The sequence below is a fragment of the Callospermophilus lateralis genome, chromosome 12 (assembly GCF_048772815.1).
Source record: "Callospermophilus lateralis isolate mCalLat2 chromosome 12, mCalLat2.hap1, whole genome shotgun sequence".
Lineage (NCBI taxonomy): Eukaryota > Metazoa > Chordata > Mammalia > Rodentia > Sciuridae > Callospermophilus > Callospermophilus lateralis.
The window spans coordinates 61362663-61506841 of NC_135316.1; the positions used below are offsets into that span (position 1 = coordinate 61362663).

Consider the following 144179-nt stretch of genomic DNA (forward strand, 5'->3'; position numbering starts at 1 on the left):
TTTGTTTTTTGTAGATTATGATTTCAAAGAATGATTCTGACATTTAGGTTGATGTGTTTGTTAGAATTCTTTAGAGAAATAGAACCAACAGCAGGACACATATTATCTATATGTATATGTATATGTACATACATTAAAGCATATATAAATATATGAACCTGGGATTCCTAGATTTATTAGAGAAATTGCACTATATATTAGATGGTGATGCAGAGCATGTATAGTGCATGTATATATGGAGAAGGTGGAGTAGGAGAGATTTATTGAGAAATTGCCTCACCCAATTGTGGAGGTCAGCAAACTCCTATCTGCAAACTGAAGAACAAGGAAAACTGGTAGTGTAATATAGCTCAAACCCAAAGCCCTCAGAAACAGGAAAACAGATGTAATAAGTTTTGGTCCCAGTCCAAAGACGTTAAGACCCAGGAGTACCAATTTTGGAAAGCAAGAGAAGATGGATGTCTTGGTTTAGAGAGAAAGAATGTGCCCTTCCTCCCTCTTTGTTCTACTCAGATCTTTCACACATTAGACAATGCCTACCCACATTGGTCAGGGAAATCTTCATCACTCAGTCTACTTATTAAAATACTAATATCTTCTGGAAACACCCTCACAGAGAAACCCAGAAATAATGCTTTATTAGCTTGTTGAGCATCTTTTAGCCCAATTTTTTACATAAAACTAAATATAATAAGTCCACCCCAGATCAGTTTGATACCTATTTGTATTTTTGTATTTCTTTAAACCATGCCTACTCTCCAAATAAAGATGGTAAAAAAAAAAAAAAAAAAAAGTAATTCCTTTTACCCAGAAGAGTATGTAAGGTCCGTCGGCAATGTTGCAATGTTGACTCTTCTCCAGATATGACATAATTTAATCACCACAATGTGAAATCAAAAATACTTAACTACTAATACAAATTTGACTTATTTTACATTACAGGACAAGGGAATAAGAGACAAAATAAAACTAAGGTTTCGGGTTAATGTATGCCTATGTACATACATTGTATTCATAACAAAATAAGGAAGAAATGCAACAACTGTAATCCCCCCTTTGATAATTGCTCATAAGGTCATAGTAAGTATTCATAACTATCTTCTACTACTATTCATCTGTATTCCTTTGCCTTCAGCAAATGACCTATCTAGTTGTGCATTGGTTCTTTTTCTTAGCATGGAAACCTTCACTTCCAAGAGTCCAGGCTATCTGTAGTTCTACAATGCTTGGATTCCTGTAGTTTTACCTTGACTAACCAGTCAAATTGGCACATAAAATTAACCATCAAAGTTCACAGTTGAAGACAGTAGACACTTAAAAGGAAAAGGCTGGAACAAGATGTATTAGAAGATTGTAATTTGGACCTGTTGTTCTTGTGCCTATAATCCCAGCAACTCAAGAGGCTGAGACAGGAGGATCACCAGTCTGAAGCCAGCCTCAGCAACTCAGTGAGACCCGGAGTAACTTAGCCAGACCATACCTCAAAACAAAGGAGGGGGGCTGTTTGTGAATGTAACTCAGTGGTTAAAGTCCCTAGGTTCAATCTCCAGTCTCCCCTATCCATAAAATAGAAGATTGTAAAGTAGCTCAGACTCAAAATAATGATGGGGTAGGTTAGTGGAAGACAGGAATAATGGAGGTCTATGGACACTTAGAAAGAAGTACCAACAGGTTGCCTGACAGATTGGATATGAATTGGAAAGTGAAGTAGAATAGAAGAAATAAAAAGATAGAAAGACGACAAAGTGAAGGTGAAGGAAATATAACTTCAATCTGAAAGCTTTATGCTGAAGTTCTGCCATACTTCACTTCCTAAGCCAGTTTTCTCTCTCAGGCCTGTAACTCACAAATTTTGGAGAAATCTACAAATCTTCACTCACAATTTTTTTTAAGAGAGAGAGAGAGAGAGAATTTTTTAATATTTATTTTATAGTTTTCGGTGGACACAACATCTTTATTTTTTATTTTTATGTGGTGCTGAGAATTGAACCCAGCGCTCTACGCATGCCAGGCGAGCGGGTTACTGCTTGAGCCACACCCCCAGCCCACAATTTTTAAGTTACTGAAAATTCACCAACTTGTGAAAATTGCCCTGTGCATCCTTAATTAGTCTATGAATACATGTATTTTAAAAATAGAGCAAAGGGAGAGATGAAATCTATAATCTAGGTAATTTACTAACTTTAACTATTGATCAGATAATGGAGACCATGACTAGGGATCCTGAGAATTGCCAAATCACCATAAGCCATCCTAGGATCATCAGAATGCTGTCATCCCCACATGCCTTCCCATGCCCACCCTCACCAACTCTCCTTTAAAAGAAGAGCCCAACCACTTACAAAGTGGCTCTCACTCCCAAGATAGTCTGCATTCTCCCTTGAATTTATATTCCTTATTTTCCTAAAGCAATCTCTGTGCCTCGATATCTGACAGGTGCTGAAATACCTTTACCTTCAAATAACCCAATGAAGTAGGTATAATTATACATATGAAAACAATAATGCATATAACACAAAGGAATTGTCCAAATTTACCAGGTTTGTAAGAGTTTGAGGGATATTTTCATGTATTTGCTTCTGATTTCAAAGTTTGTGTTATTAGTAAATGATTTGTAATTATATCTCTTATATTTGAAATAGAGAAAGTTATGTGATAGAATAAAAGAAAGAAGTGAATGTTTTAGGAATTGTTATTCAGTGAATCTTAAACATATTGATCCTGTTCATTTGCCTTTATTCCACATGATAGGCCTGGTGAAATAAATGTCTGTGGATACCCATGTTATTCAACATACATAAATAATGCTAGATCAATATTTGTAAACCAATTCTATGAAAGAGGAATGAAATTTAAAATGTGTAGGGCTAAAGGAGCTCAAGGCAACATCTAAAATTCTGTTTCACAAATGAGATCCAAAGGCACCAAGCCAAAAAGCAAAGGTTATAATTTTTATAGCATACAAATATATGATAGGAACCCTTACTTAATTTAACACAATGCACTAGTTTAGTGTAAATATTTTTTTTCCTGAAATGTTCCCTTAGGGACGACCAGATCTGTTGTTCAAACACTGCCACCCACATCCATATGTATCATCTTCCCTGCCAATGTTTTTCAGTTAGTTTTTTGCTTTGTTTTGTTGTTTTGCTTTTGGCCACCATGTAGACCTTAAACAGCCAATATATATTCATACACATATATCACAAGGTACATATGGCACGTGACATGACTTCAGAAAAAGTGTTTTCTATTAAGGTGTAATTGAAGGATGTGTGCCATATTCATATGAATTCTTTGCTAGTTACTTAGTAATATGAAGTAGGACCTTCTAGAATCTAGATAATTAGTACAGATAACACATTTGAAAAGTATGCCATATATCACTTCCTTTTGAGGGAAATAATTTATTTCCTTGGGAAAATTAAAAAAAAAAAGTCTGTCTTCTTAGAATAACTTTCACTCTAGTTTTAGCACATTATTTTGGCAGTTTATTAAAACTTCAAGTAGGAGTCACAGAGATTAGTCTAAATATCTTATTTTGCTTTAACACTAGATTTCTTTTAAAACACAGCAGATCATTAAATTCATTCATCATCATCTGACTGTGAGGCTGCTGTAATCCAAAAATAGTTAACACTTGTGGAATATATAATAATTTAGAGAATTGAGAGCAACAGCAAAATCCATGTTAAGGAATCATCAAGGTGAGAATGAGACATTTCAGTGCCACTTCTTACATCTTGTTAGGGAACTTTGCCAAGTTACAACAATTTAATGATTTGTGGAGGAATGCCTTATTTCATTGACCTTTCTTTGTGTTGACTTAAACCCGTGAGCATATGATGGAGTTTCTCTAATGACACTGGTTTGCCTTTACCAACTGAATTGTGGATAAAGGCATAAATTTCAATAATATCCATAAAATCAAATATGACTGCTAAAGGCATAAGACTATTGCATTATGTTTCTATGGCAAATTCTGTTGCGTCTTGCAAATTCATTCTTATATTCTGTGGAAAAACTTATGAGGAAAATGGTAATTTAAACAAAAAGAATTCAGAGTAAAAAATTTCAGGATAACAAAATGACCAGTAAAAAATCCTTCTGTAGTAGTTTCTCTCAACTGGTGCCCATATGTTCTCTGGGATATGCAGCTTTATCCCTGTGTATTGGAATTTCCACCAGAATTTTTAAAGTGTAGAATTTTTATATTATTTTTTTAAATGGTTAAGTTTTAACCTAAGTAACACTACATTTATTGTAGTGACTAAGGAGTAAAAAATTTGGAGAATTAATATGTAAATGATGTGTTCATTCAAAATACACCAGGGTATGTGTACTAATGAGTGTTTTACAATAGGTCAAAAAAGAGAGAAGTGGTAGGAGATTTGCATCATTGTAAGATTCACAGTAGTTTAGCAAAGCCAAACTTGAAACCACCTGCAGTCAGTCCCTAAGCAGAGCAATGTGCCCTACTCTTTTCTATTTACATATCCAGTGGCAATTTAGTTTAGATAGAACACAATCATTCATCATGCTAAGTTAATTGTGATTAATTTTAGTTTTATTGGATTTGTGTTCCAGTTTTTGTATAATTTGTAAATTTATTTTTGTTTTTTAGATAAGCACTATCAGTGTGTGGAAGTCATATTAGTTTCATATTTTTCTTGAGCAAAATTGGCTACACTATAATACAAATAATTTGATAGCGAGAAAACAAAATATATTTTCCTTTAAGGAAGCTGGGTGCTCTGAAGAGATATTGAGAAATCATTCTCTATTAACAGAGCTGCCAGGAAATAATTTAAAGGGCTGCCACTTTTTGACAGTAATTAATTGTTCTAGAAGGAAACTTCATATTAATATAATTTTCTAGACAAGTCATGATCTTTCAGACATCCAGGTTTGGAAAGCATTGCTTCCATCTCCCAGAGTTCCATTCGTTCTAGCAATTTCTCTATCCTTCTTTTCACTGTACAAACTTCCACCTATCCTTTAAAATAACTAGGTAGCTACTTCCTGTACAAACACTTGATGTTTGGAAAAATTAACTTACATGTGCCTTGAATACAAAATTCATTTTCTTTACATTTCTCAGTATGATCCTCCATCATCTTGAAACTATAACCATCAAACAAATTGGACCTAAACACCATCCATATTATGGTGCATCCATTTTCATAGTGTACTAGAGTTTTCTAGAGAAACAGAATCAACTGGAGAGAGATCTATCAAGAGAGAGAAAAAAAAGATTGTGAAGAACTGACGTTAATTTAACCAACACACTCCTTTACAAATAATTCAAAATAAAGATATTTAAAAAGAACATATATGTGAGGAGTTATAATAATTATTTTATCCACTCCATAGTCAATTTCATTTCTTAAAAATATCAAATATGAAAATTATGTTATAAGTTTTGTTTTCTATTTTATTTTTTTTTATACTACTGCTCTGCTTATATCCTAAACGTGGCCATAGTCTACCTACTGGGAAATGCACCATTGTACTTATCAACTATATCCCCAAATGACCTCTCAGCTAAACATTCACTGAGTTCTTAGGTATTCAATATTAAATTGTGAACTGCATGTCAAATTCACTTCTTAAGTCTGGAGATCTCTGAAATGGAAGAGTAATGAAAATTGAATAGCCATAGTTACCTGAGAAAATCCTAAACCAAGATATTGAAATGGGATAAATAAAAAAAAGCAACAGAATCTACCTTTTCATGAGATATAGTATAAATACTGCACCAAGTGACATTTATTTTGTCAAATCTCTCAGTAGAGTCTACTGGCAGATATTTAAATGTGCAATAACCTACAAGCATACAAGTCTATTTTTGCCAGTTAAAGTATTGGACTATGATTTTACTTTTTGACACAACTCTCTCCCCCTCCCAACAATACTCACTAATCCCTAAATGTTGTTTTCAGTTGTTGAAGTGAGAACATGTATGAATTAAAGAAGAATATTTGAAAGAATATTAGTTTTTCCAGTGGGTTTTTTTTTGGGGGGGGGTGGGGGAGGCGGGTAATAAAATCTGGAACTAGCTTTCAGAAACAAAGACTTTTTTTTAAAGTATATTAATTTTATTTTTTAAATTATAATTTGTTTTAAATTAAAGCAATTACTTTTTCTGAGTAAAATTATTCCTGAAAATATGTGTATCTCTTAAATCTAAATTATATATATGATATTTTCAGAAAGTGTTTTTTTATGTCCAATAAACTTTGCAATATACCATTAAAAATGCATGGTTAATGAGGTAATGCATATGTTAATTAGTATGATTTAGCCATTGCATATTGTGTACATATTACAAACATCATGTTGTATACCTATTTACCTACTTCATATTTTTGTCAATTAAAAATAATTAATAGTAATAAGCAAGAGTGGGTTATGTTCCATTGCATATTTGGGTTAACTAACCTTTCATTTAAGTTTTGTTTTTATTTAAAATCACATATAAATTGCTCTAACATGAACTATTTCCTTCTTCTTGAGGAATTTTACAAGTTCAGTTGTGCTAAAAATATAGTTAAGTTTCTCACGAGAATTTTGTTCTTTCCGGATAAAAGCAATGACTATTTTACTTTCCTTTGAAAAACATAAGTGAACAGTTGTTAAATTTTAGGAATCAAAGGAAATCAGAAATCAAGTTGTTTTTTTCCAGATTAGGTACTGACGGTTTTCCTTCTAATAGTGCTGAATTTGCCTATGAAAATTTAACTTAATCCTATGCACTATTTTATATAGGCATTTAAAACTGTTTTAATGAACTTCAGAAGAAAGGGAAACTAAACACTTGCATTTTTTTTCCTTGAATTTTTCCTCACTTAGCATCTTTCCCACTTATTTTTAAATAATTTTATTGACCTTTGAGAAAACTTACTAAGCTTATCTATAGTTGATTTTCTAAAAGAATTTCAAACAAAGAACTTTTTCTTCTGTCATACGGTCTCTTCCCCAAACCTTTCTCCTCCTCTTCCTTTTCAATTCTTGGCAAGTCTTTTCAAATTATTCTCACATTTTATCATTTTGTTCATTTAGGATCCTTTTGTAATCTCCAGGTGCTTGATTTGAAGGATTGCATATGCTACACAAAGCTGAGATCCTGTACAATCAAATGTTTAGTGCAGTACTTTTAGTGGAACACAATTATGAATGATTTTGAGCATAATTTGAGGAAAGGTCAATTCATTATTTTAAGTCAAAAATATTTGCAGTAGTGACACATATTTTTCTAAACTATCATTAAAACAATATTCTTTTCTGCCTGTTGATATGACTTTGAAAACAAAAATCTATAGTTTTAACAACTGCCCTACATAACAAGACTCAATTATACCAGGTCCTATTGACTGATGCATTTAATAATGTAATAAAGATGCCAACTGTGACAGAATTGGTTAGTTTAAAAATAGGGCAAAAAGCCATTTCTTCCACAAAGTTGGCTAATAAAAAATATTGCTTACACTGTGATGAGACCTGTCAAGTAAATTTATAGTATGCAAAATTCATAAACTCTCAAGTATTTCTCTGGAGTCTGGCAGCACGGGCAGTTTACAGTGTGCTCTGTGTAAGGAATAAACTAATTAAAAAGATGAGATGACTAGTAAGCAGTCCACCTTACAGTTGATTAATTGGAAATATTTCATATTGTGTATACATCTTTCATCTAAAATCTTTCTTTTTGAAAAATTCTGTATTTCACATTTAATTCTTATGTTCACTTGCAAGTTTCTCGGGTCTCACAATTCAAAGACATTCTGTGGAAGGGGAAAGCAGAGACTGTGATTCAGAATGCAGTGAGTCTAGTCCCTGCAGAAACTTGGCAGAGGATAGAATCAGTTCTCAGGATGCCAAATTTAGTGGCCCCAGGCCAAATGCTAATTTTGAATGCATGGCACACATCACTTTGTGTCTCGATTAAGCCATGTCTGTGAGTCCCATGCAAGCCCAGCAACAGATTTTATGCAACACATGTATTAGTGTTCAGGGCATCATTGATTTAATTCTGACTTTAAATGTGTGACACAAATTGCTTCTTTTACATTATAACTCCCAACTCTTTGAAAAGAACTGAATACGGCATGTTAATTGACTTTTTGTTTCCCATAATTATTCCTAATGTATTTGACTTTTTGTTTTCTGTGACTTTTCTTAATTTTCGTATCAATTTTGATGACTTATAATGAAGGCTTATTCAGAAAGAACAAGCCTTACCTCGAAAAAGTAAGGTAAGTATAGTTTAAGATTACTGTTCCTCCCTACTTACTTGCTTCTTTCGTATATATTAGCTAGAATTGTGTTCATAAATTGGTTTGTTCATTAAGCTAATTCAGAAGTCTTAGAAAAGCCTAATAAAAATTACGGAGCAAAGAAAATTAGATGTCAGTGTATGAAACTGGATTAAAAGTTTGATTTGATTATTCATATTTTTGTCTTATTTTAATCATTCTACTGTTTTCTGAGCTGAGAACCTCGCCAGAATGTTTCCTTCTCTTTTTGGCTTGGGAAATTAAAGCTTTCAGCAGAAACTGCAGAAACATAGCCCTTTCCATTCAAGCACTTTGGGCATTGTTCTTGTTTAGAAGTCGTTTGTAAATATGTATGTATGTATTTTTAAACTGAAAAAAAAACATTGAGTGGCTAATATAGAATTGTTAAAACAGGACTTGAAGCCACTCAATGATAAAGCATTGTGTGCTATTTTAATGTACTTACCTTGAACTGTGCCAGCTTGCTCAATTTTCAGTCCAGATTTTTTTAAAAAAGAGAAGAAAAAGGGGGGACATGATGAATCAGATACAGCTGGCTCTGTGAGTTACAATAAAGCATAGGATCCTTGTAAATCTATTGTCTGAGAGCTTTACACAGAGTACTCTATCTACACTAACAATTTTTTTAAAAAATGTAAAAGAAACTTCTCCTTTTGTTCAGAGAAAAGTAAATCCATTAGGTAAATGATTGATTTTGTGCATAATTTCTTCTTTATATAATGTCGCCCCCCTCCCTCCATTGTCTGTGGTGTTTGTGTTTTATGCATATCTGGGTAGTCATCACTGGATATGTAAAAGAGAAAGGAGAATACAATATATGAACAAAATTAGAAGCTCTTTTTTATGGGTTGACTTTTATTCTAACACATCTTCTGAGTCAAAAATAATGTTGCTTTTTTTTTTTTTTTAAATTAAGGGCAGAGAAAAGAATTCAGTGTAAATTATATCATTATTTTATGACATGTTTGCATTGGCCTAAGGGAAATAGAAATCAAAACAGAAGAAAATTTGAAGCATAGTATGAATAAAATCATGTTTTCATCCAACACTGGTTTGACCCTGTGTGGGTCTGGCCTAAATTGTGGGGACTGTGGTCATATATAATGCAGATGAGATTGGGGAGGCCTGACACCTCTTAATTTATTTATTCTACCCATGTAATGCTAGCCACCTCCTGTTTTTATTATACCAATTTAATGCCAGCCATTTCCTGTTTTCATTAGACCATTGTAATCCTAGACTCCTACTGTTCTCATTAGTGCAGGACTGTGTAATGGCAGCCACCTCATGTTTTCATTATAACAGAGCTGTATGGTGCCAGCTGCCACTTGTTTAACTTTACTGAGAAGCATTTGACCATGGACTGCATACTTCTACAAGCTAGTGGCAAACAAGGTAAAGGCCTCCAGGGTTCTGTTGAAATAGTGGTGATTTTATGTGACTTATTGAGTATCAATGTGCAAGGAATATGGTTGCTCAGAATGGCTGCGAAACTGTAATAAACTGGGTAAATTCTCAAACTGGTTTGTTATTATTGTTATGTTTCATTTTAGAATAATTTGAGAAAGACCTTCGACAAGATGTTGCAGTTAGTATTGAGGTTGTGTGTGGATAGATGTATATAACTGACAAGAGTCCATTTGCAATGATGGATAGCATTCATTGAGAGCTTACTGTGTATCCAAATGGTTTTAAGCTTTTCATGTAGTACTTCGATTATTCCTTACCTTTACCATGGAAGTGGCTCTTGTCATTCACATTTTATAAGAGAGGAAACTGAAATACACGCTAGTTTCATTATGCAAGGACCAGCATATGCCCTTTTCAGAGAGACAAATCATATTTCTGACTTTATGGGACATATAGTTGTCTTCTAACACATCAACCTTTTAGCAGGAAAATAGCTCAAAACAATACCCAAACAAACAAACAAACAAAAAAATGGCACATCCAGCTTCTAAACTTCCAATAAATCTAAATCTTCATTTACAAAAATAAGCTGGGGTCTGGATTTGACCTGTGGCTAAATTTTGTCTATTCCTGATAAAAGACCACATGGTTAGAGAGCATAGATGTAGTTAAGATTCCAGTTGAGGTAATTCGGCTGCAGAGCTCATGACATTAACTACCATCCTCTACTTCTTCTCTGTAGCTTTGTAACTGGAAAAACTTCAGATTCCATTCATTTGGAAAGCTTTATCATATAATCTTCAAAGTTTTTAAAACACTAGGTGCAGTGGTGTATGCCTTTAATCTCAGTGATTTGGGAGGCTGAGGCAGGAGGATCATGAGTTTAAACCCAGCCTCAGCAACTTAGCAAGGCCCTAAGGAATTTAGGACACCTTGTCTCTAAATAAAATTTGAAAAAAGGGCTGAGGATGTGGCTTGGTGGTTAAGTGTTCCTGGATTCGATCCCTGGTACAAAAAAAAAAAAAAAAAAATCGAAGACAAAAAGTGACTGTTTAAATATATGAGTTAAATTTTTTTGTTTAATTTTTTTTAGTTTTTTATAGTTTTTTCCAAATACTTTAATTTATAAAACATCTAAGTATTCTTTTCAGGAATAACATGACATTTATTATTGAAAATTCAAGAGGTTTTGCCAATGGATTAAAAAAACAAACTTTCAAATATGTTTTGACCTATATTTTCTTTTTCTACATAAAAATTATATGGAATAATTCCTTAAAAATTCATTGCTTTTTCTCTCTCAGATAGTTTTGTCATTAACTTTACTGAATAGGGTAATTGACAGATGTTTGTAAGTTGTTGAAAGGATTAAAAGCTGTTGAGAATTATAACCTGTCAATTTTCCCTGGGAAAAACAGTCCTATCCATCTGTTTGGGACTCTCTAAATGACGATAATGAGTCACCTTTGAAATGGCAGGTATCACCTTAGGATTTGAACCTTGAAGTAGAAAAAAATGTATATATATGCGCATGTATATATGTGTGTATATATATATATATATATATATATGCTTTGTTATATAGGCCATGATCTGTACTTTGGACCTCTGTCTGAGGCCAATAAAAATCAACTAGCAGGAGTAATATGAAAGATTGGTAAGTTTTTCTGTCTGCATGTAACTTTGCACTTGTCTTTTACATTTCTCAAACTTAATACACCCTCGCAATGAACTTAATATGGCTTAGCATCACCTGTGAAAATTACCTTTATTGAACTGCCACAGTAGGGGTGGGGGAGAGGGAGAGGGAGAGGGAGAGAGGATTGAAACAGCCAGTGCTCCTGTGTGTGAGGGTAGAAATCATCACGCTTTATCATGTTCTTTCCTGACTGTTAAATTTAGGGTCACCAAGTAGGAATGGGTGGGTGAGATGTTTCAAATATTCATTCTCTTTTTCAACATTTGTGTTTTCTTTCTTAGTTCTGGAGTTCTGCCTAAAATAGGGCAGGTGGCGTCATAAGATTTGCTGTGAAATAAAATGCAAATTCTGCTATGCAAATAGACCATTAAGAAGTAAATTAACTTGAACCATAATAGTATATCACAATTACATTACTTTTTAATATAGGAAGATTTAACATAGGAAATATACACAAGTTTGTGTGTATGCTGGAAGATAAATGAGTCTCCACTGGAAAGACCACATTCAAAGGTGAGGCTCTGGTATTTTCTTCTGCCTCTCAGGAAAGCCTTTGCTTTTCAAAGTGGTCCTGGTCTGTAGGTAACACTGAAATTCACCACATTATAGAATAACTCTTACCTTTTAATGCACTCAGTGCATATTTAGCCAAATAAAAGCCAATCTCAAATGTGGATTGGTTATGGTAATTACTATTTATATTAATTGGCTGTCAATGCACAGACTTTCAACTTTGCCACTGGAGTTCTTGTCACCCTTTTAACACATTACCATTATTATTTTAAAAGTAGAGTCAATTCAAGTTCAAATTCATAAAATGTGCATTGGAACCGCCTACCCTGCATTACAGATGGGTAAAACAGAATATGTGTCAAGAGAAATAAAACTTTTAAGAAACCGTTTGCACTCACCTTCCCCTCACCTCATTTAGAAAGTCAATCTGACATTTTTTGTCATTTCATGTATTACTTTGAAAGGATTAAAGTCAGTATTTGTGGTTGGAAGGTGACTAGGAGATCAATAGGGACATTCATCCTATGGCATCCAGGCTTAGAGATGGTCACCCAGCTTCTGCTTGAACATTGTCATTTCTGAATCTGCTTCCTAATACCATCAACGCTTTTCTAGTAACTAGCCTCCACAATCACCCAGTGTCATGGAAGAGATAGATCCTACAAACACACAAATGACAAGTGACTTCAGGCTGGGAAATGAATTGGTCATATGAATTGGCCTATAAGTTTATATCTTTGAGATAGTCCCAGCAGCAGATTCTTTTTCCTCCTATTGGGCGCTGCTTGGGAATTCTGTTTTACCCTACTTCCTCAGGAAATCAGGATTAGACCCCTTTAGCAGAAGTAGAGAGAACAGTCCTAAGCAATAGCCTCCCCTCTCATTCAGTGGAAAATCATTCAATATGTGTGGTATTAGTACTGACAAGAGTCAGAGATAATTGTCTGAGGTGCAGGAAGACACTGGCTCTGACAATTTCTGGAGAAGACTATATCCATAAAAATTGGAGAAAAGTCCTAGTCCTTAATAACTAAGGCATTTAGAAGAATTTTCAGGACTCCTCTCTCAATTCTGGCCGGAAACATGTCAATCCCTTTAACTCAACACCAAATATCCCAAACTCAATGTTGTTCACTCCTCTTAACTACATCCTTTCTCTCTAAGGTAGGATTTCTCAACCTGGAGTTACTGGCACTTTTTTGTGGGTGACTGTCCTGTGCATTTTAGGATGTTCACTAACACCCTTAACTGCAGGAGATACCCATTAAATGCCAATAATTACAACCTACTTATCTCCATGTCTTAACAACAAAAACTATTTGTATAAACTAGCAAAATATCTAGAAGGCAAAACTTCCCCAGTTTTGAACTACTGAACTTCTGTAATTATTTCCTATTTTAGTGCCTAAATTATCAATAATTATAAGCTCCTTGCTTGGAATATTGTAGAAACAATAAGACTGGACACCTCTCAGTTTGAAGAGCCTGGGACATAATAAACAATTCTTAGGATTGCAATTACTCTACCTAACAGTTTATACAGCAGATTCCAAGAGATGCTTGAGAATCTAGGAATATTAAAAAGTCACTATTCCAGGCATGAAAATCATTCATACCCTTGATTTTTTACCTTTGTCTTGCCTCTTTGACTCCCAAAGCTTCAAACATGATTACAGATTTCAAAGGAAGAATTATTTCTGGGAAGTTGGAAACATACACATAAATACTCTGCTGATGGCTTAAAGCTGAGAATTTCAAGATTCAGCAAAGTTGGCATTGCCTCTAGGTAGTTGGACCTGACCCAAGAACAAGGTGCTATTAGGCAGCATCTTATAAAGAATGAATCGCCAGGCAGCAGCAAGCTGTCCCAGTGTTATTTTCCTGAATTCACATTCAGCTTGGCAAACCTTCCTCAGAGCTTTCCAAACTAGTGAGGCTAATTCAGGTGTCCTTAAGCCTCTTCTCCTTTAGGATAGACATTCAAGACATCTCCTAATCTACGCATTCTGCACATCACCCCACTTGATCTAACCCACCCTGGTAACTTTCTAATCAGAAAACATCCTGACTTTCTTTAAATATCTTTGCACACACTGCCTCTCTCTTTCTCCAGAATGCATTTATTATACAGCTCTGCTGCCAAAATCCTGCCCCACCTTAAGTGTTCCCTTGGAATGCTGCTGTCTCCCAGAAGCTGATTCAGTTCCCACCTCAAAGTTCCTCAGCAGGAAGTAGTTGCCTATCATTTTTTTTTTTTTTTTTTGGTCTATTCACAGCAACTTGTACTTCTTTCATACTACCAATACAGCCTGCATTTTAAAAATATCTTCACTTCCTACTATACTGTAAATTACATAGAGGCAGAAGCTTCATTTAGTTCATATCTTTATGTCCCATTGTGTCAAAATATAGAATACATGCTCCATAGATTAGTCTTGAATTGAATAGGGATGCCACAGCTTCAAAACAGAAAGTCACTAGAGAAGCCATTTATTTATTTCCTTTTCTCCTGTGGATTATGGACTGAGAGAAAATTTTTTACTTGTACAAAATGAAAGAAATGGCAAACTACATATAATATTCAGATGCTGGAGATGTGTAAGGAAGAAGTATAGTTTGAGAAATCATAAGCACATAATGATCTCAGAGGATCTTCAATCAATGTCAAACATTTAACACGATGAGATCTTAATGTGAGGATTTCTTAATACACAGGATTGGGGATAACACAGTAAGATAATTAGCTTTCTAATCACTGGGTGAACCTTTCAGTGAAGGACTTAAATGCTCCTGTGTAAAGATTTTTTTTCTAAAATTCCTCATGCTAACTATTTTGACTTTGTATACTGCCTGCTAGAAATCATTATGCATTTTGTCAGTTTTACACTTCATAAAAGTTACATCTAAATACTGCTATTGGTTTTACTATAGCTTTACAAAAATGGCTTGGAAAATTTTTACCTACTGTAATAATCAGGTAACTTCTCACTTGCTCAATAATTAATCTATAACATGCAGTTTATTTTAATAAATAGATTGAAAGCTAACAATATTTAGCTAATATTGAAGAAGATATGGAATGAAAATGAAACTAGGAGATAATTGTATCATAGATAATAAAGAAACAGAATGCTTAATTAATACTATAAACACAGAGTTATAGGTGGAAATCAGATTTTTAAAGGGAAAGGGCAATAAAAGTTCAAAACTTTTATCGGGAAGTAAATTATTTAGGATAGTCTTTAAGCTGCAGTAGTAAGAGAGAATAATATCAAAATATGATTTAAAATTTTAAAAAGTAGTACTGAGATATTTAGCTAGTCAATGCAATGAGTGAATATCACATCTATTTTAATTTAGATTTCCAAAATATAAAAGAACTCATTAGTAATACAGGGACATTAACACTTATTATTGTACTACTTCAGAATAAAATTGTGTTTCTGAGAGTTGTGGGAGAGATCGCAAACCAATTTTTAGCGAGTTAAATTCAAATAGAATCAGATCAGCTTCACTAGTGATTAATCATCCTAAACAGTGACTTAGATAGCAATATGCAAAGTCTTCATCTGATCACTGAAAAAGACAATAATATAATATTTATCCAAATATGAGACAAGTCAGAAATCTAAAAATGTGTTATTCATCCTTCGCCATGATACTATTGCTTAAATAACCTCTCTCTTTTGTTTTGTGATGCTGGCTTTTGAAGTTATTAGACTCTCATGCCTTTATGTATATATGTTATTTCATAGAAATGGCTATATCATTCAAATATACTTTTAATATTGCTAGCATATGTGTAACCATTTCTAGGAAGCCAGTTAGTAACCCTATTGTTAAGCATTCTTTATCATATGCAAAATTTCATGATCTAAAGGAATTCAGTGAAGTCCATGTGATCAATTCCAAGTGAAAATATACCCAGTTCACTGGGAAATTCTGCTATTATATAATAATTTTTAAAGATTGTACCACCAGTGTTGTAAAATAATTTCATAGATGGCAATGAGAAAAATGAAGGCAATCTTAAGACATACCCAATTATTATAATGTCTATTCACTTTCTTGGAGACTATAAATTCTCTTCTCTGCTGTTCAAATTATTTAATACTGAATAATGAGTCATTAACATAGGCATGATATAAAGGATAATGTGACTATCAAAAAGAAAATCATATTAGGGGCATAATATGAAAAAGTGTTTTTGAATGATAAATGGAAGATGCTAGGGAAGAAACATTAAGTATGGCAAGATTACAGAATTCAGAAAATAGAGAAATGGCATCAGAATTAGACACTTAGTTCAAGTCTAGGTGTATGTAAGTCTTCCCAGATAGTTACCCGTGGATAAGCCCAATTACATTTTTGAGCTTTGGAATCCTTAATTCTGTATGCCCTATAAATCTGTGAAAGGACTCTGTAAATTGGAAAATTTCCTACAACCCGAATTTATCAGTATTAATTTAGGTTTGTGGAATTATTCTGCTAGTTGGCCAGAGTGACATTGTAAACCCTTAGGGAAGTTAGCACAACTTTCATATAAGCTTCCCTGAATGCCAATTTCTTTAAACAAAATATAGCAATCTATGTAAGGTGAACAAAAAGGCGTTTAAAATTTGGTTCTTTAGTTTTATTTTTCAACAATTTTAAAGTATATGATATGAAATAATATGACTGCTATGTAATTTCATGAAGTAAGACTTAAATATATCATATTCAAAATTTAGTCATTTTAAAATGTCATAATTTAATTTGTACATAAAAAATGGAGTGAAAAATAAATTGTTCTTCTTGAAGTGGAATATCCCATTCATAAAACAAAGAAAAATATCTATTTTGAACCAAGGAGCAGTAAGTCAGCCTGTGTTGTACACAATTTTGTGCAACCATCTCCAATAACAGGTAATGAAAGATTTGAAGATGATCCATTAACACGTTGTTCTATTTCTATGTGCCACGTTGACACTACAGTGGCCTTTAATAATTCTTTTTCTTTATATTCAACAAAAAATTGTGAAACAATTGTATCTTGTGTCTAATCTACTGAAAAAAAAAAAAACTGGGGGGAGACATAATCATTTCACTGACAAGGAGTAATACTGCAATACATGTTCCACACGTGACTTCCTCCAGGTGGTGGCATGGTCAGATAGGGCTCTTCACTTGAAATGATTTTGTGCTCTCGACTCTGGTTAGTTTCAGGTGTTTCAATTAACAGCTTGGTCTCCTCTCACACTTTAAAGCAGTTAATGGCATGGTAGGCATATGGATTTTTATACTCTTAATGGTGAAATTATTTTCATTATGGAAAGGAAATGGCATAAAAGGTGAGAAAAGGTCAACTGCTATGTCAGTATATATTACCAAGATACAAATTCTAAAAACTCAGAGAACAAAATGTAATTGGCTTAGTTCTCTGTAACTTAAGATCCTTCCATAATAAGTGGCACCTGGATAATAGTGCTCAAAGAAAAGAAAAAAGAACAACAAAGAAGGAATCAAAAAACAAAATTATTGAGTTTATACCAGTAAATCTAACCAATAATGGCCTTATTAAGTATGGAAAATCTGCTCACTCTTATTGATAGGTCATACTGTCATAAAAAGTAAAACACAAAATATTAACAGGCAAAATATTATTTTGGTTTGTAATTTAGAAGATGCATCCACTGTAAGATAGCAGAAATACTGGGTGTATGGATTAATGCAGGAAAAATGAAGTCAAATCTAATTTTTGTATAGTAACGTATATTGGAACTTACCTAATTGTTTCTTCCATCTGATTATAAACCATCACTGGTTCCTTGTTAACCATTTATTCCTGAGGCATATTAGGCCCAGGCAAACACACAGCAGAAATTCAATAAATACTTGTTGAATTGGTAGGAGAGGCTAGTCATTTTTAAATACCATGACAAACATACATTTACTTCAAATTCCCTTTTATAAATATGTGCTTTCATAAGTCATGTAATATATTAAGAGAATGTTTATAAACTGAATTTTTGAAACCATTTGGCACTCTGTACCAAATTATTGTTACACCAATGGTGAATATTAAAAGCCACAGAATTGTTAGGTCCCAACTCCATGATCATTTGACTAGACAACTTATCTAAGATATCTGAAAGATTTTTTAAGCCACTCCCGTAGAGAAACTGGTGACATTGTTGTGAAGTAAATTTTTTAAAGGAATCTCATTTTACTGGCAAAGAGATAATTAGCAAAAACAGTTGTGATGCCACATTGGCTTTTCCAAAATAATTATAATCCGGGTCTTTGAGGTATGCAGTGTGTGACACATCGCTTCTGTGTTAATGAATTCAAGGGAAGGCAACGCCACTATTAGTAATAGCTTTTTATTCGGAGTCCTCATTTTCCAGATAGGTCACATTAAACACAGCCATTAAACAATAGTGTTGAGATAAATCCATACAATGTATGCTGCTTTTGTTGTTGTTGTCCTTGTTCACCAATCACTTGGTGCAGCTAAGAACCTTATGGAGTAATGGGGCTGATAAATGGGAGTAGCTAACCTGCAAAACACTGGGGCCAGGAAAGTCAGACTTTAATCAGGTCTCATTCAATTATGTTTCGAATCAACATATCTTGATAGCCAAAACTCTCATTTGAATTAATGCTCTGATAAATGCTGTCTGTTGTCAAAAGAATATAATTAGACCATAATGAGTGGGCATATATTATGCCAGACCTCAGTCTATTTGTTGACCTCAGCAACTTCTCCTCCATTAGACAACAAACAGCTTTAACCTGGTTCTAATAAAGCATACTGCTCTATTACTACATGACTATTTTTTTAATGGTGCCATTTTATTTTAAATTGAACTGTGTCTAGATCCTTTAAAGGAAGTCATGTTTTACAAGATTTCAGTTAATTTGGAAAAATAAAACAAGTCAATCTCCCAACCAGGAATACAATTAGCTTATGGAATCAGGGGCCAATTCTTGCATGTTGCCTGCAAAAAGGATAAGTCTATCAGGTTGAGAAACAATATGAAGCATTCTTTGAAATTGCATGGTATGTCTCTTTAATGTTTACTTTGGTATAGATATAACTAACACTGATTCTTACTATTTTTAACTATGATGAAGATATTTTCATATTAACATCTGATGAAAAGATCATTTTGTTATTTTTATTTTTTAGTTCATCAGTAAGCAAGTTTTAGAAATTGGGATTCTTACTAAATTCCCATGAACGGATTCTTTTTTTCTGTGCTTGACTTCAGTTATTTAAGAACCTAAATGACAGAGTAGTATCCAATAGTTCATTTTAAAGTGTGGGTTCTTTTTTTTTTTCTTTTTTTTTTTTTTGAGGGGTTAGTATTTGAAAGATGTAAAGAAGACTTTTTTTTTTTTTACACATTTTAAATTCCACTGAAACCCCTTCAATTCTCAGTGATTATGCATCACCATTAGAGCAATTGCTCCCCATAGGTGTGATTTGGCATCTCAGAGGCTTCCTTGGAAGCCAAGCACCAGAGGTCTGTGTTAAAGGCAGTTGCCAGGGAAATGAATAAAAGCAAGAATCATCAACTACAAAAGCTCAGAGTCCTGACTGCTGAATTACCACCAACTTGTAAATAAATAATCACTACTAAATACAGATAATGTGTTAAAGAGCTAACACTAGTAAATCACTGGTGACAGAGAGCCTAAAGGTAAATCCCTCACACATTGGCACAACCAATTCTTATGATCATATGGTGTCCTAATGTCTTCAGACACACAGAATAAAATGAACAACTTGCTACTTAGCGTTAAGAATGTTTTAAAAATAAATCCTACTCTCTTTGTTGATTTCATTTACATACTGCTTTAGATTTTACTAAGTGGTTATCTGTCTAGTAAGAGAGAGGCAACACTTGGTAAGACTAAATGGAAATCAGTTTTCCATCAAATTTTAGCTATCAAGCTAAATCAACCTGTAGTCTCCTGGCAAAATTAACATCATATAACAGAGACAACACATTTCAGATACATAAATTGTCCAAAATATAGAGAGTTGATTAGGTTTCACAGGTACAAGATCCCTTCTTTTCTTTTTTAAACATTTACGAATAATAAAAACCAAGAGTAGAGCTTTGGAAAGGCTGTTACTAGGAACCAAATATAGTTCTCAAGAGAATAAGGCTGATGGGAGTTGTCCACTCTTCTCTCCCAAAGCAATTTTGCAAATGAGGTACAGTCTGAAATCTTGACGTCATTTGATGGAAATATTTTCAGTAGAACTTTTTAAGGTTTAAGATTACAAAAACTTAATTTAGTTCAATGTTTGTTTTTGCTTTTGCTTTTTTTTTTTTTTTTAAATATAGGGTTTTATGACATTTATGCTGTTTCTACACTGGCTTGGTGGCCAGAAAAGAAGGCACAGAATTCTCCACCAGTTTGCAAATAATGTATTTTTCTGCTCCAGTGCACAAACAGCCTTTATTTAACTCAGCACCACATTTTCTAAGGTATGGGCTCTAAACTGTTTGCCATGAAGTTGTAAAATGCCAAAAAATTTAAATACTGAAGGAAAATGTCAATCAAGGCATTTTCCCATCTGCTACTACTTCTGCAAGTGCTAATTTTATTTTTCCCAATTCCTGAAATTAGAGGTTTCTTAGCCTCACATGGAAGTAAGTTTGAAACTTGCTAAATGTCACAAGAAAAGGTGCAACCCAAGGATGGAATAGAAGGTGTATTGTTCTCGAAGGACACCAATAAAAAGAAGCAGAGGAGCACTGAGACAAAGGAAAAAAGATTTTGTTACAACCCAGACCTCTTGAAAAACACTACACAATGCAAGTAACCAGTGCTGGTACCACACATGCATTAAAGCATTTTTCATGTTTTGGAAATATAATGGAAACATACATCTGAACCACTTAAGATACTTTTGAGAACCAACCAATGTTATGGTATCTACATAGGCAGAAGCTTTAAGATATGAAAACAACATGAAGAAGTTTCAGGTATTGGTACAAATGTAATTCTTGTGATTTAGCATGACTTTAATAAAAGCTTCTACAAGGACTTGCACAGAACCATGACTGACGGATGTAATTTCTGACCTTTCAGTTAGCTCCATCAGCTCACTCAAACACATTTTGAACAGATTATGTACTGTAGTACTTGGTAGACTATACATTAAACAAGAGACTCTGCTCTGAGGCACTGCTTCCCACACTCCATGGGGAAAAGGAAGCAGGAAAAAACAAAACTCATAGAGTTCGACAGCTACCGAGGCAACACTTGCCATTTACAATATAAGCCCAAATATTTTGCAACACAACTATATATTAATTTAATAAAATACACAATATAGCTCTTATACACTCAACAATTTGGCTCATATGCACGGAATCTGCAATAAATCAATAAAAATATGTCATTTGATGTAAACACATTGAATCTTCTTACATTTGCACATTTAAATGGTCATGTGATTTGTGTATGTCTAAGACATTTTCACTTTTCTGAGCTATTTTAGTGTCCACAAATGAATAAGTCATATTATTCATGTTAATATGCTCTGAATATTACCACTCGAAGTTGACTAACTTTCAGAACTTTTCTCTGTGCCAAATTTCAAACGAACTCATCATTTTTATATTCTTGTTGGACACTAAAATGCTAAATAGGCATTTTAAATCTTTAAATTTTCTTCTCCTTTAATGAAGTGAATTAGTCTACGTGTGTGCAGGACAAAATGGACTATATCTTTTTACATTTAACTTTTTATACGACATGAGGTGTCTTACAAATGACCCAAGTTTTTTTTTTTTTTTTCTTGTTTTTTTGTTTTTGTTTTTGACTAATGAAGTGGAATGTTCTTTGTGTTTATATGTGTGGCAGGTAACTTTATACAGAAATGTTTACCACAAATATGTATTATGTTTGGTGTAGCTTGGACTACTGCAAGGTCTTTTCGGGACTTTCAGTAGAAGCCTGTGATGACTGCTAGAAATCCACCACAGATCACAAATGATGACCCTGCTTTGTATGGGGTTTATAGGTAAACAGTTAAGTCAGCATAAATCACGGAGGACAGTCTTTAGAGTGATCAGAAATACTTCACTTCCCACACTGCATACCTTCCTAACAGATTGTCAAAAGGTAACGCCTCCTCCTCCTCCTTTTTTCTTCTCTCCATTTTCGTCTCTCTCTCTCTCTCCTCTCTCTCTTTTTCTTTTCTCTTTAAGCATCATTAATTCTGTCCTAATAGAAGTTTGGTCAAAACAAAACCATTGTTATCTCTGAAAAAGAAACAGCAGTGAAAAGAACATACTTGTGGGCACTTCAGATGTTCACTAAAAGCCTTAGAGCAGCATTGGTCTTTCTTCATCCCTGTAAGATGGGTTGTCCCCAGGAGCGATCATTCTTCAATCAACAGAAGAGACAAGAAAATGCCAATGCGTTTCTCTCTCGCTCTCTTTCTCTCTCACTTTCTCACAGCCACAGGGTCATTCCCCCGGCAGTCCTGCAAAAGCTTATCAATTTCTCTCACAACTTCCTCTGCATCCACGGACTCTCGGCCCAGATCCCTGTTGGGGTGATCAAGCTGCTCAAGAACAGCACCCATCTCGCTGGAATCCCGGCTGGCTCTGGAATGCACATCTGCGAAGACCCTTGCCATCTGATCGGAAGCCATGAAGGGAGGGTCTCTTGGTTGCTTACTGGGCGACAGATACTGACTGTCAGTGGGCAAGTACTGACTGCTTGCTTCGGCCAGGGCTCCTGGTTTTGCTTCACAACCATCGAGGGAGCCTTTTGTTGAGGTGCAAGGCTCGATGCATGCCTTGGTAGGGCTGCTAGATGCTGAGGGGACCTCCTGGAGGAGAGGGCTCAGGGCACGTTTGGCTTTTAAATAAGGTTTAACATTGGCAATGAGAATTGTGTGCTCTCGCTTGTCTTTTCCAAATGTACAAAAAGTCTTTTTCCCAGTGGGATTCACAGTTTCGTAAGTCTCAGTCTCAACATTAGCTTCAACTGTGGGTACAAAGAGATTTGTGCGGTAATCTGCGTTTTCAGCCTGATTGGCTGCAGGGAACTGTGGCATCCAACACCTGTCAGAATGACCAAGCACTCGGCATTCATCTGTGCAATTAACACACTCTTCTGGTTCTGCAAAACAAAAGAGAAGACAGCAAATCCAATCATTAGGGTTTCCTTTAAATTTCTACAGAGGCTGTGATCAGCTCTCAGTGGGCTTGCTTGACCTCTGGTCTCTTAATTAAAAAGGAAAAGAAAACAATAATTAAAACATTTCAGGATGGTTGCATAAACCTGCTGGTTGAGACAATGGGTTTATTTAAGTCTATTCTCTAGATATTAACGAATTCCCTTAGCCTGCAAAGAAGTAAAAAGTGGCCATTGGAGAATCAATCTCAGTAGAATAGAGCATCATCATAATCTAATGTCCTGGGGATATCAGTTAGTCTTTGTTCTGTATAACCTATCCTGGAAACAGAGAACTTCAAAAAGGATTATCAGGATTAATTTTTCAAATCAAATAGCAGGGAAAAAACTGGATTGCAGACTTCCATGCCAAGTACTAAGCTGCTTTTTTTTTTTTTTTTTAAAAAATGTCTTATCCCTATTTTACTTGTAATTGTTATTTTGGTGACAGTCATGAAATAAAAGGTTTTCTTTCAAAGCCTACTTTTCCTACTGAGAGTGGCAAATAGAATTTTCTATCAGAATGCATTATGAATAAGCTTGTCAAAAAGTGCACATTCCTGTTTTATTAGATATGCGTATGGATCATGTAATCGGTTTTTTGCACTTCTGTTTTTGGTGTAAGTAGGTGAAAACGGATTTATTCAACAAGTAGAGCTCAGAATAAATAACGAATCACCATTTCCTGTTTTAAATAATAATGCCTTCTGTGAGAATTTTTATTTCTCTCCTTTGCCAATAAACACATGGAGAATCTATGTAAAGCATTCTTTAATGATCCCTATTTTGAAGATGTAAAACAAAGCCATATGAAAGAAAAATCCTTCATAATGGCAACAGTTGCTTATTTTCATCGATCCCAATATTTTAAACCATAACTTTGAAGTTACATCTTTCCAGTTCTTCCTTTTCTCTGCGAATGGTTGTTTTCATTCTGTTTAATGATCCTTTTTAAATCATGGACTTTTACTTTCAGGAGAGGATATTTACAATTTACCTCCACGTGGTGGGAATAGAATTCCCTACACATTTAGGAGCACTGGGGATTGCCTTTTAATTGATGCTGAATGATCCCTACAAATTTATAGTGTCCTGTTTAAGGGGAAAAAAAGTCTATATAAAAAATATTTGAATTAGAAAACAGCAAATTTAATAGCATTATTTCCAAAGTATCAAATGAGATATGAGTTTATAGTTAAAGTTCATATATAATCCCTCATCAAACAAATAAACAAAAAAAATCACAAACTCACAACTTGTTTTATCTCAGTTTTAACAATAAAATAATTTTCCTATGAGAGTACATTTTTTTAGAATCCAAATGGTGTTTTGACAGAACAAAAATATGGAAGTATTTTATAACATGTACAGTCTTGGTGAAATGCTAAAGAATCTTATTGAGGTAGCTATGTCTATTTTATTTTTGTCACTTAAAAATGATTTCCTAGAGGAGAATAGAATATTTGCTATTATGTAATGCAGACAAGAAGTCTGAAAGTAGTCTCACACCAAGGTCCACACCTATCCACTCACACATGCTACCCATGGCTGGGAAGGCTCTTTGACAGGCTTGAACAGCTTGAGCATAAACTAGACACACAGTATATTCTGGGAAGTTTTCTTATGTATTTAAATTAGAGCTAAGATTAAAAAAAAAACAAATAAATGTCAGAAAAGTTCAATATCAGCTGTTTTCTTTACCTATACTGAATGGGAATCATATATCACTCTATATCGGTCAGTAAATGTTAGAAACTAGAATATCATTTCATTTAACCAATTCTATCCTTCAAAAACATAATAGAAAACTTTATAATCTATTTTTGTCCATACTTTTGTATCTTTTAGAGCCATGCTTTCTTTTTCCTTAAATTCATTTAAAACCAAAACATTGTCTTTGAAATATGCCAACACATTTTTTATATTCCAATATTGACTGGTCTTCCATTTCAGCTCTTTGGATAGCCAGTGCTGAATGAATTCAATAAGATTTTAAGAAGAGGGAGAAAGACATAGACTAATGCAGCCATAAGAAACTGTAAATCGACCTTGAATTTGAAACCACCAACATAAAATGATTGTTTGCACTTCACTGCTGAAAATCCGCAGCTTTTTACTTGACTCTTTTATGTCACATCCAGGGGAGCAAATTTTGAGTATTGATTATGATACATTACAAGCTGTTCACCTTGTGATTAGACTGTAATTTTGATGCCAGCAGTTCACAGACAGTGAAGAAAATCGAATGGATACTTTGTACAAATGGCAGAGACTATGAGCACAAAGTGAACCATAACTGCCAAGGGTCAAGTTAGAGTTTATGAGAGAGTGAAATCATTTCTGAGAAAACATAAATAAATAGATAAATAAATAGGTACCCAAAGGAATACAGGTAATCTATAATGAATAACAAGCTAGACACAAAAATATTAGATACAATGAAAAAAGAAAGTGAGAAAATAGGGAAGAAATAACACAAAGAGAAAGTAAGGGGGAAGAAGAAAGAGTAAAGGAGAAAAGAAAGGAGCGATGGAGGATGGAAGAGAGAGAAGAAAGAAAGGGAGGAGAAAGGGTGGAGAAGAGATGAAGGGGACACAGAAGAGGGAGGGCTTCCAAATAAGCAGGCATTTAAGACAAGGTGAGTTATACCAGTAAGATTTCTGTCATGTGTACCTTCTGTTATCTATTTTTAAATCCCTTTAAAGAAGCCAAATGTGTATAATACAGAATAATAATGTGGAGTACTTTTTAAGCCCTGTGGCTCTAAAGGTAGATAATCAAATTATTCTCCGTACTTTGGAAGGAATGAATCCCAGAACAGATACATGGAATTATCAACTACCCAAATGAAAAAGGAAGCAAATCATCTAGTTAGCTACTATTTACATGGGTTTGATATTTGTATCAGAAAACAAATTCACTGAATAAAAGAAAAATAAATAAATAAAACAAAAATAATTCACCCAATAGTCACATTTTTCTTCTGGTCCAATCTAGACTATTAAGAAATCATTTACCTTTACCTTCATCCATTCCTAAATACAACATGGACACCTTTTCGGAGAATGTGCCCCTTGCCAAGAAAGAGAGCATAATACCAGTGTCATGCAGATGAGAAAACTGAGAGCTCCACATGGCAAAACAACTTTTAAGTCCAGCAGCTGGAACTCTGGGCAGTTCTGCCTGGGGAAACTTCAAAGTGTTTAATCTGGTAAAGGTAAGATTCCCTGAAGGACCATGTGACAATCAAATCACTTTAAACACTTGTTCAGTATTAAGAATCATTTTCTATACTCCTGTCACCACATCTATTACACTTGCTCTGAGAGGGAATTATTGAAATGCAGTAACTTTAGTTGGTTCAATTTTGCACCTTAATTTATACGATATTGTTGCAAAAGATATCAAGTGACTCAACTAACTATTGAATGACTGTAGTTGTTGCTTTTCAGCTGAATCATAAATCCCACACACAATATGAACAAACATGTTTACATCTTCATTTCTATGTATTTGATAAACTTCAACTTTCTCCAGGACATAATCCAAAAATATTTTTTTTTAAATTTAAATTGTAAAATTCATAATCATTGTATTTTTGAATATTAAGATTTGGGAATTGCCACAAGCAAATCACAAGAACATTCTAATGTGATGGACATCATTATCCAAAGTTCATATTTTAACACCATGAATTGGTGTTAAAATACTTTATATACAAACAGAGATATGAAGAATTTTGTTCTATATGTGTAATAAGAATTGTGATGCATCCCACTGTCATGTATTTTAAAAATAAAAGCAATTTAAAAAATAAAATATACTCAATATAAATAACATTAATAAAAAATATGAAATATTTTTTAAAATCACAATAACATTCTAAATTCATAATGTAAGGGAACACAAATGAGATATTCCATTTTTAATCAAATAATATTTTATATATTTAGTTATATATTAATGAAATTATTATATGTAAATGCACACATGTAAATTAATCTTTTGAATTAAAACATTCAAAAATGTCATTTTAATTTTCCCTTTACCTCTTCTATCATGAGGGTGAAGTCTATGATCAGGTAAACAACTTACCTACCTCTAAAATCAGAATTTTATACAATGAAAACACCAAATAATTAACCCTTTCATTATTAGAGTTCAGCAGTCCTCTACAAAGGTTACTAACTTTCACATTGTGATTTTAATTTTGCAATGTCACTGTCTCACTAGAAGCACATAGCCATTTCAATGATGGCTCAAAAGTAGCAACAATTAACATACATAATTAAAATTAGAAGTTAGAACTCTTATTTAAATGAGCAAGAATTAACAGAGATCCAATTGGCCCCTGTATGGCCTAAGTATTTTGGAAAACTCAGGGGGAAAACTGCATGTGCTATGATTCTATGGTGTACATTACAAAGGAAACATGTCCAGAAACCAGCCAAAACATTTCTCACTTCAGAGCAAACCAACCTCTTTATTCTTTTTCTGTCTTGCTTTCAGGCAGGAATACATCTCAAATCAGAAGTCTAAACTTATTTGCCCAGTCTTCAAAGTACTATACAACACCCCCAAGGAGAACTAGCTGGCAACTAATTTGTTACCACTTAGGGAAATGTTAGAAAACGTAAAAGTATTGCCTTCCCTTAGTTGTAAATTTACCGGCTGCCTCAGACATCACACATATGTACATCTGAAAATACACATATAATTTTCAGCATGAGAGTCTCTCTCACTCATGCATCTAGTATCTGCCTGTGATTTACTTAAATAGATGTCTATGCCACAGAAGTTTGGAAATTGGAATTCATAAATCAAGGCATCAGTGAGGAAGTTCTAAAGTGCTGTGGCCATGGGAGATGGATATTTAAGAGGGAGTTTTCTGTGCTTTATAAGACTGTCAACAAAATGGTTTTATTTCTGTTTTGTAAACAGCTTTAAATAGGAATAGTGCTCTTCTGTTACTGTGGTACTTGGTACTGTTTCTAACAGCTTCTTAAAATTAGAGTTGTTTCCAGACAACTCTATAAATGGAAATCCATTTTTTATTTGTTCTCATTTTTCTTTTTTCTAATTTACCTTCTTTCACTAATGTAAGCTTTCTTAACACCTAATTAGCTGTTTGGAAAAGCAAAACAGGCACCCATCTCTATTTATGGCTGACAAAAGAATTCTGTATATTAATTCTACAGAATTTAAGCCAAGTGCCAATCACAAATTCCCCATCTTTCTGGAAACCATGACAAGCCAAGATCTTAGACTGGCAGTACATGAGTAGTTTTCTACTGAAAGGTTTTAATGTTGTAACAAAAGTTTGTTTTAATTCTCTTTATCTTTATTTGACACACACACACACACACACACACACAATATCTCTCATATATCTGTGCACATACTTCTCTATAAGCATCACAGATTACAATTTATCCAAATATATTCTAACATGTCAGAGAACTATCAATGCTAAAATAAAAATCTTGTCAGAATACAGTCCAACAAACCTTATAAAGTAGGTTTCCTTTTCACTAAGTTGGCATAATTTGCAACATCCTGTGAACTGACATTTCTCTAACATAAACAGTTCTTTCTTTTTTTGACTACATTGATTATTATTTGCTTGCTTCTCTTGACCAGCCAATAAAATCATTTTGTTTCGATGATGATGATAAAGTAAAGTTATTCGATATAAGTGATACTGAACAATTTACAGTCATAAAATTATTTCCTCTTATGACTTCTATGTCCCATTTACTTGTATATTAGTTTAAAATAAACTGTCTGGTTTCACTTATGCCTACAAGAAGAGTAAAAATTTCACTTTCAATATTATTTCTAAAGACAAAGCAGCAAACTTATTTCAAAACTATTTTTCCTATGTAAATAAAAACATATTCTATTATTGCAATTTTATTATCTGCAGGTTTTTATATCCTTGCAAGTATTAATGTGACTAACTGGCTTTATTTTAGCATTACTTTGAATAAGCTTGGTTGATATCCTATGCAGGGAAGAACAAGGATGGGTTAAAAAAAAAAGGGACATGGGAGAATTAATCATTACTTAAATAAATGATCCTCTTTTGCATTGTATTTCTCATGCTTCTCTCTTATGCACAAAGATCTATGCTGTTTTACTAATCAAGTGTCATTACTGATACACAGATACACAGGTGTGAGGCATCTTTTTGCTTCTTTTATTATTTAATGCAATGGGGAAAATGCATCTAGTTACAATATGCTCATTGCACAAGGATGCCTGTTCACACAGGAGCAGCATCTTAAAAAACATCATGTATAAAACACCAGGAATTTAATTATTTCAAAGTAATCACCCACAAGGAATAAGAATTTAGATGTATAGTTCACATAATAAAAATACTACAAAAGAAACAAACGTATTTTTAGGTAGGTTCACTGCCAAGCTTGGCTCACAGATTTTACTTCAGTTGTGAAATGCCATTCTATCTACTTTTGATAGGCAGAGAGCACATTTTGAAGGGGAAGTTATTATAATGCCATCAAATAGTCAAACCGTGGCAGCTCTGAAGTACCAATCCTCTAGCATGCACCTGCGTCGCACAATGCTTCCGAATGTATTGCCATGGCTGTATTCAGACACCAGAAACCACTGGCCTATATCATATTCAAGAGAATCCAATTGCAGCTGGGTATCTGAAGCTGCTTGGAGCATTTGCACTTCCTATTGCTTGCACCTGCACACCTTCAGGGATGCTTATAAGTGTTTGTGACTTTTCGGACATAGCAAAATATCTACCAGAGTGACCTTTGGGGGCACATATTGATAACATCTACATAGTGCTCAGAGATGAAGAAAACTTAACACAAGTTACAATGAAATTTATGTTATGGAACAAATGCAAAAACAGTCTAAGGAAATTTGATGTGGAAGCACTAGATATATAAGACAATGAGAATCTCAGCCATGCATTGGAAATTTATGACACAAATATAATTGTGTCCCATGGCACACTACTCTGAGATTAACATTTAAAATTTAGTTACCCCAATCCTATCCTGTAAGCACAGTTATTACCCCGGGCAGCAGCAGATGCTTGGAAGGAAAGGCACAGCTAAATGGGGCCATCTCTTTCCTAACAGGTACCCTGAGGAGAACTAGCTCTGAAGTTCAGTGCTATACAAATGGAAGAAGGTTTGTATTTTCTCTGAGAAGTTTCTGATACCTCTCAAAGAAAACAATAAAATGCAAATGTCCCAATAGATTAAGACTCTTTGGGTGCATTAGATATGTATAGCTCAGCAGTTACTTTGAAGTAGTGTACTCAATAATTCATAAGGTAAAAATGCATTAAACATCTATTTTGTGCCTAGGTGCTAGAAGTTTCAACAGGGACATTCTTGAATAGGTTGTTCAGAAAAAGTGTTGCATCAGGTAGAAGTTTATGGTAAGTGAACCTAAATCTATCCACTTTCACATTCTCAAGTATGTATAACTATAGCTCTTCACCAAGGAGTTTAAACTTTGAGTGTAAACTAGAAACTGGATTTGAAACCAACATAGGGAAAATACTTCATAAACAACTACCTTTTTAACTATCTTGTAAGAATGCCATACAACAAATATCCAGAGACAAATGTAGATTGCAATATTGTGAAAGGCTTTGTACAGGAGATGATGCTTGATCTGTGATTCAAGGATTATCAGTTTCAACAGGGAGTGAAGAGTAGGTAGAGGGTGTTTCAGATAAGGGCACTGATAAGAGAAGCAATCCTTACACATTTCACAAGGCAGTAAGATATCAAAGAATTTATGCTGCGATAATTAAAAAATTAAATAACAATACAGGTGAAATTAGCTAGGATCTGAAAGAAGAAATGCTCTAAATGAAAGACCAAATTTAATGAGGCAAGGCAATGAACACTATTATAGATATTGGCTTAGCTGATCACGTGTTTCAGAATTTTCTTGAATTATTGAATGTTTAACTGAGAAAATACTAGACAACATTTATGAACCTGCAGAACTTGGATGAACTAAAGAGTAAGTAATATTCAAATCAGCATTATTCCTAGAAACAGATATCTAGAGTTTTGATATCTGTAACGGATAAAATAGAAATTGGCATGATTCACTGACCTCAAAACAATTCCTTAAATAATCATTACAGTCCCAAATCTTGCCTTTTCAGCTTGGACTTTATTGTACTTCTCCAAAACTAAGGAAAATATTCATGCTTTTTGATTCAGCTGATATTTTATATTACCAATATGAATCCTGCACTTTATAACTTTACCTTAGAAAAGTATTTTATTCCTACATCTACATTATTTCTCTTTGCTCCCTAATTTGCTGTTTATTATTATCAACTACAATGATCACATGCGATCACATACCTAAAAAATTAAAGGATTATTTTAGAAAACTAGAAGGGTTAAGAAGAAAAGAGATATTTTAGATATTTAGGAGAGAAATAACAAATACTCAACTAAGCAAAGGGATGACAACAAATAAATTAGAATTTTTAATCTTAGCAATATTTCAAATTAGGTAGTCTATATCAATAAGAATAACTAATGAAATGAAATTACTGATATTTTCTTTAAAGTAAATATTTCTATTTTGGATGAAGAAAATGTTATAATTTTCCAGGTAAATTATGTATTCTAACTCTCTTGAGTTTTAAATCAGTTTTTTCCTCATTGAGCCCCTTATGCCCTGAGGGTATACTCTTTGGGGCACCATTCCCTGAATGCATAGAACATGCTTGATAAACATTTCTGAATCTAAACACAATGCTGTAACTGATATAAAGGATAATTCAATTTAAAAGATATCAAATATTATGAGTAATCAAAAATAGGAACAAAGAGGAGGCTGGGGATATAGGTCAGTTGGTAGAGTGCTTGCCTCGCATGCATAAGGCCCTGGACTCAATTCCCAGCACCACCAAAAAAAAAAAAAGTAGGAACAACCATTTCTTATTGATTACTCATTGTCAAATTGCTCATTTGTGAATCTATAAACTCAGTTTTTATAATGATGACAGGACCTAAAAGAAGTTATGCATACCTCTCTACTGCTCTGACATATACATTGTTTAAAGTAACATTATATTTGTCTCTTAAATACCATGGTTATATAAAAATTCAAAACTCTTCATGTATTATTGATGTGCCATTTTATAACATGGTATAAATAAATACTGCCTGATATACAGTCCTCTCAAACTTGGAGGTCAGCTTATTTTCCCTTCACAAATTTTTTTAAAACCAGGGACACTGTTATTGAAATCAAAACCTCTATGTAAATATTCACCTCTTTATAACTTTAAATTATGGAAAGCACTGAGTATCCTGACGATCTACACACTTCAGCACAAATAGGTTTCTTTATTCTCTCTTAGGTTTCTCCTTTTGTCCTTTTTTTCCTTCTACAGCCTGTTGTAAAAGGAGCCAGCTTCTCTGTTTAGTTTTACATTAGTCGCCTTTGTATCTTTTATTCGAAAGCTATCATCAACATATAAATTAATTCATAAGTCTTTGTAATTTTAGAGTCTTGAAAGAGTTAATGCAGCTTCCAAAAGAACCTGATTTATATGCAGTGTGAAACCTATGCTCTGTCATGAAATAGTTAGTAAAAGCTGTTTAGTTTACAAGGACAAATATAAAATTCTAGCAACTTAAATAATTCTGTGAATTTCAAACCTTAGACTATGCAAATATGCTACCACTCTTTATCTTTAGAGAGGATGTTTTCCTTATGCTTTTATTGCCTCTGTAAGCTAACCCCATCTCTGATAATGACACCATTTTTGATGACATGGATGAATACATCTAAGACTCAAATCATCCTCCTAGCAGAGTGGTAATCCTGTAAGGAAGGTCAATAAAAACTTGCCTATTAAGCCAAACCCTTGTAAGAAACAAGCAAGATAGCCTTATTAATGTTTTTTTTTTTTTTTTCCATGCCTGCTAACTGATTGCTTTGGGGAGGTATATCTGTTTACCAATTTAAATCCTATTGTTCATCTTGTTTCTAGCACTTCTTTGCTTTCAGGTTCTAGAAACAAGCAAACAGAATTGATGCCATTTTTAGCATTCTCTGAAAACAGTTAATTCAGAGACAGATAATCCTCTTCTGCTTATTATTTTGTAATCAACTTCTGTCAGTAGAATGTGGAAGTTCCAAAAGATGGATTTTTAAGAAAAAAAATTAGTATTTTAATATTCTCAGTGACATCTTAGGTCCCCAAAGCTACTAAACTCAATGAAAGCAACTCTAGAGGTATAGCTGAAGTTTAAATTATTACCTTAAATTAGATAGACATGACACCAAATGAACAAATAGGTGCCCTGTTCAGATTAGCAATCAAAATATACTATTTTTTAAAGAAGAGAGTAATACAAATAATTCTTAAGATCAAAGCAAAGGGAAATATACATAAATTATACTTCTCAATAAATGATTGTTGTAAAAATATTCTTACATTGCACAAGTTTAAAAATAAACTAAAGCTAAATGTTTTTCATGTACATGTACATAAAAGTATGTCTGTATGCACACAATAACACATGATAATAAGCATGTATTTTTACTATTTTAATTCCTATGAAATAAAATACTTCTGAGAGAACCAAGGAGATTTACATAGTCCAAAGGCTACTAAAGAATTAAATAGAGAAAGTCTGAACCTTAACAATTCAGCCTTCATCTAACCAAGACAAAAAACCCTACTATCAAATTGCTGATACCAGCTGAAGATAATTGACATTTTACATAAAGGCTGTTCTTGGAATTACTTCACTAAAATTATTCTGTTCTTGATACCTGTAAGTGTGCAGTAAGCTTATTGGAAGCTGATGTTTTTATCCTGTATGATTGGGTCATCCCAAGAATGAAAATTTAAGTAAAATCAATGCATTCAATATCCATGTTCTAGAGTAAATACAGAAATGTTTCTTGTAATGGATTTTACTGGCAGTGACAAGCCATTTTTCTAGTAATGGATTTAATATTTTGTAATCATTAAAACATACTGAAGCAATAAGAAATTGGAAAAGCAGTCAGGAAACTCACATACTAAAAGAAATGAGACATGTTCCTCTGGATTATCATTCTGTATATTCAAACCAAGGGTCAAAAAAGTGATTGGAGAAGGCTCACAGGTATGTCAGAGATAATAAAAATGTGTTGTTAAGGCACATGAAAGTGATTCCATATGTAATGCATTGTTAAATGTATATATATGTGTATATATATGTATGTATACATATACGCATATATATCAGAAAGTGGTATATTATTTTATTTTTATTTATTTTTAAACAGGAATGAACTTGCTAAAAGGAACAGAAAAAGAGGACACACTCAAGGGAGAGAGTGGGTCCTCTCAGAGATGATAGGGACCTATAGATGTATTTTAAATAGTCCCTTATAATGAAAATTATGTTCTATGATTTTTTGATGATGGACCATATCCATACAAAGAATAGATGACAAAACTGAAATACATTCCCTGGGAATAATAGTAATAGGGAAACAAATATAAATATATGAGCACTTATTTATTATCAGTCTTGTAATCCAAATTTTATCAAAAAAATAATTTTCTATTGATATAGCAGGGACAGTTAAGATTTTTGTTAATTCAAGAATGCTAATATTTGAGGTTTTCCCTTTTAAAAAAATATATATGCTCAATCTTAAAAATAAGTGATATATTGTTATTGACAAAGTTATTTATTTTATAATTTCCACAGTCATTATGGAAAAAACGATGGGATATGAACTGCTAAATTTGGTATTCAAAGCCCTCTGCAATCTGGCACAAATAAATTCTTTAGGAACAGAAAACAAATAAAACCATTTCTATCAAGTAATTTCTTTGAAAATGTTTAGGAAAATGGCAACAATCTTGTAATTAAATCTTGAAATTCCTTTAGAAATATAATTACCTACATCAATTGGAGAATGTGGAAACCTACTGGACACATAGTTGGAATCACCAATTTTCTGCGCAAAGGAGAGAACAACTTGAATCTAAGGGTCACTCTAATCTTAAACTTGTAGGTGACTCAATTTATAGCTTCAGATGAGTTTATTCCTTGATTTAAAATTACCCAATATCAAGATCCAGGTCCAACTAGAAATAGAATACAATATGACTATTTGATTTGTCTAGTTTCTAGTAATATATTTAATGTTCATTCCCTGAATTAATAAAATAGTTATGATCACAAAAGAAAAATATCTAATTATCTATAGTAGAGTAATATTGCAAATAGAAAAGTTATTAGTTCAGCAGTATTTGAGTTTCTGTCTTGGTCTTTTTCTTATTAAGTATATTTGCTTATTAAAAACACATATATCTGTATATACTTTTACATAAAATTCCAAAAAGAAATGAATTGGTAGCTTAAGCATTTATTTTAAAGTATACATTTTAACATATATAGTCCAGTGATCAACTTATTATGCATAAAATTCAAGGGTTGTACAGTTGTCCCTTGGCATCCTGGGGAATTGGGTCCAGGATCCCTGCAGACACCAAAACTTGTGAATGTTTACTTCATTATATTAAATGAGGTAGTATTTGCATAAAATCTCTGTATATCTTCCTTTATACTTTAAGTTATCTCTATATTACTTATAATAACTAATATAATAAAGGGGTATGTAAAAAGCTGTACTGTTTTGGTAATAATAACAAGAAAAGTTTGCAAATGTTCAGTACAGACACAATGTTTTTCAGAATATTTTTGATCTGAGGTTGGTTGAATCCATGGATAAAGAACCCAAGGATAGAGAGGGCCAACTGTATCTATATTAAGCATTTGTTTGCGAGATAATTGTGACTAAAACAAAAAAAATGCTATTCTGACTATTTTATAACATAAACAGATATATTTTACATAATAATTCTATTATAAAAATAAAGAATATATATGCAAGATAGTTACATTCAATAAACCTCAGTAATTCTGATTTAATTGAAGGGTTTTATTATAGTGCATTTGTTAGTAGAAAATACTTTCAGGTTTCACTATCTTGCTTATATGATACTTTAACTGAGAAAATAAATGTTTCAATATGACAAGATCATTTAAAATGGCATATAATTATCACCAAAGAAATGCAACTAAAATAAAGCATGCATGTATTTATGCACTCCCCTTTTAAGCACATGATGAATTAAAAAATCCTATTCCAGATGGAAATGAACAGAAGGGGTCTTGCCTAAAGGCCAAAATTTCCTATAATTTTTTAGTGGATATAAAAATCCACTTACTCCACTTAAGTATAACTCTTCTTTTCCTGGTGCTCAATTAGCTCATTCATGTTTTAACGTGGTAAGTGGCCATGGTTAAGCACAGGTGTGCCCATGCATGTATGTACATGAACCTGTGAGCATGCATGTACACATGAGCAGAAAGTAGGTATCAGAACAAGACAGAGACACATTTAGGAGCACATGGAATTATGTACAGAAATTTGCATTCCAGAAGCTAAAATTATTTATTGGTATACATATTACTCTTGAATTTAATTTTCACAGAATTGAAAAACTCTTCGTCCCAACTGATTAAAATTTAATTAACATGAAATCATTGCGATTTAAGTATAAGAAGAAAGGTTTTATGTAGATCATGGGGGAGGGTGTGCACACAAGTTTTCACAGTTTTACATCACTACCCAAAATTCAGAGACACGTATAACTTTCCACACTGTAATGTTTTCTATTTAAGGCCTTTGCTTGTACTTTCTCTCCAATTTCCATTCATTTCCATACAGGAAATAAGGCAACCTCTTTGCTTTTTATGGCATAAAGTAAAGCAACACAAATAAAACTAACAGGGATTCTTAGACTGCTGTAATACACATGTCTATTTTTCAAGTACAGCAACATCCTGATATAAGCATTTTCTCTCATGGCTTGACTTTCCCTCATGCAGGGATTAAACTGGAACGTAATCAGATCTCTGGAATGCATTCAAATGATTCAGAGACTTAGACTATATAAATCCCTACAAAGAAAAATATAATATGGTGAGCTGAAATTTCACCTGAGATACAGAAATTCCTTCCTGCTCTTCACTTAATTCATTCAGTTATGCCCAATGTTAATGTGCTTTCTGAAATTATCTAAATCACATCCAGAGCATACCTAGAGATTAGAATATATTGGCAAAATTTATGGAGTTCAGAGGGTTTTATTATTGAGTTTCACCAGCTATTGTAATTTATATGAATTTGGTTCTATCCTGCCTTTAGCAATGTATATTAAGGTAAGTTGTAAAGATTTTTAAAAGTAATGTATAAAGTAGTTTTTAGTATATTTCCATAAAATAAAAGTTATCTAACATAACATATAATTGTCCATCCAAAAGGAGAGGAGAATTTTGGCACCCAGTTTCTCAGGTAAAATGCAATTCTTCAGGCTGTGACAGCAAAGCAGTTTGTTCTGTACCCATAATTTACAACAAAGGAAAGTATTCAGCCCCTCATTCCTGAATCAGCCCACTCTCTATTCCATCCATTTCTTTCCTTAGCATTTCCTATACTACTTTCAGTGTGAAATTAATATCATTGGTAGACTTTTTTACATGAAATTATTAAGAATAGGACTGTTTAAATTTGCTTAAGAAAATAAATATGAAACACCCTAATTTAAATCAGTATTTAGATTCTTTTTCAACCCTTAACATTTCATAGTTTGTCCTGAAGTACTGATAGCACCAATACAGATGTAACAGAGTCAATGGGTTAATATTTTTTCCTTTAAGAAATAAAGTCTACAAGTTCTGCATGGCAAATGCATAGTCTTATGAATGCCACAATCTAACAAGTCAAATTCGGATCACAGAGAAGAAAGCTAGCAGATGAAGAAATTGCTCACCTGGAGGAAGCAGATCAACAGACTGAAGTCTAGTTGTGATGGTGTGTAGGGTGAGGATAGCAAAGGAAAGCAAAGTCGGGAATGCTTGAAAAATAAAATATTTTTTAGTTAACAAATAGAAAAATCAAGTGGGAAAAAAAGGGCCAAATGAATCATGAATCCTTCTCTATTGACTTTAATTTTATATTAAATTTCCTTAGATTGCTCCAACCCTAAAAGTTATGGTTATTGACATTTCCCCAGATATACAAGACTTGTTCTTAAAGGAAGAAAAGTACTTTTAGAGAGTATTTCAATTTAAATGAGATGTAAACAGTGCCAAATAACTATATGAATTCCTAGGTCAATGGTAAAAAATACTCTTGTGATGATGAGGCACCCAATTATTAAGCTAAAATAAATAATTTTCTATGCTAATGGGTAGAAGATGTAAACAAGAAGCACACCAAAACTATTGTCAGAAACTGTCAATTCTATAATATCCCTAGAAACCAAGGCTTTCATGAAAATGTTTACTACATCTTAATGTTTTACACAATTTATGATGTCTGCAACTTAAAACAATAGACTGTGTGTAATTTAGCTCTCTACTCAGTCACCTAATAATGACTTCAGTAATAATAACACACACACACACACACACACACACACACACAAACACACAAGCCCAAATACATTTATACACATAGGTAGATGGATACAGATATAGATACATTTTTGTAGCAACCTCTATTTTTTTTTTACCTGAAACATTTATTTAATACAAAATTAAGGAAATGCAACACTTGGTTTGTTTTCCTTTACTTTCTATAAGCCTCTAGCATATATATTATGGATACATAAAATTGGTCTACTTCTTAGAGAAAAGATAAAAAGAGAACATCTTGTTTTGCATTAATGCTATTGAAATATACAGAAACTTAAGAAATCAATTATTACCTATAAAAAAAAAAACAAAAGCCTGTTGGTGAGCAAAAATGAGTTCACTGTTAAAATGAGTCTCCTTTTCTTAGTTTCAACTTTTTTTCCACATCTGTTGTTTGTTCCTCCCCTGAAATGGTATTATGCAGGATTGCAATGAAAAACAGGTTGAGTAGTTAATAACAGGCACCTCAAACACTTCTGTCACTGTTGCTCTACAGATGTTTCTTTTATTTTTTTTCTTTTTTTCCCCTGGCTTCATGTTTAATTTGTGTATGTTTCTCTACATTTTTAAAGTATACTCCAGGACAGATGGGAACACCTGAAAATAAGTCTGCTACATGCACATGTGTAGATTATGTCTCTTGTGCTATTTAACACAGTAAAAAGAACACAGAATATAAAGAAGAGCTGTTTAGGAGAAGGACAAATAATCTGTGAATCACCTTATTATTATTCTCAATTTATAGTTCTGAAAGTAATAACGTATAGTCTCTGATCTTCATTTATTCTTATTTTATTACCAGACTCATTTGTCTTCTCTGCACATGACACAGATCTTAATTTTCAATCCTACCACCAGATGGACTTTATTGTACCCCGTGACCATTTTCCTATATAAAAAGCATTTTACATCTGCTTGATGATAATCCAAACTCACTACTTAGTATCTAATGTATTTTAAGTGTATTCATAATGTTATATGTTTTCTTTAAAATATAGTATAAATCAAGTCACATATAGAACTACTTTAATCTATAAAATACTTTGTACATATTAGAGAAAAAAGAGCTATAGGTATGTGAACTGGGTTGGATACTGTGCTCCCAAAATTTATGTCCATCCAGGTCATCAGAATATTACCTTATTTGGAAATAGGATTTTTGCAGATGTAATAATTTAAAGTGAGTTCATCTTGGATTAGAATTGGATCCAATCCAAAACAGAAGTATTTGTAAGAAGAGAAAACAGAGACATAGATATAGTCATGCATGAAAACATGGTAAGGCTATGGGGGCAGAGGTTGGAGGGGTGTTTGGGATCACAGACCAGGGGCAGAAGGAAAGGAAGGGTCCTTCTTTGGAGTTATTAGAGAAGCATGACCCTGCCGGTAACTTGATTTTGTACTTGTAGTTTCCAGAACTGTGAGAGAATAAACTTCTGTAGTTTTAAGCCACCCAGGTAGCAATGCTTTATTACAACAGCCCTAGGGAAATAATATAAAGTATCATAAAATATAAAGTTTGAAATATAAAATACAGAAAAAGAGAATCTGTTGAGAATGGCAGAACAGCAATGGGATAAATTAAAAAGCTGGTTCTAGAAGGTAAAAAGGGGTGAAATGGAAAAATTAAAATAAAGTCTCCCTTACAATGAAACTATTTGGCAAAAGAGACAAGAATATCTGCCACTAAAATTGATGCCACTAAATATAAGACTTTATGAAAATCACTTAGGAAACAAACACAATTGTTACAAATCATACTAAATACTTTGAAGTTCAGGTGGTCACTGATTTACTATAGTTCAACTTAATTTATTTTTATTTTTTTACTTTATGATGCAAAAAATATACATTCAGTAGAACCTGTACTTTAAATTTTAAATTCTGATCTTTCCTAGGCTGATTTTTTTTAAATTTGTTTTATATTTATGTGGTGCTTGAGATGAACCCAGGGTCTCCTGTAGGCTAGGGAAGAGGTCTACCATTGAGCTATACCCCAAACCTTTTCATCTGTATTTTAATACAGTATCTGGCCAAATTACCTTGGCTGGCCTTGAACTTGCAATCCTCCTGCCTTGGCCTCCTTCTGCCTCAGCCTCCCAAATAGCTGTAATTACAGGTGATAACCACTGGACCCAGCTGCCAGTCACATATGGTATGATATTTTCTCACTGGGCAACAGCTTCCAGGCAACCACCTGATCATGGTGGTAAACAATCAATAGTCTACAGTGAACTCTGTTGCTGAGCTACAGTGTTCAGTAGGTTAGATGAATTAAATGGATATTTTACTTGAGATATTATTAATTTTATGATCAATTTATTGGTATGTAAAGCCAATGTAAGTTGGAAAGGATGTGCAGGATATTTTCTTTAAAACACCTGCAAATTAAGAGACCCTTCTGCTTATTTTCTAAGATTGCTGAGGATTCTCTCTTTAATCTATACAGTTTAATTTTTAGATATAGTATATTACATTTGTAGTAGTCTGTGAATGGGCAGCTTGCTTAGAAGTTCCATATACACTAGGGGGATACTAAACAAAATTTGTGACAAAAGGTATGTACACATATATGCATAGACATTTGAGTTAACAACCAAAAAGTATTGTCTTTTATAGTAAGAAGTAATGTTCTATATTATAAATATGGCTTCATACACATGCACTTTAGAAACAATACAGATAGGATTATCATCAGCACTGATCATACTCAGCATTATCTCAAAGCATACATTAATGACTTTTGCTTTTATTGAAAAATAAATAAACATTCAACATGTTTACTATTAATGCATTGCCTTTAGTCAATATGGTAAAAAAGTTGAAATACATTTTACTTAAAAAATTTGATGCTAAATTCTAAAAAAAATATACTGTACATTAGCAATAGTTATATACATTATATGCAAAAGCACTTCTTTTTTTGAAGTTAATTTATTACACACATTATATTTCTTTCAGAATTTATCTCTAACTATATCATCATTTTCTTCTCTGAGATGTTGTATTTAAGAAAAGAAAATAAATGTTGAGGGAAGAAAGACTAAATGTCCAATAGTTTTAAAAAGAAATTGAGCCAAATCTCACAACATATATGTTTTTAAATTTAAAAAAATATATTTTATAACCAATATAGATACAGTATTCACATGCCCTTAGCAAGTACAGAGCCTGATAATTGATCTATTCAAGTTGTGTGATATCCCTCAAAGTGACTGAACCTAGTGGTGTTTAAAAGGTGACAATATATATCTAATATACAATATATACAAATGCAAGAAACATACAAATGCAAGAAAATATCCCATATACAAATGCAAGAAAATATCACCTATTGTTTTGTGATATTGTTCATAGTAGAATGTTTCTGCCATGTCAATTCAGTTTCGTTAAATGAAAAATCAATGCATGCATTATTGTAGCATAGTAAATTACCCCCTGTCACTTTGTTTCAAATAATGCTTTCCAAGTACTGTGCTCACATCTTAGGTTTCAGTGGTTTGGGGCATAGGAATTTGAGTCACCGAGACAGGCTTTACAATAGGAAATAGCTACTAAGTTAAAATTATTCTTAATATTTTTCTATCAATCATTATGATGACCCAGAAATAGAGTAGAAAACTAGATTAAAAATGGTTTCTATTACCAGAACTATAATAAACGTAGAAAATGCTTGAGAAATTTTTGGTTTTCTACAAAATTTCTGCTGCCTACCGAACAGCTTTAGTGAGCAGATCTTATTATCTGTAGTGCCTACCAAAATGTCATGAAGATATAATAAGCCATGTAATCATCATTATCCTTGACAATGGCTAAAAAGAAGAGAGCGATCACTTGAACCCTTTCAATTTGATGTCAAAACAAAATGGTACATTGACAGGTACAGATCTGGTTGTGATTCAGATTTCAGACTACAAACCTATAGAATTAAATTTTCATTCACTGATTCTTTAAATCGGAGTTCTGGTATCTAAAAATATAAAACTATCCAACAAAGTCAGAAATAAATCTTATCTGAAAATTCCTCTAACTGAACAACAATAGCAATGACTGTAAAATGAAAAAGAGAAGACAACATCAATCTTATGTCAGAAAGCAAACATCACTGTGGGATTATGTAACCTAAAACACCAAGCTTATTTGTATTCCACAATTGCAGATGAGTTATTTCTAAAAATTTATTCATTTTCCAGCTTTTGCAATTCAAAATGTATTTTACTACAGAAAATGGAAACATAATAGAAAGATATGTTACCGCTTAAAATGTTTAAAGTTAAGTAGACTTTTAGTTTAGTTTAGAAAAACATGCTAAACTCAGGGTGGCTAAACTATAATACTAAATACAGAACTAATACTAACTCAAGCTAAATAATTTGAAGTCCTAGGAGCAGAAAACAATAAAGCACCATAGAAAGTTCAGGGGGGAAAAGAGCTACTTCCCTCCACAGTCATGGAAGTGATCCTCTGAAGAGGTATGAAATGAATTTGTTTCCCTCCTTTTCTCTCTCTTCCTTGTCTTTCCTCCAATTGACACTCTCTCCTATATCCCTACATTTACTACATTTTCTTTATTATACACCTGGGAAATATCACCTAGGCTTGTTTAAAAACTCCTAGAAGTTCTCTGTGCTCCCAAAATTATCTATAGGTTTTTCTTAAAAGCAAGCTCATTAAATTATATCCAATGTGGCTTTTTTAAAAACTTGGTAGCCTTTTCAAATTTAGAGGAAAAGAAGGTACTTTTTATGAAGTTGAAAATTAACTTCTTTGCTAAAGAGTGTGACATTAAAAAAGGGTGTCCATTCTCAAAAGCAAGTTAGTTCACTCTTTTGAGAAAATCTTGATAGAAGCAAACTGGTAATATGAAAATGAGGGGGAAAAACAGAACACACAGAAGCACAAATGCAGATAACACCACACACACACACACACACACACACACACACAGACTTTGGCAGAGAAGCAGAAAACCCAACTTTATGTGGGAGTCTGCAGAAATTCCTTGATTACTTGCTTTGCCATTTATAGTAGTATTTCATTCTTCCCTTTATTTGAACTCATCATAAGCATCAAGAATTTGGAATATGGAAAATACAATAAGGCCATGAGAGTTTTCTCCTGGAGGTCCAGGTGGGTCATTTGTAAGTTCGTCCTTGTGAGTTATTTATAAGTAGAAACTGCTATCTGTCACATGCAACTGCATCTGACACTGCTGACTTTCTCAAGTACTTAGAAAAGACAAAGGAGACAATAAGAAAATAGTCACACCATCCCTGGACCCTAGCTACCAGCTACCTTTGAGTTGAAACTTTCAAAACCTTGAGAGTAAGAATTTTACAGACATGGAATAAATAATGCTCAGCAGTTACAGTATTGGGGAAGGGCAAGCTTGAATTTGACAAGGGCCCATAGCTGGATCTAAAAGTTCACTACTTGTAATCTAGATGAAATCTCAAAAGTTATCTATTCTGTCTCCTTCTCATATTTAAAATGGTGATACTCTTATAGTGTGGTTGTAGGGATTAACAGATGTGTGCAAATACATGTGTGCAAAGCATTCAGATCGGATCATAAAAAGCATTCACTCCTTCTAATGCTATGCCAAGATTGGCAAGTCAAGGAAGATACAGTACAATTCAGACAAAAATTCCATTTGGATGTGGACCTTCTGCAAGCGAAAGTCGTTCATTTGGGGACTCAAGTTTTAATAGCACAGAGCAAATCATGCTATTGTTATTTTTGTTTGCAATGTGCTTAATACTTTCCATTTAAAATTTAAGTATATAATAAGCAATATATAGTCTTTTAGTTGTGGTATTAATTTACAATTGAAGTTGAAAGGTCATAAATATGCTATTCTTTACCTGTAGGTCATTTTTGTAATGAATGATCTCAGAATTTGAGAGCCATTGATCTGCTGTGTCTGTACTTCTCTAATAGGAACTGTTTTCAGGATATACCAACCCGAACACATTGAACATTTTCCTGAAGGATAACATTACTAGATGAAAAATAATTAAAACATTTTATCTCTCCTAAATGAATATCAAAATTTTTAAATGGAGAGCAAAATTGTGGTATTTGAAATTTAAAGCATGAGAATCAAATATCTCTAATAGTTATTGAAAGGCCCTTAAGTACTCATTTACTCTTCTCTGGCTTTAGGCACTCTTTAGAGGAAAATTTGAGATAAGCCAGAAAGGTAAAGGAATTTACCAGGCTCATACACAAATTACAAGCAGATATGTATTTAGAATGTATGTTTATACCTACTCTAAGAGTCATCTTCCTACCTGCCCTTCTACAATTTATATAACAAAAAACAAGGAAGAGGATGACATAAAGTGACACTGTGACAAAATAATTCAATTAACTATGAAAGGTTATGCTAGTTGTTGTCTTTCTTTGATTTTCTACTTTTAAAGTTCTTTTATAGCAAGTCTTAATACAGAAAGAGAATAATGAGAGAGGTTTATTTTTAGTTGGACCTTCTGTTCATTATCTATGTATTATTTATTGACACTCAACAAAATAGTGACACAAAAACATATCTTATGTACCTTTTAATGGAACACTGTAGAAATAATTCTATTTTCCCAACAGGATCAACGTTCTGAACTTTCCTAGTCTATCCAGTCAGGCTTTCATGTACATAACTGCTTACATAGAAAATGACAGGAATAGGAGTAGATTTACTTTATATTTTTTTCAAAGGCATTTGGACAACACAAGTCCAAATAAAAGAAAGAAAATACTAATTCCCTCAATCCACCTTCTTTAATATCTTAAAACAAACATATCCATCTAAAATCCTTTCCTTGAAGCTATTATGTAATTTGAATCTCAAAGGAGAAATAATAACGTATGATAGTTAATATTTTAAGGATGAGAGGAATTTTAAATAACACGAAATACAATGTCTGCTTTCCAAATAAGAAAACTGAAGTTCAAAAGTGTGGCAAAATAACAGTTATTCTCCTGATGCCAAGTCTGGCATTTCCCCCATACTTCACAAACCTATATATTTTTGCTTTTAAGTTTCTTCGCTGTAGTCACCTATAACAGGTTAGCCACAATATATTGTCCCAACTAGACTATTCTGAAAGTGTTAGGGCATGCTATTAAAAACCATGACTGGACAACATATTTTTCCCCCAAGAAAACATATTTTTCCCCCAAGTAGACCACAATGTATGATAGCCCTATCTGTAAGGCAAAAAAAAAAGACCAAACTTATCATCCTTTGTTTTCTTATGAAAAGGTCATTTTTAAAAATAAACAAATAAAAATTTCATTTGAGTGCAATAATCTAAACAGTTTTTTTCTGGAAAATAGTATAAATTTTTAATCTGCTAAAACTGAAAAACAATAGCGAATTTATTGATTGACTGTAAAGAAGCTTTCACCTATGCACAAAGAAAAATGTGGTAAAAAATTCATTATTGTTTTTCTGGGAAACAAAAGGTACCACTGTAAACAAAATTAAGGGAATAGTAGAGATAGTCATATAAAACATTAAGCTAATCAAAAAAAAACTTTAAACCATATTAAGAATTATAAAATACAGCAATAAAAATGCCTGGAAAAAAAATCTAACAACACATTAAAAAAAGAATAAAAAGGCATTAGATCCCAAAGAGACTGTGCAAATTTATCATAGAAAACAGAAAGAAAAATATATTGTAAAAATTTGATGAACGGATTCTTTTGGCACTCACTGAATAATCAAAGAATGATAGATCAGTAATTAAAATTATAAACATAGTCAAGAAAAAAAAATCTTAAAAATTCAGGAAATTAGTAGAAATCTCCACCTTATTTTCTAATTTGAGGAATAAAAAGATATACAAATTATTTCATACACACATGCAAACTTTAAAAACACAAAATCAGTGAACCATAACTAAGCATAAACTTTCTAATATCTCTTTTGATGAAACATCAAAGCCTAAAAGGGAATTCACACGCATTGCAATAATACAATCCGAAACCGTTCAGATGTACCACAGCTAGTAATTATCTAGGACACTAAAAGATCCTGGCAATAGTTAATCTAATAAATCTGCCATTATCTCTAATACTTCAAATCTGTGCCTTGAGCTAAACAGTTGTCAGAATGGAGCTTTGTTTACATATAACTGAATCAGAGTCAGGGGAAAAAAGATGTCAAGGCCATTCTAATTACTTTATTTTTTTTCCCATTAAATTCTTAACATGGAATAGTCAGCTGGTATTTTAGTGTAATTTTCTACATGACACTAAAGTTCACTTTTTTTTAATCCTCTCCTAAAGATATGCTACTATTGTGAAGGTAACTGCTCACTTGAGTTCCTTAGCTCTGAAAGCCAGTTTTGGCAGTGTGCAAGACCTAACAAGACATCATCTGTGATTTTAATGTATTTTTATGACCTGAATGAATCAGCTACTGAGTGAAAGACAGTATGTTGGAATATGTTTTAAATGGGTCCCAGGATTCATTGATTTCTGTGTAATAGGTAAATTCATTTCATTGTATAGTTCTCAAAACTAGTAATTAAAATTTTGAAAAATGTAGTGTGTTATTTGGTATTTTTCAGAAACATGAACAGTAATTAATATCCAAATACTATAACCAATCTTTGCTTTCCAGGAAGGTCAAAAGATAGCAACATGATTTTTATAAACAACTGAAGACCAATATCTGAACTCTGAATTTTAAAACTATGAACTCATGCATGATAGATTCCTTAGCCCCAATTTTCCTATCCAGTAAACAAGAAAGATTGTCTCTCCAAACATCTTCCAGAAATGATACTTAAAATAAACATATGAAAGAAGGATCTTGAGTTACTAAAAACACCCAATATGTATACTCTATATACTTTATATATCTCTCTGTATACTATTAATTAGAAATGCAGTCAATTCAATCAACTCAGAACATTTTATAAGTTGCTAACACCAAAAATACATCAAGTCATGTCAAGTTAAAAATCTTACTTGATAAAATGTCTTTGTACAATGTTACACCAAAATGCCTATCCCACTTCTTTATCACAGCAGATGTTCACTGTCCTTGTATTCAGGTGCTTCACTGTGTGAGGTGTTTATCTACAAAAACAGCTAAAAAATATCTGGGATGCTAAAATATGCTTCATTGTATTTGAAGGAATAATAGAACCTTGAAGTACAATTATGATCTATTTGATTTTGCATAATGAAGATAATATAAATTTTTGTAATATGTATTGTCCCCAGTTTAGGAGCTCTCCATTGGTCTGTTTTTAATCCCCTTCCAATATTCTTTGTAACCAAATAACACTATCATTTTTTGTTTTGAGTTGTAGGACTTCAGACATACTGTGCTATATTTTATTTTTGGATCATATAAACATTTTTATTTTTGAAACAATATTCATGAATCTCTGACTTTTGACTTTACATAGAGAGTCTATTCTTGTCCAGGCAGTCATGATTTGATGGTAGTGGTTCATACGTAGCCCATAACATAGTTGAAGAGCTATTCATGATGGATATAAAAAAAGAGTTAAAGTCTTGATATTATTTAGCTAACTTTGCTTATTTGGTAAGATCACTGCATTGTTTAGCATTAGATGTTAGACATATTACCATAAATCTAATAGTTCAAATTTTAAAAAATCCTCTAATATCTCTTCAGGAAAAAAGAAAAGAAGGTTATCTTAAATTTTTAGCATGGAACACATGCAAACTAAAGTTTGCTGACTCACTGTTGTGCAACATGTATAACTGAATAAAAAACATTTATTTCAGGAATACATAAAAACTACTCTATACAGACATGCAGGACGAATGGAAAGGCAGCCTGAAATTATGGACTTTTTACTTAATGAAAATAAGTCCACATAGTTCAATAAAGGGAGGGGAATCTGAGGTGTCACAATGGATAAAACATCATCTCCATAGAAGATGAGCCCTCTGCATTAATAAAAGCAAATGACTCCACTTGAAGCAGAAATTTCCTAATGATTTCTTCAAGTCTACTTAAAAAAAATTAAGAATTGTTTAAAATATACCAAGTGGGCAATTATCAGTTTGTTGAGAGTGTCAATCAATTGTAGATGTGGGAGGAATTTAAGTAGATGTAAGAACTGCTAACCTTCATATTTGACTCCTTTCTTCTACCAACAGACAAAAACTTCAGCAGCTTCCCTGCCACTTAAAAGGAAAAATAAAGGCTTTTTTTTGCTCATTGTGAGTTTCAATTTATAATTCCTTTCTAATCTCTATTGTTAATAATCAAAATGTGTAAAATTTTGTTTCTTATTTGAAAAAAGAATCACTACCATCTTTTATCCAATGTAAATGATAAAAATAAATTTATTCTCACTATTATTTCTTTGAAATATGTTATATGTTTTATTGTATATAGTTTAAAATAGGCTGCAAAGGATTCAAAGGCATTTCTTCACATTGTTCTGCTTGCAAAAAGTGTGTATCTGCATTTTCATTTGAAGTAACATTGTCATTTTCTGTCAATATTCTATTTTATTATGCTTCTCTTAAAATTTAGGATTAAAATACAATTATTCATATGAAATAGTAAGTAAATCTGGGTTTTTGAACATTTACAAAATCTAAAGAGTTTGGATACCTAAAAATAAATATTTAAATAATGTTATGCCATCTGTAGGTTTTGCTCTCTAAAATCAAGATGGCTGGCTATCTATTGAAAGTTGAAAGCAATGTTCTGGAAATACTGTCTATTGAAAGTCAAATACTGTCTATTAAAAGTTAAAAGTTACTGGTTTGGAAAACCAGGGTAGTAGTTTGAAATAAAATATAAAGATCAACCATTTATTCCTATTTTCTGTTAAGAACAGCTGTTATTATAATAATAACATCTGTATAGCGTTTGCACGTTGTATTCACTTAAACATCTTTAAAGAGGAAGAAAATGTTCTTTCAAAGAATCAAAGAAGAATAAAAGGGACTTACATTGCATTAGCACTGACAAAATCACCTAGAACAAGTTTTTTTTCCTTCATTTTCTACTTCTGTATGAAGCACTACGTTACCCTAGGTAAACCACAGACCTAGGATTATGAAGAATATTCTCTGGGGGCTGGGGATGTGGCTCAAGCGGTAGAGCGTTACCTGGCATGCGTGCAGCCCGATTCGATCCTCAGCACCACATGCAAACAAAAGATGTTGTATCCGCCAATAACTAAAAAATAAATATTAAAGTTCTCTCTCTCTCTCTCCCTCTCTCTCTCTCTCTCTCTCTCTCTCTCTCTCTCTCTCTCTCCTCTCTCACTCTCTCTTTAAAAAAAATATATTCTCTGATCCATAATATCCTTTTACTAGTAAGGGAATAATATCTAAGTCACAGAAGTTTTTAATCTGTGAAGAGAGAAACAATATATGTAAAGAGCTGGATAAAGAAGTAGAGGCATAGTAAATAGCAGGTATATTTTACATTGTGTTGGTCCATAAAGTTTAAATTTGCTCCAATTTTCCAATCCAAAATTAAATGTTTAATTAGAAAAACTTAGGATTTTGAGGGGAAAATTATATTACTTATACAAGTTAAAAATTGATTGTTTTCCTTTGAAGTTGATGGAGAAAATACATTTTTTTCCCACAAAGGACATCATTGACCTTTGCAACTAATCTTTTCTCTCCATTCCTTCGTTCTTGCCACCCTCTCCCCTCCTTTCCTATCTTCCTCCTTTCTTCCCTTCTTTCTTTCTTCTCTCCTTTCACCTTATTTGTAATCTCAGCTTTACCTTGAGTGTCTTTATATGAAAGCCCAATTTTGGCAGCATTTAAAAACCAAACAGTTAAGCTAGAGTGGATAAATGAGAGGCAATAATTCAAAAATAAACTAAACAAAACAGTGTCCCTCCTTTATGATGATTAATTACTTAATTTTTAAAAAATATAAATTATCAACATACTTGAAGCCATTGTTGGGAGGAAATTCGATCTTCCCTTCTCTGTGTGGTAGTTTTTAATTTATTTATAAAGAAAAACATAATTAGTTGTTTCAGATAGTGGGAAAGTTTTCTAAAAGTCTGGTCAGTTGTATAATCAGGATTTTCACTTACTATAACAAAAATATGTACCACTTAACAGTATGCCAAGCAGCAATAAAGTGGTTAATAGACTACAAAACACTGAAGTCTATATAGAGCAAAAGGCCAATATATTTCTACTCCTCATGAGGAATTATATAAACATCCTGACCCAGCTCTTTGGACACACAGGAGTTGCCACCCCAATTCAGAACCTTGATTAATACACTCTAGAATGATATATCTGGCAATGACCTATATAGGAACTCTCTGAGGAGTGGGGTAAAGGGGTAGACTATTAAAATGAAACAATTATGCTATCATACACTGTAAATGTTTTTGCAGTTTACAACACAATAACAGAAAAAAAAGGTAAATTTTTTAAATAATCAAAGTTCAGGAGAAGAGACTTCACTTTTGGAAAATGTAAAATAATAATGATTTATAAAAAAGATAAAATTTACCATTATAAAATTTACTTTAAGGACCAAAACTAGTTTTAGGTATATTTATAGAACAATAAATAAATTCACATAAACTGTATTTTTAAGGCTAAAATTTCCTTAAAACTTCTGAATTACCTGAAATGTCTTAAGACTTTTCTTGACATGCACTTTTCATAGGAGATAAACTACTATATACAAGAACACAGACACACACACACACCCACAAAAAAAAAAAAAATTCTCTCACTCTCATCAAAATATTTTCATGTTCCTTACTCTCTAGATTCTAACATTTTCATGTTCCTTACTCTCTAGATTCTAACAATTGCTGTATATGGTATAGAAGATATTGCTGACATGATTTTTACACATAAGAAGTAGATATTATAAAATAGTAATTATACTGTGCTCTAAAAACTCTTTAAGAGATAACTTTCCTCTACTGAGCATTTTTTTTGGGGGGCGGGGGGCGCAGTTATTGAGCCCAGGGGCATCTAATCAATGAGCCAAATCCCCAGCAATTTTTCTTTTTATTTAGAGACAGGTCTCATTAAGTTGGTTAAGACCTCAGTAAATTGCTTAGGCTGGTTTTCAACTCGCAATCCTCCTGCCACAGCCTCCTAAACTGCAGAATTACAGGCATGCACCACCACATCTGGCATACTGAACATTTTTAATAAAAAGACCTTTGGCTGAGAAACAAGTTAAAACTAATGTACTGACTTGCTCACTTGCTGCTTCATATCTTGACAACTGAGTCAATGCACAAATTTTGCTAGGTCAAAGAAGGGCAGATTCCATTTTTCAGAAATATGTGTGGTGTCACATGCTTTTAGTCCCAGCTACTTGGAAAATGAAAGCAGGAGGATTCCTTGAGTCCATAAATTCTGGGGCAGCCTAAACAACATGGGAAGATCCCATTTAAAAGGAAAATAGTAGGTTGGTAAATAGATAAATAGATAAATAAAACACACACACACACTCTTTTTCTCTCTTATATATAAGTATTATGTCTCTCTCTCTCTCTCTCTCTCTCTCTCTCTCTCTCTCTTAAATGTCCAAGATGTGTATCACTTAGATTTCTCTTATATGTCATTCTTTAATGTGGTTTGCCTGAAAACTATTTCCATAAATGAAGCAGTAAGGTCTCTGAGATTTATGTATCTACAATTTATAAATTGGAAGTATTTTTACAAACTATTTTTACTTTAATTGGTCTCTAAAGACATAACTTGAATTGTTATAAATGGGGAAAATGATACTTAAAAAGTTATTAGTTTGGAAAATTTAAGAAGAAAATCAGCAATTTACATAAGTTATTTTCTAGCAATATACTCACTTCAAAAAGATAATATATGAGAAAATACCATTAAACAAGCACTATCTAATTAAGAAAATGATTGGAAAGCAATGTTTTGCAATAACTAAACTCCTCTTATGAGAGATATTTTGTGTAGCTGAAAATTTAAAAATATAAAACAATCATTAGCATTGAATAATTGTATCCCCCCATAACATTTGAAATAATAAGATCAAAGTGATTTTAAGCATTGTGTGATTCTTCCTCTATTGACAGATATTGTATATAGACTCCATATCCTCTTTGAGCTACCTGTGATTCCCATAGTAATATGTAAAAACTTTAAAAAATAAAATACAAAAGAGCAATGTACAATTTTTAATAGTTCTGAATCTCAAAATTTGAGAATTTTTAAAGAAAATACTAACTTCTTGAAATACCTTTGAATTTAAATGAACACATCAAACTTGCTTTTAATTTTTTTTTTTACTTCAAATGCTATTTCATTTCACAATGGGCTACCATATCTATATAGAAAAAAATGTTGATCACATGTACATGTTTATTATTTGCTGAACAATAACTCCCTTGGTATTTGAAAACTGGAAACATGTAAAAGTGGAAGTACTATAACAGGTACATCCCTTGAACTGTAACTGCCACTTTTGGCTATGTCATGAAACTGGTTTTTGGCTATGGGTAAGCTGAGAATTTCCAGTGCCTCTTCAGTTAAAGCAATTCTTAACCTTTCTACAAGTGTATCTCTGTATTTATAAGACCAAATGACATAAAATAATGTGATTACAAAATAAGTTCTAATAAACATAAATTCAAAGATGTTACAATATAGGTCACCTTTGTATTAAATGTACATGAGTGTCCATGTATAATTTGTTTTTAATTGAAATAGTTTGGGAAATGAGATTTACTTTTAAAACCTGAGTTTAGAAAACTAAACAAGCACTTTCTCATTCCCTTTAAAAGAAAAGTAGTGAAAAGGAGACTAAAAAGAAAACAGTAAGAAAGAGAGAAAAATAATATTTCAAATGAATGAATACTAAGTGAAAGTTAATTTACGTGTTTTTTCCTGCTCTGTTTTCTATTAGTTTATATGAAATTGTGTCTTTTTATATTGCACTTTTAGAGATGTGTTCCACTAAAAAGTTAAGAAATAAAGGTAACATTTTAAAGTTTCCAGATATAGCTCTTATGCATTAAAACATCTAAATTACTACAGAAGTAACTGAACTAGCTTATGGTGTATTTTAACTCTTTTTAATACAAAATTTCTAAAATTTTACTTCAATGTGAATAAGATCACCAAATGTGTGTCTAGTTAACCACAAAACGTATTATAACATAAAAAGTAAAAAATTAAAGCAAATTAAATTAACATAAATATAATTAACTATTTGATAAACTGAAAGATCAGCTAAAGTAATCAACTGGTGTATAGAAATAAAAATTGGCAGTATGCTTCCTGAGCATGTCTAAGAAATTGTGAATTTTTCATTTATTTCTCCATAAAATTGCAGATAATTTAGTAATAAGCATGGAACTGTTATTCAAAGCATGGAAAATGCTAAATATCGATGTCTAGATACCAGAAAAATAGGGAATCAAAAGAAATAATGAAGAGAAAATGTTATCAGCCGGCACCATGAAATATTATCAAGTTAAAATTATCTTCCTGAATTTTATAAGCCTTTTAACTTCCTGTTCTCTCTGGCATTTATTAAACTATAAGTCACCTTAAATTGGTTTACTTGTATTAAAATTTAATAAGCTCAACTATACTTTCAAAATAAAAAGACTCAGTGTTATATGAACTCAAACACAGGTTTTCTTTTAATTTAAAAATGAAGTATCTTATCAGTTGTTATAATATTAATGTATTTATTAATTAGGTAAAGTTAAACTATGTAAAGACAATCTAGTTTCCTAATGATAGCAACTAAAATCATTCTAGATAGGCAATTTTATCTATGTATTAAAATTTAAATGATTTTCTTTCTCATGGATTCCCTGTTAACATATTCATTTCTACTTTTAAATACACAAGGGAAATACACAAAGTTATTTGTAAAGCTATTAACTTTTAATTGATAGGTACACATATTAAATCTATGAGTAACAAAAATAGTTCACATTCTGTTTAAATATTAAAATGTAAATGTTAAAAGTTTAACATTAAAAAATAACTACAACAGAGTCAAATAGTGAAATATTTGGTTTTACTTCTCACTCTTTATTTCTCCATTATACTTATCTTTTGATTTCCCCACACAATTGATATATATGTGTGTGTGTGTGTGTGTGTGTGTGTGTGTGTATGTATATATATAATAGTACATGAGTGTACATTAAAAATTAACTTAAATTTAAAAAATACATTTTTTAATTTAAGTTCACCTTTACTTATTTTATTATTTTACATATATTTTTTGTATTATGCTAATTTTAAGTTCTAATTTGCCCTGAAAAGTCTGGCCCAGTAAATATACTAAAGATTCCCCCTCTCCTTAATAAAAAAACAACAACAAGAAAAAACAGTTATTTTGGGCAATAAGTGATGATCCCTACTGAATATCTCATTATGTCCTACAAAATGGCTGTGAATTAATGAGTGAATGAAGTTCATTGAAAATGAACAAATAGTTGGCTTGTCTTTCACTGTTCATTTCAGTAAATAATATAACTTTGGTTAAAATAATTAAACATTTGGCCTTAATTTCTTCATATTTGATTTTGAGAAACACTTTTGATAAGCTGGTAAGTAAGTTACTAAAGAATTATTAGTTTATTGTACTTCCAATGAGCAAGAAGAGATGGGAGAAAAAAGTATAATGCAGACATTTTTCTAAGGGTGTAATTTTTAACTCTCACATGTGTAACTTAAATGTCTGCAAAATGCTTCTGCCAAAATGTTGATACTGCATTTAAAAACCACAAGGGATACCATTTTCAAAGGTTACACAGTTATGCTGTCAAATGAAGGGCATACAACACAGCTAGTTAGAGTAATGCAATTAGTGAACATGCTGTGGTTAGATTATTATGAAACTTGTACCTGGCACAAGGTAAAAACTATGTGATTTATATAAAAAATATACACAACACACTACAGGATCTATATTATGGATCAGGATTATCCTTTTCTATCCATGAGTATATTGAGTTTCATTCAGTAGTCATGTTCTATGATCATAGATGAATACTAAATATGTATTATTCCATCTACTAGAAAGTCATGACTTAGCTCAATTTTACCCTTTCCATTGAGTTTCAGTTTGCATATTTTGGAAGATAAGGTATTATCATTTGTGAATGTTATAGTAATAATTTTAAGTTTTCTAAACTGTTATATCTAAAAATTGAACTCTCTTACAAATCATTAAGTTACCTCTTTACATTCTGATTAGATTATATCCTTGAATGTAATCGCTTACATTTTTATTACATTAAAATAGTATAGTAATTTTTAAAAGTAATTTGTGAAGACTTTGGGCCAATAAATGGAAATAGTATAATGAAAATCTTGCATGAATATTTTAGGATGCTAGTCAAAGAAATATTTTTATATAAGATTTCTGAAATCCAATAAATTAAACTTTTTAACTATAAAATCTAAATATATTTAGATTTTATATTTCTAGTATATTTCTAGTAATTTTTTCGGACACTGGACTGGTTTTGCACGTGAAAATTTTTAGAATCTATACCTTGTTAAAGTTATTCTAATTTCCTATGAAGCTTTTATCGAGAACTTTTAAAATATTCTTATTCTTTGACAGTAATTTCGTTTCTAGTGTCAAATTTAAAGAAAATAATTAGAGATATTATTTTAAGAGATAACATTAGCAATATATTATTTGCAAGTGTAGTTAGAATAGCCCATTATTTATAAAAGTAATCATAAAATGTGTACATGTATATTCTTCCTCAAATACAGGACAGCATCAACAAAAATTTGCTCAACTGCAGTTTTAAATAGTGAGTTGAATAAGACTAATGATCTTGAATAAAATTAGGGATCAGGATTTACTCAAGATTTGATATTAAGGGAAATGCACAAATTATATATTTCAAGTGACTCCAAATATGCATATACAAGAAATACATTGTGTCAGAAGGGAATATTTAGGGGAAAGCAAAAATTACATATTTCAGATGATTCCAAATATGGATATATAAAGAATACATTGTTAGAGTCAGGCACAGTGGTATGTGCCTATAGTCCAAGCTGCTAGGGAAAATGAGGCAGAAGGATCATTTGAGCCCAGGAATTCAGTGCTAGCCTAGGTAACATACAGATCTCTCCTCTCAAAAATAACAAACAAACCCAAACAACAGCAAATACATTGCATTATGTGTGTATGAATATATACATATAATATACACATTATTATATGATAACATATAACAATAACATTATATTGTATGTATAATACTGTTATGTGTTTGTTAATATATATGCATTCAAAAGTACATATTGAAGAAATGTGCAAATTTACAAAGGCCTAATTAAATTCAGTTGTAATCTATAACTCCCATAAAAATTTGGCATTTTACTATAAGAGGACCTCACCTGGATGGTTTTTCAAAAAGTAAAATAAAAAATAAAAGTTGCAAACATCATCAGTAGGGTAATTAACCAGGAATTTTGTCCTTCCCATTTTCTATAAGGTACTATACATTCACTTGCACTGTTTCCTTCCCCCATCTGACATGTCCTCCTACCTCAAACTCACTCTTTCTGTGCCAGCTGTTCGGAACTTTGTGCTTTTTATTCAACTTGCCCAACAAGTGGGAATAGCACTGGTCATTCTCTCTGCTTGAAACTCCCTTCCCCACAGTTACTGTATGTACTTCCTCATTACTTTCATGGTTGTCCTCCCTCACTAACTTCCTGTGTTGAAAGAATGACATAATCTCCATGAGGACTCTTGCCTACCCATTTTACAATGTGTCTGGCATATATTATAGTTACTCATGAAAAAATCATTAAATGACTGAATCTTATTTTTCAGAAATATTTTTCATTATTATCACAGTATCAATCATCTATATCACCAGCAACAGGATTGCTGAAAATTTAGAAAAACACAAATAAATTTTCTAAGAATTGGCAGTTATTAATATTACCCATGTGGAAGTAATCATACTAAGAAAATAATTGATGAATTTGAGTAGAGGTTGTCTTATCAGCATTACAGTGGTGAGACTTTTCAGTTTTCATATATGCAACATTATGAAGTGGTCAGACAAATTAAAGTTAATCCAGTTTGGTCCTCTCAGTTACAGGCCAGGCATTTAAGACATACTCAAGCTGGGAAAGGCCCAAGCTAAAGACAGATAAGCACTGTATTATAACTGGGTCAATACTAGAACTCAGTCTATTAATTCCTGATCTAGTGTTCACTACAATGATATTGAATGTTCTAAATCTGCTTCTAGGTATTTAATGATATATTAAATTGCTTCAACATAATACATAGCATTTATACAAACACCCATCCAACTCTGACACTTCAATGATCAGTAGGCATTTGAAAAACAAAAACAAACTTCAATGAAGGAGAAGGATCTGCCTTAATGAATACAGTAACTAACCTTCTTTTTTTCTGTCACATAAATTCTTAAAATGCATGTTGATTAGTACCAAGAGAGAGACTTTATTTTACAATCACAATCTACTGCTGCCAACTTAATGCCTTAACTACATAACAATCCAAAGAGAAAAGCGTGACACCTCTAAAGGTTTCAGAGTAAATGGGGTGGGGTGGAGATGGAAGAATGTTGGGTTAAGCTTTTTCATTGGAGGAAAACTTTTCCAAGATGTTTCCACCTCACTGTACTATGAATGACCTAAATTAACAATCTCTGTCCATACAGTTCATCTGCACTTAAATACTCTCACCTGAATTTCAACCACCCTGAAAAGGTCTGTACTTGATGAAGGGGAAGATAATTTGTCACCTTTGAGGAGGGCTTTGCCCCACACAGGGAGCTCCCCCCACACAACTTCAGCCTTGGACAACAGTGCATTGAACAAGAGATTCTATCATAGGAGTGTCCATGCTACCTATTCTCTTTTGTGGACAAAAGTCCCATTATTTCTTTCAGGTACCCGTAGTTAAATTTGTTCAATATATACTCTTTGATCTATTTTAATCAAATATTATAATTTATTCTACAGAATCATAATATTATAATAACATAAGTATGATCATATTATTATACTTTGATGCTTAAAAATGAAAGGCATGGTACAGGCCAATAAATAATGTAAGTATTTTTTACCCTTTGGTTTCTAGAATGTTACTTCATAGCTATCTCTTGATAATGCAACTTTAGATTTGTTTACCATGAAGACTTGGCTTCTTTAAAAGTTTAGAATGGTATTTACCAGAGTCTGAGGAGGGGAGTGAGAGAAGGATGAGGAAAGATTAGTCTATGAAATTATGTGAAATCCATAAGTATAAAATTGTAGTTAGGTAGGAGACATTAGTTCTGGTGTGGTACTCACACAGTACAGTGACTATAAATGATGATAATGTACTGTACATTTCAAAAGTCTAGAAGGAAGGATTTTTGAATGTTTTCACCACAAAGAATGATGAATGTTGAAGAAAGAGATATGCTTACTCTGATTTGAACATATACAATGTATACATGTATTAAAACACCACGTGATAGTCCATAATTACGTTCAATTTTTATGTTAATTAAAGAAAAAAATTAAAAACAATAATCCAAAAGACCCCACAAAGTCTATAAAATGCAAATTTAAATCTATTTGAGATAGTGCTTCACCTAATAATAACTTCTAATTTGCACATGTCAAATCACCTGCACAAACTTTCCAGGAACCTCCACTGACATCAAGGGGACTATTACACACACCTCGGAATAAGTTTCAGCTCTAACTTATACTGGTATTTTGTAGGTGATCTTCAAATTCCAAATGTCCAACTGTTTATCTTTCTTTTAAAATTTCAGAAATTAATTTATTTAGCAAATGTAACATAGAGAACATAAAATTATTTTTAAAAATGAAAAGTAGAAATGTAAATGAGAATAAAGTAAGAGTTAACTACTTAAAATTTCATTTTACCACATGAATTTGGAATTACAATAATGTTCCATTTTTAGACAATTATAATCAAGAATTAATATTCTGGATACATATTAGAGATTACTGATTGAGTGATAGTCTGGCAGCTAGAAAATTTCCTATTTTACTCTGAACTCTTAGTTTATGTGTTAAAAGGATATGGCTCACTGTGTGTTCATGAGAAAATGCTAATATTTCAAATAAGAACAAAATCATCATGGCAAAGAGATTAGTGATACAGACCATGATGACATTCTAGACTCGAAAATCCAAGTATTCTTTGTTCACTGCTAAAAAGGCTTCAAATTATTTAATCATAGAACCTTCCTGTAGGAAATGATAAAACTTTCATTCACCCTTGGGAATGCAAATGCATCTTTTGCCCTACCAAGTTTAACACCATCAGAAAACGTAGATTTTAGTTTAAATCATACATTGCTATCTTTTTTTTTTTTTTTTTTTTGTGGTGCTGGGAATGGAACCTAGGGTCTTGTGCATGAGAGACAAGCACTCTACCAATTGAGCTATATTCCCAGCCCAATACATTCTTATCTTATTCCAAATCTAGTTATTGTGTCAAAAACATCTCTAAATCATCCAGATTTTGTTTGTCCTACAGACTTATTCAGATAACTTATTCAAATACCCTTAGTTATTTGCAGACAATATCAAGTCTTGATCTGTCCATTCATTTTAACCACCACATAATTTCTGGTGTTTATCACTTTCTAAGGGGATTATTGACTTACATTGGCTTCCTTAATATCACCTTTCCCTTTCGCCTCCTACAATTTATATGTGTAGTCATAAAAAAAGATTTTCCTAAATGGCTGCCCTAATGATGCTCCTTTTTGTACAGTTTCAGTAGTTTCTTAGGGATCATTAAAAAATGCTAAATTCTTAGGTTAACATCTAAGGTTATACAAAATTTGATTTCAATGTTTTTTCTGCTAATGTTAATGATTTTTAAAATAAACTTTTACCTTATAATATTTGCAATTTTGCATAAAAATTGAAAAGATACTACAGAAAGTTCCAAGTACCTCACACCTGGTTAGCCCTATTATTAACATCTTTACATTTTTGTGGTACATCCCTCACAATTAATGAGCCAGTACTGATACCCCATTATTAACTACAGTTCATAATTTATTCAGATTTCTATATTTATTAACATATTCTTTTTCTGTTTGAAGATCCCATCCAGTGTCTTATTCCTCAATTTTTTCACTCCATATGAAAGGGATAAAATTTAATCCTACAACCCCCAACATCTACAGATATATTTTCTGCCTGCTTGATTTTTATAGTCATATATTATCATTGAAATTCACAGGATAAATCTAAGTATTTTTTTTAGACATATGTTTATCACTGGCAAAACATCAAACTAGATATTGTTCCAAAAACTTGGAATAGCACAAACATATTTTGGAGTGACATAAGCAGCAAAAAGTCAGGAATGAAGTTGATTTGGGACACAATTTCATCTTTCAGTGCTTTACATTGTGCTTAGCAAAAATAACTGTTCAACTAGTTAATGCAAACTATATTTAAGAAGGCAGAAAAGAATGTGTATCACACTAAAGAATCAGCAATGCTTCATAAATAACCAAAATTATTTCTGGATAGATTTTTTTACCTTGTCCGATATTTTAAATAGATAATGCATTAAGCACACAATAATTATAAGGGGATATTTACAGTACTAAGGAAACAAATTACTTCTAATCTCCCTTAAATAAATTAGAAAGAAATTTTAGATAACATTAATTACTATCTATTATATCTATTCATCTTTGCAGGTTGCAATAAGGATTTTTATGGTAACATACTATTGACTCAATTTGAATTTCAGCATGACGTTGAATCAAAGCAAGTAAAAAAATCTGACTTCTTTTTAAAGTTATTCATGATGCAGCTAAATCCCCCCTAAGTTAGAATTAAAGACTATGTTGTATTATTAAAGTGAATTTTAGTAGTTTGACATTATCGAACTGACATCAGAGAAGAACTGGTTACATCTGAAGAAAATAATAACAATCCAGGGAACACTGATGACACTAGCAAATATATCAAGTTTTTAAGTGAAATGGTAATATGTAAGTAACAAACATACTCACATGAATGTACATATTTATATTTACAACTCCATAGTTCTAAAACTAATGAGGTGTAAATACCTCACCTCTATTTTAAAAAGCATAATGCATACTGACAACATCAAGCAAATAATATGGCTTTTTAAAACTGTTTTATTTTCCTCACTCTTTTCAGCATTCAACATTTTAAAAATAGGGGTTAATAAAATATAGTCATGTGAACACAAAAATAAGCAAGTTAATAAAAAATGGTTTTTGAATACACTCATGTTCATAAGTTTATGTGCAAATCCATTATTTCATATTGTTTATAAATTTTGTGATTTCAAGAATAAGTCTCTAGCAACATGGTATAATTTTCAGGCAATAAATGTAAGCTAAGTGTAATTTAAAAGTTTTTTAAAAGCTTTGCCATTCAGATTTTAAAGATATGTGTGTATACAAAACATCATATATATTATATGTGTGTATGTGAATATAATGTAGAAAATATGGTTTAGTAATCAAATATATAGAAAGCTAAAATTACATCTCATTAAAATAAATCTAAGAGGACATTTATTTCCTAATTTTGGGGAATTTATGTATCCAAGTTTACAGAAGTAAAATTTGTACAAAAATATAGTGTTGGTGTCTTCTGCAAAATATAAGGAAGAAAAATGGAAAACCCTGGCCCCTGGAGAGTTTTTCCTTTACACTTTTATTTTAAATAGAAGTTCTCTAAGGGAACTCACAGTGTGTCCAGAAAGGTACACTTACCCTTCTCTCTTCAGGAACATTTTTTTTTTTAATGAGTATCTTTCTCTATTTCTTTCCTTAGTGATGTTTTATTATCCCTTTGACACATCTTTCATTTCTACCATTTTTTTTTTCACCAGATGGATTTACATAAACTGGTGTTTTGTAAAATCAGTGTTCATGTGGTTACCTATAGCAGTGTAAGGGTGGTCCACTTTATGCTTTGAATATAACCATTGCAGCTCTTCCACTGGGACTTTTTTTTTTTTTTTTTCAAAGCAGACCTTTCTTTCTTTCTCTTCCTTTCTTCCACTTCCTCCCTAATGTGTCCTTCTTTCTAATCTCAGGGAAGATTAACTTTCCTTGCATCCTACCTATGCAAAGCTCCTTGAGCACACACCCACCCTGGAACTAAATAATATTCAGACTTGGGGATGGAACCAGAAGATCTAAGAAATGATTATCTCCCAAATTAACAAGTGAATTAAAACACCAGACAGAGAACCCTAGGAATGTAGCCTTTGATTCACCTTTGCAAAAACCCTCTGCTCTCAGAGAATCACAGCCCAAAACAGGAGCAACCTGTGTTTCTCCTTTGCTAGAAAAGCAACAAAACTTCTATATCCTTTTTCTCAAAACCATGTGCTTGTTATTAGATTGGGATCTGGGACAAGGACCAAGCTTCCTGTAACATCAGTATTTCACAAATAAATGAACACCACTATCTGGCTATTCAAATTTAATTATTTCATTGCAAATATGTCTTCTGGGCCCAGTAATAGAAAGTGCCACTTCTGAGTCTTGTGGCATCTTTACCAGCTTCACCTCAGGGTCTTCACTGCATTTACTCACAGGATAAGTTTTTATTTTGCTTATTTGTCTCCCGTGTTTCATCACATTGTCAACTTGATTCACTATTTTCCTGAATGTGTCAGTTTACTACTTGAGTTTTTTTGTGTATATGCTTTATAATCCAATATTAGTTATAGACACTCAAAATGTAACTCAACTTTATTCATCTCTCCCTTGGTATCACACTATATTCTGAGGATCTACAGTCTCACATTTCAAATGGAACAGCCACATGTTTCAAAATGGATTATACACACTTTTTACATTATCTCATTTCTCTTTTCACCTATTCCTGTGCAATCATTTGCTTTCTCTGCATGCTATTTTTGCCTGCCAACACTATTCAATAGCCCAGCAGTGTTGTTAAAAATCTCTTGGAAATTCTGAATACAGAAAAATTATGACAACCCTTTCATACTGTCTGTCAGGAAGGTAAGGCCTTTCTTCTCCAAATGTGATCAATCCTATGGCTCTCTTGTATCTATCACTTAGAATGGTTAAAACTTCGTTTTTCTTACACGGGCTATTGTCATTGAGAAATAATAAGACTTACAAAAATAGAATTACATATCTTCAGCTAAAATTTTGACATAGCCACAAAATATATTGGTGGCCTTAACTCATTAGTTCCTCCATTCAAAATGGAAATGGTTAACACCAACCTTATTAAAATCATGTATGTCAAGTGATAAAATTTAGGTAAATATGTATAATTCAGTTCCTTGAAAAATCATTGCATGTTGGATGTATAAGAACTGGCTTCCCTAAAGGGTAAAGGTTAATTCAATACCATGTCCTTTACCTGATCAAGATCCTTTATCATTTTCTCAATGACTTCAGATTCTCCAAAATCTTCTCCTCATTCCATGGTGTTAATCTCTGATAAACTTTTTCCTCTCTTTTTCAAAAGGGACATTGGAAAAACATTGGAGAGTACAGCAAGTATCCCCTTCCCACCACATTTTGGGGAAGGCCAGTTAGTGCAAAACAGATCTCAGAACTGGAAGTCTCTGTCTTTAAGAAAGAAAGAAAGAAAGAGAGAGAGAGAGAGAGAGAGAGAGAGAGAGAAGGAGGAAAAATAAAAAAAGAATAAAGAATGGAAGGGAGGGGACAGAAAATGAAGATAAAATGAAAATAAAAGGAAGGGAGGAAGCAGGGAGGAAGAGAGCCTCCACTGCTGTAGTGAAGTGAGCAAGCAGGAGGCAGTAGTGACTCAGAAGACCAAGGCTGAAAGTTCAGATTAGTGTTTTTAAATGTCTGAGGAAGGCACTTTAGGATTTAATTGAAGGAGAACAATGATTTATTTACATTTGTATGAGCTGACTCTCTTTCTAATGGTTAGTGATTTGGATAATAGTAAAACAAGGATGCTGTGGCCAGAAAGAGCCCCAGCCTGGGCGGAGGAGGTTGGCTGAGGGAAGGGAAGACTTTTGCAGTGGAATTGGGAAGAAGCAACCACTGGAGTTAAGAATAGATTTTGGAATTAAGAAAAAAAAAAAAAAAGAGGAATTCTTTTGTTTCTGACTGAAGACTAGGTGGATTGCAGGATTATCTGAAGGAAGCTGGCTGGGGAGGCTTTGGGAAACAATTGGAGATGAAGTGCTAGCAAGTTTGGATGGAGAAAAAAAATGAACTGAATGGAATTTAATCAAGTGTCTTTTTAATCCATTTTAATTGTGTGAAAACTTAGATCAAGTACCTAAGGGTGAAATGCCATAAGATTAGAGGTGAACCACGGTCTGTTTTTTTTATTATTGTCAATGTAGTAGAATAAACTTTTTCTGTGTTTATATAACACAGATATTTCCGAATAGTCTAAAATAGTTCTAATCATACCACTAGGGCTAGGACTTAGATCCAGTGCTTAAAAACAAAAGAGATTGTATGTATTGTTCCAAATTAACAGAAGTACCACTTTGACAAATTTAAGAGGCACTGAATGAAAAGACAGAACATAAATTTAAAATTGTCTTGTAATAGCCTAATTTTACCAGGGATAACACATTAATAAGTTAGGCCTCTTTGATGAATGTGAGGCTTAAGAATATATAGAGATGAAATTATTTTAATGTGTTAACATGGGAGTTATTTTGTGCATTCTGCTCATTTTTTATAAAACTGTATGGAGTTAACAGAAGAACAGTGGTCATGCTGAGTGAAAGCCAGTAGACCATATAAATACCAAACAAATAAAACCAATTAAACAAATAAAATCAACCAACCAACCAATGAAAAGTTCAAGATATGAATCTCATTTTTAAATACTAAGCAAAGTAAGAAAAAATAATAATAAAAATGATGATCAGAATTAGATAACTATATGTGATCTTGAAACACCCTTCATAAGACTATATCCTTAGAAATAAAGTATCAAATTTAATTCTTTCAAAAATAACATACCTTATTTTCAACTTATAAATGCTAATATAACTGCCCTGCAAACTCTCCTTTGTACATTATTATTGAAGACTATAAATAAGCAAAAGGGACAAGAGTGGAAAGAGTAGACATGATATCAGACACATAACTAATGCATTGTTAAGGACATCAACATGAGCAAGTTACGTCAGTATTTAAATGCTGAAATATTTCACTTACCAAAAACAGTCATTACATGTTCATCTGAGAACAAGTTATGTTTAAAACTAATTGTGCAGTGCAGGAAACACGGTAGATGTTCAATAAACATTTTCATTTTATTTCTACTGCTGGTGATTGGAACCAGGGACACTCTACCACCATGCAAATCCTAGCCCTGTTAGTTCTTTGTTTTGACATGGGAACTTCCTAAATTTTGGAGGTTGGCCTCTAATTTGTGATTCTCCTGCCTTGACCTCCTGGAGTTGCTGGGATCACAGGCTTATAACCCAATCCCTAGTTTGTTGTTTCTTCCTTTCAATTCTCTCTTACTACTGGCCAATCTTTTGTTCTCTGACTGAAAAGGCTCACACCATTTTCCATGTATTTATAATCATTTAAGTGTTTCATCAATACTGTTTTTAATGTAAGAGGGCTATCTCTGTTGGAAATGAAAATTAAATGGGAAAAATTAAATTTAATCATTATCAACAAAAAGAAATAAATGGTGTTTGGTATTCTTCAATTTTTCTTTTGAGTTATGTTTATAGCTGAGAATAATTTCAATAAAAATTCTATAGCAGAGCTGTTATGACATAGAAAATTAAAAAGCATTAAACATATCACTGCCCTTTTGAATCATTCGATGTGAATGATCATGTTGGACATTGTGATATTTTTTTTTCCATGCTTCTGCTGGTTTAACATTAATTGATCAATATAAAACAAAAATCTGTCCAAGTGACCCTACTCAAAATAGTTTTTACCTACCTATAGAATAAGATTTGAACTTTATTACTGCATGCCAGGATTTTCATAATTTGACCTTACCCATTGCCTCATTCCAAAGTATTTGCCTTATAACTCTACATCCCAGATTCCAATAAAAATAGCCCTACTTGTTTGCCATTCCTGGGTTATGCTATGACTTTCCACATCCCTAATTCTCTGATGATGTGATTATCCCACCTTTTAATATTCAATTCACCTTCATCTAGAAATCCTACTTTATACTTTCGAGACCCTATTAAAAATCTCATCTAATTTGTGAAGTTATTTTCTATTGATTTCTCTCATAGAATTTATTTTATTTATACATGTAAGATAGTAATTACACCTAAACAGAAGGTTGACATCTCAGATGAAATATCTTGCACGTAAAGTGTCATTTACGTGAATGCTAAAGTAATATATACTGAATGATTTTATTCATGTATTAATTAATGGTAATAAAATCTGTCCATGAGCAATAGTCACAATATTTTCTCATGAATAAACAAAAATTCTAGATTCATATTTACTTAAGATTCAATCTATAGTCTACTGTTTTCCAATAGTGCAGAGTAATGTTTGCAGAAATCATTGAGGGAATTTTGTGTACATTAAAATTTTTAGGGACTTCTGGCTATCTCATAGAAGCTTTTAGAATTTTAATTGAAGGAGAAAAATGATTTATTTACATCTATATGAGACGACTCTCTTAAATTTTATTAGCTTGTAGGGGTAAAAGGTCAGATGTCTATACAAAGGTAATTAAATAATAGATGAGGTAATTAGAATTAAGAAGAAAATGACTGAGGACAAAGAAAATACGAAACAATTTCATCCTCCAATATGAATTTCAAAACCTCAAGGAAAATAAAATCCAGAAGACACAAATCAATTTCCATAAAATATATATTTTGTTTCAAAAATAAACTCAATCTCAGGATAGGGGTGTATTTCTGATTGGTCTACAAATCCTAAAACTGCTACTCAAAATGATCATATGCTGTGAATAACATTAAACATGTCAAAAAATGTTTTAGCTTCCCAAAGTAAATATTTATTATATTAAAACTACTACAGGGTTATAAATTGCTTTTTCTATATTCAGTCTGATACAAAATTTTATAAGCTACTGTATTAAATAATTTCACTTGGTGGTAGAGGGTATTTTCATTCTACTGTCACTTAACTCATCAATATAACTTACTGTCAGGTATTTAAGGAACAAAATGGCATAATGTACAAATAAGAACAAGTCAACATATTCCTTGTCCATAAATTCCAAATTTTTTTAAAAAAAGCAGTTGCATAGTGGTCAAAGGGACTCGAACTGACATAGACGATCTATTAATTTGAAGCATGTGAATAGTAAGACTTTTCACTATATAAACGTTGATGTGTTTGAATTGGGGTACTGCCACTGATTCCAGAATGGTTTTACATAATACATGTAGATGCACCACATAAACTAAGACAGGAAAAAAAATTTAATTCTGGATGATATTCTATTCTCAGAATTATAGGCTTATATATCATAACATCAGCTTTCAAAAATTCATGAGGCCTATGAGATTGAAAAGGAAAAACTGATTTTAATATGTTAATATATTTGATTTGATATATTACAGTTTTCTATTTCTTTTTTTTTTCCAGCTATAAATATTAGATAATGGCTACATCTGTTTTTGACAGATGTGTTTGCCTTATGGTAAACTATCTTGGTAATTTCCTGAGTTTCTCCAGTATTCATATATCTGAGTGTCATTTATATAAAAAGTGTTCATATGAAATAAAAGAATGATGAACTTTGCCTTAAACTTTTTAAAGAAGAGTTGGAGACACCTTTTAGGAGCTCCTGATAATTATTTTCCCCTAATCCCCACATCACTATTTATCTTTTTAAATTAATTTCTCCTATCTCTCCCTTATAGAGAAAGTTTACTTTAAAACTATCATCCTCATAATGCTCAAGTAAGCATCCTTTGTCTAGTTAAGTCCTTCAATATTTCCTTCCAATTGGATCATTTGCCTTAGTATATTCAGGTGCTTACAAAGCATTTTCAATCCATAACACCATTTTCTTAGGTGTTTTTCCCAAACCCCTTTCTATTTTCCATTATTTGACAGTCTTTTTGAATGGGCAGGGAATCTGTCGAATTTCTAAACAAAATTCCAGGATATATCCTTTGCATAATTATTTTCTTTTTAAATTTTTTTTATTCCTCCCTCTTAACTCCTCTCAGTGAAATCAATTGATGTGTCAATCATCTGACTGCATAACATCCCTTGAGTCTCTTTTCCCTGGTGTTCTCTAAAGAGGCAACGTTGCTTCCTTTGGGCTGACATTGACACTGTGACAACACAGCTTTTTGAGCACTCTCCCCCCTTCCTTATGGACCATTCCTTTCCTGGTTTTGATAATTCTTCTTCCTTCTTTCTTCTTCTTCTAGGCCATTCTCTTCTGGATATCTCAAACTATTCATTATCCCTCAACTTCATGTGTACTTTCTGTATCTATGATTGTATTTAGGTAGTGTTTTTAGTTTGATAAATGTAAAAACCTTGTTCATCTATTTATGTCATACCTAACTTTCAACTCTTAAGAAATCTTCATTGAATAGCTATCAGTATTCTATCCCTCCTTTGAAAGCCTCATATTTCTTTACCTACACTTAAATAATGACATACCATTTCCCCTTTTTATAATATGCTTAATGCTTTATTTGCCTTACTATACTATAAATTCCTTGAAAATAGCTTTCATGATTCCAAGGAGGGTTTTCCATGCGTTGAATCCTCTTTGGAATGTAGGTTCCCTGTGAGCAGGAATATTTATTTCACTAAATATTCCACCCTTAACACTTGGGATAGTGCCGGGTAAATACCAAAAACCCAGTAAATTTCGGATGAGCAAACATTCATTGTATCCACTAAGATGGTCCTATGTTTGTAATAAATATTAAACAAGGAACTAGTTAAAAATTCAAAACATATTGTTCCAAGTGAATGCTTCTTTACTTAAAAATAGTGAGTCACACACCTATGACAGCGATGCCTGACTGCACATTTGGAAGTGTCCTCAGAAATTGTCAGCCATTTAATAGAACCAGTTCAGTATCATTTTGTTTTAGACAAAATTATGCAGCTAATATATCGATTAAATTTGACTATCAATTGCATTTGGCTGACAATGAAAAAGAAAAAAAAAGGTCCATTTTAGTCAGATAACTCATTTACAAGTTTTCAGATTTTGGATTCATACAGAACATACTGAGAATTCTTTTTTGGCAAGTTGAAATATTTAACTTTTCTTCCCAATTTCTAATTGTTATATGCTCTAGGACTTCATCCTGGCTCCTATTTATTTTTTCTTTGTATTCTTTCTCATCAATTTACTTGAATTAAAGTGAAATTTTATGTCAATGATTTCTAAATGTAGACAGCCCAACCTTTCTGGTAGCCAAAGTGTAAATGACAGGTGCCTCTTCTGATACTTCTACATGGGTACCTCAGACAGGTCTAATTAACAAGTTCAATTTTAAATTCTTCCTTTTAATGACCCAAGTATTTTCTAATTGAGTTTTCTCTGGAGTGACCTCACCATGTCTTCATCACATTAATAAATTGAATCACTGTCTACTGTTACAGAATTCACACTCCAAAGATTTAAAAATACCTGATTTTATACTGTTTCCAAATGTTCTCTCAAAGATCTGAAATTGTTTTCTATTTGCTGTTGTTTTCCTAGTACTTCTGAATTGTAAAGGTTCAAGTGATCTATATTATTGAGTCATTTCCAGTATAAAATATGGTATTGATCATTTAATTTAAATTAACACATAAATGAAAATTTTAGCTTTCATTTTATATACAGCATCTAAAACTTAAAACATTAAATAATTCAAGTGTTATTTCATTTATTTGAAAATCAAATCATTTTTCCCTTTTAGAATTCCTTCATCCCTAAATCAGTTTCAAGTAAAATACTAACCAATCCATTATAACTACAACATTTTAGCATATATACCAAAATGCATTTCAAATTTTTTACTTAGTTCATTCCTGCTACTTTATCATGACTCTGTGTCTCATTTTTCCCTGCCTGGGACTACTTTCCCCTGCTTTCTAAAGGTATTACTGTCTGCCTAGGTATTGTCAGAAAAATCATTGCTTTAAGATCAGAGCTTGAACTGTTACCTCCCAAACGTCTGCAGTAATTCCCTAACACACTTCACATCACCGGGCTTCCAGCCACATCCCTAGTCCCACATCTGCCATTCCTAGTCTCACGTAGTGGTACTCATCTGCTCCCAACAGCAACTTGCCACACATTGCTACATTTCATCTACTTTTCTGAGAGCGTCCTGTCATCCTCCTTTCTCCAACTTCATTCTGCCAAGGAAGCAGAAGGATCTGCTCAGATGTCTCCTATGCCAAAAATATTCTTCAACACCCTAACTCTGGGCTGGATTTTCTTTTTTATGACTATTATTTGTGTGGACTTGTTCTGCTGCACTGATCTCATGGTTTATATGTCAAATTCTCTTAACAACACTGTGAGTTCCCTCAGTGCCTTAGTTCATGTCTGTATTCATAAACACAGTCATTTGTTAAAGAATGTTTGAATAAATAAATACATAAATAAAGATTGAAAATCTCTTCTGCATCCCCCATTTCTCAATGCAGTAAAATATCAAGGGCCAACAAGTAGAAGGGTAGATAATGTGCTCAGACTGAAAAAATAATACTATCCTAGTGTTTGGTGATAAATATCACAGTAGCATCAATGACTAAATCTGGAATTATATATTTTATTGTCCTCTTAGAGGTTTTATTCAATATTTGTGAGAGAATCAAGAATTAAGCTCTCCAACATTACTGCTTACATAGTCAGATTCATAAAGAGATAAAAGGTACTGTACAGATCCAATGTGCCTGTTTAGAGACCTAGAGGTCTAATTATGCTCTATAGGAATGGCATGGTAGGATAGAAAAAGCTTTAGACTAGACATTTATAAACCCTGAATCAGCCTTACCACTAACTTAAGGCTTTGGAATCTGTTTTCTTACTTGTAAAATTAAAGAGTTCAAAGTTTCTTCTTAACTGAATATTTTGTAATTTGGCTTTCAAAAGAACAGAGAACCATTACTATTGAAGCATGCTATCAAAGTAAAATAACACACAATTTCTGGGGGAAGTTTTAGACTTGTTAAATTGACAAAATTATTTTCTTAAAGTTCTTAATAAATGGTTGAGTATTATACCAAATATTTGTAATTTATAAACACACTTAAAATCCTCTGGGTTGTGTTGAGATATTTGAGAGGTACAATAATTTTAAGGAAGGAGAGGGTGTTCTTTAGGACTCTGAGAAATAATGTCCCAACATTCCTTATTAGAATGTTTAGCAAAATTTACTGATATGCATATTAAAGAAATTTCCCATATTACATCTACTCTGTAGTAAATAATTCAACACTTATTCAGTGGCTTTACAATGAGCATAAAGTTTGATGATGATAATATCTCTATTTTTAATGATACCAGCAGCTGGAATCTAGAAGCAGATTTTTACCCATGAAAAAAAGAGATGTCACTGAAACTCTTAAAGTCAAGTGAACTGGAGGATAGTTGTGAAGTTTAATAAGAAAATAAACTGATCCTGCTTTCAGTTTGGGAATGCATTTTTCCAGTAAATTGTATGGCCAAGTGAATTCTGAAAGTCCTGAAAGACAGCACAGGAATGTGAAAATATTGATACTGAAGTATTGTTAGGTAAATCTAGTCTAATAAAAATGTACTGTGTTTGAAATAATAGGAATTCATGGCAAATTACACAATTTCTCAAATGTCACTTACATGAATTATAAAGTATCAATGTCTTCAAACATTTGTAACTTATTTTTCTTACAATAAATATTTAATAATTTACTCTAATTCTCTATATATGACAATAATTTTTCATTTCTTTCATAAGACCAATTTATTATTCATAAATTTATGGGAGCATTTCTTTAAATTTTTTTTTCTGAGATTGGCCAATGATTGCTAAGAGGATGGATGTAGTCATCACTTCATTTTTCTTGCTCATATGGAGTTGCTTTTGCAGCTGCCTATTCTGGGGAGGTCTGGGAAAAAGGAAGACTTGATAGGAAGGGTCCAAACTGCATGAATCATAATGAGGAAATGCAATGCAGAGCAGAAAACTTGAGAACATAGAAGTATTATCCCGACTATAATTCTAGGTTAGTTCTAGAGAAAATTGCAAAGAATGTCAAGAGTGTGCTCAGCCCGAGTCTGGCTCAGTTTCTTCTCCCCTAATCTGCATGTGCGATTCTGGACTCACCCAGTGCACAAGAGCCTAACTCCTATTCTCTAACTTCCCTACTGCAGTTTTCTTCAGCAGCTCTTTTAGGTGAAGCTCTTTTAGGCTGTGGAAATCTTCTTAATCTGTTTTCTTTCCATACACAAGTAGAAATACATTGAAATCATAGTCATTGCACACTGAATTATGGAGAGAGATTTGAAGAAATGAAGCTTAGAACCTCTAAAGATCTCTGGAATCACGTTAACAAATATTTTTTTGTCACTTATGGAGAACACAAGCAAAATTTAAATACTGACTTAGAGGAAAAACAAACATACTACCACAAAAAGATCAACTGGCTTCAATTCTGTAGCTTTCTGTAAGGCACTATAAGAAAACAGGAAATTAAAAACACAATTTAGCTTTAAAATTGGAATTAATTATAGCAAACGAGGGTTATTTGGTATTTTGTTCTCAACTTTTCATGCAATTTTCAAAAGTTGGGTTTTAATCAAGGATTGTACTGCGAAATATTTTTGACCCAAAGTGCAATTTAAGCAGTTAGAAGTTCTAACAGTGGAAAAAAATATGGAAGCCACAGAATGGGATATAAAAAATGAAAATTGTAAGGCACTTAAATAAATGGAAAATGATAAATAATTTGAATGGAATAATACCTAAAAAGCACAAAATATTTTGGAATTCAATCACAGGGGAAGGAACTGACAGGAAACTACTAGAGGCCTTAAACTTGGTAATGTTCCCTTGGCCAACTCTTGCACAGGTTGTCAATAAAATTACAATATATGGTTCTATTTCACTAGCTTCTGTCATTAATGATTTGGTTTCGGTCATTTATAAAGATAACAGAAGGACTGATCATCCCTGGAAACATGAGAACTTTTACTTGGTCACCAATAAGATCAGAAAATTACTGGTAAGCAATTATTAAGATGCACATTTATTATTTAGGAATCAATGGAGATTACTGGATTTTAGGTAATGTTTATTAAATCTTTTGGAATGAAAAAGTTACTGCTAACATTTAAATCATTCATCAGGCATCTAGTGGTAGAATTCAAAGGTACAGTACTGAGTGTAGAAGTCAAAGTGTGAATAATATTCTGAGACATAAAAGGCAAGTTGAGTTCTATTCTTTATAAATAAATATATTATATATTATAAAATAATTATTTGGATATGGCTGTCATGGTTTCTCATCTGTAAAGGAAGCTGTTCTTTTTATGTGTGCGCTGAATTCAGTGTGGCATTGCCTGTCATGATGTTTTTCATGATATTATTTATATTATATTATATAAATAAATATAAATAATAAAACTCTTGAGTTCTATTCTTTATAAATCTGTATATGGCTCTTCTTTACAAAAATAGCATTATGTGTATTTTTATGAATTCTTGGTGTCAGATTTTCTTATTCTATAATACAAAATCATTAAAATATCAGCAAGTGGCCTTGCGCTGTGGTACATGCCTGTAATCCCAGCAGCTTAGGAGGCTGAGGCAGGAGGATCTTGAGTTCAAAGCCAGCCTCAACAAAAGTGAGGTGCTGAGCAACTCAGTGAGACCCTGTTTCTAAATAAAATACAAAATAGGGCTGGGGATGTAATCCAGTGGTAGACTATCCCTGATTTCAATCCTTGCCTGGTACTCCTCCCCACAAAAAGAGCAAGTGCTGCTTTGATCAATTTTGTATGACATTCTTGATAGAACAATGGAATATTTGGCATAAATATATATTTGCCTTTCTTTTCAAATAATGTGATATTCAAGTTCCAAAATCTTTGAATTGTGTATCTATCTTCTATCTATCATCTATCTATCCACCTACTTACCCCCCATTCACCTACCTACCTATAATATTTGATAAAGGATGCACAGAATGTGGAAAAAACAGGACACCTGAATGCAAATAGAAAAAAACTAAGTACATCACTTTTTTTTTATTCTACTTAAAAACCCTAAATAACCTTTTTCTATTAGAGGGTTTATTAACATAGAATCCTTAAAGCTACCGTCTGCTATAGCATAGCATATAACACCTTCAGTGAGCTGCTGAATCCTTTCCAATATTTTTGCTAAAATAATAGGTAAGACATACCAGGGCTGTGTATCTGGAATTATTAAGCTGATGATAGCAAAAATACACAATTATGAGAAACAAAACAAATACAAAAATATAACTCAAAGAGAAGAAAAAAAGTAACATTTGAGCTAATAAAACAAAAATCTCAAGAGATCTAAGTCATTTCCAGAGGAAAACTATAATTAGCAAAAATAGTCCCATTGATAATATAAAAATTATTTTTGAAACTTATTTGAATTGTGATAGAGTGATAAACAGGTTTCTTTTTAATTAACTCTTTGTTTCTATTTTATAGGAGACAATTTCCTTTTGTTTTCTAGGACATTTTTTAAAGTACTAAAAATTAGGATCTAGCATTTGAAATGTACATGAAATAATTATTTGGATATGGCTGTCATGGTCTCTCATCTGTAAAGGAAGCTGTTCTTTTTATGTGTGCACTGAATTCAGTGTGGCATTGCCTGTCACTATGTTTTTCAAATAAACTAACAGAATGTATGAACCAAGAAAATAGCTGCATGATTCTTCAACATTTTACATTTATTTCTGAGTAAACAGCTTATTATGCAAATAGCATAAATCACTGGCTAAAAGAGTAGGTTCAAAAGGCATGTGTTTTATTGCTGCTTTTCTTTTTCTTTTTTTTCTAAATTTCTTTACTACTTATAACTGCAGAACATTTTTAAAAGTGCTTAAATCTATTAAGTGTGAGAGTAATAATACTTACCTATCTGTAAATGCTGTGAATGTTAAATGGATCAGGTTTAAATACTGAACAAAATACAGTAAGTAGCCAGTTTTTCAGTCAATGCGTTTGAGCTATTTTGATTTTGTCCCCCTTGGTTAACATATATGAACTCAGCTTTTAACTTAACTCTTTTATGTTTTCTTGATATATTGTCATAGCAATGAATTAAAATGGCATTAGAGAAAATTCTCCCATTTGGAGACAAAATTATAGAAAAAGACATAAGTTTTGTCTATATTTAGGCCTAGGATTAAACTTCAACCTGCTATTCAAATTAGTAAATTTGAAACAAGCTTTACTTTCTTTAGGTAAGAAAAAAACAAAACTTTTTCGATATTCCAGGTTAAATAAGCGAATGTTGCAATGAAATTTGCATGTTTATGACAAGTACTAAGAACTCAGTAAATTCTAGTCTCCTCTGAATCTACATAGGTAGACAGAAAAACAGATACATATATAGATAAAACACAGATGAAGATGATGGAATGAGATAAAGTAATGGACAAATGAAAAGGAAATAGGGAGATGTATGACAGAGACAGATGAAAGATTAGAGACAAAAGCAGAGAGAGAGATCTCTCCTTTCTATCAGTTACATACGGTTACTTGAAAGCAAGATTTAAGTAAAATTTATTTTTGACATTCTTTAAAAGTTCCAATCCTTCCTAACATGTTCAGGCACTTGATAAATATCTAGTAAATGATGAATAAATTAAATCTATGAATCAGTCAAGGAAATATTATTATAGGTAGCTTTAAAAGTAATATTTTGAAATGGAGGTCAGTTTTTCTTTCCTATGTAATTGATATATCACCTAAACCCAATTTCTATGTGCATAATAATTTACCTATATTTATTAATATTTATTTTAGTAATAAAATTAATAAATTATCAATATTTAATATTAATAATTACTATTAATAAATATTCATATTTATTAATAGGGACATGTGGAAATTATTTGCTTTACAGAATTTCTATTGGCATTCTCATTCTTATACTACCAATTATTTCAATGTGTAATATTAATTAGAATATATTTTGGACTTTTACAAGAATGATAGCTAGTTTTCCAAGAATTAATTTTTACATAAAAATTGATAAAGTACATTTGTAGTATGACTTATATTTTCAGAAATAATTAGACTTTCTCTTTTTTATAGGGGAAAATATCTCAAATACACTCCCATTAAATATGTTAGTTAGTAAAAGCAAATCAGAGTTAATATGAACAGCAAATTTTTTGTTCTGTTTCTTTTATTTATATAATTCCTTATAAAGATATAACAGTACATGCAAACTCTTCACTTACTTTGTGCAGCTTTGTGACTAGTAACTATAAATCACTTTACATATCATACACATAGTTGGGTCTATCTCATGCTGTGCATTCAGACATCAAGATCCAACAATCCAGCATTTAAAATGTATTTAAAAAATCTTTATATATTATAATATTACAGAGCTACAACCCATTATGACAATATAAGTCACTTTAAATAGACATCCAAATTTATAGAAACTGTGAAAATCAGATATTTATTCATATTGCTTCTGTTAAACATAATTTTTAAAATAGTATTACATTGTTATGTAGAAAGCTTTTGTAATAAAAATCAGGAAAACATCATTAATCTAACACTATTTAGCAAACAAGGCTTTTGTGAAGTAAACCTTCAAGTAAATACAGCAAAATTTTATTCAATGAAGATAAAAATATAAGCATTTATTTCTGTTTTGAATATATAAAAGTATTACATATAAACTTTTTAATATATTATATTATGTATGTTTGTATTGAAATTTATGCATAAAGTTAAAAATTAATAAGACTGTATCTACTCATGTTTGAATATAGAATACACTCTAGACAAAAGTTTGCTTTTTATGAATCATCAAACAATAAATAATTTAGAAGCTATGCATGCATGGTTTAAATGTAGCTTCTTTCTCCAAAAAGCATCAAATAATAAATACTACGAGTACTTAATAGTATACCTACTTATCTAACAAATGTATTTGAAATAATAGAATCTGATTGATACAGCTCTTTTCTTTCCTTCTTCTTTGTGTATGTGTGTGTGTGTGTGTGTGTGTGTGTGTGTGTTGCTGCAGATTGAACTCAGGGCCTTGTGCATGCAAGGCAAGCACTCTATCACCTGAGTTATATCCCCAGCCCCAGCTCTTTTCATTTTTTACTCTAGAATATAAAACAACCTATGTATAAGCTGTAAGTCTTACACAGAAATGTCTTAATTCTCTTTGAATGAATCATTGACAAGTATTTTATTGTGTTTAAAACAATAAAAATATAAACAATAAATAACACTAAGTGAACAAATTAAAGATGGACTTTTAGAAAATATGTATTTAACAAGTCATGTTTCTTTATTATCTCAATGTAGGCCAGCTCATGTATATTTGACATCAGTGAAGACTTATAAATGTAAAATGAAAGAATCCAAACTCTGGGTTAGCTACTATTTGACTCTTGAAACACTAAAAGGAAGCGAAACTCTGAACTAAAAATAAATCAACAGTGGTAAGAGATTCAAAATTTTGATTTGAGTTTTCATTTCAACTAAAATTAGCAAATTTACTGATTTTAATATTGTAAATTTGTTTACTAGAATGTACATATCTAATTAATATACCCCATATTTTCCTTGTTAACAAAACCCCAAATAGGAAAGATTAGGAAGTATCTATGAAATAAGAATGATATACTTAACTTTGGTCAAGTTCTCATATTAAGAAGATTACCCAGGGCCCTCCTTTTTCAGGTGTGACTGTGATATTGAATATTTTCTTTTTATCTGGATTTTATTAAAAATCATTTAATCATAAGAGTTGCTGCTTTTTTGATCTATTATCAATGGTCTATTCCATCCTGATAATTTGAAACTCTAGGTCTAACAATAGGTTTATAATGATTGCTTAAGCTTTACACTTTGTAAGCATTGGAAGACTTCACTCACCTTGTTCAAGTGGTTGGCTTTTAGTTGAAGTAGTTTTCATCTTGAGTGCCTCCCTAACAGACATGTCACAGCAGGAGCCTTTGTTAGTGTCTTGGTCACTGTCAGCCTGATCACTGTCCCCGTGCCCACTGTCTCTCAGGCTGGCTCTTTCTGGGTCCTTAAACGTGGAGCTACTGAAATACATATAAAGAAAAAGAAGAGAAAGTGTTGTCTCTACTAGTTTAAATCTGAAGTGTAGTCTCTAGCAAAGCAATTTTGACACGAATGCAAATGGGGAAGCCGAGAAAGTTATTTAATAGGCCTTACCTTTGAACAAACTGCTGCCTGCTGCCCATGTAATTGGGCTCTGCGGGAAAATTGTCTGTCTGTGAAAAAGAAGGAAAAAAATACGTATAGTTGTACACTGGACAAATCTCCTGCAGAGCAACAAGATTTCCTAGTGGAAAAATGATTAATAATTTAAAAATTCCCTTAATCTTCAGATTTGTACATTTTAATTAAATTGGAAATTGCTGACATGTAATTATGTACTCAGAACAATTAAATGATTCCGGTCCACAAATTACCTGTTAAAGTAAACAAAGAGCCTGTCATAACTGGCATTCTCTGTTAGTACCAGGATGGATGACACTGTCTATGTTGGTTCTTTGCTTAGATATTAAGATTGAATATTTGTGGGAGGAGTGGGAAAATGACCTAATTTCTCCATATTAAAAGTGTGAATTATTTAATCAACTCATTTTTAAACATAATTACATCATCTGCTGGGATTCTCTGACCTTCTTGATGTAATATCATTTAAAGTCATCCACTCCTCTATTAAAAAATACAGGACCTTTCCTTCAAATTTTGCCGGAAACAGACACAAGCACTTCACATATGGTTGATCTCATCTCTAATTCATTCTCGGCTACATCCCAACTATGGAAATTATATTAAGCAATCCAGTGAAAATGAGTGTCACTTTCTGCTTCTTAAAAACAAAGTAAAAAAAAAAAAAAAAACCCACGTTATTTGAAACATCGAGAGTGAAGACACTGAGAAACCAGGCTTGTTTTTGTGGTTGTTTCTACTGCTTCCAAACTGATGTGGAGGTCTGCCAAAAAGAACTGAATTCTCCTTGTATCATGGAACAGAGTCTTTTGGGAGAAAGAGACTGGATCTTTCATAGATCTCCCTATACTGTACATTCATACACGTTACTTCTTCTTGCAGCTGACACAGTGACAAAGCTTCTCCTGTTTTCTGCATCACTTCATATCACACCATTATGCCCTGAAGCAGCTATGGTTCATAGAAGACCATCTAGCATGCAAGGATCAATGACACGGACCACACAATTCATGAAGCAGAGGGTCCAAGGTAAGGATTAATGCAATGCAACATGTGTTTTCCTTATAAATAAGTCTAACTTAAAATATAACTATGTTTTTTTTTTTCTTTCAATATAAAATTTAACTCATTTGGCTCTGTGAACTATTACCAGGGGGAAAAAATTAAGAAAAATTACTTGAACTATTATGTAAAATTCACTATAGTCTAGAAGTTTGCTGGTAGGACTATGCCCACAATTTTTTTTTATTTACACTTTTTTTTTTCTTCTTCTTCTACTTTCTTTTAAGGCCAAATGACCTTTATCAAGCTACTTCAATGATGAAGGAAAAAGTTGGATTTATTTCTCATTCCTAACCATCTTTAATTAGTGTTTGTAGCAGACATTTTTCATTAACATGTGAACTAGTTTCTGGATTCACTAAAGCATCTTAATTTTTTGTTTCTATATTGACAAGCTCTTAACTTTTAATGATAACTTGGTTGTCTAGTAAAATTAATAGTGCTAATCTATGCAGGCGGCAAAAAATGTTTGCTAAAGAATTTTGCCAATTTTCTGAATTGTAATTTATTTAGAAATTCTACATATTTAATCTAGTTTAGCTTTTTGTGTGTGGCAGGGGTCGGTTCCAAGGGTTGAACTCAGGGGCACTCATCCACTGAGCCACATTCCAGCCCTTTTTTGTACTTATTTATAGACGGGGTCTGAGTTTCTTAGCACCTCGATTTTGCTGGGACTGGCTTTAAACTCGAGATCTTCCTGTCTCACCCTCCTGAGCTGCTAGGATGAGCCATTGCACCAGGCTTAGTTTATCTTTTGAATTGGTCAAAAACATGTATACAATCCACCATTGCTGACCTTACTGTTAAGAAGACAAATTCCTGGATAGTAAGGAGAAAGTAGAATTTTAGGTGGGTGTGTAGTGTGTGCCTGAAATTCCAGCCGCTCACAAGACTGAAACAGGAGGACTGCAAATTCATACCAGCCTCAGTGACTTGGAGAATTCCTAAACAACTTAGCAAGACCCTGTCTCAAATTTAAAAAATAAAATCAGGGCTGAGGATGTGGCTCAATGGTTAAGGACCCCTGGGTTCAACCCCTGCACTAGTGCCTCTGAGTTCAATCCCTGGACCCCCCACCCCTCTAAAAGCTAAATTAGCATTAAGTATGTAGAATTTCTAAAAAACTACAGTTCCAAAAATTGGCAAAATTCTTTAGCAAACATTTTTGCTGCCTGTATACAAAAAAAAAAAAAAAAAAAAAAAAAAAAAAAAAAACAATGTGAATTGGAAACTCTAGTTAGGAAATAATACAAGCATTCTTACAGATAGTCTTGAGATTTTAATGGTGTCAATTAGGTGAAGTCCAGTAGGATGAGAATCCATATTCAGTTGGACCCTGGGGAAACTTTCCTCTCATTCTAACAGAGATATTTCTAAAAATGTTCTCAAAAAAGATATATGAAAGAGGAGGAAGCAATGTGGAGGGAGGAAAAAAGAAATCTAGAAAAATCTAAGCTGGTTTATGATCATGGAAGTACAGTTTTAAAAATTTACAAACTGATCAGTACTAGAGTATCTGAAGTTTAATAATAATGGCTGCACTTATCCATTAAAGTACACAGGAATGTGAGAGAATGTGCAAGTGTGTGTATAATTAGCATAATGAAATAGCCATTTGGCCCTTAACAAACATACAACCAATTCACTACAAAAACCACACTGGTTTAATATAGAGAGTAACATTTTCATTACCTAGGCTCCAAGGGTGTCTGAAAACTCATTTAAAATAATCTGAATATAAAATAACAGCATTTGCATAGAAAAATGAAAGAGGGAAAAAGCTATATGTATCACAGCATCATTTAATTTAGAAATAGAAGCACTTTCAGATATTTTACAACAGTGTACTCTAAAAATTCAGTGCTAACTTGTATATTTATAATTCTTAAATTTTAAATCTTAGAAGAAAATAAAATATGAAATGAGACACTTGTAACTCTTTAGGTCTCAACTGAGTATTTTAATATGCATATTTATAAATCTTGAAAACTTTATGCTAGTTTATAATAATTAATCACTACAATGTTTTCTCCTCAAACTCAGCTTGGACACAGTGATGTTTAAATCTTATTTCAAGAACATAATATTTCTCAAAAAACTGGTGGGTAGATACAAAAATGTTCTCAAGTATAAATTTTTTTAAAACTTAGATTTGATAACCTATTCAATCAATGAGACAAAAGTTATTATTATTATTTTTTAAATCATTGTTTGCTTGTAACCATGTTATAAAGTAACATAAAATTGAATATGCCCTCTGGCTTTATTGTTGTTGCTTTGTTTCTTAAAGACAATAAAAATTTAGAGATTCTTTCCTTTGTGTACAAAACAAATTTAAGCAAGCAATCAAAAACTTAACTGAATAAGTTCTGCAGGAATTGATGTGACTATTTTCCTTTACCCATTTCTCTACTACTACTTGGCCAATTGTACATTTATAAGTGATATTTAAATTTTTATCAGCAGTAATCAATAATAAACTATTCCTAAACTATGACATTCTCTAAATTTGTTCATTCCAGTAACATTCTTAAACACAAATCATAATTTCAAAAACAAACTCTCTGAGAAAGGTTAAAAAAAATGCATTGTAGCAAGGCCTTAAGAAACTTAGCAAGACCCTGTCTCAAAATAAAAAATAAAAAAGGGATGGGGATGAGGCTCAGTGGTCAAGTGACCAAGGGGTCATTCCTGGTGCAAAAACAAAACAAAACAACATAACAACAACAACAACAACAATGACAACAACAACAAAAAAGGTGTATTTTAAAAACTGTACCATGTTCACTGAAATTGAGAAAACTAATTATGAAAGTATATTAATTTCATATGGACACTTTGATATGCCTTAAGAAATTGATCTGAGAAAAGATGGTAGAAGGATTGAAAAGATTTTTACTATTAAATTATTAAACATAGTAATTTTAAAAAATATATCAAGCCTTTGACAAAATTCACCATCTATTAATAAGACAATTTTCACCAAATAAGAAATAAAAGAAAATTTTCCAATTATACAAAGGGCATCTACAAAAAATGTACAACTAATATCATACTTAATGGCAAAAGATTAAACACTTTCACCCAGGCCAGGAGGTCCAGTCTCACCACTCCTATTTATCCCCTACCAAATAAAATAAGGCAAGAAAATAAATGAAGTTCTTACAAATTAGAAAGGAAGAACAAAATCTTCATAGGTAGTGTAGCTATTTACAAATAATGTTATCATTTAGGTGAAAAGTAGTAGGAGTCAAAACAAAACTTGCTAGATCTAATAAATGAATTAAGCAAGAATGATAACATTTAAGACCATCACATAATGGAGAGGGGCATCGGATGAGTGGAGGAACTTTGGATGAGGCAAAGGGGAGGGTAGAGGGGACATGGGGGTAGGAAAGATGGTGGAATGAGACGGACATCATTACCCTAGGAATATGTACGATTGCACAAATGTTGTGAACCTACTTTGGATACAACCAGAAAAGTCAAAATTGTGCTCCATTTGTGTATAATGAATCAAAGAACATTCTGCTGTTATGTATAACTGATTTAAAAAATTAAATAAATTTTAAAAATGCAAAAGAAAATCAATTATATTTCTAAATTCTAGAATGGACTGTGGGAAACCAAAATTTCAAGCAATACATTTATAATAGCTCTCCCAAATCAAATACTTAGTAAAGAAACTTATATTAAAAAAAAACTTGAATGCAAATGAATTATAATAGTCCAAACAATATTGAGAAAGAAGTATCCAGATGAAGAAATCACATCACTCTATTTTGAGACTTACAATTGAAGCAAAACAATTAAGTCAGTCTGGTATTGCCTAAAGAATGGAAACACGGATCAATAGAACAGAGGAAACTATACAGAAGTCGACCCACACAAATGTGGCCAATTGATTTTTAACAAAGGTGCAAAAGCAATTCAATAGATAATCCAGTGAAAATGAATCATGACCTATGCTTTACACTTTACACTTTACACACACACACACACACACACACACACACAAACATGAACCAGAGATCTAAATATAAAGCATATAAAGAATTCTCAAAACTAAATGGTAAGAAACAAAAGTCTTGAACTGACACTTTACCACCTGGAATATATCCATGGCCCCTGAAAAAATGTTTATAATAATTAGCTATTAGAGAAATGTAAATTATAATTTAAATGTACTATTACTAAATATCTATGAGATTTGATAAAAATTTTAAAATTAATAATATTGAGGACTGACAAGAATGTGGAACAATTGGAATTCTCAAGAAGTTAGGTGGGAATTCAAAATGATGCAGGTATTGTGGAAAAAATTGGGGCACTTTCTTAAGAAACCAAAGATAAATATATCATATGACTCAGCAATTCTGCTTCTAGAAATTTATCTTATAAAATTAAAATTATTCCCCCCACAAAAAACTTGTACATAAAATTATTCCCCCCACAAAAAACTTGTACCATGTACAACCATGTACAACATGTACAGGAATTTTCTTTGCTAAAAACTGGAGTCATCCCAGATATCATTCAACAGGTGAATAAACAGACATAAATATGTAAAATAAAATACTATTTAGCAATGAAAAAATAAACTATTCATGCAACAACAGAATGAAACTCAAAGTTATATTGTGTGAACAAAGTCAGCCCCTCCCCCCCAAAAATGCATACTATATGGTTACATATATATGACTTCACAAAAAACAAAAAAGGTGAGGAAAATTGTGAGAGCATAAGGAAACTTTTTAGAGTGATACAACTCTTTAGTATCCTGCTTGTTTCATGGAATGACACACATATAAAAATCCATAGAACTAGGGGCTGGGGTTGTAGCTCAGTGGTAGAGCACTTGCCTAGAATGTGTGAGGCACTGGGTTTGATTATCAGCACTACATATATATAAATAAAAATAAAGGTCCATCAACAACTAAAAAAAATCTATAAAACTATATATCCTCAAAAAGATTCATTCTACTGTATGCTAATTTAAAAATTAAATGATACCTAAAATACATGTAATATGATAATTTGCATCTTATATATACTGAGAATTTTCTACTTTATATAAAAAATAGATTTTCTTATTTTTATTTCTGTAATTTTCATTATTAATACTTGCTAAAACATTTTTAACATTTATTATGTGCCTAGAACCATGTTTAGCATTGTAGTATATTCTGAAAAATTCATTTCCAATCTGGTCTTATACATAGGATAAATATGAGATATTATCACATGTTCACCAAATATAAGAAGAATTCCCCAATGTGCACCACATATTGTATGGAATACACATTATATATTTTATGAAATGGGGAGAGGTAAAAAATGTACCCTAAACATTATTAAGAATAATGCTAACTCTTGAGCTCAAATGTCAAGCTATATATGTATAATGCATTATTTAGGGTTTCTTTTAAGGGGAGATGTAGCAGGGATTGAATTCAGGGGCATTAGACTACTGAGACACATCTTATCCTTATTTTGTCTTTTATTTAGGAACAGAGTCTTACTGAATTGCTTAGTGCCTCACATTTCGAGATCTTCCTGTCTTGGCCTCCTGAGCCTCTGGGATTATAGGCATGCACCACTGTGCTCAGCTTGTTTAGGTATTTGACAAGAAGGCTCATCTAGAATCAATTCCAAAGTGAAATGAAGGGAAGGGAGAGAGAAAGGGAATAGGAAAGATATTAGAATGAATCAGACATTACTTTCCTATATGCATATATGAATACATGACCAGTGTTAAGTGCACACCATGTACAACCAGAAGAATGGGAAGTTATACTTCATATATGAGTGATATATCAAAATACAATGCACTGTCATGTAAAACTAATAAGAACAACAACAACAAAATCAATGGAAGGTGAGGGAGGTCAGGAGGGGAAAAAGGGAGGTAAAAGTAGAACTCGTGAGCTCAAATAAATTTCCAGGCATGTATGAATTTTTCAGAATGAGCCCAACTATTACATATAAACATGAAGCTCTAAAAAAATAAGCAAGCAAACAAAAAATAATATAAAAATAAAATAACATAGTTTCTTAAACATTTTCAATAAAGAGTGTTTCTGAACTTGTTCTTTGTCCCTTGAAATGACATCAGGTAAACTTCTAAAACCTATGTGGGAAGTTCATCTTCATTTGAAAATAATACAAATTGATTTGGAAGATATAGATCTATTTAATACCACCAGCAAAAACAAGCAAATACTTTATAAAATAGTCACCTTAAATATAAATAATTTAACCCAAGTTTTATTTCTTTTAAAGATTATTTTTTCTTATATGCAGCTCCCCATTTAGTCAGCCATAAAATAACCATTTTAAGTAAAGATTTTGAATTGCATTTATTGCAAAGCAGTAGCTAGCTTCCCTTTTAAAACAAACAGCTGGATCATGGAGGACTGGGATCAATCTTCAGAAAGCATAAGCTTTTAAATGTAGAAAATACCCTGTAAGACTGACCCAGCATTTGGGAGTAATATCATGGCATACCTTTGTAAAATATCAAAGGACCTGGAATGTAAAATGACCAGCATCTATGAGGTACTATGTATGCAAATTACTATCAAAATAATTTACATAATTGCTGGTAAAATTGGGATAATATTATCCAACATGTGGGGTTGTATATTTTATATGAGATAATGTATAAAAATTTCTCAGTTAAATAATGCAATTTCCATTAGAACTTTTTAATTTTTTAAATCCTATGTGCAGCACAATAATGATCATGAAATAATAATAACCAGATGAAACTGTGGGAAATTTAAAAATGATTCTTGGATTTCTATAAAATGAAATACCTGTGGGATGAAAAGCATAAAATAAAGACCTCATCATTTTGAATCTCATTTTTAATGAAGTCTAAGAAAAATTATCTAGTCTTCAAGCATGTCCCTGCAAAAGGAAGAGAGAAGAAGAATATGAGCGTTTGGAAGCTGCATTGTGTGGTTAGTTTTTCACTCCCATACACATATTTAAGTAAATGTTGCTAGAATTCAAAGTATGATTAGTGTAATCACACCATGAAAATTAAATGTATAAAAAATAACCTTGAAGGCTGGGGTTGTGGCTCAGTGGCAGAGTTTGCCTGGCATGTGTGAGGCACTGGATCAAGAAATTAAAAAAAAAAAAAAAGGTCCATTGACAACTAAAAAAATAAAATAAAATAAAACACCTTGATTCTTAATTATTCAGGATTATTTTACTTAATTCTTTACAGAGTCCTGCGACAATCAGAAAACTTTCTATGAAGGAAACAATTCTGACACACAAAGTGTTCTGGCATTTCCAGAATGATGGTCACAGGGACATAGGAGGGAATGGACTGGAAACTCCTATTCCAGATGTCATGTGCCTTTCTCTGCTTCTCTACCAGGGAGGAGGCCTGAAGGACTGAGATCACTCTTCAGCTCAGCAGGTAAAGTCACTTCACAGACAAATGTTTAGCTCAGAACATAGGTTATACAAAAACACAGTATTCAACAATATAAATTTTTTAATATCTGAATCCCATTAGAGATGATATGGACCAGGAAAATTTAACCCATACTTGGGAAGAAAAAAAAATTTGCTAAGATAGAGATGATAGAATTTAATAAAGAACTTAAAAACATTTGAAATGTTAAAAATATGCTTAGGAATGTAAAAGCAAGACACAGAGAGTAAATGCCTCCTTAAATACTTCCCTTGCCTCATCTAAATTTCAAACCTGAAGAAGAGAAATAAAGATATTAAAAAGATTCAATGGGAATTTATGAAAATGAAAACTGCTGTAAGTTAAAAAATATACTGTTAGATTGGACTCTGAAGAAGTAAATATACAACCAGGTTCTAGAAACATTTGCCTTAATAATTATATATAAGATTGCATTTGTGTTTATCTGTATACGATTTTATATTTTTGTGTCAACATTGTTCTTAAAAATTTGTGATAAACTAGGGAGTGAATGCATGTCTATTCAATAAAAAGTGACTCTCCCACTGGTTGCAATATAAAAATGAAGGTGGTTTTAATTGTAGATATATTGATCTGGAGGAAAACTTCTTAAGGAAAAAATGAAAGTAAACCTTTTACTCTTTGAAGTCATCATTAAGAAATCACCTTACCTCACAAACTAATTTCAGGTTGATGTGTAATAAAACAGATTTGTCTAAAAGTAAATGACTCTAGATACAGGATTAAATCAAACTTGAATGTTCAGGGTTAAGGAATGGGGAGTGTAATTTTGAAAAATCCCTTTGAACTGGAGACATAAGGTTGATTACATACATCGATGCCATTGGGTTGAAAACAACACAAGTTGAACTTTTCCCTTAATTCAAAAGCACTGCTTTTCACACTGATAACAAGCATTCCTTTTGCAGCAGACTAAACTCAAGGGAGTGTTAAGAGGCAAATAACTCATTTTAAGCCTTTTCATACAGACATTGCTTCTGATAGCTTTGCCTTCAACAGAATATATGGTGTGGTTCTTTCTACATCGCTGAAGTAGGCAAGAGCATTTTAAGCCACTACTTATAAAGTTATCTGACAGCACCTATGGCTTTGGAATTTTTAAAGTGCATGAAGTATGGCAATAACTGTATTTATCAGTGGTTTTCAAAATAATACATTTTATACAAGTATAGTGTAGTCGACATTTGTGTTGTGTTACTAAAGTCATAATAAAAACATGGAATGGTCTCACCACATTGAGCAAAAAAAATGGTATTCTTTTAAATTAAAAATGGGAACATCCTGCAAACAAAAAATTACTTACTGCTCAATGAATATGACTTAGATTGGTAAGGTGATCTTAAAATTTCTAGTAACTGTTGTTAACTCTTGTAAATGTCATTGATAACTTTAAAAACTGTGTGCTGAAATGTAATTACGTAATTTACAAATACTGAGGAATCATCTTTGGCAAGAGCAAATAAAATTGAGATAATCAAAATTTAAGTGTCATTTGTTGACAGAACACAATGCTGAATACTACTCATCCCTACTGTGTATTGAATTCTAGGAGGCCCCAATTTGCCACTGAACGCCAGAGGTGCTTTCTGTTGGCATCTGTAAAGTGTCATATGCCTTTAGGAAAGAAATCAAAGCACACTAAAATACTGTTCTTTCTAACATCCTCAGTTCCCCCATCAGTGCAGTCTGCCTATCCATGTCAGCCCCATACAACACCCTGTCTTCCCTTTTTATTCCAGTTGCAATAGAGAAGAAGATCAGAATTCTTTTCTGCTTTTTTTTTTTTTTTTTTTTTTTGCCATTTCTTAGCCAGACTTTTCGTCTCTGGAGACTGTGCTCTGCTTTCTTCCTCCCATGCTCTTTCCATCTCTATTAAGAATGCTGAAGGATTTTCCTACTGGAAGGAATATCTAAAACTGGATTCTCTACAATTGGGACTCCAAGACTGGAAACTCAAAAATTACACGTGGCCTATAAAAATTCATTACAATTCTGAAATTGCTTCCTCTAGTGGTCTCAACATAGAGAGAAGGGAAGGAAATAAATTAGTGGCATTATTTTACTTATCATCACAATGAATGATGAGTCTTCTGGTAGAAACATTTCCTTAAAATGTTATTGTATTAGTTTTAAGGAACTTGCTAATAAGTAAAAGGAAAATTTTAAAATTTTTGAGTTATTTACTCAGACCAATTTTTAGACTGATTCATTTAGCAATCAATTATGGATAGGATTTGAAACTATACTAGACTGAATCAAAATGTGCTTCTGATGCTACCATTGTAAACCTTCAGCCCTGGGAGTTTTGGAGTACTGACTTTCATTAGGATTGCAAAACAATATTACTAATGTTTATTATTCACTCTTTCAACTGCCAAAGGGGTGACACAGTGGTTATTGTTCACATTCTGTTTGAAACAGAGAAACTACAGCTAAGTGATCTTCATAGAGTTACCTGCCATAATCTCAGTTCATTATAAAATAATGATAATTTCCAGAGACTTTCAGCACCAGTCAGTTGTGGTACTGCCTAAGAAAATGAAGAAAAATTATGAGCCATCCCTGCATTTTTGAAAATGAGTTAATGAGAAATTAATGTAACTCGCCTTAAAAGTACTTTTTAAAATTACTGTTACATACTAAGCAAAATTGGTACTATTATCATCCCTAATAAAGTCTTTAAAGGATTTATACTTTCGTCTTTCTATATATTCATATTAGATTATCTTAATATGTTGAACAGCATATACAATTCTAGTATTATATGTTTTCTTTGAATAATAACATAAAAGATAATAATGGCAGTTTATTTTCAAATATTCTAAAGCATGCAGTATGATTAACCATATGATTACTTACCATCATTATACTTATATAAGTTGTCAAAATAGGCACTTTTAAACACTTACCTTATAAATGCAAAAGAAATTTAAGATATTATCTTTAGTCAATCATTATGTAAAATTCCAAAGCAAAATTTAAAAAAATTAAGTAAACCAAATGTGTAAGAGAGCATATTTCTGTTATATATTTCATTAGTTTATTTTTTCACAAAGAAATTGACAACTTCAGAAATACAATGATTTTGGTAAACATAATTCACCAGTCTTGTGCCTCAAAATATTAAGTCATCAATCGAAAGATACAGTCAATTATTATTTTTCCTTCTAACTCTTGATTGGAATAGAGAATTTTTAATTCTTTATAAATCAACAAACCAATCAATCAGCTAATCAACTAAAATGCGTTTTAATAACTAATAAATGCTATGGGACATTTTGAAGCCTTTAAACTTTTATATAGGCTTCAAAGATAACATACTTACTTAAAAAAATTTCTAGGTTTACCTGATTAATGGCTTTGAATTTCTAGTTTCCAAACAAAAAAACAAGATGAGAAAACAATTATGGAAATTTAAATTTAGGGCATAATAAATAAGTAATAATGGTACATACCCTCAGAAATTACAAAGGAAAAGATATTTCCAATTCTGAGGAAAATGTTAATTATTAATCAAATTAGTATTAGGTTACTAGAATATTTATCATTTCCTCTCTGAAATATAAGAGTAAGTATCATATTTAAAATGTATGATTCATTGGAAATGGTCTTTTTTTAGGTAGGCATTTATACCTGAAATTAAAATAAAGCAAAGTGTCTCCACTAAGGTTAATATTTTTAATTAAACATTAGCACAAAATGAAATAAAATATCTCTAATCTTTATCGGAGTGTCACATAATATCTAATTCATGGATCTACAGCTTTTACTTTGTTTTAAGGCTTTAATTCCAAGAAGCCTTCTCTAGTGAAAGAAGAAATGTTACTTCATGACATTCATTTCATGAAACAATAGGCCAACATTCTTCATATCTAGTTTTAAAATTATAGACTATCATTTTGATTTTGTTAAAAAATTTTTACAACTGACATAGTACAAATTTTTGCATACATTAAAGAAAATTTTAAAAAACTAAGAAATATTGTCAATGGTCAAATGCCTTACAGAGTATTTGGCTGGTGGTCCATTATCTGTTTTTGAAAATGAAATTCTATCAGAATTCAGTCATGCCCACTCATTCACATGTCCTCTATGCCTGCCTTCAAGGATCTAATAAGTATTTGGAACACACACTATGACAGCCCACAAACCCTCAAATATTTGCCATCTGGTCCTTATCAAAAAGAGTTGTTGACTCTTGGTTTAGAAAGACTAAAACTCTGTTCTTAACCATATAATTAAATGTTTTACTCTCTTGCCTCCTGAAGATAAAAGATTATAAAAGAATTTTGGAAATGCAGTATGCTTAATTAGGTCATAGCTTAGGAAAAAAAAAAAAAACTAGTCATTTTCTTTCTTTGTAGGATCTGGACTCCCTTCTGAGTCTACAGTTTCAAAAGCATCTGATTGAAACACTATTCATATTTTTTTAAGTGGATCTCAGTGTTTAGTGATTTGGAGCATGTTTATATTAAATTCCAAACTATTTAAAACTTAGAAACCATACCACCTACGGGAACCCCTAAAAAAAAAATGCACTTAGACGCATGAAGTTTCCTGAAGTATATTACAAATTCCTCTGGAATATACTTAGGATAAGAGTAAAGACCCATTTTTTTTTTTCCCCAGAAACATCTTAAGTCCTTGTTTACTTCCAAAATCTCACACTCACTTCTACTCAGGACATGTTCTTTAGATTCAGTGCTCCCACACCTATTTGGTATTACAACACATTGTATTCTTTCCTTTCAACCTCACCTAGCAGGCACTGTAATTATCATTATTATTTTAATGGAAGGGGTAACTGAGACCTGTGGATTTTCATGAAAAGCCATCTGGAGGTGCCAAGATAAGTAATATAAATAAACAAACTTTTGGTTGTTGTTGTTGTTGGTATGGGGGGATTGAACTCAGGGATACTCAACCATTGAGCCACATCCCCAGCCCTATTTTGTATTTTATTTAGAGACAGGGCATTACCGAATTGCTTAGCACCTTGCTTTTGCTGAGGCTGGTTTGAACTAGTGATCCTCCTGGATTTATCATGCTCAATGATCCCTACAGAGTTTTGATTGCCAGGTCACACCCCCTGGAATGGCTGTGTTCTTATAACTATTACTCTTTGAATCAAACACAAAGAAAAGCAATGAAATCTATTGGACAATTTCAATTAGAATTAAAGAAGCAAAGTCAGTATTAAGATTAAATCTGAGCATCCTCCGTGACTTCTGCAGTCTACAACATGTAAAAATATTTCTACTATAAAGGTTCAATCTAGAGAACCTCTTAAAATGATGGCTAGGTCCCCAGTCTGAAACCCTGAAGTACTGTGTTATACAGTAGGTTCTGGCAGAGTTTTGTTGTTATGGTTTTTTTTGTTTGTTTTTTTTTTTTTTTTTTAGTACTGGGAATTGAACCCAGTTGTGCTTTACCACTGAGCTATATCCCCAGTCCTTTTTTTTTTTTCCCCCAAACAAGTTCTCACTAAGGTGTTGCTGAGGGTCACACTTGCTGAGGCTACCCAGAACTTACAATCATCCTGCCTCAGGCTCCTGAGTTGCTAGGATTAGAGGTGTGTGACAACCTGGTTGGCAAGTTTTTGACTTTCAACATGTGGAATCTTTAAAGAATTCTCCTCCAAATGTAACAGTGTAGGTACAAAGTTTCAGTACTTCAGAGAAGCAATTATTATGCTATATAATGTTCTTTTGCTCTATATACTCCTTTAATATGATAAATGCACGCTAATCATGAGATTTCAAGTGGTGTGGCAGCAAGAACCCTCAACTCTTGAATCAGATCATATTAGCTCCTAGCTGTCTATGTACATGTAAAAAACTTATATACTTTAATTTCCTTATGAGAAAAGATGTATGACTGAATACAGAACCAATCTTAAGTATCTATATTGCTAAAATTCATTGTTTTACAACAATTTTTTGGACATATATCTTTTCATTTGATACCTAGTGTTAGTTTGTCTTCCTACAAGATGTCTCTGCTTAAAAAGCACAGTTTTTAATTAATCTTGATGAAGAATTCCCCCCTCCCCCAGAGGGGTTTTGCTATGCTGCCCCGGTTGGCCTAGAATTTGTGATTATCCTGCCTCAACCTCCTAAGAACCTGGGATTACAGTCATGTGTTACACCTGAGTTAGTTTAAGAAGCTTAAGATATCTAGATACCAATTTTTGTAAGATACTCCACCAAAAATTGGTTATCTTTTTAAATTGTCTATTTAAAATCAAAAGAGACAAAACCTGGTTTAGAGAGTGCAAGTGGTAATTTTCAATAACATTAATTAGTATTCTGGTAAAATTACTTCCTAATCATTGTTCTAAAATAAAATTCTGTTCTTTAACAACTACTAATTTTTTTTTACATATTTTTTAGTTGTAAATGGATTTTTCATTTTATTTATTTATTTACATGTGGTGAGCATAAAACTCAGGGTCTCACACATGCCAGCAAGTGCTCTACCACTGAGTCACAACTACAGCCCCAACAACTACTAATTTAGGCCAACTGAAATATCATTTACAAAGAAGATATCTACCTATCAGTATTCTAAAGTTTAAGTGCTTCAAAATAGTTTATGATATTTGTTCCTAACAATCATAATAGTGATATGTATTATTATTTAGTCAATACTTAGTATTAAACATATTCCTGGGGTTGGAGATATAGCTCAGTTGATAGAGTGCTTGCCTTGCATGCACAATCCACATTACCATCAAAAAACAAAACAAAACAAAAAGAAACAACCATATGCCTTATATGAAAATCATATTTCACTTTTAATTCCTACAACAACCAGATGAGTACCAAGTGTTATCATATGTGATAAGAAAACAGAAAAAAAAAAAAAAATGGTGAAACAACTTGCCCTGGACTAAAGAGCTTATCTCTTTTTCAACCAGGAATCTTGGGAATAGAATTTCAGTGTAAACTATCTACATAGTCTAAGTAACTTAAAGGAATCATATTCTTTGATTGGTCCAGAATTCCACCATTTTAAGATAATGTGAAATTACATTATTGACATAGAAATACATATATGACTCTTTATATATTTTTAGTAAAATGTAGCTTACTATATTTAGAAAAATGCAACTTCTTGTGAAAAAACCTAATATTATGGGCACCTATGCTCATATATGAAGTAGAAGTATATACTTGTTCATGTTCTTTTTTCCAAATCCTTTGCAATTAGACATGTAAGCCCTCTTTCCTATTATAGAGTGATATTTTGAGTACCTGTTCAGCATTAATAACTATCTCTGCAAGAACTGATAAAATATCTCAATAATGAATATATTAATACCCTCACAGTGAAAAATTAATATTTATATTAAATACAGTAAATAAAAAATATCAATAGTCAGACATAAGTCCTCTGAACTTTGTATTTGGGGAGAAGAAATTGTAGATTAACAAAACAAAAGGTTAACAGTATCTATATTTGAGTAGTCAATTATAGGGAATTAAACTTGATAAATTCAACTTTCTGAATTTTCAGTCCACAATGATGTAATAAACTCTTACTATACCCCAGACATTGTTTTAGGTATAGATTTTTAAGTACAACTTTTCCAGTAAGTAAAAGTTCTTATTAAAATTATGGAAGAGATACATACAAAATTTGCAAAAAAAAAAAAAAAAAAAAACTCAGACACAAAACTGGAAAACAATTTACAAAAACACAGATTTTTTATCAGTGTTTTGTGGTAGTTTCCCCACACCCCCAAGAGTAAAATCTGTGTTTACAAGGGGAAACTAGAAAAAAAAAAAAAAAAAAAACTTGTTAAAACAATCAAGAAGGAAAGGAGTATCTGGTTCTGCAGTCAAATGTAGGCGATTTATCCCTGGAGGCTGACTACATACTCCCAGTTCAATGATAAAGTAGTTGAATCCAAATACATCAGACGAACAGTGTCTGAGTCTCAGTGGCATAGCTTCATTTCTAGAATATCTGAAACAGTATAAAAATCGTGGGTCCAAAAATCTTGAATATTTACATCTCAGTTGTACATGGAGATATTTTCTTTATAGGTTCCTTAATTCCATATTTCCCCTACATATGTCACTTTATTATTGATGATTTAGACACATTGTTATTTAAATCTAAAACATGAAGTATGGAATTTTTCCCTAAACTAAATGAAAAAGTGAAACAGTTGCCATTTTCTTTCATAGCCTGCTTTCTAATTCTTTTTATTTTAAAAATACAAAAATGAGTTGTCATATATAGCTTGAAAAATAGTTTTTCTTTCTCTGAAAGTACACAAGTTTACTCGAGTTGAGTAAAGTAGTTTATAAAAGTTATACACTTATTATTAAAAAGACAAATTATGGAACTCTTTTCCTGGTCTAATTTGATTTAAGAATGCTGATACCCTTTTCGGTGAGAGGACAGAACATCACCAACATAAAATGGTGTATCCAGTACCATAGGGCATAAATAGCTCAAGATGAAGGCATAACAATAAGCTCTCTTTCCATTATTGCAGAACCAATAAATAAGCATAATGAAAACCATGACACATTATTACATCATTCTGTATTGCCTCTATTCATTAAAAAATCCAGATGAATGCATTTAAAATAATTCCATGTGTCAAATGATTGTAAGTTTTGCACTTGAGATAATGCTGAAAGGAATATATGCACAGAGCAGATACATGGTCTTATGTGGCGTGTATCAAGATTATTGTAGAAGTACAAGGAATCTGAGCAATAACCACTTAACACCCAAATGGTAGTAGCATAGTATCCATCATTCACTGTGCTATGTGTTTTCTGATATTATGGAGTCAATAAAAACCAAATTATAAAGCTTTAGAAAAAGCTTCCCTGTCAATTAGCCCTTGGATGAATTCTCCTCTTTCAGTTTCCCTGTTGATTTAATATACTAGATTACATTAGCAGCAGTGGCTTGTAAATAAGGAGTATCTGAATCCTTTTAATGGAGATATGCTGCCAAAATAATCAGCTTCACACTTAATAAGTTTCTAAGTATTTGGAAAAGCTGTGAAATGGGATTATAAGGTTAAACTGTGTACATCTGGCTTGCCACTATGTAAATATTTCAGAAATTTGATCTCATGGGCCAAAGAAACACCTGTCTAATCATGACTCTTTTCCAAGTTACATGAACTTCAGTGAGCAAAGCAGTACATAAATGCTGACAAGAAATCTTAATCGATTTGCATAATGTACTTCTTATGCTAGGCACATAATTTATCATATCTCAACCTTCTAAGTGAATACATAAGAAGTATTCTAGAGAGGTTCTGTAATATCATACTTATCTTGGCCAAAAACCATGGGGGTACCCAAAATTTGAAATGTAGGATAATCACTTGAAATGCTAAATAATCGCATTGATGTTTTTCTTTTGCTATGGTATGTAATTTTAGCATAATTAGATGTTATAAGTATAATTTTTGTGTAACATGAACCCATAGAATAATTAATGAGAGGTAGGAGTCTGTGCATAAAATAACAGTAAAATTTGAGCAGTTGCTCTAGTTAATAGAAACTTTGATCAAGTTGAATAGTAGTTGCTTTTAACCAGATTCAAGCTTAAATAAGTATTTTGACTCTTTGTCAAATCTACACCAGCCCATTAAGCATGATTTTAGTTTTTCAAGTTGTCTGTGAAAAAAGTAATTAGGTTAGAAATGCATCCGGTATGGTTCTTATCAAATTAACTTAAAATGTTCAACTTGAAAACACATATTTGAAAACTATGGCCCCAAAATGGCAGCTAAAGGTCATCAAATCAGATTTCTAATTATATTTCCTGGGAGCAGATGGGTGCAATGAAACCTAATGATTGAATTTTAAATGCTTTCATGCACCTTTTATCTGTTTCCCAACATGTTGATTCTACCTTAATGCTTTAACAAGATAATAGGTTTATTACAATTAACCAAGTGAAATGATATATCCACTTTCCAATTACTTATATCATATTACCTGGGGATATTCAACCAGAGCCCCTTTCGTTTCCTCACTCCTAGAGCACTTCCATTACCAATACTGTGCTTGCACCTCAAAAACCCAAACAATAACAATATTCAATAACAGGTGCTTCCTTGGAGATTAGAGTTCTTTAGTGAAATAATGAGTAATTAACACAAATATCAAGTTCAAGTTTGCAGAGTCTCAATGGGAAATTTCAACTAAAAATAATTTTAAGGAATTTATTGACTAAGTTGGATATAAAGTTTTATTCATTATATGATAAACTCATCAGACCTGCATTGTCATAAATGCAGGAAGAAAAAGATTTACCAAGAAATAAAAGAAAAAAATTAACATTCTATTTTTTTAGGAGTGGCAGATAGAAGATTTTATCTTCACTATACCTTACTAGTACACACTCCTGCCTGAAGAAGAAAAAAGAGGGCGTTATGTTGGGAAGTTTATTTTATAGTTTAGTTTTATTTTTCTTTAATGAAAAAGAAAATAAACATTTTAAGTAAAAATATATCCTGAAGCCTGGATTAATTTTTAAATTTTAACTACTATACAACTCTTTGTCTATCAACTACATTTTTTAAAATGACAAACATAATATTATTTAATCCAGCCCATACTGATATGTCTATACTATGGAAATTCAATTATATGAATTCCACGTGCATATGTGTGTAAAGTTAAACATAAATCCAGTGAGCACCACCTTGTCTCATAAACATATATACTGAATTTAGAAATATTTAACATATATATAAATACACAATATTTTAAATGTCCCCATAAAAGCCACATCTTCCACTGAGATATCATATATGAGACAATTTGAAAAAGACAAGAATAGAATTAGAACACATCAGTACAATATAGAAATAATAATTCCTTTCCTTTGCTTCTCTCAACATTAGATGTTTTAGATAACACTTTTCAAATGTTTGAAGAACTTTTTAGAGTTTTTAAGCAGACAAAATGTGTTTTCAGATTTCATAGTTGATATAAAACTAACAAATGCCTGAAAACTGATAATTTTGCAAAATGTTCATATTTTTTACCAACGTTCTTTGGAAGTTGCATTTCCAGTAAATATCTAAGCTGTATTTTTTGAAAGAAGGCATGTATATGTACATTAGTTTAAGAAAAATTCCCACAATGAGAGGAATGAATAAAATTCAGACTGAGTATGACAGGTCCAGTTTCTGTCCTATGCTGTGAGAGCACATTTGCTCTGCAAAAGGTCTCTTGCAAGGAGACAAAGCCAACACATATCTGATGGCCTCCCCAGGTGGATAAGTAACACTGATTGCTGGTGTACCTTTAAAAAAAATTCCAAATATTTCAGAGAGAATTTACAGATAAACTTGTATATAAATGTGTATATAATTTTTATACTAAGAATCCATCATTTGTACCATAATTTTACATAATAATTAACACTATTAGTTAAATCTTTTATATACATATCTTGTATACAGCTTTTAAAACAATTCCTAAACATGGTAAAGTTACATTTCAAAGCTCCTTTTTCTTTTTCTTTTTTTTTTTCCCCCTCCTGTTTCTTAGCTACTCTGGCAAGTGAGGATCCATCCTTGCTTTTTTCCTTTCTTTTTTTCCTTTTATTTATGGTGCTGAGAATTGAGCCTAGGCTCTTGTGCATGTTCTGCAAATGCTTTATCACTGAACCACATGTTTAGCTTTAAATGAATTTTTAATTTGGATTGAAAACTCATTTTGCTTGAGAGCATTATTCTAGCAATTAAAACTTAAATTTTAAATTAATTTCAATTTTAAATTAAAAATTCCAGAAAAATAATGACCACATCAAAATATAACTTAAAAGTGGCAAACAGTTTCAATGAATTTTTTAGAAACGATTTAACTATTTATCAATCAAGTAAGTGATTAGGGATTAGACAACTCCACAGACTGGGGAAGTATTTTAAATAACATTATTGAAAGAAACATGATGAAACATGATGTTTATTTGAATACTTAGTTTATTTTTCCTCAATAAGTGTATGCAAATCTCATTACCACTTACATAAAGTAGATTTTGAAATTTTGGGGATATTATGTAAATTGGCTTATTACTATTATATATGTTTGGTAATTGTCAATGTTATGTTCTTATTATCAAATGGCAGGTGGTAGGTATCAAAGTAATAAAATCATAATATTATATAACAACCAATAAAAAATAGATGTAATTTCAAAATAACTGTTTTTGATTTAGGTAAAATCTAACTTTATTTTAAAAATGACAGATTCATACTTTATGCAGTATTGTCACAAACATAAATATCTGAAAAATTATTTAATACAGATAAAATTATCAAAATAGATTACTAATTTACTAAAGCTGGATGGGACTTGAAGCTTAAGTAAATCAATATAGCATCTTAATTGCATAATTTTAGTGTTTCATGAACTATACTAAAAAATGGGAAAATATATTCTATAGTCAATGCAATCATCTCTTGATATAAAAAAATACAAGTATGCAAGTTCATGTGTGAATATATTATAATATGTGGTTGCATTTATAATATAAAGTGATTCTGTGAAAGCTTGATGTTTATAATTGAAAATCTTATTCACTTGTTTTTCTCCATTAAATTAATTTGTAACCAATAAAATCATATAAGAATTTTTTGTAGTTATTTAAAAGGTGATGAGTATAAATTAAAATTATCAGAACATATCATTTTAAAATAAATGATTTACGAACTGGCCCTATCTATCTATCTATCTATCTATCTATCTATCATCTATCATCTATCTATCTATTTATCTCTACCTACCTACCTTAGACTTTATCCTTAGTCCATACTTCAGCTAGATAGCATTGGTGATCATTGGAAATTACCTAACTGTAGAAGTTTTGATTTCCTTGCCAAGAGTTTATATTTTCTAATGTGCCTATTATATACCAGAAACCATTAGGTGATCTCAACTCCATTGCCAAATATGAATCCTGTCTTCAAGTATTCTGCTATCTAGACTTCTTTGAGATAAAATAACTCAGTCTTACAAATAGAGAATTAAAACGCCAATCCAGAGGTTCAACAATATTCTTACTTAATATCATGTACTATTTTGCATGTGGACCAATGCAAACTTCATACTAGAAATGGAATTATGCACTGCCACCACTGCAACAAAATGGAGGGAATGGAAAGTAGCAAGGTGTCACACCTCCTGTTATCCATCCAGTTTTAGTATCTTTATTGTCCCTCTTAAATCCTAAGACCTCAAGTAGCTTTGGGATCAACATAGAATAAAGTTACTTCCATGGCTTTTTAATGTTTTGCAGATTATTTTGCCATACTTTTTTTTTTTTTTTTAACCTAGTAGTTTTAAGTCATGCGTTCTGAACACTGCTAATTGGTCTTACTCCAATTTACTTCCAGTTTAACTGGACTACAGAGGAGAGTAATGGGAAATAGTATATACTCCTTTCCTGAGATGTTACATGTCAACTTTTCACCTAGGGTAAAACTCAGTGTCTGATCTGTGGATTTTTATTTCTTGAGATTTACTACAGAAACACTGACATAACCTTTAACCAGAGCAAACAGAGCCACTCTAATAAGCAGGAGACACGGAACCTACAAATGCACAAGGAACAGAAAGATCCTGGCAGGAATTAATCTACCATTTTCACACATCTGCCCAAGGGAGGTATTGTAATTGCAAAAATTTACTCTAAGACTGCTGAGACTCATAGTAATTATGTTTCTTTTTTTTTTTTTTAATAGAAATAGCCACAGGTGGTAACAAATTGGGTTTTGAGATGGGGAACTGGGCATGCATTCTAACCCAAATTACTATGTAATTGTCTTGATTATAAAAAATTGTGAAAAGTCTATTGCTCAAAATCAGAAGAAAAACGTCTATTTAAAAGTAATCCTCATCTTTTTTAGTTTCTCTTCACTTAGGCACATTGCTTCATTTGTTGGTATTGGCACATCTTATAACAGGGCCAGAGTGTAGAATACACTTTTGACAGTAACCCTTAAAAATCCCTGTGAGTGGGATATTTTTTTTTTTTAAATAGGATAGTTCTCTTATTTCCATCCTTATTAACTTCAAGGGATAAATAGTAGCTTTCCTAAGAAGGTCAGGACCTGGAATAATTACTATCCATGCTTCTGCCAACAGTAAAAGTGCAAGGTTAGAGATATTTTCTTTTTCTATGAGTTGATATTAAAATGTTTGCTGTTTTATACATATAAATATATATGATATTTTATACAGACATGTAGATAATATCAATATATCAATAATCTTGTACCTTACTCCACACTTAGGTTTATGAAGTAATGCCAAGATGTTTTCACTGATTTCTATATTAAGGCATTCCATGGATACCTTGACCAGTAAAAGTCATTGTATACCTTCAAAATTACTGTTTTTTAATCCAGGAATTTCTGATTTACTCAGTCAAGATTATAATATGAAATAAGGCACTGACTTGAAACAAAAACAAAAAATAATCATTAATGTAACATGACATTATACAAAGAAAAAATAGTAATGAAAATAAAGCAAATGATCAAATATCTTGCCTTAAAGGCATGTGAAAGTAAGTTTCTATGAAATTCTTAATTCTACCATAATGAAAACAATAATAAAAATGGACAATTCATTTATCATTTTTGCATGACTTATAACTTCTCGTAATCACATTTTAATACAAAAAAATTGATTTGAGATATAATTTTATAAAATAGATGAAAAAACTGCAGAAGCAAAATAGAAAACAAGAAATTTGTGTTCCCAGAAAATACAGCAACAGAATTCACCAAAATTTAGAAGATATACTGAGGGTCAAAATAAACTATTTTTTAAAATTGTGAAGTTTTTATGACTAATATTTATATAATGATGTATCATTAAGAAATTATTAGATTTGAGCTAGAAAATATTTTCTTTTCAAAGCAAACTCACCTTTGATCCAAAATACTGAAAGGAAAATATTTTTGTAGTAAATTTGATGAAGATTTGAAGCATATTATTTTGCAAACATAGGAAACATCGATAAAAAGCATGTACTGCTACTTTTCAAATGTGCTTAGTAATTCTTCTCATGATAAACCATAGGTGAATTGCTTTTATAAGTTCAGTTCTGCACATACAATTTGCTCTGCTGTTGTGAAAGAATACCAAATATACATCAAATATTGAGTCATAGAATAATTTCAGTATAATCTGATAAAGTATGCTATGCAAGAAATAAAATAAATTGCTTTTTGCAAACGTATTTATGGTGAGTCTTTTCTCTCTGTGATGAGAAAAAGAATGTTCTATCTTAAGGGTGAAAAGTATAATATTAGGCTTCTTAAACTGATGGAAATGTTCATACTACAAATATAAATTTAAGAATTTTTCTAAGATATGTATTGCCAAAAGTTGAGCTATAACATTAAGAAAGATATTTTAACTACTGAAACTATTTTTGTCTCCAAAAAAAAAAAAAAAAAAAACCTGTTGCTTTTACATTCTTAAAAGGAAACTATTGGAATAGGATATAACCAAATTTTTACATGTAGATATTTCAATTTGTGTTTTATTGAATTGGAAGACCTGGAAATTATGTATACACATAATTATTAAAGATTCATTTAGAGATACTATGAAGATGTGTATAAATTTATGACTTATGCTTAAATTATATTCTTAAAAAATTATTTCAGAAATACACATGAAATTAATGCTGTGTGTCATTCTTAGACTATATTATAAACACACACTAATAAATGCATTTGAAACAAGATTATTTGATACATACATACTTTCACTCAAGCATGCCCCTTTAGCACAATGTGTTTGCAGGATAGCAATTTCAAAATTTAAAGACACTAGTTAATTTACTATGTTCTCCATAATAAAGAAAGCTGAAAAAAATATATATATAGCACCATAGTCAATGGAAGATTATTTAGTCATGTTGTAAGTTAAATCTGTTATATGAAAGCATGTTTGAAACAATATTACAACCTTTCAGAATATAAAGTTATCATCTATATAATGTATTAATATAATTTACAAACATATAACCAATGTTTCTTAAAATAGTAAATATCTACAAAATAATTGTGAATGCACAGCTTTGAAACTTAAAATTGACTTTTAATGCTTTAGTTTTCAAACTCTACAAAGGCTGTTTTTAGCTGATAAAGACAGTAAACAAGAAACTGTCTTTTAAATTGTCACTTTAATGTGTTCCACTAATTAAAATTCAGAAATGTTACAAGTTTGAAAAGTATTAAATAATTTTTAGACAAGATATATTTCAGAACCAAACAGAGGCTTATAAAATTATATTTATCTTCACTGGGCCCACTTTTCTTAAAAGAAAAATATGGTTCATGAGAATGTTTTTTAAATAGAAATATAAAAAAATATAAAGATAATACAAGCTTTCAATATTTCAAAATGACTGAGATAAAATGCATTTATAATATCATTAAATTATTTTAATATATTCTACTCCTCTAATCAGACCAAAGTCTGTCTATGTAGATTAGTTACATATAAAGTTTCATTTATACAACCTGTATTTATCCTTTGATCACAAAGCTTGTTAACTTAAATAGTCTTTTATTGTTATGATTCATTTTCCCGTAATTATGCTGTTTAACTGTCTTATTTTTTGAATAAATATATGCAAATTCACCAATCACATTCAGCACAGTTATGGTAGATACTCAATGAACTATAAGAACCATTTCAGTATAATAAAAATGCCTGGAATAGATCCAGGGCAAGGCCTACAAACACCAATAATCAGAATGTCACTAGGACCAGAGCAAACAAAAGTGTGTCACATATATATCAATAGATTCTCTGAAACATTGTCTGAAACCAATTTTTTAACCTCACTTGAAGAACTTGATGCACACAAGTAAAAGATGCCACCCACATAGCCACAATTTTGCATCTATATTTTATTAGATTTTTTTGTGTTTTACCTTAAAAATATTGAACTTAAACTTCTGCAGTAGCAAGGAAGCAGGAGTCTGCTTCTGCTTAGTCACAGCAAGGATGTTGATGCCATTAAGGACTTCTTTATCATAGATGATTTATTTCAAGAGACCAAAGGATAGCAATACATCACTGTCAAAGCTAGTGGTGAAAGCTATGACTAACTGTAAAATACTGTATGCCATTGAAGGAAATTCTTGTCAAAGTCTCCTTTACTAAAGTAGTTTGACAATAGATTAGTGTAGGTCTGATGAACTTTGAAAGTGTTTTGTAGGTGGGTGGCAAAAGTCACACTATCTTCAAAATGATAGGCAAACTGAACTTTATACTGTTCTGTAACAACTCTACCATCATTGGTTGAAGGAATTTAATGCAGAAAAAAAATCTCTTCCCTAATGATTTTACTAAAAGATGACTTCAAGATAATACCCTGTGGGATTTATTAAACAGAAGTATCACTGAGGGGAATACATTCTAGAGCAGTGACTAATATCATAATTAGCAGGTGCATTTGTAAGAATTTACCCACTATTGAGTGTATTGCAAGACTTCTCAGCATCAGGGAGTTAAGTTTTACTTCCTAACTGGCATGAGCCCAATTATAGTGACTTCTTCCTTCTGTAGTTCTTTCATCATCAGGCTCACAACATACATTTTCACAACTCTTCCAGCCATGCTCCAAACAATGTGAAAATTGAATGACAATAGGTTTTTTTTACCTTTTTAAACCTATATAAAATCCAATTGATGAAGGGTAGTCATTCCTTATCTCCTCATCTCTAGGATGACTGTGTTTTATGGAATTTCAAATTTTGGAAACTTTAAAATGGTTAAATCACCAAGTTCTAAAATGTTTTCAAGAAAACATATGTTTGAAATTCTCCTTAAAAAGGAGAATTTCTTTGAACTATAAGAAATATAATAATAGGCCAATATTTTGAGTATTCACATATATCATACAGAACATATAAAGACACATATACATATAAACACATATTAAATTTTGCCAAAATATTTTTCATGTTTTCCTAAATGTATGCAGAGCCAAACTTTTTCTACCACAATAAATGTGTGATATATATATATATATATATATATATATATATATATATATATATATATATCTTTATTAATTTTAGAAAACAAAATATTTTTCTTAATTTATACCTGGTATCCTTACAGATTTATTTCTGTTGCATTATATTACATAAGCAACACTAACAGAAAAAATTGAAATCTGACATTTAACAATAGTGTTAAAACATAAAATACAAATATTATATTTTATAAAGTATTAAATGCTTATCTAAAGAGTGTGAAGGGTTTCTTTTGCCTTAAAATACCTAAAATTCATGATTTTCATGGAGATAATATTTGGCATTATTTTAAGAATAAATGCTTTAACCTCATATATAAGAATTGTATTATAAAGAAGCAAGTAATGTATATAATTGTATCAATTTTATGGGAAAAATTCTCTGGAAAGTATATTTTGTGTGTTTTTATGCATGCCTTGAAAAATATAGTCAATAGTTGCTATCTCTTTAAGGAAATGTAACTTTTATTAATAGATAAAATGTATGTTCATATAGTTACGAATTTTAAAGCATACTTTTCTGTGATCACATAGAACTTTAAATAACATGGGGATGCCAAGAATAAAATCCCAAGTCTTTGGTACAGACTCATATGTGATAATATATATTGAAATTATAGGACTCGCTCATACAATCAAGTAAAATTAAAACTTATCTTACTCCTACACTTTTAAAAGCCTGATGAATTATTATCTGCATTAATATGACAAAATATCACCTCTCTAGAATTTTGGAAATTTCATTGAAAACTAAAAGCTAACGAATAAAGAAATTATTGCCTGATGAAATGTTATCAACTATTATTAAAAAAATAAGATTCTTTTGTTTTTCTTTACTGAGAAATAGAGAAATGCCCATAGATTTATATCGGAGCTGAAATTTTCGCAGACACACATGTAACTATGAATAAAAGTATTAATGAATATAATGAATAATGGTACTCATTTTGAAATTTTAAAATAATTTAAAACTCTTCTCCAAAGAAACTTTAAACACTTAATGGCTGATTACATTTTAAATTAAGTTTACTATTTTATTTGTTCTATTTTTAATGCATAATAAAAGAAAAATCTTTAATGACTGTGATTTGTTCCTCTGAACTAGAAATTAATCCTCATATGTTCTCAAAACATTTCAAAAGGAAAAACAGTCCAGGAATGATACACTCAAACTACAACCCCTATTAATAGATATTATATATAGTTTATAGAAATTAAAACATATAACTAATCAAAGGTGCCTCCTTAGAATAAAAGTTGCAGCATAATACCTGCAAAATTATAAATGACAAATGAAATTGTTCACAGTGTATATTTGTTACTAATATCATTAATATCCTATAGTATGAAGTGTGAAGGAGGTCAGGAGTTTGGGAATCATTGTTATGAGTCTCTATAGTTCAGAACCTCCTGTATTGGAGAAGTGGGAATAAGTGGATAATGTTGCTATTAAAGAAAGACTTTTACTTTCACCTTTCATTTTGAAATACTGAGTTTATTGTTTATACTATGATATCTAGTTCTCTACAGATCAATCTCATTTTTATATGTTTGGATGGAATCTATATATTTACCATATGCTTAATTCTTTTTTATTGAAAAGGTCATACGTATATTTCAAAAGAATTCTATCATCCTATCATAAAGGATGTTTATGAATCATTAAAATCATTAAACGTTATGAATAATTAAAATTGATCTTCCAAACACCAAAAAAAATATTTCTTTAAAAATTTTATTTTAGTAAATCTTATTTTTCTGGTTCAATACATTTCCTTTTATGAAATCATGTTAAAATGACATGTAGTAGTACTTAAAAAAAATGGAAAGAGATCTTCAAACAAAATTGGAAATCCTATAAGTGAGAAGTCCCCAGCTTCTTCACCTCTTAGGAAGCCTTAATCGAAAACACCTGTTGATAAGTCACCCTAAGACATAATGAGAAATTCTTGATAAACCAAAATTAGTAGTTATTCTTATTATTAATAATCTCCACTTGACTTTAGGTTGCATATTATCACATGAAGTAATGCACATGGAAATTGCTCCTATGGAAAAGATTTTATAAATTTGTGTAACTATCTATCTGCCTTTCCCATCATAAAATCTTTGATCTTATGCTTCAAAATCAGTCTTGTAGTTTTAAAACAAACAAATTATTTAATTATTAACTATGTTTGGTATAATTGACTCTACTGTGGGTAATTTTAATCTATTAAAATCTATTGTTTAAACACTATATAGGTTGCTTTAATTTATTCAAGGAACTTGATAAAAACCTAAAGTAAAATTCTGTCTCACAAACTCTTGTTTCTATACAGGTTACATGATTATTCTAGATCCACATTCATTAAAAGCACTCTTGTGCATAAGAAAAACCTGCAGACATTAAAATTTACATCTTAGATGCTATGAAACACACACAAATGCTTTGATGTTTAAATAAATCTTAACTTTTGCTGTAACATGAGCCTTAGCTGTAACATGAACCTTATAAGTCACAAAGTTCTTAAATTTTCTATCATCACATTGTACCAGGGTATTGAAACACACTTATAAAATTTTTTCCAATTCATTTGGTAGAATTATATTCTGAAACTTCTAAGCAGTCTGCAAAACGCTGGAACAAAAAGATGAACCACACCTAGTAGCTGTGAGTACAAGTGAACTTTGTGGATTCAAAGTCTACCTTCAGAAATACACATGAAATTAATGCTATGTTTCTTTCCTGGGCTATATTATGTACACACTGTAATAAATGCATTTGAAAGAAGATTATGTTATACCAATGTGCTTTCACTCAAGCATGCCACTTTAGCACAATGTGTTTGCAGGATACCAGTTTCACAATTTAAAAAGACACTAGTTAATTTACTATGTTCTCCATAATAAGTATTGAGATAAAACTGATACGTTTAAAAATAAATAAATATATTAGGAATTTACAAAGAATCCCTTAGAAGACTGCAAAAATTCAATACAACAAAAAGTTATTTTATCAGTTGATGCTGAGAATATTTTCAGGACATAAACAATATGGGAATTTAATTTACTTTGAAAAAATCAAACTTTGTGTCTTTGGCATGGGTTAAGATTCTAAAGGAGACTATCAATACAGTTTGCCTTTTGTTTTTTGCTAAAATTGTATATTTGTGTGTGTGTTTGCAATTTTGACTTTTTAATGTTAATGAGAAGAATCATCAGCATTATCACTCTTAAGCAGTGATCAGCTTCAAGGACAGCATGTTGTAAATACAGCACAGACATCACTGTCTCTTAAAAACTTCTGGATATTTTAATCAAACATTGTTCCCCACTAGTCTCACCAAGAAATCAGACTTGCTGAGAATTCAACTTACACCAATTACTTTTTTGTTGTTAGAAACTAAATGGAAATTCAACTTATAGCAATTGAAGTGAAGGATTAAGCATTAACCCTTTGTGACATCTTCGCATTGTTAATGGTATAACTATAAGAAATGTTACAATAGACATGTATTTACAAAATAACTGCAATAGATTCTAATATATATTTTAGAACTGGAGTATAGTTTAGTGGTTGATTGCTTGCCTCCCATGTGCCCTGAATTTGACCCCCAGTGCTGCAAAAAATACCTATACACATATATACATTTCAGCATTATCTTCCCCATTAGAAATATTATCACACATACCAATTTTACAGTCACAGAAAGACTTGCACAGAAACCACATTTTTAAAATGGGAAATTCCTTTTAGGTTTATATAGAACTCCCCAAAATCATGATTACTGATATACAGTTAACACTATAAACGTAGGATTTAATACTATAATTGATACATTAGTATTAAACAATATCAAGAATAAGGGTTTGTTTTACCAAGATATTGTGCTATTATAGGAAAATATGTTTTGCTGAAAATTAGCATGTGGAACACTTATTATGTGAAAGAATAGGATTATTAAATTTTGCTATTCAATTTTAAAATAAAAACATTACTGAGTCAAGTGTCATTAAAAATTATTTGCTTTTCAAAGCATAGTAATATGAACAAATTATTTTTCATTTACCTTGCACTAATTTTCCTCCCAAAGTGTCACTTTTAGTTAAGCTCAATTTTAAACTTCAAGCACTGCTCATCCAGAGTAATTTGTAATAACACACATTCATAGTGAACAAAAATTAAGATTTTCTGAGACACAACTCAATGTGAATAAAAGAGTGGATATTAATACAGCCACCCTTTTAAAGAATCTGTATCTATGCTTTGTCAGTCATTTAGTTTTTGTCATATATTAGTAGATTTGAATCATATTAAATAATATATAATAAACATCACTTAGAAATACTGAAAACCACCCTATGTAAACTAAATGCAACCTAAAATCCAATGCAACTTTGCCTTCCATTTGCATTAGCACAAAATGATTCTGTGACTCTCTTGCATAATGATCCTGTGACTCTATTCATTCCTCAGTGACTTCAAGAAACATCAGAAAAAATCACAGGATACAACAAATTTTAAGTTTTTCCTAGATATTTACAGGTCACTATCCCTAGACTGGATTTATTCAAACTTTTGGAATAACTTCAAGTGTTTAACTTACAATTCAAAAGCATAAGTTACACTAATGCATTATGCTGCAGCTTCATCTGAAGAATAAATGAGATCTGTGTCCTTTAAAGCACTTTTTAACTTTTTGGGGAGTGGTGACTTAGTCAAATTGATTTAAGCTCTAGAATTCTGACTAGTTCCTATTCTGTAATTTTAGAAGCTAATATTTAGATATAATTACCTTTCATTTTAGCATCAAAAATTTTAAAATGAATTAAAGTCTTTTAAAGAGAATTACTTTTTTTCTATTCTGGAATTTGTGTTTCAAAAAGTAATGTAGACCAACAAATAAAGTAAAATAAACTAGGACTACTGTACACTGCTAACATTTTGAAATCTACAAAAATAAACTTTAAAAAAGCAACAGAATTAAGACATTTACATCTTACAGATTTCAGACTATTATATGTGAGGGTTTATGTGTAAAATCTGATGTACACACAGTGTTAAAGTTTAAACCATTTTCAGTTTCAAAATTCCCCTCACTGTTGCTGGCAGCATGGCTTGTCCCGTTCTAAAGGTTTCAGGACAGCTCCAACACCAGCAATAAAGTGAATTCAGTCCCAGTTACGCTAAAAGTCTCCTACCTGAATTATGGACATCCGAGTGGCAGGGGTCTCGCTCGCGTTAGTCCCTTGTCCTGTGAAGCTGGTGTGGCAGCCTGCGTGCCCCTGAGGGACAGTTAGGTTGTTGGAGGCTGGTTTGAGATACATCACCTCTGACCGGGGCGAGCTGAGGGGCAGGCGGGTTTGGTAGTCGAAGTACATGGGGGAAGTGGCCAGGGAGGGACTGCTCACCACGTTCATGACGTTCATGGCGTTCCTCTCTTCCACCTCGCTCTGCACCAGCATGATATCATTTTTGTTGATTTTCTTCTTCTTGCCCTTGCCCCCGCCCAGCTGAGGGTGGCTGTATTCGGCGATGCGGCAGTTGTAAGTGCGGATCTCCTTGTTCTCGCGCTTGCACTTGACAGCTATGGTGATCATGGCCGCTAGGAGGATGATGGAGATAGTGCTCAGAGTCACAATAAGCGGCAGAGACATGTCCCAGTGGTGTTGTTCGCCATTCACCCGGGGTACCCCTTCTGGCAGGGAGCCGCTCACTGACCGGATAATGAGCTTGGCCACAGCGGACAAGGTGGGCTTGCCATGGTCTGTCACCTTCACCACCAGTTCCACCACGGGTGTCACGTCCTCCCAGAAAGGGTGCAGCGTGCGAATCTCGCCGCTGGATGGATCAATCTCAAACAGGTGGTCATCATTGCCATCCACAATCTCGTACGTGAGGCGCCCGCTCTCGCCAAAGTCGCTGTCTAAGGCGCGCACGGTGCTTACCAGGTAGCCCAGGCCAGCGTTGCGCGGGACCTGAAGCTCAGCGGTGTCGTTCTGCAGCGTGGGCAGCACGATCACTGGCGCGTTGTCATTCACGTCTAACACTGTCACTCTCACCGTGGCATTACTCTCCAAGTGCGAGGGTGCTCCAGAGTCCTTAGCAAGCACCTTGAACTCAAAAGCCTTGGTCTGCTCGTAATTAAAGGAGCGCAGGGCATATATGGCCCCGTTGGTGGGGTTCACAGACACATAGGTGTAGATGGACACGTCGCCGATGTGCGAGGGCAGAATGGAATAGGACACTGTGCCGTTTTGGCCCAGGTCGGGATCCTGGGCGAGCACGGAACCCAGGTACTCTCCTGGAATGTTGTTCTCATGCACTTGCAGCACGTAGAGCCCTTTGGTGAAACGAGGAGGGTTGTCATTCTCATCCAGAATCTTGACCGCGAACGATTTGGTGGAGTTGAGTGGAGGTGAGCCTCCGTCCCTCGCCACGATTGTCACATTGTACTCGTCCTGTGTCTCTCGGTCTAGCGGGCGGTCAGTCACCACCGTGTAGAAGTTATCATAGTTCTCCTCAAGCTTGAAGGGAACAGAACCCCCGGGACCGCCTAGGCCGCCACCACCACCTGTCCCTCCTCCACCTAGGACTCGACATTGCAGCTGCCCGTTTTTGCCCGAGTCTCTGTCAGTGACCCGCACCAGGGCGATGACTGTGCCAGGCGGGGCGGCCTCGCTCAGCGCCCCCTGGCGCACCGAGACGAAACCAATGGACGGCGCGTTGTCATTGCGGTCGATGAGCTTGACCGTGACCTTGCAGTGGGCCGGAATTGGGTTAGGTCCCAAGTCTCTGGCCTGTACGTCTATCTCCAACATCCCATTCTCTTCATAATCCAGGTTGCCCTTAACACGAATAAGACCGGTCTTCGGGTCTATGGAGAAGAGCTCCCGCACGCGGTCGGGCACGTAGCTGCTGAAGGAGTAGAGCACTTCACCGTTGGGACCCTCATCAGCGTCGGTGGCGTTCAGATCAATGACTACGGTGCCCAACGGGGCGTTCTCGGGCAGTTCTACCAAGTAGGAGGGCGCCTCGAAGACAGGGCTGTTGTCATTAGAGTCTATCACCTTCACGTTGATCTGCACGGTAGCAGACCGTGGCGGCTCGCCGCCATCCAGGGCAGTCAGAACAAGTGTATGGTGGTTCTGTTGTTCACGGTCCAACGCCTTCTGTATGACTAGCTCTGGGAACTTGGTGCCGTCGCCGCGGGACTTGACGTCCAGTGCAAAGAGACCGTGGTCATCGCGCGTGAGCAGATAGGTGCGGAGCCCGTTCTCGCCCGCGTCTGGGTCATGTGCGCTGGTAAGGGGAAAGCGGGTTCCGGGGGCCGCGTTTTCGGAGATGTCCATTTCGATCTGATCTGAGGGGAAAGAAGGAGCGTTGTCGTTGATGTCCTGGATCTCTACCTTAATCATGCAGATTTCCTTGTCGTTGGCGAACACCTCGAGGGACAGCTGACACTTGGCATTGTGGCGACACAAGGACTCACGGTCGATTCGCTGTTTGGTGTAGAGCAGCCCACTATCGGCGTCCACGTCTAGCAGGTGCGGTGCCGAGTTCTCCAGCACCCGGTAACTGCCCGACTTGCCTCGCCCGCCGCTGCCACCGCGTTCAGCGGGCGGAAGCCCTGGCTGCAGTCTAGCATCTTTGCCGATGTTGCCGATCACGGTGCCGGCCCCTTGTTCCTCAGGCACTGAATAGTTGAGGTTTTTGAGAGTCAGGGCAGGGGCCCATAGAAGGAAGCAGCAACAGATGGAAAGGTACATCCCAGACCGGTGGGGTGGGGGCAGAAGCAGCCGGACTGGAGGGGCAAGCCTGTGGGTGCGCGCCAGCCTGGGGCCCGGGAGGAGGGCGCGCGCGCGACGCGAGCCACAAGTCTGTAAGTCCTTCCTTCCTTCCGCACCCGGGCTGCGGCAGCAGGCAGTCTCTCCTTATTCCGCTCAAGTTCCCCGAACCTGTTGATCTACAGCATCCGCACTGGGGGAGAAGCAGCGGCGCAGCGGAGCTGCAGCGGCTTGGAGCAAGGCGGCGGCTCCCTGCGGCTGAGGGCGAGCCCGGGGCTTTGTCTCTCCCGCCTGGACTTCAGGAGGCTCAAACTTGAGCGATGAGGCCGGCGATAAGAAGGAAATCGAGTCTGGGAGGGATGATAATGAGCTAAAGAATCGGTAGGTTTTCCTGGCTCCCGCTAGGGCGCTGCAAATCCACTCCAGCCGGTAGCCTACAGAATACTCTTCACATCGGGTGGGGGAGGGTTCGGGGAGGTGTGTCTCCAGGCAGATCGGAAAGTGAAATCCTTACTTGTTACTCGTCTCCCGTGATGAAATTGATGGGAATGAGGATCACGAACAGAGAGTCACAGATATATTTTTTGAAGCTTCGTCGGCGCACTGTGAAATGTCTGCTTGCTGCGCAGGCTGGTCTGTTTTCAGGCAGTGTTTTGCTGCATTTAGAGATCTAATCTTGCATTGCTGGCTGAGGCAACGGCGGCGGCGGACTGCATCTCCCAGCCAAGCGTATTTTTTTTCTCTCTCCTTTCCGAGCAGCCAAAGGGAGGGGAGGAAATGCAGCACATAGAACTAGTGTCCCGATTTGTAGTTTCCTCCCCCTACCAGGCTCCTCCCTCTCTTCCTCGGTAAAGGCTCTCCCCCGAAATCAAGAAAGCCACAGCTTGATCAGCATTTGCGGTGTGAGTCTATTGGGAGGGGAAAATATATAGATATATCTCCGCCTCTGGTCGTGGAACACACTCTGGTATCTACGCGAAGCCAGTAGCCGCCACTACCATCCCATTCTCTTCCTGTGAGCAAGGACTTCTCTCCATGCAGTTTAATTCCAGTTTGCTTTTCTTCCCAGGCAAAAGGAAATCAACAGGCAACTCATGGTTGGACGTGCAGATTTGAAGGGGGAGGGGGGAGGCCGAATAAAAAGGAAGGGGGAGCCACCCTCCCAGTCCTCCAACACACACTCTCCCTGTCTCTCCCTAGAAGGGAAACAGTCTCTGCATTCACAGGGCTGGGCTGTCAAGTGCCTCTCTTTTCTTTCTATTCAGCACCTCCTTCCAATGGCCCAGTCTCCCAGTCCTCTTCATCTAGAAAAGAAAACCTTGGCGAAGAATAAAAGTGGTGAATATTTGAAGAGATTAAGGTGCGGGTCTTTTCTCTTTTCCTAAAAATAAAAAAAAAAAATTAATAGTAGGAGGAAAGGGCTAGATGAAAGAAACACATCAAGGTTTGGCGTGATGCATTCTGCAGTCTCGCTATCACATAGTCTCTCTGGGTGACTCGGGAGGGCAGGGGGTGAGAAGCTGCGGGCCGCGGCGGTCCTGCCAGAGGAGCCCACCCCGGGAAGCTACCTCCAAGGGGAGGTTAGGCAAAGGTTTGTCTACACATTATTTCGGGTTCTCGAGACGCCTCGATATACGGTAATGACACATCTAGAAATGCAGGTGTTCTGATCTGCCGGATGAGTCAGAAGCAGCGGAACGAATCGTATTCACTCTCGCCTCATGGTCCTCCCTTCACAGACATTAGTTGCGGCTTCTTCCTACCGCTTTCTCTGACTCACTCTATAGAAAGAAAAACCAGATTCATGTTTCGGAGGGAAAAAAAAAAAAAAAAAACCGAGAGAAAGGGAGTGGGGGAGGAAGGTGATGCTGAATCCAGGAGCACTTTTACTCTACCTCTTTCTGCCGGAGTCCGAGGTTCTGGAAAACAAGTCGTCTGCTTTGCTAGGTGTACTTATTTTATTTTATTTTATTTTGGGTTATTTAAAAAAAAAACAAAAAACGCTTTATCTCGGTTAGGCGTGAGACACCCCCAAATCTTTCAGAGTCTTAGAGGGGAAAATCACGTTTCCAGAGATTATTCTCAGCCCCGTATCATAGTTCAAGATTTTCCTCTCAGTATTCTCTATTCAAAGTCCAGCATCGGTGTGCATAGCTAATTGTGCAGTCTGTTGTGGAGGGCTTTTATTTTTATTTTTAAATTCTTCCTTTTCTGTCACGGGTGGTCTCTTTCAATCTCTTGCCCATCAGGATCACCCCAGAGCCTGAGAAAGACGTGCGGATTTCAAACCAAATAAATCCATCCCCGCAAGCAAAGCAACGGAGGAAATGAAAGGTGAAAATTCAATTCAACAGTTGGAGTAGCGTCTCCCCAGCCGCCCTCCGCCGCTGCCGCATCCGCCGGGCTCGCAGTCCCTGTTCTTTCCCTAGCGTCTCTTGCTGACTGACTCTATTCACCTCACGCCGCCGCTTAAACATTGATACTGATTCCCTGCCAGCCAATCCGCGTGAGGAGCAAGGCCCTGCCTCCTCGGCCCACGCCCAATAGGAGGCGGAGAAGAGGCTGGCGGGGGCGGGGCCAGGAGCCCCAGTGCTTTAGAGTCATTGATTAGATCAGTTAGATGGGAAACCAATGCTGCCAGCCAAGCCAGCTACACGCTTTAGCGGCGGCGCCCAGGGCCTCGCTGCCGAGTCTCCCGGGTCTTTAACTACCCGGAGAAGCTCCTCCACTGTTTTCCTCCGGTAAAGAGAATTTAAAAAAAAAAAGTTCGATATCAATTTGATTTTTTTGGTTGTTGTTGTTCTGCATACACTGGAATGAGAATCACAGCATGCTTTCCAGAATAAGGTAGCTGCGGTCTTCTAATGGATTTCTGTACATACACATACACACAAGCTTTCATCTCACACACACCCCTGCCAGGGAGATGCAGATTTCCTGATTCCAGGTGGACCCATCAGAATGAGGTGCGGAGGTGTGTGTGTGTGTGTGTGTGTGTGTGTGTGTGTGAATGTGTTTCTGACGGACTCGACACGTATTTCAGTGAGTGTATGTGTGAATTCGAGGGTGCTCACTGAGCCAGCTTCTGCCGGCGCTGGAGCAAACACGCCCAGAGCAACAGCAATCAATATGTAACTTTTTTCATCCTTAGAGAAAAATCAGCTGTCCCCAGGCTCCCATGCAAGTAAAGTCCCTTGATTATGAAAGTGTTTCAGAAGAAAAGCAGACGCCAGTTGAAAGAGGCCGTGTGTCCTTAGAGGAAAACAATCTCTCTTCTGAGGAGAAAGTCTCTGTCTAAACAAGCATTCTAGCTTATTAAAACTAAAACCTGGCTAAATAATACTTGGAGTTATCCTCCTTCCAACTCAAGGTTCAAGGCAATTAAACGCCCCTAAAACACACAATAGTTTTAGCGTTTTGTTCATCTCCATCCTTGTTTTTAAAGTTCCACAAGGCAATTGAATTTTATCTTTTTAATTCCAAATAGCCATTGATAACAATATTTGCCACGCCAAAGTCCTATGCATAGAAGCTAAATTGTAAAAACATGATGGTAGATCCAGTCAATCTTTTATAAGTCATATCTCTCTCTCTCTCTCTCTCTCTCTCTCTCTCTCTCTCTCTCATACACACACACACACACACACACACACTCCAAATTCTTCCCCAATTTTAGAATCTCAAAGGTTCTTTTCTCCTAAAAGATTATCAAAAACAACCACAAGTGAAGACTGGATTGCTCCTGATCCATTCTGGGAAAGAGTTTAGGCAAAAAAGAAAATTGAAGTATTGAAATAGAAAAGGTGAGTGTTTTGATTGCTAGAGTATTGATTGCAATTCATAAATACTGAAGTTAAGTTGCCATTTATAAATTGTGAATGACTAACATACAGATCTGTAACATGAATCATTCAGGATTCAAAGAAAATCAAATCCAGACCAATTACAATAAAGTTCTGAAGATTTTTGTTGGGATAATTGCTTAAAGATTCAGGTGAAGGAGCTATTTATTTCCCTGAGGCTTCAATGAGATAACTTATAGTCAGAATGTGCAGTCTGATTTGTATCCAAATTTACCACTCCTATAGGAAACTCTAGCAGTTTAAAAAGTCAAAGATAGACCTTCAAATCCTAAAATGTCTCTGCCTTTTCAAAATAGACAGTTTTTCAGATATTTACTGTTGATGAATAGAGTCATAGAAGCTCCTAGAAATTTTCGTTCTTTGAGTGGGTGCTTAAGCACACTGACAAGTGAAACTATAGCTTTGTATCTCTTTGGGATTAGTACCTCTGTTTATCTCATGTACTTTGGAAGTTGAGTCTTTGAGTCTTCAAAAGCAGCAGCTAACAAATAAAAACTAATGATTACACATTCATTTATTAATAACTACTTTTTATATGACAAATGTAAAGTGTTTTGCATTACATACTAATTCAGGGAAAGTCATAAAATATCCTTACTTAAAATTTACCATCATGCAAAAATTAAAGAAAAAAATAATTCCAAAAAAGGGTATTATTTTTTTTTTAAAAAAACTGTTTTTATGAGTGTATTATAGTAATACATAATGGAGTTCATTTTTCATATTCATAAATGATTACATAGTTTGTTCCACTTATTATGGTTTATTGATTAGCCTTAATTGGATGTGATTTGTGCAGCTGGGGGATACTAGAAATACAATGTCTAAAAAGAGAGACAGTGATTTAAAAATGTATCCTTAAAGACAAAAATTTGCTGAAAACCCCTCCAGAGTAATTATGTCACACCTCCCCCTAGTGTATGGAAAAAGAACCACCACACTATCAGTGAATACCACAGGACATCTGCCAAAGGAGAGCAAAAGAGATATATAGCAAATATATTTTACTTATGTTGTAGCATTGGATTTTGTTGTTGAAGACTGTTATGTACCCAAAGTAATTAATTTTTATCTTTATGTTCCACACTTATTTTATTTTTAAAGGAAATGAAATCAACTGATATCTCACTTCCAATTTTCCAATTACTTGCTTGTCTTTAAACAGATATGATAATCATGATTAATTTTTCATCATCTTCTATATTCTATCTTTTTCCACAGATAGATTTTATGTCTACACATAGTAATTTGAGATGGTGTTTTAAACTATGCTTAAAATATTAAACTCAAATGAAAAAGAAAAAGATGATATACATATATCATCAGAAATATTCTTGATTCTGATACCATAGATTGATTTCTGTACCGTGGAAGACTAGACCTGTGGTATAGAGTTCAGGAATCTAGAGGATTGTAGTGTTGTGCCCATGTTATAACATTCTTTTGTAATTTATCCTGCTTGCTGTTATCTTGAATTCAATAAAATACGGCTCTTAGGAGACATTTCTGATGTGGATGTTTTCAACACAGCCACTATTTATATAAAAGAAAATGCTCCCTCTCTATTCTCTTTCTTATAATATTTTTACCATCATTTCACTAACTGGTTTCATACATTTTTATTTATGAACAAAGAGCCTTCAAAAATAAATTTAATAGCTAAATAATACATATGAGAAGTATCAAAGTCTCCATGTCACATTTAAATACCCCAAAGTACTAGTATCACATTCATAGCTAATTCTTCTACTTGCTGTTTTCTTTTAGAGATATTTGTGACCCAGTTGAAAAAACACAGTCATTGATAATTTGCTGACTTTTAATGAAAGCTTTATTTTTTAACAAATGAGAAATTCACACTAACATGACAATTGCTAAAACCTATCATTTTCCCTTAATAAGCATAAGTTATAATAAGCAATTCAAGTGAACTATAATTTTTAAAGTTCAGGAGAAATATTTTCTAATTTCAAAAAATTTTTGAGAACTCAATTTCTTCTACATAACAAACATTTAAGTGTAAAGTCTCTCTCTAAATAGAGTATATAAAATCAAATATTAAGCATTTTCTATTTTTATTAAAATCATGAAATTTTGCCATTAGAAAACATATTCAAGTCAGGAAATAACTATATTTGCATTTTCTCTCATGTATATTTTATGATGTTTTACAATATGATCATATGATTCAAAAGAATGTGCCTTCTTTTTTAGTATGTAAATATTACCAGTGAAAAATCAAAGTTACAATATTAACCCAACAAAAACATGCAAGTTATATCTTTAAGGAATTAATTTGCAATTCACACAATAAGTGAACTAAATTTACAACTTGTACCTTTATTATTTCTATACATTTATAAGTTAGTCAGAAGGATACAGAATAGATTAGATTGTGTAAAGTGTATCTCTTGAGACGTTTCAAACGGTATAGTTATATTCTCTCCCTATCTGCCAGCTAGAAATGAAGAGTTCAATTAATTAACCTCAAGCCTCCTGCCCCATAAGAAGTTGCGTGCTCGCGCCCCCTTGTGGTCACTTTGACAATACAGACATTCAGGTATTTGGGAAATTCTACTCAGAAAAATTAGGTTGGATTAATCTTTGCATGTACATTTTAAAACAAATGAAAAGCTTACGAATGAAATAGTTAATTTACAATGTGACTGCTATATAGTTAATGTGATTGATGTTAGGAACAAAAATATGTCATGATTTTATGCACAGTGCAGTAATACCATTATTTTTTGTAGTTAGGCAAGTTAGGACAATGCTGAAGCTGAGAGCCCATCCCTTAGAGGGCACCCGGGAAATTTGATTCAGTAGGTGGCACTCTTTCCTCAGAGTCAGTTTTATAATGATGGCCTGAAAAGATGTTTCAAAAAGCTGTGTCACAGGAGGTCCTGCCTTTCAGGTGAAGCAAAAACCAAAAGCTTATGATCACTTATGGTTATAACAAGACAAGCATTTCTTTCCATTATTCTAAGGCATTTAAACAGCCTGTTATATAGCTATCACACAGAGATCAATGAGAAGAATATGCGAGAAGTATGCTGAGCTCTTCAGAAAACAAATAAGTACTCTATGAATCCTCTGCATTTTAATTATCATCATAATCATTAACCCTCCCAAGTTTCAGTGACAAGGTCTTACTTGGATAATTATGTTCTCTTTATGTAAATTCCTCTTTTCAGTGAACTAGGCGTATTATTTCCTCTTATATTTTAAAAAATTCCCTGAGCACTTCAGTTGAAAACCAAGCACTGTTAAACAGCTATTGTCTATAATCCTTGAAATAGCATATTTTGTGTTAGGTAGAACACCTATTTTTCCTCTCTTTCCCACTAAATATGCATAAACAAGTACACATTAAATAAAATAATTTTTTATGTTTACTTGATGTATTTGAAATTTTGTTAAATAAAAGAAACCACTTGGAAAGAAGCATCATTAAAATCACCATGGATGAATCGATTTTTGGAGCTTCTGAATTCAGATATGTGAAGACTTTTCAAAGATTTCTGAGTCAATGTCCACTGTTTCTAAAGAAGATGAGAGAAGAATATGCAGAATATTGAAATAATATTGAAATAAAAATATAATTACTTATAATATGTATTTTATTTTAAATTAAGTTTTGTTAGTGCATTATAATCACACATTATAATATATAGTAGTGAGATTCATTGTCACATATTCATACATGAACATAAGTTGGTTAATTACGTTCTCCAAGACAGGATTTACTTTAATTGAACACTGAAGGACTTAAGCTTATCTTGGTAGTAAAATGAGACATCTTTATTTTCATCAAAAATGGTTTTTATAGTGTGATTTTGATATGTGACAATCACAAATATAGTATTAAACCATCAGTTTAGATGCTTGAGTACTTATTTAAATATTGGCCAACTGTTCTGAGAACAACATAGTTTAAATTTAAAACATATTGGCTGTAATAATTAGATGAGTCTAGGTGCTCTATTTTCTTCTTTCTAAAGGATGGGTTCACTGCACATAAATCAAAAAAAGACATAAAAAAGAAAGGCTTTGAATTTTATTGCACTTCTTTGCCACTTATACAATATAAATTAACAATATTCTGAAAGCATATCAATAAGGAACAGTTGTAATTAAATCCTTTTGTGACGTGGATCTATTTAGGAATCTGCTGACTCCTGAAAACTCCTTCTCATTAAATTTGATGTAGTTCTATAATTTTAGTTTATACAAATATTTTTATGAACATGTGTAGGAATTATATATACTTGACTAGCATCCCATTGTGTACAAACATTACAGTACCTATGTTTGAAAAAATTATGAAAAAGCATTTTAAGAAAGATGAGGTACATTTTGTAATACATTGCACTATATGAGCATTTTTTTTTTTTTTTTTTTTGGTACTAGGGATTGAACCCTGGAGCACTCAGCCACTGAACCAGCCTATCCCCAGCCCTATTTTGTATTTTATTTAGAGACTGTTTCCCTGATTTGTTTAGTGCCTTGCTTTTTCTGAGGCTGGCTTTGAAGTTGCGATCCTCCTGCCTCAGCCTCCAGGTCTGCTGGGATTATAGGTGTGTGGCACTGTGCCAACTATATAAGCATATTTTAATAATTAAAAAATTTAGGTTTTAAAGGAAAAAAAATCCCATGCTTATGACCAGAAACTTTTTTTACAGTGGGAAACTTAGTAAACATAATCATTATGATGCAAGTGAATCACACAACTAGCAGAGAAGTAGAAGATTATCCATTGTGCAGGCTTTTCAATTTTATATTCAGGTTTAGCAGCAACATGTCCATTGAGATACAGAGATCTTCCTCAGTCAGATTGGTGGAAGATGAGCTGTGTAATTCTGTCTAGTTAGAGGTAAAGAGTAGTGCTGATGTGAACAGGCAATAGCATTCAGTGAAAGGCATAAAAATTGGTGAGGTTTTAACAGTTCATTTTACAACTCAATCATCAACAAATATAAATTAACATTATTCTGAAAGTAGTAGCCAGATTCTTTTTATTTGTGCATATTAATTATACAGAATAGTGGGTTTCATGTATACACATATTTGATGAATTTCACTACCAAGTTCCTCCTGATTTACTACATTCTTGAGTCACGGACACTTCAAGGAATCTGCTGAATGCATTTGAATTCCAAATATATTTCCAGTATGTTTTTATATTAAAAACATACACCTAAAATGTTGCCTAGTTTTAGGGGTCATACATGAAGAAGCAATCTATGGAATTCCTTGTAATCCATGGAGTCGAAGTTAGAAGAATTTTATGCACTTGAGTAGAAGAGTATTTCACCCCAAGTAAGTTAAGGATTAGAATGAAAACATGTATATAAAAGAAGTGCAAAGAGTAAACTATTTTGTTTGAAGGTATGGAAAAATGACCAGGTGATTAGATCTTTACTTTGTTTGTGTTTGCCTAAAATCTGCAGTCTCTGAACAAAGTTCTCTTTACTCTCAATGATCTGATCTTCCTCTGCAAGGAGGAACAGTATAAATGTGTCATTCTGTAAATGGAGCACTGTAGAACAGAGTTTCAGGACCATACCAACGAATCAAAGTAGATATTCTCTTGTGTAGAAGAATTAATACAGAAACAGGAGAAAATCTTTGTAAAAATTATTGTTTGTTTTCTCAAAATGATTCTTGGAGATAGTGAATCCATGCAAGTTGGAATAGGTGGCCATGAAGGAAAAATAATATAATATTTAAAACATCATGACTGTAAAATGAAAAACTAAAGTGCAGGCAATCAATAATAGAAAGAATATTGAAGAAAACAGACAAATACATGAAAAGGGTCAGATATTTTTCTGTACCCAGAGCAATCATGTGAATGAAGGGGAAAATAAATTCAGCAAAAAATAAATATAATGATAAGTGAAGGATATTCATTACAGGATGTAAAAATAAATGATGGAAATTCTAAAACTAGAAAAAAAAGTAGAATGAGAGAGAAATCTGACCACAAAAATATGAGGAAAAATGTTTATTGGAGAGATGAAAAAGGCTCAGGTTTGTAAATTAGATTAGACCATTGACTGTCAAGCAAAATGCAAAAACCAACACAGCCATATTCCTTTGATCTTTGAATTTCAAGGAGGATGAAAAAAATAAAATATTAAGTACTTTTTTTTAGTTGTCGATGAACCTTTATTTTTAAAATTTATTTTTATGTGCTACTGAGAATCAAACCTAGTACCTCACACATATTAGGCTCTACGACTGAGCCAGCCCTAGGTTTGATTTCTAGTGCTGCTTTAAGTGGAATGTTAGTCTACATTATTTTCTTTGTGACCAAATGCCTGACAAGAACAATTGAGGGGAGGAAAATTTATTTGGAGCTCTCAGTTTCAAAAGTTTAGTTAATGGTCGATTGATTTCATAGTTCTGATTGAGAGAGACAGAACATCCTGGCCAGAGGGAACCTGCTCAGTTCTGACCGCCATGAAGGAGAGAAAGAAAAAAAGGGGTTGGGAGAGTGTTCCTCTGTTCCATTTGTCAGGGGACAAAATATAAACTCCCTAAAGCACACCCCCAGTGATCTATTTCCTCCAGCCACACCCTACTTGCCTATAGTTGTCACTCAGTATAATAGTTCTTTCAAATTTTAATCCATCAAGTGGATTAATCCACTGATTGGGTTACACTTCTTATAATCTAATCACATCTGCCTCTGAACATTCCTGCATTTTCTCACATGTGTTTTTTGGAGGCTTCATATCTAAACCATAACAGGTGGTTTCCAACCTGTGGACAGGGATCAAGATAAACAGGAGTCTGCTATATTTGTTGGAGTACCAACTAATTGATGAACACAAGAGGGATCTTCTACCACTTTCATCACAAGTGACATTTACGGGCATCAAGGCTGATGAGGAGAAGAGGAAGATAGCAAAAAATCTCAATGCTTACTGCTTGACTTGTGGGCAAAGCATTACAGTTATTGCATAGAATAAACCTAAGTTTTATAGTGTCCTAGCAGTAATTTAGCATTTGGACTCAATTCAAACATTTTAAAAATATATGATACATATTTTTACCCTCAACACTGATTGTCATACTCATTTTATACCTTCCTTCCCCTGCACAGCCAGTGGTGATGTATCCCTTTTAAAGACTTTAACTTGCACATTTGAGTCCTTCTGCATTTGTGGTTTTCTCCACTCATGTACCACAATAATGGATAATTTCCACAGTTTTACCTATATCCTGGTTTTGTATCCCTTTGTATATAAAATTTTCTGAATAGTTATTTGTATTAACCTCACTTTGATGAGTTTTATCTTCTGTAAAATAAGTTCCTCTTCTAAATTTCTTATCCTAACAATAATAAATATTTAATATTAAACTTTGAGCTCTTATGAATCACCTAGAACAGTTGGTTATCTCTCATGGAAAAGAAAATCTAAACATCCACAAGTGACATTAAAGGACAAATTATCCAAAGAGAAATATAATTAGCCTATTTTTGGATTTAGCAAATGAGTTGTGAATTTTAGGGCCAGGAATTATAATAGTGAACAGTCAGTCAGGAAGGTTCTTCTTGCAAAATCCCAGGTTGTGTCTAAATTCCATTCTGTGTGATGGTAGGAGTGAGGTTCTCATTTCCTTGCTGGCTGTCAGCCAGGAGAATTTCCCAGAGGTCTGCATTCCTGTCATCTTGCCCCTCCATCTTCAAGCCAGCAAAGCCTGTTCTTCCTCAAGATGGAAATCAGTCTGACTTCTAATACATCTCTTTGACCTCCAGCAGGGGAAACTTCTGTGGTTTTAATGGCTCATGTTATTAGATTTGGTCCACTCAAGTAACTCAGGACTATCTTGCTACATTAGAGTCTGTAACCTTAGTTATAGTTGAAAAGTCCCCTTTTCAAGGTAATGACCATTAGCAGATTACAGAAATTAAGATTTGGATATTTTGGGGAAAGCATTTTGTCTAATCACAAAATAATTGGATAAATGAAAGATCAGTTATATAACAGTATTCTATTGATATTAATATAAAAATTAATAAAATTAAAAAATTAAAATTTATATTAAAACAATAAAGACAGAGTATATGATAAAGGGACTTTTAAAAAGTTTGCATATAAATATTTGTTTATGGAAAAACTAGTTGGGAGATAAACATCAAGAATTTATAAAGATTATATAATAAGAATTTATGACTTAACAGTAGAATGATGATTTTTTGGGGGGAAGGGGGTTGGTACCAGGAATTGAACTCAGGGGAACTCGACCAATGAGCCACATTCCCAACCCTATTTTGCATTTTAAAAAATATTTTTCAGTTGTCAATGGACCTTTATTTTATTTATCTATATGTGGCACTGAGAATTGAACTCAGTGCCTCATGCATGGTAGGTAAGCACTCTTATCACTGAGCCACAACCCCAGCCCCCTATTTTGTATTTTTATTTAGAGACAGGGTCTCACTGAATTGCTTAGCACTTCACCATTGCTGAGGCTGGCTCCTTAAGTGCCCCTTGGTTCAATTCAACCCTCAACTCCCACACAAAAAGCAACAAAGTTCATAGGACCAATGGCAGTCTTAACTGTGCCTAAATTTTTCTAACCATCCTGAGGTAGAGTGTATATGTGCTGTTCAGGATGGTATTATTTCATAAGTGATGTTGAAAGTGATATCAGAAAACCTTGGCTTTAATGTAATTCAGAAAGTAAGTCAGTTAATTTTGCAGAGATTAAATTTTTGCATCTCAAAAATACTAGTACAATCTCTAATAGTGCTCCCTTCCACATTTCTGGGGAGCAGCTGATATTTGGAATGAATTTTTCTAATTTTAAAATACAATTGTCACTATGACTATCGTGTCAGTCATGTGTACTTATATTATGATAACAATGAATATAGTGAACCCTTATGAATTTTAAATGTTTTAATGAAATATAGTTATTATATTTCCTTATAGTTATTATTCTCTGAACCACCCCAAATACCATCATTTGATATCAAACATTGTAAATATTTAGAAGTGTGCTTTCTGGATTGATGTTTTATCCCATTAATCCATTTAATATTTTACTTATTTGAAATTTACTTTCTTTTCATTTTTTTTAAAATCTGAACAGCTAATCAGGTGCTGGATTTTTACATTTGTTTACTTTTTCATTTGTTTGCTCCTAAATGTGTCTCAGCATAAACAACTGTAAAGAGCACAGATACCTCTCAAATGTTAGATGGCATTTTACCCAAATATCTGTCAAGTAAAAGGTTAGAATTTTCACTTCTAAAAGAAAATACATACCAATTAGCAGCAATATTTTGCTGCCCATTGCATGATTTTGGCAGGGAAAAATTGACATGCTTTTTCATTATCGAAAGGACATTCCTGTATGTGACTTCCTCTGTTGAATGCCTCTAAGTTGATTCATAGGTAACTTCTACACATTATTTTGATAGTTAATTTCAACATGTAATTTGTTTGACTATATATTGACCTTATTAAAAATTATCTGTTAAATTAATTACTAGTAATCCTACATATCCTAAAACCCTAATAGATATTGCTTTCAGAATTTATACAGATAATTTGCTGTTAGAATCTTACACTCAATAAAAATTTTGAGGTTATGATACTTTTAGATGTCAGTAGAATTGCTATAAATATTCATTGTCAGAAAACAGTTGAATAGTAAAGTTTAAAATTTTTTTTAGAATTAAAAGAAGTTTATTTAGATTAGTTTTAAATATGATTTTAATATTATTTTAAATTTAAGTCTTTGATACAAAATATTACCGTAAAATTTTAAAAACGTTGTTGAGTGATAGTTTGTATAAAAGAAGAAATATTCTACCAAATAAACCAATTAGATGATGCCAATTAAATTTTTATATAATTTATTTTTCTCCCAGCAATGAGATATCATACACTTTTTTCTATACCAGAACTTTGTGCTTTTGAGTGGATATTTAGAATTTCATAGTGTAGCTGCATTATCATATATATAATTATTTATTTCTTAATAACTATATATTAATATATATATTTTGATGCTTTATTTTTAAAATATTGATACAAATATTCACACACTTTATACATTTGTGGAAATTCACATAAAATTATTTTGAAAGAAATTAGCTATGTCAAAAATACATATTTAATAACAGATATCTAACAGTAAGTTTGAAGAGCTATATTTTTTTTTAAAAAGTTGATATCATAAAGATAAGGAAATAGCATGGAAATATTTCAGATGAGAGGAGACTAAAAAGATATGACAATCAACTGTAATGTCTGATTATCAGTAGGATTATTTACTGAATTTAGAAAAATTGTACAAAGGACATTATTGGATCAATTAACAATATTAGAATACATACACTTAATTAAACAAAATAACTTTCAATGTTACATTTTAATACCAATAACTATATTGGTGTTACTTAAGGCAATATTCATATTTTGAGAAAACAAATATTGATATATTTATGAATAAATAATCATAACATATAAAACTTATATTCAAATCATTCAGAAAAGACATGCATGTATACATACACAACTGAAAATATATTTGCATATATTTCTACAGATTCTTATATTTAAACATACATGTCATATAGAAAAGAAAAAGAATGAGAAAGTAACTGTAGCAAAATATTGCCAAAAAGAAATATAGTGAAGAGTTTACAGGTATTCCTACAGGTGAAATTATTCTTATTGTTGACACTTTTTCTGTAAGTTTGAAATGATTTCTAAGTAAAAATTTATAAAAATCAAGACTTTTTAAATTGCTCTCAGAAAAGTAACACTAACTTTTTAAACCTCTTTTTTCATATATATACATATATATACACGTATATATATGTATTTACTAGCTTTCCTCTCTCTCTCTATTCTTCATCCTCCCTTCAACTTTCAAAAATCCATTAAACAAACTCAAACCCCTAATGAGGCATACTCAAGTCAGTGGAGGGTCCTGTGTACAGGTTTAGCCGCTTAATAGTGTTGGGAGATTAGCTGCATAAACCAGGTTGTACTTGTGGGAGCCATATTTCACACTCCATGAAGAGAAGAAGAAATACAGAAGTGGCAAAGATATTGTGAAGTCTTTGGTTTTGTAGTGGAGCTGGAAGTAGTGGGTTGTACTCATGGCTTTAAACATATAGATGTTGATATCAACATAGATACAGAAATAAATATCTCTGTGTTTATGTTTTTTTTTGTGTGTGTGTGTGTGTGTGTAGCATACACCTTTACAGTGGCTCACTCTAGCATTTAAACTTGCTTCAATCATTTGTTTCAGTACAGTTGATTTCAATCTTTCTGTCCTGTCATAATAATCTTGAATGAAGTCTTCATTGCCGGTTTAACTAGTCTGTTGGAGATTTTCTTTTACACACTTATCATAGAAATTGTCTCCAGAATTAGAGTATTAATTAAATTACTGTGTATAAAAAGATTATAGCAGTCTGTAAAATTTTGAAGGAAGAGAGTCATCAAACTTCAATAAGAATTTATATACTATTTTCACTTTAGGTAGATGGCTACCAGTTTTGATATCATATGTTAAATATTTGACAGTATTAATTTTGTAATCATTTTATGATATGTCTTTTAACTTGTTTTATTGTTTCAATTATCTTTATGAAGTTAATTCTATTTTTTACTGAAGTGTCAGTTCCATGAATTTTAACACACTTCTTCATCCATATAAGTCATACATATAAATGACTTGATGCTACCATTGAGGATGCATTATGTTAATTAATATAGTATTAATTTTATTTTAATAGACTCAGCAAGAATATTATTTCTTTAGTCATTATCTTGATCTTAGAATTAAAAATAATTTATATCAATTGATAAAAGCAAATGCATTTTCTGTTAAAAAGGATTAGTTACAATTCAATCAATATAATGAAATATAATCAATATAATAAAATATAATCAATATAATGAAATATATTTATGTATTCTACTATTATAGACATTACATGTGATAAATATACTACATTGCTATTTAAGGCATATATGATATGTGATTTGATTGATAGGTGAAATGAAATAATATACATTAAATACCAACCATAGGGCACTAATAGGCACTCAGTGAATGCTTTTAATCTTTCTCTAGCTTTTCTTAAATTTCTTTTCTTTCCTTTGGATACAATAGAAATTATTAGAACAACAGAGGTTGGGCTAGAGTGATACTTAAGTATAAAATTGGTTAGCAATGAATAAAAATAATGTAAACATAGATTCTATAACAAGCACTCACTGTATAGAAGATCAACTTGCCAATAGTATTAAATCTTCAGTGAGTACTATGTTATTGGGATCCACATGGTCTAGATCTTTGCCTTCAAAATGGAGAAAATATAACAGTAAGGAACTCCAGGAATATTCCAGCAAGCTTCTGTTTTTTATGTCAAGTTAATATTAGAACTTTTTAAAAGACCTAAATAAGATGCACCCTTACTGATGTCCAAATGTAGCACTATTATAATGAAATCTAACACTATGATCATAAAATGAAATAACTTTGATGGAAAATAACATACAGAAGCAAACAGGATTACCAACAGGCAACTTCAACTTGCAATAGAGACAATATATATTAAAATATGAGATTTTAAAAAAGTAAGTGAATTTTACAAATCACTTACCTTTTGAAATATTTTTAATTATAAGCATAAAATATACCATAATTAGTTCGTCCAATATTGCATGTTTCTCACAGATTTTCTATTGATTTTAAAAGGGTAAAATTACTCTTTAAATTCAACTCTAAGAAATATTGTTGGTACAAAATATCCTTATTAACATATTTTGAAGTCATAGTAATTTTCTGCATCTTTTCCTTTATAGCTTATATGCTGGTTAATAAAAAATAAGTTTCCAATTATAATTTTTAAAAGAAAACTAATATGAATATATAAGTTAACAATGATTTTCAACTTTTAAGTAAGCCATGTTCATTTATATAATTTGCAGGTGTCATTTTAGAGAGACAATAGAATATACACCCAATCACACTCCTTTTTTCAGACAACAGTTTGCAATCAGGAGAATGTGTGATGAGGTTTAATCAAAGATTAGAACTTTTTAATTAAATAGGGCCTTTTGTGACAAGTCATTTGACATTAATTACTGTTTTAGTTGGATTCCTTTTGATTTGTAAAGGGCCCTGAGCACTGAAAAAATTACATTGCATCACAGAAATTGTTGATAATTAAAACAAAACCTTCTTCATCAGCCCATCACACACCTTAAAAAGGAACATCATTTAAAATGTTTAAATGGCTGCCTTAGATAAACAGAGTAGAGGATTTTAAAGAAAAAAATAACAGATGGTGTGTCAAGCCGATTGCTTTGGATGGGCAGTTTGAAAGTTGTTAATTGTAATGATTTATAAGCTGTTTTGAAATGTTCAGTCACACTTTTAGGGGCTAACTAATGGTGAGAGGTATACGTGCAGTTCTAAAGGCTCAACACCCCTATGGGAATCATAAACCTAACTCAACACCACTGCTGTGTCTAGAGATCATCCATCAAACTTAATGCTACAACAGAAACTGACCTATAAGTTCAAATATTATTTTCATTTGTGGAATCATGGAGAATGAAAGTGGAAACTGCAAGAGTTCCAAATCTAGGTAGAATATCCATAGTAAAACTACCATTCACACTTTGTGATTTGAATTACATATTTGAGGGTTATTCAAATTTAAAGGATTGAAAACATTAAAAAGATTCAAACTAAAAAGATTTGAATATCAATGAACTAATTTAACTCAAAGGAATGCAAAATAAAAGGTAAGGACTTATAGAGATAAATGTAATTTTAAATTAATAATAATGCACTGTTTTTACATTAGACTACAGTAATTTGACCTGTACAGATATGGTCACTGAGATTTTTTTCCAGTTGTGACAGACAAATCACATATTTTTCAATCCTGGCTGCCTTAAAATAGAGGGCACTCAATTTTAGTACAATTTGCCTTAGGTTAGGGCTATGGTCTGTGGACAGAGTAGAACTAATTGGTCTGGAAAAGGATGTCACCCATGCCCTTGGCTTCATTAGCAGCATCCACTAACCATCTGAGTTAAATACGTAGACATGGTAGTAATAAAATGGAACTTTAAAAATACATGGTTGTATGAACAAGGAATATATAGTACCAAGAATGGGACATGTTGTGATTAATTTTGCCTTTATTATACCATGCACAAAATCTAGTTAGCTACAATGTGCTGGATAGAATTGTACTGAACTATCTTAAAATAATATAACAGCAAAACCCACTTATCAGTAACTGAGGCCACTTCAATCTCATTGAAATAAAAATTATAAATACAAATTTATAAAAGGTGGTAAACTATGTTGCCTCCAGATATATATGTATTTATACTCTTACTGTCAAAAATTTTAAGCTAATATTTTGGGGTATTCTCACGTCCAATGAAGACATTGTATGAAAACTTCCAAGAGAGGAAATTAGTTGCTCATTATGTTGGCAAACAGCTTGAGAGTTTGAGGACTCTTGTTGACCTTGTTCCTCTCTTCTATAGCCTGGGTTTTAAACAAGTTGGAATGGTAGTAAAGAAAAGCTGCACACCTAATTTTCCAAGATAATAACTAAGAAAATGGGCTGTGCCACATTAATATGCCCAAAATATCACTAAACAGACCTTCTATTTAGCAAGCTGCAGAAAGCAGTATAAAATTAAGAGATTAGACAGAATCTTATAATATTAGGGCAGTAATTGTCATGTATTTATAATTGACATTTACCAGACAATTTGTACAAATCATGTCATTTAATCCTCGCAACAACCCCTGAAACATAATTATACAGCTTACAGATAAGAAAATTAAAAGAGGTTAACAAACTTTTCAACATGGTACAGTCAACTACAGATTTGTTAATATTTAAATCTAGGTCATATTTAGAAAGCAATGTTAATATTAAAAAATAAGATTAGAAGAAGATTAAATTCTCGATTTAGGATTATAATAAACAAATTACACTTCTCTTAAATGTTGGCATATGATGTAATATATCATAATTATATATGATATGTCCCCCCAAAATCTTGTTTATGCAGGGATATTCAGAGGTGAAATAACCAGATCATGAGAGCTGTAAACTAATTAGTCCATAGTTTGAATGACTGGATGGTAACTGTAAGCCGGTGGGGCATAGTTGGAAGAGGTGGATCACTAGAGTCATGCTCTATGAGCTTGCATCTTCCCTGTGGTCCCTTCCACCTCTTCCTCTCCCTCTGTGCTTCCTGACTCCACCATGAGCTGAGCAGTTTTCTTTTTCCTGGCTTTCCCCCCATGATGTACTGCCTCAACTGGGCCCAGAGAAATTGAATCAGAAATCTGTGGACTGAGATTTCTGAAACTATGAGCCTTACATAAACTTTTCTTCCTCTAAATTGTGGACTCCCCTTTGGCTTTTTATCCCCTTTGGTGTTGGAATGAAGGATGCCACTCAGTCTCTGTCTTTCTCTCATTGACGTAACTCTAAATGTCTTTGGAGAAATCAAGCCTCCAGTCCTTCATCTTTTACAAAAGAATTCCACAACATCATTTGGTTTAATATAGACCCCAAATATGAAAGGAATCCTCTGCCTTTGAGTTCTCTTGTCCATCTGCCATTTAGTCTTTTCTTTCAAGTCTCAAAAGCTCCATCTCAAACCATGCATACAAAGTCCCTTTTTAGAAACAAAATCAAGGTTCCTTCAATGTTCATTAAGTTTATGTTCCCTTATCCCCTTCTTTAAATATTTCCAGGAATCATGTTTCTACTCTGTGCTAGGAAAATGGTTTACAAGTTCCTCAAAGACCACTTTACCTGTACATTAAAAAATTAGATGAAAAATGCAAACGCTCAACAAAAAATGTCTGTGCTCTATACATACTTTGTGATGCCTATTGTCTGTAGATAATCTGGAGTTTGACATTTATTTTGGGCTGAGGACTTATCTCATTCTTCTTCTAAGGAAAGGGAATGATTGCAGAGTTCTCTGTGAGGGCAATAATGCTTGGCATGGCATTAATCAGACCAAGGTTGGAAACAAAGAAAAATTCCTCATCTTGGTGTCAAACTTTATGATTACATTTTTTTACTGTTTTCTTACTCAAACCAGGAGAATACTAATGGCCTTGCATTTTTTTCTTGCTTTGTTCTCTTGAAAATTAAGAAAATTAAAAATAGAAATAATTTTGGTTTAAAAAAAATTGATTATATATTCTTGAGATCAAAATTAATCCTATTTCCTTGGACCCATGAAACAGAGTTCAGATCTAATCTAAGCATGAGATTTACCATATCAAAAATTAAGGAGTTAAAAATTACTATTCACAGTTGCCCTGTATTTAAATTAAGAATGGTGCTAAGTTGTTTCATTCAATGTTTTTTAAACTCAGAAATGTATCTCATTAAAGATAATTAAATGCAAAATCAATAAATTCATAAAAGATTATTTTCAATAAAATTATTAAACTATATTTTCCCTTTGAAAGTGTATTTGGAAGACTTTAAAATTAAAACTGTATTTGGTATTCTTTGCATTGCTTATTTTCCTGGCGAAAGCCTATCAGTTAAAATGATGAATTTTAACCTTTTCCATTTCTCCCAGAGAACATTTAATTCATATTCTTCAGGCTTTTTGAAACTGGTTCTCCATACTGATGAAGAAATTATTGTTTTTATAATATTTACTAAGGCCCAGTTACTGAGCTTCCTTCAAGGACATTTCATTTACTTTTAATGTGTAAATTTCTGTGAATCATTGTCAAAAAAATCAAGAAAGCAACATTTAAATATACAATTAATTGTGTAGTTTAATGGATTTGAATTAAGTCATAATACATTATATTCAGTACAATAAATATTGTGGACAGAAAATAATGTCATGATATCTAAGAATAGTAGGATCAAGAACTGGAATAGTAATGAATAAAAAATATGCTGTATAAAATATTCTTTTACTTTCAGTCCCAATTTTGTCCTTTCCAAAATGACTACTTGAAAAACTACTGAGCGAAGTCAGTTTATTTGATATAATTCTTTAGTGTTTTGTGACTCTTGAGAAAGTACAGGATTTTATTATATATTAAACAGGTCTATTTTCAGAAATAATTAGTGAAATAAGAATGTTCTGAACATTAATAACCTAAAAATATGCACAATAAGCTATAATTTAGGAGAACAACTTTTTGTCACTTTTTACAGTGACACACACTGAAAGATTTTGCTTGGAAAATATTGGCTCATCTAGGGACAAATACCACTGCTCAGTCCCAGGTTAGTTTCCTATAAAGGGTATAAGTAGAACCTAGTGGCTGGATTTGGTCTATGTGACTTTTTCCAGTGGCTTACAGTCTAAGTAGGTTATCACTCAGGAAGAAAGGTAGAATCATAACCTTCAGAATATTTGACTGATTATTTATATGATGTTTGGTTTAATAATTCCTAACAAGTATTTATTTATTTATTTACAGGCAAAACCAAGGGACGAATACTATTGTTTTTCTTCTTATTACCTCACTATGGCAATAAAAGACTAAATATTGTTTATTATATGATCCATAAATACAGATTGCTGATATAGATTCTAAAACTTCAATAGTGAGTTTAGGATATGAAAGATGATATGTCATGAGATTTGTAATGTTTTGAATAACAAAAAAAGAGCTTAAAAAAAAAGTATTCTGATTTAAATATTTAGTTCTAAGTATTTTACTGGGATGATGTTTCTTCCAGTTTCAGTTGCTTGTTTCTCCTCTTGATAGTGGAATAAACATGGACTCTGAAGATACTGCCTAAATCAAAATTTGAATCTGCTTCTTGCTATCTGTGTGATATTTTAGAGTTAATTCATTTTTCAATTATTTGAATTGCTATCTCCCAATGTATATAATAATACTAAAAATGGTATACATAATGATTAGTCTTACCCAATTTATGGAAGGGAGAATGTCATATTTTATATAGATGATGTAGTTTAAGTTCAAAATGATATGGTCATTTTCTAGCTAGCGGCAAAATCAGGATTTGAAAACAGAAAGAATTTTATTCTCATTATACTATTCTTTAAATATGTTTGATAATTTTATAAATAATTATAAAATCCTCAAGAACATTCTTATTCCTAATGCAATATACATATTATCATCACAAGAAATATGTTTATATTAGCTTACATTCAAGTGACATTAAATTTGATTCCAATGAAAAATCTAAGATATTTAGATTATCTTAGATAATTGAGAGCAAACTATTCAAGTCAAGAACAATGTAAAAATTCAGAAGTCTCAGGAAGTGAGCAATGAGTCAATGCAATTGTTACCTATAGTGAATAAAGCTCTTCCTTTTACCCACCGTGTCCTTTCTATAACAATCATACAAGGGACAAGCCAGCGCTGTTTAAAACCTCTTTGGTTTTGCACAATTTTTTTTCTTTTTTTTTTGTCCTGTAGAAGTAATAGACCTTCCCAATTTGAACACCTTGACAATTCATAATGAGTCCTACTATCACTTTCACCAGTATTTTATCAAGGACAAGAATAACTGTGGAGTTTAAGACTCCTCTGTTAAAGTTCTTTCTTAGGTAAAGGTGATGGAGTAATAGGGCAAAGATGCTACCTTTCAATCATGACTTATTCACTCTCTGAAGTAGATATTAATGGATGTTTCTGGAAAGTAATTGTCAAATAGTTGCTACTTCCCAACATATATATTTTATTTTTTTGAAAATTTGTAAGTAGAATAGGTATATAGATACATCATATTATTATGGAGCTTGGAAATTTTACTGGAATAGTGCTTTTTCTCTTAATTACTTCATGGATATAGACCTTGTATTTTGTATTGGTATTGTAAAAAGACTTTTCTTTATACAAAGAAAATCAAGAGTATTGTTGTCACAGCATTTAGGAGAGAATATATATATGCCTATCCTTCTTTCCCAGCTTTTATTTCTCTAGGATTAACAGTGGAATGGAATTTTCCTTTTCTAGAGATAACAGTGATAAAGAATCAGAGGGTAAGATAAAGTACTGATCAGATAAAATATACTGCACTTAAGTGGCTTTTTCACTCTGAACTAAACACTAGTATTCCTTAAGCATGCCTTATGTTTTCCCTTTTAAGTAGTATGCATCTAGTACTCCATCTCTACCTGTTGAAATCACATTATTCCATTTATATTAATATCCCTTGAAGCTGTTCTTTACAATATCTTTAAAGCCCACTCAAAAAAAAATCTTTCCTTCTGTAAATCCTACACTGATTCCTTATATTATTGAATGTGATTTATCTTCTCTTAGCAATCCAGGACAATTTATTTATAATTTCTTATAACACACATTTTTTATTTTGCTTTGCATTACTATTTTGTTGTTTCACATTTTATCATCCCCAAATTTAAGACAGAAGAAAAAGATGGTTGTTGTATCTCTGGGTACCCCATAGTGTCTAGCAAAATATTTTGAAAATAGTATCCTCTTGAATAAAATAGAGTGAATATTTTGTGTGTCTTTAGCACTTTTACATACCTACTATCAGAATGTTTAGATGAACATTTGAGAATTCAGGAATATGGCTATTCAGTTGCCATTACCAGCGTGGCCAATCTACCAGGTTCTGGAGGAGTGATGGGGGATTAGAAAAATAAAGACTCACAGACACGGATTTTGAAGATAAAACAGCTGGGATCAGATGGAGGGCTACTCTCTGATAGAGAAGCAGATATAAAGAGTTAAGCTAGCAATATTTATTCATATATGTCTTATTATCAGATTAAAGACTATGTAAGCATTATACTTGATACTCAGAAAGTTACAAGGCTGGAAAGGTTTATGTAGCTTTTCCACAGTTGTAATCCACTATTGCAGTGTGTGCTGTTAGGAGCTTTATGTAGCTCTCAAGAAAGTCCATTGTTTAAAGATACTGTTAAGGGAGCGGCTTTGGAAGTAGTGGAGCTGGTGAAACATTGTGGCTGTCTAGCAGGAGAGTTTCTCTATTCCCAGGAACTGTGTGCCTGAGATCAAGGTCTAGGCTGATAATACTCTTCAGCACAGCCCTCTCATGGAGATTATTACTATAGCAGCCATGCATCTTGCACCCTTGCATAGGAACATTCCCAGGCACCAGGTTTGCTGTAGCCATCAGGTCATCAGAGACCCCCAAATCAGACACTGTTCTTCCATTCTCTGTCTCGCTGCTCTCTACATTGTTACCTTAGCATACAATAAATGGAAGAGAAGAGCTAGGCAAATATGGCCTCTCAACTGGCTTCAGTTAGTCCAGCTACCTGGTAACGGCATTCCTGATACAATAGGTCAACAATGGACTGATGAAGAAATGTTTAATAATGTGTATAACAAATTAAGAAAGAAAAAAATGTCAACTTTATCATCTATAAAACTTCATAAGTGAATGGTGTCAAATAAATATAAATACATTGAGAATACCTAATATGTAAATGGTGAACCCCTGAATTAAAAAATCATGTTCTAAAATCACATATCATATAATCTTTATTTTATAAATGATATATTCTAGTATATTACATTACTGTCCTAAAACTATTGCTTAATTTTAAGAGGCTTCATTTAAACTTTTTAAAATATGACATGGCGATCATTAACAAAATTTGTATGAATAACAAATAACAATGATGGTACTGCAGTTCTCTTAATGAAATAATTCGTTATTTAAACTGTCTAGGCATTATGTATGACAGTTACCCTATCAACAGAAGAGTTAATTCAATGCACATGGAAGAACAATTTAAATATTAAGCAATCAATCAATCATTCTCTTATCCTGGTTAATGAATAAATCTATTATTTCATTTTTTTCTTACTGAAAGAATGAACATAATCAAATTGGAATTTTCTAGAAAATGAAGCAACTTGCCATTTTTATTTCATGTTCTTGTAGATTTACACAGGTTGTAATTACTTACAAATAATATTAAATAGATTAATAAAGATTCACACTTAAAATATTTTAGATTTTAGTAAGTCTTTAGTAATAATAATTTGATCATTAACATAAGCAAAATATTTAGTTTGTATTATTTACTCAATTTATATTAACAGGAAAAGTTTTCTTTTAGGACTAACAGCGGAGTTATAGGTTAGTTTTATGTTTTTTGTTTTTTGCTTTTTTAAACAAATATTAGACATATCAGGGAAAAGTTATGGGTTTTCAAATTATGCAAGATTTTCTGTTACTGTATGAATATGGGCTCATACAATGAAAAAAACCCCCTAAATTATGGATAAAATAGATCCATGTATGTATAATCAGGTTTTAAAAGTGAGGTAACTTAACTAAAATTCTTGCTGGAATTTTGCAAATATATAAGCAGAGAATACCTATAAATAGGGGCAATATGTACTTCAATCAGGTCAAAGAGCCGAAAAAGATTTTGACAGAAAGAGAGAGCAATGTTGTGTCCCAGATTTACAAAAGAAATGATGGATATTTTCAACAATAAAAATTGAAATTCTGAAGAAATATGCTGTATTTCATGAAAGCAAAGGAAGTGATATTAAAGATCTGTAAGATGTGTAGCTGCTGGAATTAAAAATAAAGCTAGTATAAAACATGTAAATATAAAACAGTAAACCACAGATGAAAAAAAGTCTCCCAAGGAACTTTTTATTTTTGGAGGGGAGGTATTGGAAATTTAACTCAGGGGCACTCAAACACTGAGCCTCATCCCCATCCCCATTTTGTATTTTATTTACAGACATGGTCTCACTGAGTTGCTTAGTTGCTTAATTCCACTTTTGCTGAGGCTAGCTTTGAACTTGAGATTCTCCTGTTTCAGCCTACAGGGCCACTGGGATTACAGGTTTGCTCCACAGCACCCAGTCCTCACAAGGATCTTGATGAGATATTTTAAATTTTTATTTTTTAAAGATAATCTTCCAAACAAACTTTATTGTGCCCCCCCTTTTTTAAAATAAAAATAAAATCTTTGCTTTAAGCAGATTTACTCTAAGAGACCTTTTCTTTTCTTTTTCTTCTTGTGGACTTTTACTTAGTTTATGTTAAAAAAGTGGAATGTACAATAAACAAAAGAGGCAGAATGTACAATAAACAGAAGTGCCAAATCTCAGCAACCAGAATCAATATACACCTCTCTAACCTCTAAGATTTAAAAATATTTTTGAACTGATAGTAACATTTGTACATGATAAAAAATTCAAAAGGCATAAAAAGTATCCATTCCCTCCTCTCACCCAGTTCCTGTCTTCAAAAGTAAGCTCTAAAATGGTCCAGTGTCCTATGCCTGTAAACTCAGCAGCTCCCAAAGGCTGAGTCAGGAAGATCCTCTGCTAAATTACTAAATGACTTTTTCATATCTGGGACTGAAACTTATTATTATTAGATAATGAAGAATACTTATATAAAAAGAAAGAAAGAAAGAACGAAAGAAAGGATGAAATCAGATCATGTTTTAAAAAAAACAAACTAAAAGATATGATCAGAATGTCCTTTAATATGAGAAATAGACTGGATTTGAACTTAGAGGATGAAACAGAAGACAACCAAAAACTGAGATGAAGTTTCCTTCCCAAGTGACCTCAGAAGCTCTGAGTTCAGGGTCAATAAAATCCGAAGACAAGGTGAGAAGAAACTACCTAGGTAATTTATTACAGAACATTAATTAAATCATTTGAGCCAGCCTGAGTTTCTCTACTCCCCGTCCCTTGCCATTCAAAGCACAGACAGTAAATTTGGTAGCTGGATTTAAACCTAAAGCTCATTTTTAAAATTAATGATAAATTTTCCATGAGTAGTTCCAAATGTGTACATCAGGATCCAAAAGAAAGGACTCATAGCTTCTAAGGGGAAAATTTAAAAAATAAATAAAAAAAATTATAAAAAGGAAAAGATGACCGTTTTGCCTAGAACTGAAGTTTGCTAAGGTAATGTAGTCAATGAGAAAAGTCTTTACTTTGGTGATGATTCTATGTTTATATGCTCAGGCATTCCTCAGTGAAACCACCTGCTCATGTCCTTGTAAGAAACTTGTTCCTAGTATCATCCTTACTAGGAAAGAGACCACTTGGGGAAACAGACTCACAGAACTGAAAATAAACTTATGTCAACTTCTATATTAAAGAAGTTGGTCTTTTTCTTTGTTGTTGGTCTTTTTATATGCCTAGTTTCCTAGGCATATAAGTAATATCATATACATGAATAAAGATGCTACATTGATCTCAAACAATTTAGTATATTATTTATGAAAACTACCAGAAAAAATAACAACATGTCCTATTGAATCTCTGCACAGAGTTTGGTAGAAAAAATATACACAGGGAAACAGATTTTGCTATAACAAGTTAAGCAGCAAAAAGAACAAGTAAAACCACTTCATTTTGAAACAGGAAAAACATGCATGAATAAATCAAATAACATATTATGAGAGCTAAAACCCAACTCCTTGATAACATAAGTGATTAGTTTTTTTAGTGGATATATAAGGCTCGGTTTTGTTCTGCAAAGTTGGTATTAACTTATCCAATTCTTACCACAAATCTATGAGTTTGATCCTCTTATCATTCCAGTTTAGAGTAAAAACTTTGCAGAGCTTAAAAACACAAGTAAAAAGACAACATGGAGAATGATCAGCTGCATCATTAGTTCATTTAAAACTACAATACAAGAAAATTTTCCTGAATGAAAAAAAAGGTGTGTCTTAATATTGAAAGATTCTACTGAGAGAAAGTAGCTAAGAAGGTTGAAAAAATATTTAAATACTGTGCTAGTTAGCTTTTCTTTATTTCTTTTAATTTAATTTGTTTTTACACAAATGGAGCACAACTTTTCATTTCTCTGGTTGTACATGATGTAGTGTTACACCATTTTTGCAATCATACCCATACATAGGAGTAATAATGTACATATAATTATACTATCTTCTCCCCCACACCCTCCTCCTTCTTACCCCTTTATCCCTTCTCTCCCCTCTGCTCAACCCAAAATTACCTCCATCTTCCCTTGGCCCCCACCCATTATGGATCAGCATCCACCTATCAGAGAAATCATTTGGAATTGGCTTACTTCGCTTAGCATGATATTCTCCAATTCTGTCCACTTACCTGTAAATGTCATAATTTCAATCAGGCTGAATAGTATTCCACTGTGTGTATATACCACAATTTCTTTGTTCATTCATCTATTGAAGGGTATCTAGAGTTTAGCTATTGTGAATTGAGCTGTTATAAACACTGATGTGGGAGAGCTGGGTCAAATCGTGGCTCCGTTTCAAATTTTCTAAAGTATCTCCATACTGCTTTCCAAAGTGGTTGTACCACTTTGCAATCCCACCAGAAAGAAATCAGTGTACCTTTTTCCTCACATCCTTGCCAACATTTATTGTTGTTGATTTTTCGATAATTGACATTTTGTCTGGAGTGAGATGAAATGTTAGAGTTTTAATTTGTGTTTCTCTAATTTCTAGAAATGTTGAACACTTTTCCTAAATTTGTGGATTGATTGTATATCTTTTTCTGTGAAGTGTCTGCTCATTTCTTTAGCCCATTTATTGATTGGTTTATTTGGTCTTTGGTGTTAAGTTTTTTGAGTTTTTTTTATGTCCTGGAAACTAGTACTCTATCTGAAGTGCATGTGGTAAAATATGCTCCCGTTTTGTAGGGTCTTTTTTTACTTCATTAATTGTTTTTTTTTATGAGAAAAAGCTTTATAGCTTGAATCCATCCTATTTACTGATTCATGATTTTACTTCTTATGCTTTAGAAGTCAGTTAAGGAAGTCAGTTCCTAAGCTTACATGATAGAGATTTGGGCCTGCTTTTTTTTTTTTTCCTATTAGGTGCAGAGTCTCTAGCCTAATTCCTAGGTCCTTGATCCACTTTGAGTTGAGCTTTGTGCAGACTGAGAGATAGAGTTTTAACTTCATCTTATACACATGGATTTCTAGTTTCCCAGCATCATTTGTTGAAGAAGTGATCTTTTCTCCTATGTATGTTTTTGGCACCTTTGCTAGTATGAGGTAACTGTATTTTTGTGGGTTTGTCTCTGTGTCCTCTGTTGTGTATCAATGGTCTTCATGTCTGCTTTGGTGCCAATATCATAGGGTTTTTGTTACTATTGCTCTAGTATATTCTGGCGAATTGAATACAACAATATATTAAAAAGGTAGTTCACCATGATCAATTGGGGTTTATCCCAGGGATGCAAGGTTGGTTCAACATACAGAAATCAATAGATTTAAAGATAAGAATCACATGATTATGTAAATGGGTACAGAAAAAGCATTTGACAAAATACAGCTCCAAAAATACACTTGAAACACTTTTTCAAGTGTTTAAAACACTTGAAAAACTAAGGATAATAGGAACATACCTCAACATTTTAAAAACTATCTATGCTAAGACCAATGCCAACATTATTCTCAAAGGAGAAAAATTGAAAGCATTCTCCCTAAAACCTGGAACAAGGCAGGGATGCCTGCTTTCACCACTTCTATTCAACATAGTGCTGAAAACTCTAGCCAGAGCAGTTAGACAAATGAAAGAAATTAAAGGGATATGAATGGGAAAAGAAGAATTTAAACTATCACAATTTGCTGACAACATGATTTTATACCTAGAGGATTCAAAAAATTCCACCAAAAGACTTGTAGAACTAATAAATGAATTCATCACAGTAGCAGGATATAAAATCAACATCCAAAAATCAAATGCATTTCTATATATTAGTGTTAAAACTTCTGAAAGAGAAATTAGGAGATCTACCCCATTTACAATAGACAAAAAATAAAATAAAATACATGGGAATCAACCTAACAAAAGAGGTGAAAACCCCCTATTAATGAAAAGTACAGAACTACAGATCACTAAAGAAAGGAATTGAACAGGACCTTAGGAGATGAAAAGATCTCCCTTGCTCTGAGATAGAAAGAATTAATACTGTCAAAATGACCATATTACCTAAAGACTTATACAGATTTGATGAAATTACAATCAAAATCCCAATGACATTTCTCATAGAAATAGAAAAAGCAATCACGAATTCATTTGGAAAAATAAGAGACCCAGAATAGCCAAAGCAATTTTGAGCAAGATGCATGAAGCAGGAGGCATTACAATACCAGACCCTAAACTATACTACAGTGCCTTAGTAACAAAAATTGTTAGTTAGATTTTCATTGCTGTGACCAAAACACCTGACAAGAAAAACTTAGAGGAGGAAAAGTTTACTTGGTTCATGGTCTCAGATGTATAGTCTATGGTCAGCTAACTCCATTGCTCTGGTCCCAAGGTCAGCTAGAACATCATGGTGGAAGTCACCACTATGGGAGGCTACTCAGGACATGGATATCAGGAAGCAGAGAGAGCACAAAAGGGACAAGATATAATCTGCAAGGTCACACTTCAGTGACCCGCCTCCTCCAGCCATGCCCTACCTGCCTACAGTTACTACCCAGTATAGTATAGTTTTTTAAAATTATTCATCCATGGGCTGGGGATGTGGCTCAAGCAGTAGCGCGCTCACCTGGCATGCGTGTGGCCCGGGTTCGATCCTCAGCACCACATACAAACAAGGATGTTGTGTCCGCTGATGACTAAAAAGTAAATAATGAATATTAAAAAATCTCTCTCTCTCTCTCTCTCTCTCTCTCTCTCTCTCTTTAAAAAAATTATTCATCCATCAATTTGATTCCTCCAGTGTTAGGTTACAGCCCTCATAATATAATAATTTCACCTCTGAGCATTCCTCCTTGCATCAAACACAAGAACTTTTGAGGGAACACCTCATATCCAAACCATAAAACATCCTCTGAAGCAAAGTCAGGTCATCTTCAATACTGCAAAAATAAGAATGATTGATTAGATTTTACATTATCAACAGTTGAAG

At 32.7% G+C, this 144179-nt stretch overlaps 1 protein-coding gene across 1 annotated transcript; it reads right to left on the minus strand.

The window, feature by feature from the left end:
* Window positions 1–22080: 22080 nt before the first annotated feature.
* On the minus strand, window positions 22081–113923 carry Pcdh17 (protocadherin 17). The gene is made up of 4 exons (XM_076872519.2): window positions 110824–113923; window positions 79014–79072; window positions 78708–78880; window positions 22081–23052 (listed from the first exon to the last, which is right to left on the minus strand). Exons 1-4 carry the CDS (start codon window positions 113389–113391, stop codon window positions 22370–22372), a joined length of 3483 nt encoding a protein of 1160 aa, XP_076728634.1. The 5' UTR covers window positions 113392–113923; the 3' UTR covers window positions 22081–22369.
* Window positions 113924–144179: the final 30256 nt, after the last annotated feature.

Bases quoted from the DNA above. Each gene is read 5' to 3' on its own strand.
- Pcdh17 (XM_076872519.2), bottom strand. From the start codon at position 113,391: ATGTACCTTTCCATCTGTTGCTGCTTCCTTCTATGGGCCCCTGCCCTG. The intron at 79,073-110,823 runs GTAGGAGACTTT...TCTTTTTCACAG, and splicing joins CTCGGATGTCCATAATTCAG to ACAGACAATTTTCCCGCAGA. The intron at 23,053-78,707 runs GTGAGTGAAGTC...TTTGTTTTGCAG, and splicing joins AAGCCAACCACTTGAACAAG to AACCAGAAGAGTGTGTTAAT.